The 144,179-nt window shown below is 45.4% G+C and overlaps 1 protein-coding gene across 1 annotated transcript; it reads right to left on the reverse strand.

The window, feature by feature from the left end:
• Positions 1-7,163: 7,163 nt before the first annotated feature.
• Positions 7,164-75,481, reverse strand: LOC122928201 (lateral signaling target protein 2 homolog). Its single transcript, XM_044280799.1, has 13 exons — positions 75,357-75,481; positions 61,522-61,662; positions 58,598-58,735; positions 58,310-58,512; positions 33,642-33,731; positions 27,407-27,496; positions 21,292-21,393; positions 18,570-18,956; positions 17,606-17,685; positions 17,427-17,528; positions 8,654-8,731; positions 8,004-8,107; positions 7,164-7,924 (listed from the first exon to the last, which is right to left on the reverse strand). The coding sequence occupies exons 1-13, from the start codon at positions 75,396-75,398 to the stop codon at positions 7,781-7,783; spliced, it is 1,701 nt and encodes a 566-aa protein (XP_044136734.1). The 5' UTR covers positions 75,399-75,481; the 3' UTR covers positions 7,164-7,780.
• Between the last annotated feature and the right edge of the window lie 68,698 nt (positions 75,482-144,179).

Consider the following 144,179-nt stretch of genomic DNA (forward strand, 5'->3'; position numbering starts at 1 on the left):
ATTTTACCCTGGTATTTGGAACTAGGGATGACTTTTTTAGGTTTATCACCCACCCCAGGGATGTCAGAAGGGAGCAGAAGATGTCTCGGTCTGCTATGGACTGATCCACAGAGTTGGAAATTAGAAGAAAATCGTCTAAATACGGGACGACACTACCCCCTGAGGTCTCAGGGAGGCGACCATCTCCACCACCAGTTTTGTGAAAATCCTTGGGGCTGAGGCCAGCCCAAAGGGGAGAGCCACGAACTGGAAGTGGTGAACAGACCCTCTGTGATCCCTTATTGCGAATCGCAGGAATCTTTGAGACTGGAGGTGAATAGGAACATGATAGTATGTGTCCTTTAAGTCGATTGTACAAAGGGACGCATTTTTTTGAATTAAAGGAATGGTGGAATTTAGGGATTCCATCTTGAATTTTTTGTAGGTAACGAATTTGTTTAGCCTTTTGAGGTTTATGATCATACGGAAGGAACCCCCGGGTTTCTTTACCAAGAAAAGGCTGGAGTAGAAACCCTGCCCCCGCTGAAGCTCGGGAACAGGAATCACCACTCCTAAGTCCCGGAGATTCTGAACCTCCTTCCAGATATGGCTGAGCTGACAAGGAGATGGGTGGTGAGAAACCAGAAACACATTTGGAGGGGGGGGAAAGATAACTCTATCCTGTAACCGATTCTGACAAGATTTTGAGCCCAGGGGCTGGAAGAAGTCTGTTGCCACTGAGCAAAAAACTGGGATAGTCTTCCCCCTATCCTGGCGTCACTGCTTCTCACCTCCCTTGTTTTGGGGATTAAGGAGGAAACCTCTACCCCTCCCCCCTTTTGGGAAACTCCAACGTCCGGTTTTACCCCTGCCACGAAAGGAGCTATTCTGGGAAAATTGACCACGAAAGGAAGTCTTCCTTTTAGCGGTCTTCTCTTCAGGGAACCCCTTTTTTTTTTTATCTGTAGCCTTCTCAAGGATCCTGTCCAGAACAGGACCGAACACGTATTCCCCTGAGAAGGCTATAGAACATAACTTCATCTTGGAAGAGATGTCCCCCGACCAAGATTTCATCCAAAGTGCCCGTCGGGCAGCATTGGACAAAGCGGCATCCTTGGCTGAGAACCTAATCGTCTCTGCGGAGGCATCCGCCAGAAAGCCTGTGGCAGATTTTAGTAGGGGAATAGTATCGAGAATCTGGTCCCTAGATGTCCTGTTAACTAGATGATTTTCTAGTTCATTCAGCCATAGGTACATAGACCTGGCGACTGAAGTAGCAGCTATGTCATGACGCTAAACATTGCTGCCTCCCAAGACTTTTTTTAACAAACTGTCAGCCTTCCTTTCCATAGTGTCCCTTAACTGACAGGAATCCTCAAATGGAAGTGAGTTTTTTTTATTAACCTTGGCTACCTGGACGTCAATTCTAGGAACCTCATCAAAAATCTTAGAATCTGACGGGTCAAACACAAGGCGGTTCCTGAACTCTTTGGAAATTCCCAGTTTCTTTTCAGGATGGGCCCATTCATCCATCACCATTTCCTTAATATTTTCGTTTATGGGGAAGACCCTGGAGCGTTTGACCTTCAATCCACCAAACATCTCCTCCTGAATTGTATGGGGTTGCTGGATATCCTCCACCCCCATGGATTCCCTGACGGCCTTTAAAAGGACACTCATCTCGCTGGAGGTAAAGAAATATTTCTTAGTGTCCTCAACGATCTCGCCCTCAGATAGGGGGTCCTCGTCCTCTTTTCTAGGGGATGAGGCATTGTCCTCTAAATCCTCTGAGTCAGAAATATCCACCATTCTGGGTCGTTTAGAGGGGCGAGACCCCCGGATATCCTCGCGGAGGGAGGTCAGGGAAGACTTAACCTCTTCCTGAATCATGGATCTGAACTCCTGCATAATTGAGGGCTGTTCCTCTCTCACTATTTTAGCGATGCAATCCAAGCAAAGTTTTTTTGTATAGCCCTCAGGAAGCCGGGTAGTTTGGCCTAAAGTGAGAGAGGCAGCCCATTAAATTATGCCTGTCAGGTATAGGAGCATAACTTAGTGCAGTATACCCGCAGACCCCCAGGGAGAAGGGACAGTGCACACACAAGGGTATGCACACACACGGACCCCCCCCGTCTGTGAAGCTGCCAGCTGCCCAGGTGGGCTACTCACGCAGGGGCGCTCTGAAGCGGTCTGCTCGTCCGCTGTGGCTCCTTTTGCTGCGGCTCTTTCTCCCTCTCCTGGTCCGACATGTCTGCGAGCGATCGATGCAGAGAACGCCGCGGGAAAGAGTGCTGGGAGCGCTTTATTGAGAGGCCCCGTCTACTTCCGGGTTTCGCCGGCAACCCGGAAGTGACGTCAGACGCGCGCGACTATGCAGAGCGTCCTTCCGGTCGGCTCCCCCACAAGGAGGTAGGCGACCTGCGGCAGCTCAGGGCAGGCTTCCCACCTGTAGGGAGCGTGACCCCGGCGTCGCCCTGCCAGCTTTGGATTAGTCCGCCGGAGAGCAGGGGACGCTTACCTGGATGATGGACCCGTAAGGGAGGCCACAAGGACCGCCGATGCGGTCATCCAGGTACCTTTGAAAATAAAAAACGAGGTCCACTTCACCTCCCTGAAGCCAGAGAGGACTTTTCTCTGTCCTGGCCGCTATAGGGGCAGGAACACACTGGTGAATGGTGGTGGGAGGGGTCCTTTTAATCTCTGTTCCTGCCCCTACAGAGGTCAGGGGTCAATCTCTCTGGGCCGTCATGGTGGTGAAGTGGAAATGTGAATTTCCGCTTTTTGAAGCAGCTCTGACTTTCTGAGCACCTGTCATGTTTCCTGAGGTTCTACAATGCCCAGACAGTAGAAAAAACCCACAAATGACCCCATTTTGGAAAGAAGACACCCTAAGGTATTCGCTGATGGGCATAGTGAGTTCATAGAACTTTTTATTTTTTGTCACAAGTTAGCGGAAAATGATTTATTTTTATTTTTTTCCTTACAAAGTCTCACATTCCACTAACTTGTGACAATAAAAAGAAAAACTTCCATGAACTCACTATGCCCATCACGAAATACCTTGGGGTGTCTTCTTTCCAAAATGGGGTCACTTGTGGGGTAGTTATACTGCCCTGGCATTTTAGGGGCCCTAAAGGGCAATGTGTTTTGGGGTGTATTTTTACATATACCCATGCTGGGCGAGAGAATTGTTTTATACAAAGTTGTCATTATAGAGAGATATTTCTCTCACCCAGCATGGGTATATGTAAAAAGACACCCCAAAACACATTGCCCTACTGCTCCTGAGTACGGCGATACCACATGGGTGACACTTTTTTGCAGCCTAGATGCGCAAAGGGGCCCAAATTCCTTTTAGGAGGGCATTTTTAGACATTTGGATCCCAGACTTCTTCTCGCGCTTTAGGGCCCCTAAAATGCCAGGGCAGTATAAATACCACACATGTGACCTTATTTTGGAAAATAGATTTTTATTTTTCTCTCACAAAGTCTCCCTTTCCGCTAACTTGGGACAAAAAGTTTAATCTTTCATGGACTCAATATGCCCCTCAGCGAATACCGTGGGGTGTCTTTCCAAAATGGGGTCACATGTGGGGTATTTATACAGCCCTGGCATTTTAGGGGGCCCTAAAGCGTGAGAAGAAGTCTGGAATATAAATGTCCAAAAAAATGTACGCATTTGGACTCCGTGAGGGGTATGGTGCATTCATGTGAGATTTTATTTTTTGACACAAGTTAGTGGAATATGAGACTTTGTAAGGAAAAAATAAAATAAAAAAATCAATTTACGCTAACTTGTGCCCAAAAAATTTCTAAATGGAGTCTTACAGGGGGGTGATCAGGGAGTCTATATGGGGTGATCACCACCCTGTCATTGATCACCCCCCTGTAAGGCTCCATTCAGACGTCCGTATGTGTTTTGCAGATCCACGGATCGGATCCGCAAAACACATACGGACGTCTGAATGGATGGAGCCTTACAGGGGGGTGATCAGGGAGTCTATATGGGGTGATCACCCCCCTGTAAGGCTCCATTCAGATGTCCGTATGTGTTTTGCGGATCCGATCCATGGGGGTGATCAGGGAGTCTATATGGGGTGATCAGGGGTTAATAAGTGACCGGGGGGGGGGGGGGTGTAGTGTTGTGCTTGGTGCTACTTATTACAGAGCTGCCTGTGTCCTCTGGTGGTCGATCCAAGCAAAAAGGGACCACCAGAGGACCAGGTAGCAGTTATATTAGATGCTGTTATCAAAACAGCATCTAATATACCTGTTAGGGGTTTTAAAAAATAAAATAAAATAAATTTAAAATCGCATCTACAGCCTGCCAGCGAACGATCGCCGCTGGCAGGCTGTAGATCCACTCGCTTACCTGCTGATCCTGTGAACGAGCGCGCCTGTGTGCGCACGATGACAGGAAGTCTCACGATATAACACGTAGATGCGTGACTTTGCCTGAGACAGCCGCCTCCGGACCGCGATCCTGTGAGGCACGAACTCCGACCGTGGGGCAGCCGCAGCGGATCGCGGACCCCTTCACTTTAATGGGTCAACGATCTGACCGTTCCGCAAAAAGATAGAAAATGTTCTATCTTTTTGCGGAACGGAAGTACGGGACAAAACCCCACAGAAGCACTCCGTAGTGCTTCCATGAGGTTCTGTTTCGCACCATTCCGCATCTCCGGATTTGTGGACCCAGTGAATGGGTCCACATCCGTGATGCGGAATGCCCACGGAACGCCCTTGTAGATCCGCAAATGCAGTCCGCAATATGGCAACAGGCAGCACACGTTCGTGTGCAGGAGGCCTAAATCATGATAACCTGTTTGATCCATGATAACCTGTTTAATAGCCACGTGACCAAGCATGTGGGGAGACGTCACCGCTAAGACTGAAGCAACCGCATCTCTGTCCGGCCCTTAGGCTACTTTCACACCTGCGTTCAGGTGTCCGCTCGTGAGCTCCGTTTGAAGGGGCTCACAAGCGGCCCTGAACGCAGCCGTCTGGCCCTAATGCATTCTCAGTGGAGGCGGATCCACTGAGAATGCATCCGCCTGCCAGCGCTCAGCCTCCGCTCAGTGAGCGGACACCTGAACGCTGCAAGCAGCGTTCGGGTGTCCGCCTGGCCGTGCGGAGGCGAGCGGATCCGTTCCGACTTACAATGTAAGTCAATGGGGACGGATCCGCTTGAAGATGACACCATATGGCTCAATCTTCAAGCGGATCCGTCCCCCATTGACTTTCAATGTAAAGTCTGAACGGATCCGCTCAGGCTACTTTCACACTTAGAAAATTTTTCTAAGTTATAATGCAGACGGATCCGTTCTGAATGGAGCCACCGTCTGCATTAATATGAGCGGATCCGTTCAGAACGGATCCGATCGAACGCTAGTGTGAAAGTAGCCTTATTCAGTATAATGGGGACCGGCGGAGATCCGTCCGCAACCAAGTAAATAGGCTGAGTATTGGCTGGACAAATACCGCAGCGTGCAGTGGTTTTTGTCCGTCCACTTCTCTGTATGTTTGCAGGGTTGCCGTCGGATCTCCACCGGTCCCCATTATAGTAAATGGGGCAGACATAGTACAGTTAACATCCAGCAGTGCCGGATCCAGACATCTCCAGAAGGATACTCCGCTGCCAGAAAAACCTGCCGGAGATGTTCATGCTAGTGTGGAATTGTACGCGTGAAAACAATGGGATGGCTGTGGACATAATTGGTATACTTCATCTTATTTTACGTAATTTTCGCTTTATAAAGGACGCACCCCAGGTTTAAGAAAAAAATAATTTTCATCAGACCCCCATAAATATCAGGAAATCAGATCAAGCCCCCAAATCAGGACATCACATCAGCCCTCAATGTTAGACCCCATCAGACCTCAGATCAGATTAAAATAAAAACCTCCTCTTATCTATCCTGTGCCGCGGCTCCTCTTCACCTCCGGCAGAAGTTGTGCTCCCCTGTCTTCCTGGCATGCGCTGCTCTGTCACCTGACTGAGTGTGTCAGTTCATAGTGCGCACACTTCGCCCTGTCGCTGTACGCGGTCAGGACAGTGAAGCATATGTGGCGCTTCGCTCCTAACTCCCGACACCCAATTCATACTAGTGAGCGCACACTAGTATTCGGGTTATAAGACGCACAGCCATTTTTTTTTATAAAGCGAAAAGTACGGTATATAATACTACTATATTCCACAGCACTTTACAGACATTAGCATCAAGCTCTCCCCAATGTAGCTCACAATCTAAGTTTCCTATCAGTATGTCTTTGGAGTGCACCAGTGCATACCTGTTCCTTTATTGTATTAGAAGGATGTGTACATATCAAAGTATGCCATAAACAGGCAATATGGCCAGTCAGCCCTGGGGGCCTTCAATGAACCCTGATCTGTCTGCCAATATATGGTAGGCCTCCCTCTGCCTCAGCCCTTGTATGCTGCGATTAGCATTGATTCTAGCATACAAGATTAACAGATTGCATCTTGATCTCTGCAATTATAGAAGAGTGGCATAGGGTGTGCTATAGATGTCGTCCTGTTGTAAATCACACAAACAGAATGAGAGTGTTCATATGATCAATGTCGAATATGTTGAATGTCCTGTTATACATGTTAGCAATGAAATAAACAGAAGACTGTATATTAATATAAAACATTTTATTGCCAACAGTTAAAGGGTGCGCCCTGCACACCCTTTGGTAGCTCACTTTGCTACAGCCCCTGAGTGTGAACAATTTGGAGGAATATAAAAAAAAAAAAAAAGGACAAAACACGTACAAAGTTATTTTGTTAAGAACTATATAAAAATGTAGTTGTAAAGATTCCAAATGTAAAACAATTGCTTGGAAATATTTTCTATAAGCTACCAAGACCCATTGCAGCATGTAGTCTACATAAGTATTATTATTAATGCTTTAAAAGGGTTTCCTGAGATTTTATTACTGATTACCTATCCTCTGCATACATGATCAGTATCTAATCGGTGGGGGTCTGACACTTGGGCCCCCGCTAATCAGCTGTTTTGATAAGGAATCGGCACTCCTGTGAGTGCTGCTCCTTGCTTACAAAAATAGCGCTGTACATTGTATAGCAACTGTACTTGGTATCGCAGCCCAACCCCATTCACTTCAATGGGGCTGTGCTGCCATGTTACCAATGAACGTGTCGTCACTGGCCTAGCAAAAGTTGCGAGAAGGAGCGCCGCTGCCTTCTCAAACAGCTTATCAGTGGGGTCCTGGGTGTTCGACCCCCACCAATCAGATACTGATTGTCTATATCCAGAGGATAGGTCATCAGTATTAAAATATTTAACTCTTGCTTATAATAATGTAAAACTCTTAAATGCAAAAAAATCCAGAGATTCACAGTATCGGCATAAAGTGCAAATTACTTTATCCCAATCCTGCAAAAAGGCTGCCACTATTAATAAGCAGAAACTGTGGATGACTGTTCTCCAGGTCTGATTCATTTTCTTAGTTAAGTGCTCAGGTTTTGGCCATGGATGTAGCATAAATATAAGAGTAATCACCGATACTAGTAGAAGAGTATATACACTGAACACAATATATACAAAATCATGTAAAGAAAAAGAATCACAATTCAAAATATAAATTAGCTACCCCATAGAATTTTTAATGTACCCTGTAATTGGAGGCTCACTGCTCATACTTCGATGTAAACACAAAGGACTGTCCAAAAATATTCATACATAAAAAGCCAGTCAGTATTCATACTGTTACAAAGGGAGGAATGAAATGTGCTTCCAAACCACTTTTCTTCAGTTGCCATAGAAGTATCCCACTAGGTGGTGATCTCAATCTTCTTTTTCTGTCGATTCTGAGAACTGCAGTGCACATGGTAACAATGAGAACATACTCGAACAGGCTGTGTATTAGGAACATGAGGAAGAGATGTTGTATAACCCGAGCAGCGGGAGCAGAAAATCTAAAGGGGAGAAAAAAAACGCACATGCTGTATGTCAAGCAGTTATTCCAATCAAGCATATCTGAAAACTTATCACTACCTTTCCACAACTTCGACAGTGATGCCGCCTCCGTAATAGTGTGAAGGGAGCATAGCAACTCATGCATTGGGTGCTCGCACTGTCTGGAACCCATTCTGGAGGTTCTAGGCAACAGAAAGAACAGCAATATAAGCACCATCTAGTTATTCACACTAAAAGCCCAGTGAAATTATAAAATGGTAATGTACAACACAGCATATAATATTTCACCTTAGTTAGACTGTGTAAGCAGCAACAAGCATCTTATTAAAAGGTGTTCTCGGAGACTGGGAACTCAAAAGGTGAAGAAGCCGGGTATGTTATAAAAGAAAAAAGAAAAAAACTCACCTGTTCAGGTCATCACTGAGCCTCAGATTGGCTGTTAGCAGTGACCTGCATGTAGACAGCATGTCACACTCCTGGTCCAGCAGGCACCAGAAGTTTGGCGCTGGACGGAGAACACTCTGAATATGAAAGTCACTTTTGTTTGCAACATTTATACCATGCCCAACCAAATGACCATTGGTTCCCGGTCTCAGAGAACCCCTTTCATTGAACTAAAATATTATACAGGCAATCACTAGATACAAAGGCAATCTAACTTTAGAGACAATAAAAGTTCATTAGATCAATACTGATTGCCCCAACCCTCTTACCAGACACCAACTTACCAATGGTTGCTTCTCCAACCTCCCGTTCCCTTTGGCAAGCAGAACAATCGGGTAAATGAAAGGCATTTCCAGACGATCCTGTGATAAACATAGAATTCCATGTGGAAAATAACTTAAAATGAATCAACTCAGACTACAAATTATCTCTAGTCTCCTCTGAGTTAAACAAGAGAAGGGGGTCATTTGGGTATGCTATTAGACTGTGGCCCCTTGCGATTCTGCCAAACCATATTTAGGCTTGTTTCGCATTTGTTGTAGCAAATTTTGTCTGACAGATTCTCAGCATGTTTTCCGGGTTGCAGCCGGATGAACGATGTCAAAAAGCATGGATACTCCCAGCATCTAGTTGGATTCTCCAGGGTTGAGAAGCCCTTTTCATTATATATATATATATATATATATATATATATATATATATATATATATATATATATATATATATATATATATATATATATATATATATATATATATATATATATATGTCACCAGCTCTCCGTTTAGGGTTCTAGCAGAAAATTCTGCAACTGAAAATCAGTTCCATTCATTTGAAGGGTGCAGCAAGCACATGGATTTCTAAAAGACCCATTAAGGCCTCATGCACACTGCTGTTGTGGTCCGCATCCGAGCCGCATTTTTTCGGCTCGGGTGCGGACCTATTCACTTCAATGGGGCTGCAAAAGATGTGTACAAAATTAAAGGAGAGTAAAGAGGTAATTATATTGTAGATTACTGCTGTGCCTACTGTAGATATTGATAGTAGATATGATATAGTCCTACAATACTATAACAAAAGAAAGTTTAACCATCTATTCAGCATGACAGATGTGTACAAAACGTTCCCAAAGTCAAGACAACTGTGGACAAATAAAACTGTTTTAAGGGCTCTTTCACACTTGCGTTGTTCTGTTCCGGCATAGAGTTCCGTCGTCGGGGCTCTATGCCGGAAGAATCCTGATCAGGATTATCCCCATGCATTCTGAATAGAGAGAAATCCGTTCAGGATGCATCAGGATGTCTTCAGTTCCAGACCGGAACGTTTTTTGGCCGGAGAAAATACCGCAGCATGCCGCGCTTTTTGCTCCGGCCAAAAATCCTGAACACTTGCCGCAAGGCCGGATCCAGAATTAATGCCCATTGAAAGGCATTAATCCGGATCTGGCCTTAAGCTAAACGTCGTTTCGGCGCATTACCGGATCCAACGTTTAGCTTTTTCTGAATGGTTACCATGGCTGCCAGGACGCTAAAGTCCTGTTTGCCATGGTAAAGTGTAGTGGGGAGCAGTATACTTACCGTCCGTGCGGCTCCCGGGGTGCTTCAGAGTGATGTCAGGGCGCCCCACGCGCATGGATGACGTGATCGCATGGACACGTCATCCATGCACATGGTGCGCTCTGATGTCATTCTGGAGCGCCCCGGGAGCCGCACGGACGGTAAGTATACTGCTCCCCCGCTCCCCACTACTACTACTATGGCAACCAGGACTTTAATAGCGTCCTGGCTGCCATAGTAACACTGAACGCATTTTGAAGACTGATCCGTCTTCAAGTGCTTTCAGTTCACTTGCGTTTTTCCGGATCTGGCGTGTAATTCCGGAAAATGGAATACACAACGGATCCGGACAACGCAAGTGTGAAAGAGCCCTAAAAGGGGTTATCCCATGTGACCAATGTAAAAAATGAAAATCCCACATCATATAGTACATGACAACCTCTTTCTAACAAAGCTAGAACCAGCCCTGTACCTCACATGGATCCAGAGATCTCCCTATTAATTGCTCTGCTAGATTTATATCAGGCTGGCAGCTCAAGGGGAGTGTCTTTTCTGCTGCAGCTCAGGGGGCGTCTCAGGTTTCCCTATCACAGCTTGGGAGGCAGTTAAAGGATGAACTGAGCATGTGCGGCCCTCTCAGAACAAAACAAAGAAATAAGGGAAAAAAGTTTTTTTTCCTCATTTCTATACATTATACATTTTATTCTTATTTCTATACAGATACATTTTATTCAATAATTCAGTGGCTATTCAAAATATTTTTATTATCTGCAATTACAAAAGTATTCAGATGCAGGTGCTGGTTTGAAAACTGTAGAATATTTTTCATGGGACAACCCCTTTAACCCCTTAGGGACCCATGACGTACCGGTACAGCATGGTTCCCGAGTCCTTAAGGACCCATGACGTACCGGTACGTCATGTGTTGTTCCGATCACCGCCGCCCGGGTCATTGAGCAGGCACCTCGGCCACTGTATTACTCATACAGCCAATGCATTCCAATACAGAAGTATTAGACCCCCAAAAGTTCAAGTCCCAAAGTGGGACAAAAAATAAAGTGTGAAAAAAAAAAAAAAAAAAAAAAGTTGACAATTTTTTTTTTCCCTCTAAAAAATTACATTTCAAGTAAACATAAACAAAGACGTCATTTTCCCCAAATAAAGTTAATAAAAAAAGTATACATATTAGGCATCGCCGCATCCGTATCGACAGGCTCTATAAACATATCACATGACCTAACCCCTCAGATGAACACTGTAAAATAAAAACTGTGCTAAATAAACCATTTTTGTGTCACCTCACATCACAAAAAGGTAAATAGTACCAATTTAACAGTCACCTCATCCCGCAAAAAATGAGCCCCTACGTAAGACAATCGCCCAAAAAATAACATAAAAATATGGCTCAGAATATGGAGACACTAAAACATAATTTTTTTTGTTAAAAAAAAGCTGGTATTGTGTAAAACTTACATAAATAAAAAAAAAAGTACACATATTTGGTATCGCCGCGTTCGTATCGACTGGCTCTATAAAAATATCACATGACCTTACCCCTCAGATGAACACCGTGAAAAAATTAAAATAAAAACTGTGCTAAATAAACCATTTTTTGTCACCTCACATCACAAAAAGTGTAATAGCAAGCGATCAAAAAGTCATACGCACCCCAAAATAGTGCCAATAAAAGTCATCTCATCCCGCAAAAAACATACCCTACCCAAGGTAATCACCCAAAAACTGAAAAAATGATGGCTCTCAGACTATGGAAACACTAAAACATTTTTTTTGTTTTGTTTTTTTTGCTTCAAAAATGAAATCAATGTGTAAAACTTACATAAATAAAAAAAAGTATACATATTCGGTATCGCCGCATCCGTGACAACCTGGTCTATAAAAATATCACATGATCTAACCTGTCAGGTGAATGTTGTAAATAAAAAATAAAAACGGTGCCAAAACAGCCATTTCTTGCTATCTTGCCTCACAAAAAGTGTAATATAGAGCAACCAAAAATCATATGTACCCTAAACTAGTACCAACAACACTGCCACCCTATCCCGTAGTTTCTAAAATAGGGCCACATCAGGGGGGCTTCAAATGGGACACTGTGTAAAAAAAAAATAAAAAAAAAATCTGCCTTCCAAAAACCGTATGGCATTCCTTTCCTTCTGCGCCCTGCCGTGTGCCCGTACAGCCGTTTACGACCACATATGGGGTGTTTCTGTGAACTACAGAATCAGGGCCATAAATATTGAGTTTTGTTTGGCTGTTAACCCTTGCTTTGTAAAAGTAAAAAAAATATATCACTTGGAGCAAATCTCTTTTTGCTCTATAACCCAGTTGAATAATAAAGGTATCGTTTTAAATTTAAGCACGTTAAATTCTATATTCTTTAAAACTTAAACTTTGTACGTGTAGTATATCTACCACTTCAACCTTTATAAGTCTGCTTTCCAAAAAAAATATTAAAATGGAAAATCTGCCAAAAAAGTGAAATTTTGAAATTGCATCTCTATTTTCCATTAATTCTTGTAGAACACCTAAAGGGTTAACAAAGTTTGTAAAATCAGTTTTGAATACCTTGAGGGGTGTAGTTTATAGAATGGGGTCATTTTTGGGTGGTTTCTATTATGCAAGCCTTGCAAAGTGACTTAAGACCTAAAAATTGGGTTTTTGCTTCTAAACTTCTAAGCTATGCATCATTCCCAAAATGATCCAAACATGAAGTAGATATATGGGGAATGTAAAGTAATAACTATTTTTGTATGTATTACTATGTATTATAGAAGTAGAGAAATTGAAACTTGGAAATTTGCAATTTTCTACAAATATTTGGTAAAGAGCCTTTCTCAAGCAATGAACACAATACAAAGAGGGGTATATATAGGCCAACCCCTATGACATCACAATATAATCAATTGACAATAAAGTGCAAATAGTGCATCAATGATATATAAAAATACAAAGCAGTATAAAATACAATATCAAATCAATGATATATCAAATACATTATATAGTGAATGCATAATCACAAAGAAATGCATAAAAATAGATTGATAGGTCAATACATATCAGGTGCATAAGGTGTAAATTAAATAGGAGGGACAAAACGATGCTGCCAAAGGGAGGAGGAGCGATAACATACCCAGTGTTGCCATCCATGCCATACATGTCAAACACCGCCATAGCGGCGTTCAGGTAGGTCCAGTGCGCAGGCGCCATGTCGCGTGAGGAGCACGATGTGACTTTCTCAGATGACGTAGCCCGGGCATGCGCATAGAGATGAAAGGCTGCATCGGCCATCTTGGAAATGGTAAAAAGCCTCAAATGAAAAAAGCGCAAGCAATGGACCGAAATGTGGACACGATACTCACATGACAACCTCACATATAGCGGCGAGAACATGCACAAGATAAAGAATAAAGGAACACTTATACCAAGCAAGAAAAAATACATAGTTATTAATCAATGTGTGTGCGCATAGCCTGATAATGAACAGAGTAGCGCAAAACGGAAATAATGCCGCTTGCCTGATGGTGTATCTATAGGGAACAAGAAAGAGTGCATACATGAGATGCAACTCATTTCAATAGGGCACCACCTGAAGCATACTATCAAGCAACAATGTTGCAGGCATGCCACAAAAGGGCCCATGGTTCCCAATGGACACACAATCAATGAAGGACACACACAGTGAATAGCATAATGTATCGAATATGAAAAAATACAAAAAGTGTATCCAAAATAAAGAGCATGAACACTGTATTGGAACATGTAGGCAATTGTGGAACACATCGGGTACGCTTCACCTCACCAACCTGCAGCATCATTCTTGTCTGTGAAAAAAGAAGAATAAAAATAAGAAACTGGCTTAATAGTGTTCATAATACACTAAATACCCCCAAGAAAAACACATATCGCATATATGACAATTATGGGGCAAACTGATTCTCTAAATGTATAACCCCGGATTGTAATCCGCATTAAGCCCATTGGGTCTCAGGCTATTGAGGGTATAAATCCAGAAAAGCTCTCTTTTTCCTAAGGATCAACACCCTGTTGCCCCCACGTCTAGGCATGGGAATGTGGTCAATGGCCCAACATTTAAGGTCCCTTTCGGAGTGTTGAAACTCCGTAAAATGTTTGGCAACAGGGAGGGTCCTTTCTTTTTTTGCGTATGGACAATCGATGATTGTTCAACCGCGTTCTGAGATCCGTCGACGTTTCACCCACATATAGTAATTTACACGGGCAAATCAAGACGTAAATCACAAAGTTTGAACTGCATGTAAGATGAAATCGAATTGGATAAGAGACTCCAGTAGTTGGATGGACAAGGGTAGATCCCCTGCCCATATATTTGCAATCAATGCAACATAAACAGGGGAAGCTACCTTTGCCATGTGAGGTTAAGGAAGTTTGAACAGACTTGGACCTAGGTCCAATGTCCACTCTGACAAGTTGGTCACGCAAATTTCTAGATCGACAAAAAGAAAAGAGGGGAGGGGATCTAAATTCTGGGATCTCACTATGACAGCCACCCAAAATCCCCCAATGTCGCTTAATGATGCGATTGATGGCCTCACTTTGCTCCGTGTATTTGGAGATGAAGGGTATCCGACTGACAGACCCATCAGACACCCTCCTCTCCAAGGTGCTGTTCCTATCTACACTACGGACCTTTTGTATGTGAGAATCAAGGAGCTGGGTGGGATACCCCCTACTTTGGAATTTCCTGGACATGTTGTCCAAAGCCAGGTCACCCTGTTCGGGTTCAGAAACAATGCGTTTCACCCTCAGAAACTGAGAAAAAGGCAAACATTTAAGCATACTTCGAGGATGCCCACTATTAAAGCAAAGAAGGGTATTTTTGTCCGTGGGCTTAGTATATAACAGTGTATGCAGCTTACCCAGATTGTAAATGACCGTGGTGTCTAAGAACTGTAATTCAGTCTCAGAGTGGACCAAGGTGAACTGAAGGTCCCTATTGACACTATTGAGAAACTGATGAAAATCATCAAGTTGGGCAACACTTCCTGTCCATATGAGGAAGATGTCGTCGATGTATCTCCACCAACGCAGCAACCGGCTGCGGTGGTGTGACACATGGACGACATCTTCCTCAAAGCACCTCATAAAGATATTCGCATACGTAGGTGCTATGTTAGAGCCCATAGCCACGCCCCTTTGTTGTTGAAAAAACGTATCTTGGAAAAGAAAATAATTGTGTCTTAAAATGATCTGTAATAGATCAACAATGAACTGTCTAGCAGCCGTGGAATAAGATGAAGAACCCAACATACGTTCAATGGCACCAATACCCAGATCATGGTCAATCGAGGTATATAACGAGGTGACATCGAACAATGCCAGGTGGACCTCATGGACACCAGTAAAATCAACCTTGTCCAACCTACACAGAAAATCTGTCGTGTCCTGTATATATGACTCCGCCCCTGTAGCCATGCAAGACTTTATCTAGGAAAATGGCGATGCAACTAAAGATGGAATCCGAACCGGACACGATAGGTCGTCCGGGCGGATCCTGAAGTGACTTGTGCACTTTGGGAAGAACATACAAAACAGGTGTGACCGGATGGTCAACAGTTAGAAAAGTGCACAAGTCATCATCAATAGTGCCAGCCAACATGGCATCAGCCAAACATTCCCTGATAAGTCTAGCGATTCCAAATTTGGGATCAGTCTGGAGGACTGAGTAAACCTCCTTGTCATCCAGCTGACGTAGAATCTCACTAATATATTTACTGGTGTCCATGACGACGACAGCGCCCCCCTTGTCCGCAGGTTTAATTGTTAACGAAGGGTCCCGTCTAAGTTGGTCAAGTGCCTCAGCCTCCACCTTAGAAATATTAGGATGTTTGAAAACATGATCACTAGATCTCAATTTATAAGCATTAATATCAGATGTAACAGCAGAAATGAATGCATCAACAGAGGCCTCATTGACAATGGGAGTAAAATGGCTCTTAATGGACAGATCGAGGCGTCTCAGGGAGAATTCACTAGCCTGAGGCGCCGCGATCCGTGCCCTAGTGTTAAACCATACTTTTAACTTGATTCTGCGAAAAAATGCAGACAAATCTGTATCCAGATCAAACCAGTTAGGAGAGGACATGGGACAAAAAGAAAGTCCTCTATTGAGATGGGGTGAGCATCTTGCTGGATAAATTGATGACAGTCACTTCTTCTTGTTCACCAAGGATTTGCCGGTCTGAGCTCTGGTTTTGTTGATTCTGGATACTGTTGGTTCTTTGATGCACTATTTGCACTTTATTGTCAATTGATTATATTGTGATGTCATAGGGGTTGGCCTATATATACCCCTCTTTGTATTGTGTTCATTGCTTGAGAAAGGCTCTTGTATGAGCTGAAACGTTGCCTTCACATGGGTGATTAAACATCACTGATTTTTATCCGGAGTGCTGTCCTGTTTCATTTTATATATATATATATATATATATATATATATATATATATATATATATATATATATATATATAATTTTTTTTTTTTAACTTCATTTTACCAGTGTCATGAAGTACAATATGTGACGAAAAAAATAAATAAATAAATAAATAAATAAATATCTCAGAATGGCCTGGATAAGTCAAAGCGTTTTAAAGTTATCACCACTTAAAGTGACACTGGTCAGATTTGCAAAAAAATTGCCAAATATCAGTAATATCAGTTTACATAAATCTGCCCCTGTGTTGTTTTTTGTATTTAGTGGTTAATCCCTATTGCACTATTAGTAAAATGAGTGAGGGCCCACACTATAAGGTTCAAATTGCACCTCATTCATAGTAACACAATGCCTAAAATATTTGACCACACCCACTGCTAAAAAATAAATAAAAGTAACCTATTCGACAAAGATAGTAGTCCTAACTCTAGGGGATAAAATAGACACTGAACAACGCTAGTAAAACCAGTCCATTGTTACCATAGGTAAAAAGAAGGGCACTTTGGGAACCTGGGCTAACTACACAGGGAATGTACAGAGGTCCCAAGTCTGCCAAGTTTAGAAGGAGGATAGGAGGAACATTTTTAGCACACATTTGGGTTAGGTAGGTCTCTTGATAAGCTTACGAGAAATAAAAAATAAATAAAAATATTGCACAAGTGACAGTCCTCAGTTGATCGATCTTATAGGGATCAGGCAGTGGCCGTGGTGAAGGGTATACCTTCACCTTGCTAACTTGTATGCACTAATCCAGCCAGCAAAGGAGACAATATGGACAATCACAATACATTAGCAAGTGGCTTCTATTAACTTTATCTACAAGGTACATCATACTCTATTCTCCTAGCCCCCCCCCCCCCCCCCCAAAAAAAAAATCACCGTAATCAGCCCCCCATCTATATAAGACCAGAAGACTTCTCTAATGTGCATGGGCAGCTTTAGTCGAGAATAAACACGTTATTAAATATATCCTCCTAGGACTGCGGATATGTATACTATAGTCATCTGCCTTACTCTGCGTATCCACTTGCTGCCTGGAGCTCGTCGTCTCAAACACAGTTTTCAGAATAACACGCAAGTCACTTGCAAAGTTAGTCTGCAGTTGGTCAGCAACACCTGCAATACAGAACACTAGAATCAAGGGAGATCCAAGACTGCAAATTGGTATGATTGCGTGTCAGGGGCAGACTCACCAGCAATGCATACAAAGAGACGATGCAGCATATCACCGTCACTGCGGTACCGGGAACGCACGTCACTGAGCTTGGATCCCCTATATCAATATAAATACATTATTTCACTGTCAGTAGATTTAGCTTTTGTGCTTGCCCTCGATTTCATCATAATCTCTGGATTTTCTGCTGTACCATTTTTTGTTTGCATAAAAATAATGATTAATAATTTAATTACAAAAATTGTTGCTTTATAATGGAAAAAAAAAAAAAAAAAAAAAAAGCTACATAAATAATGTATGCACTGACTTAAAGTACCATAGTTTCTATATGCCAAGTGCAAGCAGGGATGCCATGGATGCAGTGGTCAAGTGATACATCAGATGACCGACACGTCCATTATTACTGCCGCAGTTTCCATTTGCCACACCACCCATGTTATAGATCATAAAAGGACAAAAAAGTTTGTTACTGGCTGCCATGTAGACTTAGGGGAGCCCTAACAGAACTAACATGGACAGTTGAGATACATCCCATCAGTCCTTTACACAGGAAAATACTAGTAATGTAAATGCTATTTCCCCAAAGCTCACCATATCCCCTTCTATCATATAAATATTCTGTCCTATCAGAGTACATTTACTTTTATTATATATTAGTTTACATTTTCCACTGTGCTTCAGAATATACAAAATAGCTGATTTTTATTGATTTGATATCATTTTAGCTTTCATGTGATATCACGTAAGCACAATGGACAACTGTTGTATAAAATATTACTGAGAAACACAAGTAGTAACGGATGGCACCCAATTCCCAACCACACTGGCTACTGTAGTCTGCATGCACAAGCAATAGTCATACAGCCACGCAGAAGTCTTAGCAAGTGTTGCCACTGGTCCACGATAACAGTGCCAAAAGATAACATCACATCAGGAAAGCCTTTACCCAAAGCCCAACAATGGTTGTTCATATTTCCAGTTACCTAACAGAACATCGGACATGCACATTGCGGAGAATTTCTGCAGGTCTTCTTGCACCATTCTGTGGTTTCACATCTTGGCTTCTCTTGTATTCAGAGTCTACTGCCACAACACCTTGCTGAGCACATGGATAGTACGTGCCAGATACTGTATTATTACATGCCCCAATGTTACCATGTGAAAAGTTTGGCCAAGATGCATTTTGGAAAGTCGGTTCATTGGCAGATGGGAGCTTGGAATTCACAGATTGGCCACCGTAGTCTAAAGAACCTGCATCAGTTGACGTTGGCACACAAGCTGGCAGGGGTGTGGAAGGATCTTCAGAGGATGAGCTCAATGCTCTTTCAAGGGAAAATAGTTCTTTCTTAGTCAATATGCAGAGTATTTCCCTAATAGAAAACAGTTACTCATGAGTGCTTTGTATGATGTTACCATATACATCTACATAGAGAGAGGTTACAATGTCAGTCTGCTGGGAAACTTTCTGTTAGTGTTCTATAAATTTACATCACAAATCCCTATGTACAGGGTATCAGATGAAAATCTCCAACACAGCAATGGTTAAAGAGGTTGTCCAGCTTCAGTAGTAAGCCAGACAATTCTGGGGATCGACCTGTAATAAAGTATAGATGAGTAACTGACAGATCCTTGCACTGCCACTCTGGTTCTCCTGGTATGGCTTTGTTTTCCTGGCTGCAGCGGTGACGTCATGTAGACAACACATGATCAATGCAGCCAATCACTGGCCCCTTTAGTGAGCTGCTGAAGCCAGCGATTGGCCACCGTGATCATGTGTTCTCTACATGTCACTGCTGCAGCCAGAAAAACAAAGCCATACCAGGAGAACCATAGTGGCAGCGCAGGATCTGTCAGGTAATTATGTCTACTTCATTACATGTTGATCCTCTGAATTGACCCATTTCCTCTTGAAAATAGACAACCCCTTTAAGAATTATTTTTTTATTATTAACTTTTGCTTTCAAACCAGAATCCTTCATTAAATAATGACTGAAAATCAGTTTTATATTTATTAATGGGGCCAAACGTTGTGCTGAATGGGTCAAAGAAGTTTCTGCAATTTACTCTTAGGGGATCATTTATTATCCAGAAATATGCCTATATTAGGCTTATTTCTGGCGCAGATTGCAGCACAATAGTTAGTTGGGCCGCAATCTGTAACTTTTCCCCCGAACACACCAGCTCTAAAATAGTGGGCGTGGCGTAGGTGGGGAAGGGGACAAGCTGGCATAGAAAATGGGCTAAATGTAAGCCAGCAAGGAACGGTCTTACATTTAGACAGGCGCTGGATGCCCCGAAGTTATGTAGAGGCCTGTGCCTCTCCATAACTTAGGTGGATTCCCCGCCAGATATAGGGGGGTTATTAAGACCGGCGTCTAAAATGCCAGTCTTGAAAAATGACCCCCTTAGTTTTTATTATGAGCTTTATGCAGTGGTCTCGTCAGTTAAAAAGTGGTTGTAATGCCTTTTAAATTGAAATTGAGTACATTTACTAATATGCTTCCTGTAGCTAAGGTGCCTACATATCCCGCTATACAGTTCAATATCAACACAGAAAATAGAATCCCCTACCCCTCTCAGCTTTAGCATGTGATGCTAGTGTCAGACTTGAAAGGGACTGTCTGGCTCAGTGCAACAGCAAAGCCAATCCCCTTCTTTGTCTGTGAAGGTTCTCATTTATCCAGGTCATGGTATATATCTGTAAAGAATAAATCAAGGCAACTGGACGTACTGTAGATTTCTTGAAAACGTTTCACTCGTTCTTCCAACGAGCTTTCTCAATTCTGAGTGACTGTACAAAAATTCTGGGAATAAATATGTAACTGAATCCACATCTGGTAATTACACCCAGCATTGGGTCAAAGGTGTTGATTCCATTATCCTAATTGGAGTCAGTAGGTGATAAAGACTTCCCAGAAAAAGGTGTCAAGACAGCATTGTATGTGGCAGACATCTATTGTCTGCCACATACAGTGCTGTCTTGACACCTGTTTCTGGGAAGTCTTTATCACCTACTGACTCCAATTAGGATAATGGAATCAACACCTTTGACCCAATGCTGGGTCTAATTACCAGATGTGGATTCAGTTACATATTTATTCCCAGAATTTTTGTACAGTCACTCAGAATTGAGAAAGCTCGTTGGAAGAACGAGTGAAACGTTTTCAAGAAATCTACAGTACGTCCAGTTGCCTTGATTTATTCTTTACAGATACAATCCCCTTCTTTGTTTCTGCACCAGCTATAAGTGAAGAAGTGATTGGTTTCACTATTGCACTGAGCCACATAGCCAGCTTCCTTCAAATGGGGGGAAGAAGGATGTGGGCTCTCCGTTTTCTGTGTCAGAACCAAACCAGAGGTGCAGCAGGATTGGCACATGTTTTGGGACATCTGGTACACATAGTATATTACTAAGTGCACTCAATTTTAATGGCATTAAAAACACTATCTGGAGGCATGCTGCATAACTGAAATCAATGTATGCTGTAAGTGACCATGTTCCTTGTGATGGCTGCAGGCAGTCACCGTGTCATGTGTAAATTATGTCCAGCTAAAAGCTGACATGCAGTTCTCTTAGCTTAACGGAGCAGGCAGAAGCACGCTCTGCTAATACCTGGCATTGTACATGGGTACAGTGTTCCCATGTGCTATGCCAGGAGTTAGTAATCCTCCAGGGAGCACGGGCAGGAGCAGCAGTCCAGTCACCTTATTTTCTTCAGGAGGCCATAGAATGGACTGAACAGTTCACACATCTCCTCTGGTGGTCTCTCCAAGTTTAATGGTCCATCGGGAAATATTAGAAGACCACTGTAAGAAATCACCACATTAGAGACCTACATATATAGGTTATTTAAAAAAAAAAATAATAATATAATAATAATAATAATAATAATAAATAATAATGTCTCAATTTTGGAAACCAAGTACACTGTTATCCAGAAGTCACACTACATTTTTTTCTGGAAAAGTAAAAATATTTCTATTTTTGAGAAGCATTTTTAGCCGAGGAGGAGTATGAACGTTGCAGCAGTTCACACATATAATATGTAGGCTTACATAATGTTAAGAGGTTGCCATTCATGCAGAGAGGCCATTGCTAGTCTACTCTAACTGTATTCCATGCAGAACTAGCAAAAGTAGACAATTTTACATTTATCGGATATCCTATAATAGGGGTACTTTAACACTTGCGTCAAAGTTTTACCGCATTGAGTTCCGTCCTAGGGGCTCAATACCGGGGAAAAAAACTGATCATTTTTTTTCCAAATGCATTCTGAATGGAAAGCAATCCGTTCAGGATGTCTTCAGTTCAGTCCTTTTACAATATTTGGACAGAGAAAAATAAATAAAAAAGCAGCATGCTGCATTTTTCTCTCTGGTCAAAGATCCTGAACATTTGCTGGAATGCATTGGAATGCATTAAAATTGCCGCATTGATGGCTCCGGTCTGCGCATGCACAGACCTTTAAAAATAAAAATAAAATACCGGATCCATTTTTCCGGATGACACCGGAGAGACAGATGCATTGTGAGACGGATCCGCATCAGTCTACAAATGGTTTCAGTTTGCATACAGATTGCCAAATCTGGCAGGCGGTTCCAAGGCAGTACACAAGTGTGAAAGTACCCTAAACATAAAGACAGTGCTTCCACCATAACAGCCATGCACAGTGCCGCAGAGCCATTTTTATCTGTTGATTTTCACTCACTCATACTTGGGGCGCATTCACACAACCGTATTTTTGGCTCCGCATCCGTTCCGCAATTCTGCAGAATGGATGTGGACCATTCATTTCAGTGGGGCTGAAAAAGATGGGGACAGCACACAATGTGCTGTCTGCATCCGTAGATCCGTTCTGCGGCCCCGCAAAAAAAGATAGAGCATGTTGTATCCTTGTCCGCAAATCGCGGACAATAGGCATTTCTATCATAGGGCCGGCTACATTCACACGGCCAGTATCAGTGTTTTGCTGATCTGCAATTTACAGACCGCAAAACACATACGGTCGTGTGAATGTAGCCTTAAGATAATCCAGTGTCCATTGGTTCTGCTCATCACCTATTATTGAGAGAAAGCAGCGCAGAAATTATAGGCAGCTTGAGGAGTGGGCCAGTCTTTACATACAGTCTGATGCGTGTATGTAATGTGCTATATTTATTAATTAGTCCGTTCTTGTGTCCCTGCTGCTCTATACACAGTGATGGTGCCAGTACCTGCTCCTGCACAGCCCCGGTCAATGTGGTGCTGCCTCCATACGGCTCACATCACTTCCCCCTAGAAGCTTCTCCTGCCTGTGTTGAGCCTGTGCCACCACTTTCTCACTGACATGCTGGCTTGTACCAACCAGAACAAGCCACACAAAAGCCACCCTGCTGGCCGCCCCCATCTTTTACCACATTAAAGCGCTGCTTAACACTACAAGAGAGGGGCTGCCTACTCAGGCACACAACTTTAATGCCACTGTGGAGGGGGACGCTTGTATATGTGAACTAATTAAACAGTTTTGTGGCCAATAATTCATCCGTCATAACAAAGCCCTCTACTCACTGACTTGTGCGAGTATGGAGCATTTTAAATCGGATGCTTTGGGCACCAGCAAGTATTGCTTTGTGGCCCTCGTCGTTCACAGGGAAAGCTTGAGGCGTATTAGTACCCCTTAGACCAGTACAGGCGTCTGACATTTAAAGAGGCATTATGGCGACCTCTGGTGTTATCAAAAGTATCCTTCCCCTTCATAGGTGTTGTCTATGTAAAGCCTTCCATCAGCGATTGTGAGCCAAAACCAGGATTGGTGGCTACACAGACATAAGGCATAAGGGAAAGATCTGCACCTGGTCTGTGTTTAGACCCGCATCTGACGTGTGAATGAGGCTTAACCACTTCAACCCCGCTAGCTGAAACCCCCTTCATGACCAGAGCACTTTTTACACTTCGGCACTACACAACTTTCACCGTTTATCGCTCGGTCATGCAACTTACCACCCAAATGAATTTTACCTCCTTTTCTTCTTGCTAATAGAGCTTTCATTGGGTGGTATTTTATTGCTGCTGACATTTTTACTTTTTTTGTTATTAATCGAAATGTAACGATTTTTTTGCAAAAAAAATGACATTTTTCACTTTCAGCTGTAAAATTTTGCAAAAAAAACGACATCCATATATAAATTTTTCGCTAAATTTATAGTTCTACATGTCTTTGATAAAAAAAAAAAAAAATGTTTGGGCAAAAAAAAAAAATGGTTTGGGTAAAAGTTATAGCGTTTACAAACTATGGTACAAAAATGTGAATTTCCGCTTTTTGAAGCAGCTCTGACTTTCTGAGGTTCTACAATGCCCAGACAGTAGAAAAACCCCACAAATGACCCCATTTCGGAAAGTAGACACCCTAAGGTATTCGCTGATGGGCATAGTGAGTTCATAGAACTTTATTTTTTGTCACAAGTTAGCGGAAAATGATGATTTTTTATTTTTATTTTTTTCTTACAAAGTCTCATATTCCACTAACTTGCGACAAAAAATAAAAAAATTCTAGGAACTCGCTATGCCCCTCACGGAATACCTTGGGGTGTCTTCTTTCCAAAATGGGGTCACTTGTGGCGTAGTTATACTGCCCTGGCAATTTAGGGGCCCAAATGTGTAAGAAGTACCTTGCAATCAAAATCTGTAAAAAATGGCCTGTGAAATCCGAAAGGTGCACTTTGGAATATGTGACCCTTTGCCCACCTTGGCTGCAAAAAAGTGTCACACATCTGGTATCGCCGTACTCAGGAGAAGTTGGGAAATGTATTTTGGCGTGCCATTTTACATATAACCATGCTGGGTGAGAGAAATATCTTGGCAAAAGATAACTTTTCCCATTTTTTTTTTTTATACAAAGTTGGCATTTGACCAAGATATTTATCTCACCCAGCATGGGTATATGTAAAATGACAACCCAAAACACATTGCCCAACTTCTCCCGAGTACGGCGATACCACATGTGTGACACTTTTTTGCAGCCTAGATGCGCAAAGGGGCCCAAATTCCTTTTAGGAGGGCATTTTTAGACATTTGGATCCCAGACTTCTTCTCACACTTTCGGGCCCCTAAAAAGCCAGGGCAGTATAAATACCCCACATGTGACCCCACTTTGGAAAGAAGACACCCCAAGGTATTCAATGAGGGGCCTGGCGAGTTCCTAGAAATTTTATTTTTTTTGCATAAGTTAGCGGATATTGATTTTTTTTGTTTTTTTTCTCACAAAGTCTCACTTTCCGCTAACTTAGGACAAAAATTTCAATCTTTCATGGACTCAATATGCCCCTCAGCGAATACCTTGGGGTGTCTTCTTTCCGAAATGGGGTCACATGTGGGGTATTTATACTGCCCTGGCTTTTTAGGGGCCCTAAAGCGTGAGAAGAAGTCTGGAATATAAATGTCTAAAAATGTTTACGCATTTGGATTCCGTGAGGGGTATGGTGAGTTCATGTGAGATTTTATTTTTTGACACAAGTTAGTGGAATATGAGACTTAGTAAGAAAAAACAAAAACAAACCCCCAAAAATTATTTTTTTTTTGAATGGAGCCTTACCAGGGGGGTGATCAATGACAGGGGGGTGATCACCCCCCTGTCACTGATCACCCCCCACCCCCCTGTAAGGCTCCAATCAGACGTCCGCATGATTTTTACAGATCCATGGATACATGGATCGGATCCACAAAACACATGCGGACGTCTGAATGGAGCCTTACAGGGGGGTGATCAATGACAGGGGGGTGATCAATGACAGGGGGGTGATCAATGACAGGGGGGTGATCAATGACAGGGGGGTGATCAATGACAGGGGGGTGATCAATGACAGGGGGGTGATCAGGGAGTGTATATGGTATATATCACCCCCCTGTCACTGATCACCCCCCCTGTAAGGCTCCATTCAGACATCCGCATGATTTTTACGGATACATGGATCGGATCCGCAAAACACATGCGGACGTCTGAATGGAGCCTTACAGGGGGTGATCAATGACAGGGGGGTGATCAGGGAGTGTATATGGGTGATCACCCGCCTGTCATTGATCACCCCCTGTAAGGCTCCATTCAGACGTCCGCATGTGTTTTGCGGATCCGATCCATGTATCCATGGATCCGTAAAAATCATGCGGACATCTGAATGGAGCCTGACAGGGGGGTGATCAATGACAGGGGGGTGATCAATGACAGGGGGGTGATCAATGACAGGGGGGTGATCAATGACAGGGGGGTGATCAATGACAGGGGGGTGATCAATGACAGGGGGGTGATCAATGACAGGGGGGTGATCAATGACAGGGGGGTGATCAATGACAGGGGGGTGATCAGGGGTTCATAAAGGGTTAATAAGTGACGGGGTGTAGTGTAGTGTTTGGTGCGACTTTACTGACCTACCTGTGTCCTCTGGTGGTCGATCCTAACAAAAGGGACCACCAGAGGACCAGGTAGGAGGTATATTAGACGCTGTTATGAAAACAGCGTCTAATATACCTGTTAGGGGTTAAAAAATTCGGATCTCCAGCCTGCCAGCGAGCGATTGCCGCTGGCAGGCTGGAGATCCACTCGCTTACCTTCCGTTCCTGTGAGCGCGCGCGCGCCTGCGTGCGTTCACAGGAAATCCCGGCCCTCGCGAGATGACGCATATGCGCGTGACTCTGCGCAGGGCCGCCACCTCCGGACCGCACATCTGCGTTAGGCGGTCCGGAGGTGGTTAAAAGGGGTTGTCCGGGTTCAGAGCTGAACCCAGACATACCTCCATTTTTCACCCCGGCAGCCCCCCTGACATGAGCATTGGAGCAATTCATGCTCCGATGCTCTCCTTTGCCCTGTGCTAAATCGTGCAGGGCAAAGGCATTTTTTGGAGATCCGGTGATATACCAGGGCTCTTCATGGGGCTGCCAGGAACCCCGGTGGTGTCACCAGCCCTGATGGGCGGGATTTAGTGCTGCCCTAGCCAGTAAAACGGCTAGGGCAGCGCTAAAGCCCACCCATCAGAGTCAGTGACGTCACCGAACACCCTGCCGGGCGGAAGTTTCCGCCTGGCAGTGTGTTACTGAAAACAAAAGAACCCTTGCCCTGAGCAATCTAGCGCAGGGCAAGTAAGCACATTGGAGCATAAGATACCTCAGGGGGGCTGCCTAGGTGAAAATAAGGGTATTTCTGGGTTCAGCTCTGAACACGGACAACCCCTTTAAGACTAGCACTTCTTTGGTCAGATCCAGCATCCACAGCACAAAGGTTTTGCTTTTGCGTCGACTAAAGTTTCACTCATCCCATTTTCACGCAAGTAAAATCACAAGCAAATCTTATACTTCCCTGACCTTATACTTTGAATATTATTTTTTATGCACCATTAGAAATACAATACATTAGCAATCAATATATTAAAGAGGTTGTCTGAGATAATTAAAAATCTTAGACAAGCCACGGAATGCCATTCACTGTAGCAGTGATGTGCCGATATACAGCAGGTGACCACTGCAACCACTGTCCTCAGTGGCTAAGCAGAAGGTGCTGTGGTGAGTGCTGCAGCCTCTTCATTGTTTTGCAGGCTCAATGCCATACATTTTATAGTTAACTATAGCTTACTACATCCCATTGAAGTGAATGGGACAGAGCTACATGTGGAATCACACACAGGCACTAACATATGGCACAATGCCTTGTAGTGAAGCGTTCATAGTATTCAGTATATTGGGCAGACTAGATGGGCCAAATGGTTCTCATCTGCCGACACATTCTATATTTCTAAGCTGCAGTGCCGATAATCGACCCAACAATTGCCCTGTGTAAGCTTGCCATAACTTCACCTGATAATTGCCAAGCGTGGTATGGAAATCATCAACTCTGGTTCACAATCATCAATCATTTCCTGTGTTAGGTGTCCTCTCTGTAGAGCTCTGTAAAGAAAAACAAAATGCTTTTTCCTGTGTAAATATATAGGCAGCAATGACCCTACAGGGTTACAAAAAAATAATAATGCATGGGTCTCTAATCCAGCAGCGCTTCTAGTCTCCTCAATGTATCGAATGAAGGCTGCTGCTGAAAAGTTCACTAGTGACAGATTTAATGCAGAAAAAGCTGTGATTGTTCTATATATCTGAAACAAGTTAATAAAATTCCCCACACGTGCTGCAGAGCAATCCTACTCAAGATACATGGACCAATTTTGCATTCACAACTTCTGACATCTGCTTGATAGAGAGACCTTGCTCACATCTAATAAAGAGGACCTTTCATGGGAATTTTCAAGTTTTTTATTTATTCGCTTTATTGAACACACAAAGCCAATTATATTGGCATACTTTGTACATATGTCATTTGTTATACATCAGTAAAATCAAATTGGATCGTACAAATATCACGTATATAACACAATAAATAAAACAAACACCTGTGCTGTATCTGTATTCTTATTTCTTTCTTCCATATAGGAGGCACCCATTTTTATCAAAGAAAGCATTGAAGTTATTCACGTATTGTGGCTTATCTATTTCACCATGTCCCACCTTCTCCCTCCCGTCAAACTTTATGACCGTCTAACTTGTTCTGCCCTTAAAGCCTCTGTTAATCTGTGAACTGAATAAAGAGTTCTCGGTGATGAACATCATACCCCCCACACCTTTTGAAACTTGGGCATACAGCCTCTATTATTGAAAACTATGTTCTCATATGGTATAAGTGTTAACCAATTGTTTCCATTGCGCTAAAGTGGGTGCTCTATCTCCCATCCATCTAATGGCTATTGCCTTTCGCGCTAAGAACAGTGTTTCTCTCAGGAATATCCTTATATGATGAGAGTAGAGAGTCTCATCCAATATTCCAAAGAGATAGGCCTTAGGGTGCAGTGTCACTGCACACTTCAATAGGTCTGAAAGTAGCTTTACCGCTTCTCCCCAAAATTTTTGTATGTAAGGACATGGCCAGATAAGATGCCAAAAATCAGCGCCCTCTGACGCACATCTATGACACTCAGAATGGGTAAGCCTACCCATCCTATGTAGCCTTTGCGGGGTTAGGTAGCTTTGATGTATTATACACACTTGTATGAACTTATTTTTTATGGAAGGTGACACTAGTGTGGGGGATTCAAGAATATCCTCTTCATCTTCATTAGACAAATCCGGCATCATAGCTTTCCATTTTGATAATGCTTGCATCAGGCTACCTTTCAGTTTAACATCTAGGAGGTGGGTATACAATGCTGATATAAAGCCACGCGGCCCTTGAGAGCGTATAACTCCGATCATCGGAAAAGTTGACAGTACAACTGGGGTATCACAATAGTGTGTTTGCATGGCATGCTTTAATTGTAGGAATCTATAGAATGCCTGTCTAGGAAGATCATGTCTGCGATTCATGGATTCATAATCGCTAAAAACATTGTCACTATGTAGGTTTCCCAATGTGACAACCCCGTGTTCCCTCCAGAACGCTCAATGTCGCAGTGCCATCAGGTCAGGAAACATGGGGTTATCCCAAATCGGAGTCTCCAACAGGTCCGACTCCACATTATGTAAACGTTTACAAGCTGACCAAACCTGAACAGCTACCCTATTGGATCGGTAGCAGCCTACGTGGAAATAGTTTGGGTTGTTCTAGAACTGGCCATAAGTTGGTAAGTTCCAGGTATTCTGCAAGCCGTTTCCCCTGCCTATAGACAACCTCCCGGTGACAACCATGACTTAATATTCCTCAGTTGCCCAGCTAAATAGTATAAGTGAATATCAGGCAGAGACATGCCACCTTCCTTTAAGACGCAACAGGTTTAACCCCTTAGTGACCAAGCCTTTTGGGCCTTTATGACCAAGCGTTTTTCTTCCTTTTTTCATGGTCTCGTTCCAAGAGCTATAACTTTTATTTTTTCGTCTATACAGCTTTATGAGGGCTTGTTTTTTACGGGACAAGTTGTAGTTTTTAATGGCACCATTTTGGGGTACACATAACTTTCTGATTAACTTTTATTAACTCTTTCTGGGAGGGAGATGGGGGAAAATAGCAATACTGCCACTGCGTTTTTACATTATAAATTTTACGGCGTTCATTTTTCGGTACAAATAACATAATATCTTTATTCTCTGGGTCAGTACGATTACAGTGATACTAAATACTTATAATTTTTTTTTACGTTTTACTACTTTTTTTTCTAATAAAACCCCTTTTATTATCCCAAAAAATGATTTTGCATTGCCACTTCACAAGACCCATAACTTTTTTTTTTCTTTTTCTATGGAGTTGTGTGAGGGCTTTATTTTTAAGGGACAACTTGTATTTTTCATTGGTATCATTTTGGAGTAAATGGCGCTATTTGATCGCTTGTTATTACGTTTTTTTCGGTGGAAACTAAGAATAAGTTAGAAATTGTCGTCTTTATTTTTTTTTATTTTTTACGGCGTTCACCATAGGGGATAATTTATGTAATATTTATGTAGTCCGGCTCGTTACGGACGCGGCAATACCAAACATATGGGGGATATTTTCTTTTTGCAATTTTTTTCATTGAAAAGCGTATTTTTAATGGGAAAAAAAAAGCATATTTTTTTATGGATTTTTATTTAATAAATGTGTATTTTTAATTTTTTTTTTTTTACTACTTAAAAGTCCCACAAGGGGAGTATAATATACAGTATTTTGACTGCTTTTAAAATGTAATGCATTATCTCTATAAGGCATTACATTTCAATAGCAATGCTATTCAAACCTTGACCAGCAGGCTGCGCCAGAGAGGCACAGCCTGCTGGAGATAACTACAGACAGGCTCGGGGCCCTGATCGGAAGCAAGGTAAGCTTCCGAACACATCAGCACCCCGCAATCTTATTTTTGGGGTGCTGATGGGAGACAGAGGGAGTTCGCTCCCTCTGTCACCACTTTACATGCAGCGGGCGCCATTGCGCCCGGCATGTAAAGGGTTAAACAGCCCGGATCGGCACTCCTGCCGGTCCGGGATGTTAGAGAAGGGTCCCGGCTCTCATGTGAGAGCCGGGTCCGTGCTCCCCGCTGCACGGGGGATCCGTGCAGCGCTTAGACCGGGCCGCAGTAAAAACGCAGCGGCCCAGCCTAAGACCCCTTAGTGAGCGCCGTAAAAACACGTATGGGTGGTCACTAAGGGGTTATAATGGAATTTTCTAGTTTAATTAAATACCTTTCCTTGCAGCTGATGCTTACACTCTGGTTGTTTTTTTTTTGTTTTTTTTAAACACCACTCGTACGTCCCGCGGTGTCCCCTGCAGTTTTCCGGCACAGTATGTTAATCCTGAGCATCGCTACAGGAAGGAGGAGACACCAGGGTTTCTCAAAGGGCTTCTAATTCTCCCTGGCTGTGCTGTGATCCAATCACAGCCGAGAATGTCACAGCCAGGGAGAAGGAAAAAAAAAAAAAACAGCTCACCTTCTCCCTGGCTGTGATCCTCTCCGTTGTGATTGGACTGCGGCACAGCCATGGAGAAGGAGACACCCACTGAGAAACCCTGGTGTCTCCTCCTCCCTGTACCGATGCTCAGTATTAACATACTGAGCACGAAAAATACAGGCGGGCACAGTGGTATTTAAAAAATAAAATAAAAAACGAGTGTCAGCATCTACCCATGTACCCCGCAAGGAAAGGTATTTACAGTCCGGTCCAGAAATATTGGGACATCGACACAATTCTAACATTTTTGGCTCTATACACCACCACAATGGATTTGAAATGAAAACGAACAAGATGTGCTGCAACTGCAGACTGTCAGCTCTAATTTGAAGGTATTTACATCCAAATCAGGTGAACGTGTAGGAATTACAACAGCTTGCATATGTGCTGCCGACTTGTTAAGGGGGCCAAAAGTAATGGGACAATTGGCTTCTCAGCTGTTCCATGGCCAGGTGTGTGTTATTCACTCGTTATCCCAATTACAATGAGCAGATAAAAAGGTCCAGAGTTCATTTCAAGTGTGCTATTTGCATTTGGAATCTGTTGCTGTCAACTCTCAAGATGAGATCCAAAGAGCTGTCACTATCAGTGAAGCAAGCCATCATTAGGCTGAAAAAACACAAACCCATCAGAGAGATAGCAAAAACATTAGGCGTGGCCAAAACAACTGTTTGGAACATTCTTAAAAAGAAGGAATGCACCGGCGAGCTCAGCAACACCAAAAGACCTGGAAGACCACGGAAAACAACTGTGGTGGATGACCGAAGAATTCTTTCCCTGGTGAAGAAAACACCCTTCACAACAGTAGGCCAGATCAAGAACACACACCTACCTCCTGGAGCATGTGTGTCAAAGTCAACAATCAAGAAAAGACTTCAGAGTGAATACAGAGGATTCACCACAAGATTTAAACCATTTGTGAGCCTCAAAAACAGGAAGGCCAGATTAGAGTTTGCCAGACATCTAAAAAAGCTTTCAGTTCTGGACTATGGACAGATGAGACTAAAATCAACGTACCATAGTGATGGGAAGAGAAGAGCATGGAGAAGGAAAGGAGCTGCACATGATCCTAAGCATACCACCTTATCAGTGAAGCATGGTGGTGGTAGTGTCAGGTGTGAGCATGTATGGCTGCCAATGGGAACTGGTTCTCTTGTATTTATTGATAATGTGACTGCAGATGGACAATGACCCAAAGCATACTGCAAATACAACCAAAGAGTATTTTTGGGAAAGACGTGGAATGTTATGCAATGGCCAAGTCAATCACCTGACCTGAATCAGATTGAGCATGCATTTAACTTGCTGAAGACAAAACTGAAGGGAAAATGCCCTATGAACAAGCAGGAACTGAAGACTGTTGCAGTAGAGCCCTGGCAGAGCATCACCAGGGATGAAACCCAGCATCTGGTGAGGTCTATGCGTTCCAGACTTCAGGCTGTAATTGACGGCAAATGATTTGCAACCAAGTATTAAAAAGTTACAGTTTGATTTATGATTATTATGTCCCATTACATTTGGTCCCTGAACAAGTGGGAGGCACATATGCAAACTGTTGTAATTCCTACACTGTTCACCTGATTTGGATGTAAATACCCTGAAATTAAAGCTGACAGTCTGCAGTTGAAGCACATCTTGTTCGTTTTCATTTCAAATCCATTGTGGTGGTGTATAAAGCCAAACATTTTTGAATTGTGTTGATGTCCCAATATTTATGGACCTGACTAAACTCCTATAGAGTATGGGGAGCAGTGATTGCCAATTCCATCGCTCTTCTCCATACAGTCTCGTTGTTTCCCGGCAGATCACGTTTACACAACAGGATCGGCCATTGGGAAACTATTATATTTTTTTTTTTTTTTTGCAGCAGAAAATTATATAGATAGATATAGATAGAAACTGACAGCACATCCAGTAGAAAATAAATTTATTGGGCCACAGTAGCACAGTGAGGCGACGTTTCAGCTCAAAACACAGAGCCTTTCTCAAGCATCAAACACAAGTAAAATACATGGTATAAATAGGTGTATATGAATTAAGGGGTGGAGTGATCAATAATTACAGACAGACAATTAAGTAAAAATAAATATACAAATCAATATACAATGATTAGAGTGAAAATAATCCAGAATTTGGATTATTTTCACTGTAATCATTGTATATTGATTTGTATATTTATTTTTACTTAATTGTCTGTAATTATTGATCACTCCACCCCTTAATTCATTTATACCATGTATTTCACTTGTGTTTGATGCTTGAGAAAGGCTTTGTGTTTTGAGCCGAAACGTCGCCTCACTGTGGCCCAATAAATAATTTTTTTCTACTGGATGTGCTGTCAGTTTCCATCTACATTTGTGGGTAAGCAGTGACTCCCCTGGACATAGCACCCGCTGTTTATATCGAGAATTGGCAATTAATCGGGTAATCGGCAGTGCCAGATCATCGCTAATGAGCGTTACTAGTAAGGCTGGCTAGCAATAGCAATGATCTGTTCAATTGTCAGCCCGTGTAAAGTGACATTTACATAGCAAACTATTGTGGCAAAGTAGTACTCATCAAGTTAATAGAATTACATTACAAAGTTGCTGCTAGGATGTGATATATAAATTGTTTTGCAACTTCAACTGGTTACCTGGAAACAGTCTCACAGAAAAGTACTGCTACTTCCTGCTGCTCGTAGATTTCTTCAGGAGACTTTACACTGACCACTAACGACATATACCTGCAAGATATTAGAGACATTTTAAACAGGCAGATAGACAAGTAACCACAGTTAAACAAAAATATAAAGTTGCAAGACTTTATTAAATGATCTCTGTACTTCCACACAACTTTGAATATAATACACGTGAATATAAAATCTTTGCAATATACTGGATTTTTTCTACAAGATGCACTTCCCGCCCAAAACGGGGGAAAAAAAATGGCAGGGCGTCATAGTCCAAATGCTAATGAATGTTTCCTATATGGAAGCGGCATCAGCATGCAGTAGGCACGGGGAGGCATCGTCTGGAACAAGTGAGGCAAGTATAAAAAATAAAAATAAAAATTGTACTAGATTTTGACAGGCACTCATTTACAAAAATCTAGTACATATTTTTTTTTTTGACAGGGTGGGTCTATTTGTCTAGTGCACCCCATCCTTTACGATCAATAGGAAAGCCACCTTCTATACAATTTTTTCAAGTTTATTTTTTTTTAACGTCTGATCTGAGGTCTGATGGGGGTCCGATCTGAGGCTGGGGAATCCAATATGAAGCTTATTGGGACTGGTGATCCGATCTGAGGCTGATGGGGTCTTGCGAGATCAAAGCAGGTTGTCTTACCACTGAAGGATCATATTATATCATGCCTCATTTCCTTCACATGTATAGATAGATACATTAAGATGTTCAGGAGCACTTCTTACTTATACTCCCTTTCAATTTGAAATAACTGAACCATCTCTCTGTTCTAATTATATTAACCATTTTCTGTACAGAATTTTAGGACAGCGAGCCATTTTCATCAGATTTTGACAGTCGTTTTCTGAAGTTTTATTCTCTTTAGGGTACATTCACTTAAACTGTATCCATTTTGCTGTCCAAAAACTGCAGCTCTGCAAAGTATGGATACCGGCCGTGTGCATTCTGCACTTTTCACAGGCCCTGATAGAGAAAAGCCTATTCTTGACCGCCAAGTGGATAATAGTAGGACAAATTTTATAATTTTCAGAATAGCTGCACAGATGCGGAAAGCACACGGATGACATTTTTTCCAGCCCCCATAGAAATTATTGGGTCTGCATGCAATCGGATACGTACAAAAGATGCGGTCGTGTGAATATAGACATAGTTGAAAAATAAGAAAAGTAATTCAAGATGTCCCTTTTGTATTATAACTAACTATGCAATAAAAATTCAGCTTACAGCCTCATGTATCAAATTGCCTTCTAAAAGCCTAAACAGGCACAAAGAAGCTTGTTGTACATAAGTCTCATGCAACTATGCAAGACAGTTTAAATTGCTCTTACCGGTAATTGGATTTTCCAATAACCTTCACAACAGCACTGACAGGAGGGTGTCCCGCCCCCAGGACAGGAAACAACGTAGGAGCAACAATTCAAAAGACCTCCTTCCCCTTACCTCACCAGTCAGTAAGAGAGTACTCGGAGAAAATGCTAAATAAATTTTTATTAAATATCAAATTACATCATTAGGGTCCATTCATACGTCCGCAAATGGGTCCGCATCCGTTCTGCAATTTTGCGGAAAGGGGGCGGACCCATCCGCATTTGCGGAGCGCGGCTCCGATGTTCAGGTCCGCAAAAGATAGAACATGTCTTATACTTGTCCGCAGCTTCGGACAAGAATGCGCATTTCTATGGGAGTGCCGGGCGGGTGTGTTGCGGATCCGCAACACACCGCGGACGTGTGAATGGAGCCTTAGAAGCATAATACTTGCAGAAATCAATAGCCATACATTTCAATCTGGGAGGGAAAAACCCAGTGCCGTTGTGGAGGTAACTGGAAAATCCAATTACTGGTAAGAGTAATTTATACTTTTCCCCGGCACCTCCACAACAGCACTGACAGGAGGATTAGCAGAGTAATCTACTAGGAAGGGACAACAGCGGCAAGAACTCTACGCTCAAAGGATAAGTCCATATTCTTTTGGATATCTAGTTTATAGTAGTTGTAGAAAGTCATGGGACTTGCCCAGGTGGCCGCTTTACAAATCTGGTCTAAAGAGACCGAGGCCGATTCTGCCCAGGAGGAGGAAACTGCCCTAGTGGAGTAGGCTTTTATTCCTACAGGAGGTAACAGGTCTTCCATGATGTAAGAAGTGGAAATGACATCCCAAATCCACCTGGCTATGGTGGACTTGCTGGCGGCTCTTCCTTTATTGACCCCCTGGTGTTGAAGGAAAAGCTGGTCCGATCATCTAAACGTCTCCGTGGCTTTAAGATCAGCCAACACAGATCTTCTTACATCTAGGTTCTGAAATGTCTTATTTTCAGAGGAAGGATGTGGACAAAAACCGGAATTAGACTTACCGGTAATTCAGTTTCCATGAAATCACCATGACGGCCACACAGGAGATGGTTTCCTGCCCCCACATAGGTCATGGGTCAGAGAAGAGGTTAAATTGCCCCCTCCCACCACCACACCTCAGTGTTTCAAAGATATCCAGTGCCAAAACAAAAATTATTAGTATTTCCCAGTATTATTTCATACCAGGAGAAATAAAAAGGTGAAACTCCCCCCCCCCCAAAAAAAAACAAAAAAAAACAAAAAACAAAGGGGGGAGGGAATATACGGGCCGTTATGGTGAATTAATGGAAATTCCGGTTTTCCCATATCATCACCATGACGGCCACACAGGAGAGTTCTAAAATTACTCCTTATGGGGGAGGGGGGGGGGGGGGACTGCCTGAAGGACCTTCCGACCAAAGGAGAGGCCAGAAGTCCCAGATAAATCCAAGTGGTAATGTTTCACAAATGTGTGAATGCTAGACCAGGAGGCAGCCCTGCATATATCGTCCAGGGAAGCCCCTGCTCTTTCAGCAAATGTAGTGGAGACAGCTCTGGTAGAATGTGCCCGAATATTGGATGGGGAATCCAGATTTTGATTCCTATAACATAGGGTATTGGTATCTTTTATCCATCTTGCAATGGAGGATTTTTCCCAGCAGGCTGTCGATATTCCTGAAATCTTTAGTGGCATCTAAGTATTCAAGGACTGTATGTCTAACATCAAGTGTATGCAATTTATTTTCCTCCTGATCCTTAGGTTTGTTGAAGGATGGAAGAAAGATCTCTTGGCCTCTGTTGCGGTCTGAGGCTACATTTGGCAGGAAACCTGGGTCTAATTTTAGCACAATTTTATCCTCAGTGATGGAAAGGTATGGTTGACGAATAGAGAGAGCTTGAATTTCTCCTAGTCTTTTAGCAGAGGTAATTGCTATAAGGAAAGCGGTTTTAAATGAAAGTAGCTTAATTGAACAGTTCTCCAACGGTTCAAACGGGGAACTCATAAGGTTATTGAGTACCAGGTTCAAGTCCCAGGTCGGGGTGCGAGATCTTAAGGTGGGTCTAAGTCTACAGGCTTTTTTTTACATTTGACCCACTAACACGTGTTGAGACATATTAATCTGATTTATTTACAATTGGTCAATAGGACCAGTGATTGTCTCTAGGTTGACACGTGTTATAAAAGTGCTAAAATTTAACATTTATTACTTGTCCTTAAAATTAATAACTTGGAACTAACATGATTTAAAATCATCAGCCATGTATGCCTTGTCATTCATTGTAATGAGTATTATTGTGAAACCACTAGGGGGCAATCGTCATTTGTGGCTGCCTGACTGCCTCCACTATCTACACTCCGCTCCTCCTGTGTTTAGTTTAGTACACACTGTTTGTTGCACAGTGAGCTGCCTACTGATAGCGAATGCCCTCCTGGTGTTCACTTACTACTTATTGGTATGTCGAAACTAGCATGACCTGGCTGGCTAAAATAACATCACTCTCTGCGCCCCCCCCCCCTTCCCCGACATGTTTCGCCAGATACTTGGCATCTTCAGGGGTATGGGCAGTGAAGCGTGTTGGGGGCGGGACCAGGCTTTTGAAACCTCCCTGCGTGCGTGACTCGTTGCCCTGACCAATGTATGTCTCTTTTGCTGTTGGGCAGTCCATTCGGCCAATCTGCCTTTGCTTCTCAGGGAATGTATGATCAATGATTGCTCCCACTTCTCTATTATCCAATGGGCATTTGGCTGCGCCGTTTATACTTGAGCTCAGACTTCGTGCCGATCGAGACTATCCTCAGTTTACTGCACATGTCTGGGCACTTAGTTACTGTTTTTTCTTTCCTCATGCATATGCGCATGCGCCCGCTCGTTTATTCGATTGGTCACTGTTACCCACAGTGTATGTATGCCTCTGATGATGTAGATGTTTATGCACTGACCGGATGCGTCTCATCTGTGCGCATGTCCGGAGACTTAGTGTTTGACTCGTACCGGCCCTGGGGTGCACTGCGCCTGCTCAAGGTAATAGAGCAGGCTAGTGTGACCTTCTGTTATGCTTGCGTTGACTTCATTACGGAGTAATATACTGTGGTTTATACTGCGCATGTCAGGGCACTTGGACTTCTCAGATGGTGATGTCAAAACTCTGCCTACTTGCTTATAATGGACTTGATGGAATCGTCCCCTACAGCGCATGTTTGGGACTTCAGATGCTTCTCAGATTTTACTACTCGTGAGTTAGCGTCGGACCTACTTCACAGTTCGGTTACCCACCCACATGGGCCCATGCGTTCACTACTGGAGTGGGGTACCACTTTTATTTTCAAAATCCCTCTTCTAGATATTTTTCCTCGGCATATAAAGGGGGATGCCTCAATGTTTTGCTTTGTTGGCATGTGCCCACATACTACATGTAGCTATGATTACCGCTTACTTATTTGTCTATTGCCTGTAGTGCCGAGACCATGATGAAGGATAGAATTAATCAGGATTTACCTTCTCCCCTTATTACTACTCTTTTTGTTCCATACTTAATATGGATAGAGACTTATATCTACTGCTCAACATTTATACATGCACCCCTATATGTTTTACAGGTACCCTAGAGATCCCCATTTTCACTGCATCACTTCAGTGGTCCACCAGGTATGTATATATATTTTTTCCTCCTGATGTTTATTGTGTATAGTGGGTTATTTTGATTTTTAAAGGGTACCATCATATTTCATGTAGTTTCTCTTACAATATAGGGGTGCATGCTTTCTTGGTCATAATGCGGGTTTTGCAGGACTGGTTTACCGCCCTGTAGTCAGTTATCATGTGGTTCTATAATTAATTTCTTATATACTATTTCATTTTGAACGTTTATTGAAATCTCTCTTAGCGGAATGAGGCATATGTAAAGCCCTCATTCAGATCATGCGGAGCTAGGCTGCCCAGGCGATATATCCACCGGGTTTCATCCTGTTGCAGCCTCTTGTCCATATTACCCATTCTTGGGCCTAACTTCAGTCTTTGAATGCCCCATACGTTTAGGCTCTGGATGTTCCCCATCATGTTTGTTCTGCATGTGTCTTGAAAGAGGTGTATCACTAATAGTATTTATGGTGCTGAGATATTTAGAGATGCGCCTCCTAAGTTCTTGTGTGGTCTTACCCACGTATATTTTCAGCATATTTTACAGCCACATTGTATGGCATATACTACTCCTGTGGATTTACAGTTTATGTATTCCTTGATCTGATATTTTTTTAATCAACTGGATTTAAAAATTCCTTTTTTGGTATAATTTTTCCGCAGAAGCTGCAATCGCCACACGGGTATGATCCTACCGTTCGAAGCCAGGTAGGCTTATCTTGTTTTTTACCCCGAGTACAGTGACTATGCACTAAATTTTCCTTTATATTCTGCTCCCTCCTATATGTAATAGCTGGTCTAGGGGGTAATGATTTCTTTCAATTCTTCATCGGAGAGTAGTATATGCCAATGTCGTCCTAGAATATTACGTATCTTTTCATGTTGCCCATCATAGTTGCCAATGCACCGTACTACTTTCTCATTTAGATTTTCCAATTGTTTATTATCGAGAAGTAGAGTGGTTCTATTGCTTTTTTTGGCCCGGTTGTATGCATAATGCAATCTCTTTTTTGGATATCCTCTTGACAAGAACCTATCATATAGAAGCCTACACTCTCCCTCAAAACCTTCAATCGTGGAGCAATTTCGTTTTGCCCGAAGGTATTGCCCGATTTAAGGGTGGTAGGGTGATGATTTTGCCAATGTAATAGGATGTTTGTAGAGGTAGGCTTCCTATATATAGTGGTTTTAACGCTGCCATCATCCTCCAGGGAAATCGTAAGGTCTAGGAAATTAATAGTTCTCTTGTCTATTTCAGCGGTAAACTTGAGGCCTAGTAAGCTGTTATTAAGTTCCTTGACAAACTCAACAAAAATGTGTGCTAGTGCTGTCCCATAAAATTAAAATGAAACGACCCCAGTATAATATGTGATTAGTGAAGTGATAAATTCTCCTCAGTGAAAACTGTGCGCTCCTCCCACCACCCTAAAAATAAATTTGCAAAGCTAGGTGCACAAATCGTCCCCATAGCTGTCCCGGTGATCTGCAGATAAAACTTACCATTAAATATAAAATAATTGTGTGTTAACAAAAATTGTAAATCGTGATAAAACAAAATTATTGTGCTCTTGATACTGCGTACCTCTAGTGTTTAAATAACTAATTGCTTCTAGGCCCAAGTCATGTTTAATACTGGTGTAGAGTGCCTCTGCATCCAGACTCGCTACCATGGTGGTTTTATTGACCTGGATTCCCAAGCTGGTCAGCGTATCCTTGGTGTCTTTCAGGTAAGAGGATAGACTAGATACAAATGGGGATATCATCTGGTCCACATAGCTGCTGATCCCCTCACACAGGCTTTGATCGCCCAACACTATGGGTCTCCCTGGTATAGGGTCATGTTTTTTTTTTATGTACCTTTGAGATAGCATAGAACGTAGCTATGGTTGGGTGGGGATTGTAAAGGACTTTTTTTTTTTCTTCTTTGGTACCGAGATCTCTCTTTGGCTTGGTCTAAAATAGCTTTCAGATCTTGTTTATATTTATCTGTGGGATTTTCTCTCAATAATCGATATGTGTTGGTGTCCTCTGTATATATCACCATCTGTATATAGTACTCCTTAGTGAGGAGTACTATGTTACCACCCTTGTCTGAGGGTTTAATTTCTAGATTATTTTCTTTCATCAGACTATCCAAAGCTACTTTCTCTTGTGTAGTTAAATTTGATCCCAGGAGTGCCTTTCTGGTTTTTATCTTTTTGAGATCCCTAGTGACTAGGTCTACAAATGACAATTTTGCTATATTTCGTGAATGGTGGGGTAAATCTGGATTGTGGGGTTAGAGTGCTATGTGGTGCCCTTAATGGCACTATTTCTCCTCTGTGTTCTTTCTGTAGATCTTCCAGGATTTGTATTGCTTGTTCTTTTGCACTCTTTAGTTGGATCCCTCTCCAAGTTTTTGTGTTCTTTATGTAGGGCCAAATTTCCTCGCAAACAAGTTGATGTCCTTGACGCAACTGAAACAATCGAAATAGGGTAATGGTGTAAAGGATAAGCCTTTACACAACACAGTTTTGTGTTCTGGTGTTAAGGTCAAATTTGTAAGATTAATAATTTAATCCAAGGGAGTAGTATATGCCATACAATACGGCTGTCCGAAAATATACGCGTGTAAGACCACACAAGAACTTAGGAGGCGCATCTCTAAACATCTCAGCACCATAAATTATCTCAGCACCATTACCATAAACTATTAGTGATACACCTCTTTCAAGACACCTGCAGAACAAACATGATGGGAACATCCAGAGCCTAAAAGTATGGGGCATTCAAAGACTGAAGTTAGGCCCAAGAATGGGTAATATGGACAAGAGGCTGCAACAGGATGAAACCCGGTGGATATATCGCCTGGGCAGCCTAGCTCCGCATGATCTGAATGAGGGCTTTACATATGCCTCATTCCGCTAAGAGAGATTTCAATAAACGTTCAAAATGAAATAGTATATAAGAAATTAATTATAGAACCACATGATAACTGACTACAGGGCGGTAAACCAGTCCTGCAAAACCCGCATTATGACCAAGAAAGCATGCACCCCTATATTGTAAGAGAAACTACATGAAATATGATGGTACCCTTTAAAAATCAAAATAACCCACTGTACACAAACATCAGGAGGAAAAAATATATACATACCTGGTGGACCACTGAAGTGATGCAGTGAAAATGGGGATCTCTAGGGTACCTGTAAAACATATAGGGGTGCATGTATAAATGTTGAGAAGTAGATATAAGTCTCTATCCATATTAAGTGTGGAACAAAAAGAGTAGTAATAAGGGGAGAAGGTAAATCCTGATTCATTCTATCCTTCTCATGGTCTCGGCACTACAGGCAATAGACAAATAAGTAAGCAGTAATCATAGCTACATGTAGTATGTGGGCACATGCCAACAAAGCAAAACATTGAGGCATCCGCTTTATATGCCGAGGAAAATATCTAGAAGAGGGATTTTGAAAATAAAAGTGGTACCCCACTCCAGTAGTGAACGCATGGGCCCATGTGGGTGGGTAACCGAACTGTTACTCATGAGTCCTCATGAGTAGTAAAATCTGAGAAGCATCTGAAGTCCCAAACATGCGCTGTAGGGGACAATTCCATCAAGTCCATTATAAGCAAGTAGGCAGAGTTTTGACATCACCATCTGAGAAGTCCAAGTGCCCTGACATGCGCAGTAGAAACCACAGTATATTACTCCGTAATGAAGTCAACGCAAGCATAACAGAAGGTCACACTAGCCTGCTCTATTACCTTGAGCAGGCGCAGTGCACCCCAGGGCCGGTACGAGTCAAACACTAAGTCTCCTGGACATGCGCACAGATTAGACGCATCCGGACGGAGCATAAACATCTACAATCAGAGGCATGCATACACTGTGGGTAACAGTGACCAATCGAATAAATGAGCGGACGCATGCACATATGCATGAGGAAAGAAAAACCAGTAACTAAGTGCCCAGACATGCGCAGTAAACGGAGTATAGTCTCGTTCAGCACAAAGTCTGAGCGCAAGTATAGACGGCGCAGCCAAATGCCCATTGGATAATAGAGAAGTGGGAGCAAGCATTGATCAAGCATTCCCTGAGAAGCAAAGGCGGATTGGCCGAATGGACTGCCCAACAGCAAAAAAAGAGACATACATTAGGGCCCTTTCACACTTGCGTTGTCCGGATCCGGCGTGTACTCCACTTGCCGGAGGTACACGCCGGATCCGGAAAAACGCAAGTGTACGGAAAGCATTTGAAGAAGGATCCGTCTTCAAAATGCTTTCAGTGTTACTATGGCAGCTAGGACGCTATTAAAGTCCTGGTTGCCATAGTAGGAGCGGGGGAGCGGCATACTTACAGTCCGTGCATCTCCCGGGGCGCTCCAGAGTGACGTCAGAGCGCCCCAGGCGCATGGATGACGTGTACACGCGATCACGTCATCCATACGCCTGAGGCGCCCTGATGTCATTCTGGAGCGCCCCGGGAGCCGCACGGACGGTAAGTATGCTGCTCCCCGCTACACTTTACCATGGCTGCCAGGACTTTAGCATCCTGGCAGCCATGGTAACCATTCAGAAAAAGCTAAACGTCGTATCCGGCAATGCGCCGAAACGACGTTTAGCTTAAGGCCAGATCCGGATCAATGCCTTTCAATGGGCATTAATTCCGGATCCGGCTTTGCGGCAAGTGTTCAGGATTTTTGGCCGCAGCAAAAAGTACTGCATGCTGCGGTATTTTCTCCGGCCAAAAAACGTTCCGTTCCGGAACGGAAGACATCCTGATGCATCCTGAACGGATTTCTCTCCATTCAGAATCCTGATCAGGATTGTTCCGGCATAGAGCCCCGACGACGGAACTCTATGCCGGATCCGGCCAACGCAAGTGTGAAAGGGCCCTTAGTCAGGAGGGCAACCAGTCACGCACGCAGGGAGGTTTCAATGTTAGGCCCTTCAAGGTTTGGATTCTTTTCACCTGACCATGAGCAGAACCTTTTCCAGATTTTCTAATATATTGCAGATGTCACCTTTTTCCTGGAGCATCTCAAAGTGGCTATGACTTTGTCCGATAGGCCCCGAGACCTTAAGATAGAGACCTCAGGATCCAGGCCATGAATTTCAGAAATTCCGGATGTGGATGTAGTAAAGGACCCTGGTATAAGATGTCCCCTGTGAGAGGGAGTCTCACTGGGTCGTCTATTGCCAGTCTCAGGAGCGGAGCAAACCAACTCCTCTTGGGCCAGAACGGGGCGATCAATATCACTGTGGTTCTTCCTTCCAGTATCTTCTGAATGGCCCTCGGGATGAGAGGCATTGGAAGGAATGCGTATGCCAGATCCCAACACCATTTCAGAGAGAAGGCATCTATTCTCCATAGATGGTCTCCCGCATTCAGGGAGCAGAATGTTTGTAATTTCGTATTCTTTTTTGTTGCAAAAAGGTCTATTGTAGGACGTCCCCCATCTCTGGGTTAGCATGTTGAATATCTCTTGATTCAGAGCCCATTCTGTGTGGTCTATCTTCTGCCTGCTTAAAAAGTCTGCTTCTAGATTTAGGGACCCCCTTCAGGTGCATTGCTGAGATGGATCTTAGCTCTTTTTCTGCAAAAGGAGAAAATTTCCTCTGTGATATTCTGGAGTCTCTTTGATCGAGTACCTCCCTGGTGTTTCAGGTAGGAGACCACGGTCGTGTTGTCTGATAGGACCTTCACATGCTGCCTTCTTGTCAGCTGTCTGGCTAAAAATAGAGCCTCCCTTACCGCATACAGTTCCCTGAAATTTGAGGATTGGATAGATATGTGATGTTTCCCAAGTTCCCTGGAAGTAAGCTTTGTCGACTTTCGCTCCCCATCCGGATTTGCTGGCATCCGCGAAGATTGTTATTGACTGTGATTTGATCCATGGAACCCCCTGGGAAAGATTCTTCTCCTTTGTCCACCAAGAGAGCCCTGCTTCTTGATCCACTGGGACAGTAGACAATTCTGTATTACCCAACAGTAAGCCTGCGCCCACTCCACTGAAGGTATACAGGAGGTTAGAAGGCTCATCGCTTCCCTCACTGAGCATTTTTTCCGGTGTCGAAAGTGTCTCACCTTGCCTACCAGAGACTGGATCTTGATCCGTGGCAGGAAAGTAAAGTATATATAGTATAACACCTAGGAATTTCACCCTCATGGATGGTACCAACATCGACTTGGGTTTGTTCAAAATCCATCCTAGCTCGGACAGACGGGATAAAAATATTTCTAAGTCTGACAGCAAGAGTTCCCTTGAGTCTGCTATAATTAAGAAATTGTCCAGGCACGGCACTATATTTAACCCTTCTTGTCTAAGTGGAGCTATCATTTCTATCACCAGTTTGGTAAATAGCCTTGGTGCAGCTGAAATCCCGAAGGGTAATGCTATGAACTGGAAATGGAGAATCTGATTAAAAGGGTCTGAGATCGCAAACCTTAGGTAATCCTGGTGATCTGGGTGAATGGGAACATGCAAGTAAGCGTCTTTCAGGTCGACCGAGAACATAAATGCTCCAAGCTTTATCAGAGGTACAATTGATTTCAGAGACTCCATTTTGAATTTTCTGTAAAGGATAAAACTTGTTCAGTTGTTTCAGGTTTATAATAGTTCGAAAGACTCCTTCCTCCTTTTTTACCAAGAATAGAGTTTAATAGTACCCCTGACCTCTTTGAGACGTGGGAACTGGGATTACTGCTCCCTTTCTCACCAGGTCCTGGACTCCCTGGAAAACATTCAGGTTGGAGGATCTGGAAGGCATCCTTGTTACTACAAATCTAGGAGGGGGAAGGGAGGTGAACTCGATCTTTTACCCTGACCGAATGATATCCAAGGCCCAAGGATTTTTTTTATGCAAGTGTCCATGGACCTAGGAAATCCTTCAGTATCCCCCCTACAATGGTGTCATTTTGATTGGGGCTTAAGAAGGAAACCTCTTCCTTTACCGCCCTTGGGAGAAGCCCAACGGCCTGACTTGCCTTTCCCTCTACTAGCCTTATTTTGTCCCCCATATGACTGAAAGGACCAGTTCCTTCTACAAGATCTTTCTTCGGGGAATCCTTTTTTCCCCATCAGCTGCGTTCTCTAGTAATTTGTCTAGAACCGGCCCGAATACATATTCTCCTGAAAAAGGAATAGATACTAGCTTCAGTTTAGATATTCTATCACCCGGCCAGGACTTCATCCATAAAGCTGCATTGGAAAGTCCCACCTCCTTAGCACCAAATCTAATAGATTCGGCTGAGGCATCCGCAAGGAATCCTGTAGCTGACGTAAGTAGAGGGATAGACTGTAGGATTTCTTCCCTAGAAGTCTTGTTTCTCAGGTGATTTTCTAGCTCTCCTAGCCATAAATACATAGACCTAGCTACTGACGTGGCTGCAATGTTGGTCTTGATATTATACATTGAGGCTTCCCAAGACTTTCTCAGAAGGGCATCTGCTTTACGTTCCATTGCATCCCTTAATTGAGCGGCATCCTCAAATGGTAGGACAGATTTTTTAATTTACTTTCGCCACCTGCACATCGATCTTAGGGGGTCTCATCGAATAGTTTGGACTGAGAAGGGTTGAACAACAACAAATTTTTGAATTCCTTGGATATTCCAAGTCTTTTCTCTGGTTCTGACCACTCTTCCAGAATAATCTCCTTTATATTTTCGTTTATGGGGAAGACCTTGGATTTCTTCACTGTAAGGCCACCAAACATTTTGTCCTGAATAGATAGAGACTTAGGGGCTTCTTCAATCCCCATTGTCGCTCTGACCGCTTTTAATAAGTCACCCATTTCCTCCGAGGAAAAATATAATTTTTTATTGCTTTCATAGATCTCTCCTTCAGATAGAGAGAAATCATCTTCCCATTAAATGGAAGTAGAAGCCTTATCAGCGTCAGATTCTGAGAAGGAAATTATCTTAGAACGTGGACGTTTGTGAGAGGGTTGGCCTTGGGAATCAGATGGAGCGGCTCTAGCGACCCCAAGTTCCTCCTGAACCACGGATCTAATACTATGCATAGGGGAGAGATGCTCCTGCCGGATCACATCAGAAATACACTTTACAAAGCTTCTTTCCATATCCATCAGGCAGTCTTTTAGCGCAAGAAATGTAGCGAGGATGTTTTTTTTTTTTTCTGAGCCTCTTTAGCCTGAAAATAAATAGATATGGAATAGAGGCATCAGTAGACCCACCAAGCAGACACTCCAGTTAAAATGGCAAGCAGACCCCCAGAGGGATACTTACAGGAGGCAGAGAGGGAGCATCAAGCTCCAAAGAAGTTTGCAGATCGGTACCTGACATGCTCTGGCAGTAGGGGACAGTATACACAGTACCGTTACTTACAGACCTCAGATTAGCGTTCCATGGCCGTCCTGCCTTTTATTCAAACGTCTCTGCTTTCTGCGCTTGTGCTTCCGGGTTGCGTCACATGACCGGACCCGGAAGTGACGTCCCAGACGTCAGCGTGCGCCTACGCCGGCCGCTGCACAGCCCATCCCACAGGGGAAAGGAGGGGGGGGGGGGGGGGGGGGGGGAGAGAGGAGGAAGTTGCAGCCCGGGAGCAGGCTCCAGACCGGCCAGAGTGAGGCCTCCCAATACCCCTCAGTCCGGCATAAGCACGCGGCCGCCGGCTGACTGAGGGAGCTCTGTTGAGCTTCAGGTAAACCAGGAGACAGTCCTCGGACCCTCCTGGAGAAGTATAAAAAAAAAAAAACGGTAGTCCCAGTCTTCATCTCCCTGCCTGCCCGCAGAGACACTCTTCTCTGACCCTGGCCACAGTGGGGACAGGAACACTGGAGGTGTGGTGGTGAGAGGGGGCAATTTAACCTCTTCTGTTTCCTGCCCCCACAGAGGTCATGGGTCAATCTCCTGTGTGGCCGTCATGGTGATGATATGGTAAAGGATGGTAGCGAAATTTATTGACCACAATGGAAGGAGGAGATCACTTTAGGAAGAAGTTCGGCCTATCAACTTGCAAGATGACAGGCAGAACTGGATGGACAAATGTCTTTTTTCGGCCTTATGTACTATGTTACTAGTGCCTTAGCAATTATATGATCGTCTAGAATAGACAAATAGGGCAGAAGGCCTGTATCTCCCCAACTCTTCTGGCGGTGGTTATTGCCACTAAGAATACTGTCTTGTAAGTTTTAGAGAGATTTCATCCACCAGTTCAAATAGAGGCTCCATTAAAACCCAGAGGACCAGACTCCGATCCAAAAGGTGGAACCATGGAACGAACAGTCAGAACTTTTCTGGTAGCCCCCTTGATAAAGCTTTTAACAAGAGGGGAATAAACCAGTCTTAAATCCAGAAAGGTGCTTAGGGCAGATATCTGAACCTTTAGAGTGGAAGGACGAAGACCTTTGTCTAGACCTGCTTGCAGGAACTCCAGAATTTGAGGGATGTCAGGAGAGAGAGAATTTTTTTTAAAAGGTCTGGAAGGCATTCCAGGTCCTTAGGTATATTTTCGAGGCGATTGGTTTGAGGCTCAGCATGAGTAGTAATCACGTCATCTGACAGACCTTTCTTTTTTAGTGCTGACCATTAAAACAACTGAACCTGACGGCCTGGAGATTTAAGTTTGGATGCCACATGGGACCCTGATGAAGAAGGTCCGTGTTTTGTGGTAATGTCCAATAAATTCCATCGGACAGTTTCAGTAGTAGAGGAAACCAAGCTCTCCTTGGCCAGTAAGGTGCGATGAGTGCTCAGCCAAGGTTGGGGTAGGACATCTAACCAAAGCGGATGGCCCTGCTTGGAGAGGGAGCAGAACTTTTTGGTTTGTCCGTTTCCCTTGTGACATAAGTATTTCCAGGCAGCCCCATTTTTCGCAAATCTTTTTGAATACTCTGGGATCTAAGGACCATTCTCCTTGACTGATGTCCGGCTCAAAAAAAAAAAGGCCACAAGATTTTGATCTCCTTTTACATGAGCCGCCGAAATTATTTTTGCGAGCTACCGCTGCTAAAGATAGACTGTCACCCCTTGCCTGTTGAGGTAGGCGACTGCTGTAGTATTGTCAGACAATACTTATAAGTGCTTTGAGCAAGAGGGCATGTGAAGAGATGTAACGACCTTGAAGATGGCCATGAGCCCTTTCACATTTGATGAGGCATCTATTATATATGGGCCCCATTCGCCCTGTATGTACCTCCTGTTCGCATGGCCTCCCCAACCTGGTGCCTGTGGTAATCAGCATCACGTCCTTCTGTCTCCAATAGACCTCCGTGTCTAGTACTTACCACCACCTTAGAGATGTTTTTACCACACTCTGAATGTAAACCTTCTTCAGGGCAGAGAGTGTACTATTCCATGAGGAAACGAGAAAGGACTGGATTGCCCGAGAATGGCTCTGAGCCCATCTGACGGATAGGTTCGTGGAGGTGAGAAGGCCCAGGAAATTCATCATTATGTTCCTGAGGGTGGCCGTCCTCTGGGAGCAGAATCTGGAGACTTCCAGCATTATTTTCTCCTTGTCTGCCGGAAAAAAAAAAAAAACACGGACATCAGAAGATGAGAGTCCAGAAGAACTCTGAGAAAGATTTTCCTTCTTTCTGGGGACAGATCCGACTTCTTGAAGTTTATTATCCACCCTAGCGTGGTCTGCCCCCTACCGGATAGCTGTCGTCATTCGGAGGAGCGAGAAGTACTCTTGGGATTAAGCAGGAAACCTCTACCCCTACTTTTTGAAGGTTGTCATTTCCTGGAACCTTCTTTCTTCTTAGGGTCTGATCTGGTCTTTCTTTGACTCTGAAAGGACCGCCTCTGATGGTGGTATTTATTATCTAGAGAGAATCCTTTCTTTTTAAATCGGATGCCTTCTCAAGGATGTCGTCTAATCCCAACCCAAACAGTCTGTCTCCCTCACAGGGGATGGAACACAGTCGACTCTTAGACCCTGGGTCCCCTGACCATGAGCAAAGCCAAACTGTCCTCCTAGCCGCATTCGAGAGTGCGGCAGACCTGGCCGAGAGTCTAACTAGGTCCGCTGAGGCATCCGCTAAAAAGTTTGATGCTTTCTTAAGCATGGGAAGGGACGCTAGAATTTCCTCTCTTAGGGGTACCAGCTGCAATGTGTTCCTCTAACTGATCTAGCCAGACCGAAAGGGATCTGGCTGTACAGGTAGAGGCAAAGCTAGGGCACAACACTGCCATATTTGTTTCCCAGGATTTTTTTTTAACATACTCTCTGATCTCTTATCCATGGGATCCCTCAAAAGCCCCATGTCCTCAAACGGGAGTGAAGATTTTTCGAAATACGGGCAACTGGAGCGTCCACCTTAGGTGTTTTGTCCCATAAATTTGTTTCTATTTCCTCAAAGGGATATTTCCTTTTGAAGGCATTGGGGACAGTGGTTCTTTTTTTCAGGGTCATCCACTCGCTCGATATTAAAGCCTTATTATTATGGATCGGAAAAACCCTTCTACGTTTTTCTCCTAGCCCCTGAAACATGCGATCCTGTATGGAGTGGACCTCCTTCACATCCTCAATATGCATGGTCGCACGGATAGATTTTAATAGACCATTCGTCTTTTCTGGAAGGAATAGTGGTCAGCCAGAGCAGTCATCCGAAGAGGCGGATTCAGAATCAGAAACTAGTTCTCCCTCATCAATATCAAGTAGAACGTCTGAGGTGTGGGATCTCTGAGGTAGATGGTCGTGGTGACCGAGAAGCCATTTTTTAAAACCGACAGCGGAATTAACTTCCTCCTTTATAATTGCCCTCAGACTTCCAAAGGTTATTCCATTATGAAATTATGATTAGTTTTTAAATTATGTAGAATAAAGGCGGAATGCACACGGCCGTGTTCCGCGGCCAAGAGTGGTCCGTGGTATGCCGGGCTGGATTCCTGTTCAGAGCAGGAGCGCACAGCGTCATTGGTTGCTATGACACCGTGCGCTTCATGTAGCCGCTGCACTACAATAATACACTCGTATAGTGTATTACTGTAGTGCAGCGTGCGCTCCTGCTCTGAACAGGAATCCAGCCAGGCATACCATGGACCGCTCTCGGCCGCGGAACACGGCCGTGTGCATTCGGCCTAAGGCTGTATATGTTAACAAAAAATTGGTAAATAAATTCCATTAATCCATTCAAAATGGGAGGGAAGAAATGCAAATGAGCCATTAATAAGCTTTGCCTCTAATGCCACCAGATGTAAGGCAGCTATCCTATAAGTCAATGTTCAGCTCTTAAAATAAGCCCACAGGTGTAGGGTTGAAGGAAGAGGTGAAAGCGGCAAGGACCGGGAGTCCGCAGAAGGTGTCGGTCCCTCAGGTGAGGAGGACCGCACCATCTTGGCGAGTGTGGCCAGAAGGCCCCAGTGTGAGCGCAGACCAGCCAGGATGCCACCTGACGCAGACGCGATGTGATGGCGTCATACAGGAAGTACATGCGTTACACATCCGCGCGCTTCCGGTCAGGTGACCGGAAGTCCGGCATCTTTAAAAGAGTTTTCAGGTATGGCAGCGATCCGGACGTTCACATCCTCTGCGGCTGCATTCAGGGTGTCGGAAGGAGGCGATAGACAGCAGAAGTACTGTCCCAAGTGGTGTCCGTGGCGTGGTGGGTCTGCAGGATACAGTGTATCTCTCAGGTGAGAGGGGCACTCGGTGGCACATGGTAACTATTTGCAATGTTGGTTACATGCAGGATTACCTACTATTATGGAAGAGGAAAGGAGGTCTGAAGGCGCAGATATTGAGATCCTGCCACCGGTATTGTGAGTTCTAATGTTTGGTGCTTAAAGGGTTAAGGCTGTTTCCTTAGATATGGGTATGTTTCCTTTTCTTAGACTGTGCCTAAAATAATAAGGAATGCCCTATCTGCAAATGCCCGCTGACATCTTCATATACTAAGGAGCTCTGTCAGCAGTGCATTGAGAAAACTGTGGCGGAAGAGACTCAGAGTATTCTGAAAGATTTGAAATCTCTTATGTCCGAAGTTAAAGTGTCCCTGAAAGCTGGTAGGAAGAGGAGAAGAGCGGTGAGGCAGGAGTCGGATGTGGAGTCAGAAGATGGTCTCATTCTGTGGATGGGGACTCTGATGATTCCTCCTCTTCAGAGGATGAAGCAAGAGAAAGGAAGTTCCTATTTCCAGCGGAAGATACGGACAAATTACTAAAAGTTATTAGTTTCCAGAGCACTCTCCCCTTTACGTTAGTTTAAATCTTATACATATATATACACACTTTTTTGTTGTGGTTTATTTTTGTTTTTTGTGACACCCATGAACACACAGCCCCACACCAAGAGGGAGGGAATAAAGAGGTGCTGTCGTGGGGTCAGGAAAATCCTATTACCGGTAAGTGTAATCATCATTTCTCCCCTCCCCACAACAGCACCTTAGAGAGATTTCAGAGATCATCCTCAGGGTGGATGACAGTACTCAAGACCTTTGTGCCAAAGAGTAGGTCAGAAATAGAATCAAGCTGAAGCCTATAGTGCTTATAGAAAGTGGACGGAGAAGACCAGGTGTCTGCCCGACAAATCTGTCCAATTGATACGCTGGCCCTCTCCGCCCAGGAAGTGGACACCGCCCTCGTGGAGTGAGCAGTCACAGAAACAGGAGGAGAAACACCAGATACTGAATACGCCAGGGATATAGCTTCTCTGATCCAGCGGGCAATAGACGCCTTAGAGGCCGTATTACCTTTCCTAACCCCACCGAATAGTAAAAACAAGCCAGAAGATTTTCTCCAATCTTTAGTTACTTCAAGATACTGCAAAATACACCTCTTAACATCAAGGGAATGCAGCTCCTTCTCTGTCATCTTTCGGTTCTGAAAAGAAAGCTGGAAGAACTACCTCCTGAGCCCTATTTGACCTAGAAGGGACTTTCAGCATAAAACCTGGATCTGGTCTCAGCACTACCCTATCCTCTTGGACAGACATAAAAGGGAGGTTAATGGAGAGGGCTTGAATCTCACCAACCCTCCTGGCTGACGTTAAGGCTACCAACAAAACCAGATTAAGGGTAAGCAATTTAACTGAGCAAGAATCTAGCGGCTCAAAAGGATGTTTGGTTAAGGCATTCAATACTACGTTAAAAGATCCCAGGGAGGAAATCTGGAGCAACGGTCAACTGCCTTAAAAAAAAAAAAAAAAAAACACACACACACACACACACACACACACACACAATCCATGGGTCCATGGCTAAACTCCTTCTCCCCAAGACAGACAATGCTGACACCTGCACCTTCCGTGTACTCTTTGCTAACCCAAGGGACAACCATCTCTGGAGTAATTCTAACGGCCAAGAAACTTTCTACGCCTATAAAAGGACAGGAACTTTCTCCAGACTCGCGCATAGATAACGTTCGTCACCTCTTTCCTACTTTTCATTAGAGAGTGGAAATGACTTCCTTTGAAAATCCCTGACTGGCTAAAAATGACCTTTCAAAATTCCACGCCGAAAGGTGTAGAGACTCTACTTCCGGGTGGAACACTGGACCCTGCGACAACAGGTTTGGGATCCCTGGCAGAATCCATGGGTCCGAAACTGACATGGCTCTCAAAAGGGAAAACCATGCCCTCTTCGGCCAGAAGGGCGCCATTAGAATCACTCTTGCTTCCTCGTACCTGATCTTCCTTATTAGCTGAATCAACTGTAGAGGGGGAAAGGCATAACCTAGAGGGAAGTCCCATCCCTGGAGGAAGGCATCCACTCCAGATGGGTACTCCCTTGGACTGAGGGAAAATAACTTTTCTACCTTCCTGTTTCCCTTGTGGCGAACAGGTCTACTGAAGGAAGACCCCATAAATCCACTATCTGGGAGAAAACCTCCGGATTCAGAGACCATTCCCCCTGACATAACCTGTGGAGACTCAAGAAATCTGCTTGAGAATTCTCGACCCCTCTTATGTGAATGGCTGAGAGATGTAGCACTCTCCCTTCTATCTCCTCGAAAATCCATTCCGTCTCCCTCCGTAAGGAATCTGACCTGGTTCCTCCTTGATGATTGAGGTATGAGACGACCAGCCGATTGTCGGACATTACTCTCACATGCCTGTTCTGGATCATTGGTAGAGCTGCTCTGAAAGCTAGTAAGACTGCTCATAGCTCTTTCCGATTTGAAGAAAAATGTCTCTGACCCTGGGACCATTCTCCCTGAAAAATCTGATCCTCCACATGAGCCCCCCATCCCCAGGGGCTGGCGTCTGTAGTTACTACTACTGGTCCTGGAAAGGACCAGGGAACTCCCCGAGTCAGATTCTCTGATTCTTCCCACCAGTTCAGGGATGAAAGTGTTAGATCTGATAATTTTATGATAGACTCCAGGGACGTCCCTGCCCGTTTCGTGGCAGCCAGGATCTCTCCTTGTAGTTGCCGAGAGTGTCTTTGAGCCCACTGGACTGCTGGCATACAGGATGTCCGAACTCCTAAAGGGGACATAGCTTTCCTTATGGACAGGGCCTCTCCTGACTGAACCCTCTGAACTACCTCCTGAACCCCGGCAACCTTCTCCACTGTGAGCAAAGTTCTCTCCTGTCTGGAATCCAATACCAGGCCCAAGAAAACCTGACTTGTTGATGGCTGCATCCTGGACTTCTCCAAGTTCAATAACCATCCTAGGGACTGAAGTACATTCATCACCCGATTCAGCACCCTGACAACGTCTCCCGAGACTGGGCCCCCACCAGAAAATCATCCAGGTAAGGCATGAACATGATGTTCTCCTTTCTGATGACGGAAGGCATCTCCGCCACTACCTTGGTAAAGATCCGAGGCGCCATAAAGAAGCCAAAGGGAAGTGCCTGGGACTGAAGGTGAAGAACACCGGAATCTGTTTTTACAGCCACCCTGACCAATCTCTGGTGGTCCGGATGTAAAGGAATCCTTTAAATCCAGAACCGCCATATGGCATCCTGGAGATAAAAGATAGATTGCTGACCTGATAGTTTCCATTTCGAATTTTCTGCCCCTCAGAAATTTGTTCAGGCGTTTTAGATTTATAATCATCTGGTATGACCCATCTGGTTTCTTCACTAGGAACAGAGTAGAATAGAAACCTCTCCCTAGCTCTAACTCTGGGACAGGAATCAACACCTTTTTGTTAGTTTATTTTTTTATTTCTTGCAGAATTGCGAGAGAACATCTTGAGATCACAAATCTTTTTGCGGGATAGCTCAAGAAATCCAATTTTAGACCTTCCTGCAGAAGTCCAACCAGGAACTTTCCTGCAATCTGTTCCCAAGCAGGAAGGAAGAATTTTAATCTTCCTCTTACTGGGATCATGGAGTCATTGCTTTCCCCGTTTCTCTGTACGGGCTGAGGCTGATCTGAACAAAAAAAAATAAATAAATAAAAACGTATTCCCAGATCCAAGCCTTGCTCCCTATCTCCCATCTGCTTTTTACTCTGGAATCTGGACGGGTTCTGAAAGGGCCATTTATACTGCTTAAACTGGGTGAAGGACTCCTGAGGAAATTTTTTCTTTCTATCTGCAGCCTTTTCAAGAAAAGTCTAGTTCAGACCCGAAAAGAAATTGGCCGTCACAGGGAATGCCACATAGCCTCAGTTTTGAAGGCATATCTCCCTCTTTCTAATTTTTAAGCCACAAAGCTCAGCGTGCAGAATTGGAAAGGGATGCGGCTCTGGCTTCCAGTATCACCGCATCCACCAAGGCATCCGCAATAAATTTTGCAGCCTTTTGGAAAGTGGGTATGGACGCTAACAACTGCTCTCAAGGACACCTGTCCCTGATCTGCCCCTCCAGTCTATCTAGCCATAGAGACATTGACCTCGCGGCTACTGTGACGGCTATACTAGGCCTGAATGCAGCTGCAGAAGACTCCCAAGATTTTTTAAGAGAAGAATCTATTCTCTTATCTAAAGGGTCCCTTAAAAACCCCATATCCTCAAAAGGCAAGGAGGATCTCTTAGAAATTTTTGAAATGGCTACATCAAGTCTTGGGGCCTTATCCCAGGATGTAGATGCCTCTTCCTCAAAGGGGTACTTATCTGGCTTTTTCCATTGCTTCTCTATTACTGCTAAAATAGATTTATGAACTGGGAAACATCTACACTTTCTCTCCCTAAGACTCTCAAATACGGTATCTTCCACTGATCTATCCTCCCTGGTGTCCTCTAACTCCAGGGTAGATCGAATAACTTAGTAATTTGTCCATATCTTCCGCTGGAAATAGGAACTTCCTTTCTCTTGCTTCATCCTCTGAAGAGGAGGAATCATCAGAGTCCCCATCCACAGAATGAGACCATCTTCTGACTCCACATCCGACTCCTGCCTCACCGCTCTTCTCCTCTTCCTACCGGCTTTCAGGGACACTTTAACTTCGGACATAAGAGATTTCAAATCTTTCAGAATACTCTGAGTCTCTTCCGCCACAGTTTTCTCAATGCACTGCTGACAGAGCTCCTTAGTATATGAAGATGTCAGCGGGCATTTGCAGATAGGGCATTCCTTATTATTTTAGGCACAGTCTAAGAAAAGGAAACATACCCATATCTAAGGAAACAGCCTTAACCCTTTAAGCACCAAACATTAGAACTCACAATACCGGTGGCAGGATCTCAATATCTGCGCCTTCAGACCTCCTTTCCTCTTCCATAATAGTAGGTAATCCTGCATGTAACCAACATTGCAAATAGTTACCATGTGCCACCGAGTGCCCCTCTCACCTGAGAGATACACTGTATCCTGCAGACCCACCACGCCACGGACAGCACTTGGGACAGTACTTCTGCTGTCTATCGCCTCCTTCCGACACCCTGAATGCAGCCGCAGAGGATGTGAACGTCCGGATCGCTGCCATACCTGAAAACTCTTTTAAAGATGCCGGACTTCCGGTCACCTGACCGGAAGCGTGCGGACGTGGAACGCATGTACTTCCTGTGTCACACCATCACATCGCGTCTGGTGGCATCCTGGCTGGTTTGCTCTCACACTGGGGCCTTCTGGCCACACTCGCCAAGATGGTGCGGTCCTCCTCACCTGAGGGACCGACACCTTCTGCGGACTCCCGGTCCTTGCCGCTTTCACCTCTTCCTTCAACCCTACACCTGTGGGCGAGGAATCTCTAAGGCAGGTAAACAGGAATTATTGTCACTGACCCTCCAGTATCTATAAGGGCTTCCAGGTCAGGAAAAAAAAAAAATGAACTGCAGGCTCCCGCACCAGGACAGGAAACCTCACTGAGGTGGGAGAGTGGCTCCACCTTTTTATGCTGCAGGTTTCCTGTCCTGGGGGAGGAGCCATCTCTCTAAAGGTGCCGTCATGGGGAAGGGAAAAACTATGATTTAAATCAAGCTTAACTGACTAGTGATTTAAATCAGTTTGATTTAAATCAATCCCACCCTGGCTGGCTGGGGAGGTAATAAGACCATGAGACACCATAATGTAACCAGGTCCACTACCTCACCAGATGTGAACATAAGCAGGGCCGGGCCGACACAGAGGCTGGGGAGGCTCCAGCCTACTGACCACGTCGCTGCTGCTACCGCCGCACCTGCCGGGCGGAGGGAGTAGTGAGCACTTGGCACTGACTTACATGCTCCCTCCCCGCTCCGCCTCCTGGCTTGGCCACTCCGCTGCTCTGGTCTCTGCTCAGTCGCTTGCCTGACTGGCTGCGTACAGCGCGCACTTTAACCTGACGCGCTTGACTTGAGTCAACTAGTGATCATCAGAGCATTAGAGCTGCAGGAATAAATAACATCTAAATGTCTAGTGGGGTAGATGGGGGGTGTCGAGGGCTTATGGGAGGAGTTAGATGATCTAGCCCAGCCCCCCTTCCCCCACCAGCCCTTGTCCTACCACCCCATCTACCCGTACTCCTGCAAAACTTGTGCACAAATAAAACGTTTTCTTCTCCCTTAGGGGAGGAGGAGGCTTACCGGGCTAAGGGCAGAATAACCAGGCTTCCTGGCGGTATCATCTCCAGGGGCAGGCATTGCTGAATCGTTAGGCGAGAGAGAGCTGGATGGCCGGCTACATTCACAAACTCCAACATCTCAGCTTCTCACCTTTAACCCGGAAGTGCCACCCAAAATCTCGTGAGATTCTCTTGCCCAAGGAGAATCTCGCCTGGTGATCTGAAATCCTGCCCGATTTCACATGCGCATGGGATTTGTGGAGCCCGAGGATGCCTGCCAGCAGGCCTTTCTCCAGAGACTGGGAAGGGCGGCACACACGATCCCGGAGGACCCAACTCCTGCACCAGCCCTCCCAACACGGGGGGAAACGATCCAGGCTGGGGCGAATTAGAACTTCCTGGCATTGCAGGCACGCTCCTACGACCCGAGGACAGGAAACAACGACTGGTGAGGTAAGGGGGAGGAGGCCTTTTGAATTGTTGCTCCTACGTTGTTTCCTGTCCTGGGGGCGGGGACACCCTCCTGTCATTGCCGTTGTGGAGGTGCCGGGGAAAAACTAAAATAGCAGCGAGCAGCATCCGAGAAGATATTCAAACAACATTCTTCATACAGTAGTCCATGGAGAATCTACAGTCTGATGCTTCTTGTGTTGCCATACAGGTTTCTTGCACAAAGCCTTTACATGGTGGAGAAACTCAATACTGGACACATTCCTGCAGGCTGTTCATTTTAGATTACACAAAGTACAGATCTATTGCCATTATTGTCAAATATAGAAAGGAACTTTTGAATTTAAAAACCCCGTTAGCAGATACGCACCTCAGCTCAAACTCTGCACACAGATTATCATACTGTAGCATAGCTTTGTGGCTTGATTCTGGATATATTCCAGGATCTTGAAGGCTTTGTTCCCTTAGAACCCGTCTTAGACATTCCAGACTCTGTAACAGCTCTTGGGCCAGGGGTCGAAGTAAAACTCCATCTGCCTCTTCCACTTCAACATATGTGCCTCCTACCAAAAGCTTCAAAAGTGTATACAAGTATATAGTGATACATCTAGACTCTGAAGATTATGAGAATTTCTACTGAGTTTATTCACAACCATACCTCAGCAGCAAAAAGTAGATGAGCCGTCATATTATTATTTACAATGTCATCAGGAAACTTGAGGTGATAGTCTCTCTGCCTCCTCTTTGTTGGTACACACTGGTCTAGGATCTGCTCCAGAATAGCAAGCATGCGCTCCTGCAGGCAGAAAGCAAAGACCAGAAGCCAAGTCAGCCATGCTGATGGTTTGAAATAATAAATTACTATAGAAATAAGCTATACTCTCCTTTTAAGTGTCCTGCTGCTCAAGCGCCACTGCCACCCTCCCCCTTTAATCTTCATGAGAGTTTGGCAGCCAGTGAGAAAAGCTTGCATAGTGCCCTCTCTCCACGCTACAGGAGACCGAAGCGAGACAAGCTCATAGACTTACTATTGAGCCTGTCTCATGTAGGGAGGAGCGAGCTTGACATATCCAAAGTTTTCTGAAACCCAGCGACCATTTAAAATGTGAGCACGAGTTATAGCTATAACTTTCCCAGCACACAGACCAATTTTAAAGTATGCCTGACAACCCCTTTAAGCCTGATCTCAGCAGTCGAGTGACATATATAATACTTTCTAAAAAGGCACAAATACATTACTTGAAACAAAAAAACAAAAACAAAAAAGTTTAATAATCATAGGCAAGTCACACGGGATAAAGAGCAATCCAGTTTTACCCAATTCATAGTTTGAGTAATAAATATCCTTTTGCATTTATATGCAAATATAAATATACCAGATGATGTTGGTCCACACTTTATAGGACAAGTGAATAACCCTAAATATATGGCCTGGTGATCTAGTTTTTACCCAGCAGATAACAGTTAGTGGATATGGTTTTTACTCTAGGACCCAAGTTGTATAAGGCTATGATATCCTTGGTGCCATTACTGCATCAAAGTTCCTAGAGTTGATAACTATAGAGTCACATTCTGAAGGCCCAAGAGCCACACATGGATCCCAAGTCACTGGTTGTGGAATACTGCTCTGGTTAACTGTAGGATTATAGGTTGGGACTAATTTTTTTTCCATTCATTTTTGTTTAGTGAAAAAGGAGCTTAGATGGTAAATAGCTTGTTAAATTTCAAATGTATAGGGGGTGGTTAGTGTGCAGAGCATGGGGGTGTTACAAAAGCAGTGGTCCAAGGATTCAATACCGCCTCCTTGTGCTCCAACTTGCTAATTTTTATATGACTAAAAACGCAGAACTCTCTGCAAGCTGTTTAACATACAGACAAAAGAAGGGTATTGTTTTAACCAGTATGATCAACCCTACCAGGCATTAGGCTTAGGCCTCTTTCACACTACAGTATGTTGAATTCCGTGTTTTGCATTCCGTTTTTCACGGATCCGTTTTTTGCTTCCGTTGTGGTTCCGTTTCCGTTCCGTATGGCATATACAGTAATTACATAGAAAAAAATTGGGCTGGGCATAACATTTTCAATAGATGGTTCCGCAAAAAACGGAACGAATACGGAAGACATACGGATGCATTTCCGTATGTGTTCCGTTTTTTTTGCGGACCCATTGACTTGAATAGAGCCACGGACCGTGATTTGCGGCCAAATATAGGACATGTTCTATCTTTTCAACGGAACGGAAAAACGGAAATACGGAAACGGAATGCATACGGAACACATTCCTTTTTTTGCGGACCCATTGACTTGAATAGAGCCACGGACCGTGATTTGCGGCCAAATATAGGACATGTTCTATCTTTTCAACGGAACGGAAAAACGGAAATACGGAAACGGAATACATACGGAACACATTCCTTTTTTTGCGGAACCATTGAAATGAATGGTTCCGTATACGGAACGCAAAAAACGGACCACAAAACGGAAAAAAAAACTGTAGTGTGAAAGAGGCCTTAGTTTAATAGAGTTTATCATGCTGACAGAAGTATCTCATACATTATATTGTTTGTATTTGATGGCACCTTAATTCAAACTAAATGTGATTACAGATATCAAAGGGGTATTCAAATTGGTACAAGTTACCCTCTATCCACAGGATAGCGGATAACTATAAAGAGGACCTGTCACCACTCCTGACATGCCTGTATTAATGGCTTCATGAACTCCCCACATAACAATAATTCTGGAACATCTGTTCTTATCGCTCTATGTTGTGCCATTCCTTTATTATTTCTAGTAGACGTCATTAATGAATTGCTAGCAGTCTGCAGTAAGGGTACAGAGGGGTGGTAACAAGTTGGGGGAGGGGGGTGTACCTGTACAGACTCTCTATCCAATCAGTGCTGTCATGTTCAGACTGTGCAAGGACCCCCCCCCCCCCCCCCCCAGTTACCTCCCCTCTGTACCCTTACTACAGACTGTAAGCAATTCTTAACTTCTAGTACAAATAACAAATGAAAGGCACAACATAAAGTCACAGGACTAGATACTCCAGAATGGTTATTACATGGGGAATGCATGAAGCCATTAAAACAGGAGCAGTGAAAGGCCCTCTTCAAGATTGACAGGGGTCCTACCACTAGGACCCCCACCGATCACAAGAATGGGGAGCCTGTACTCCCTGCCGCTCACATGAAATATGCATGACCACTCCATTAATTTCTTTGAGAGTTCCGGAGAAAGTGGAGCGCTGTACTCTAGGGATGACGGAACTTGTGTTTCAAGTTTGGTATACAAGGTTCGGGTTATCCAAGAATTCAGTTATCGATTTCGCTACCATGGACTATAACGGAGTTCTTAGATAACCCTAACCTTGTACGCCAAACTTGAAACACAAGCTCCCTTATCTCTTCTGTACTCCGCTATCTCGTGACGTCCTGTAGAAATGAATGCATGTGCGACCGGCATTTCAGCATTATTTGTTTATATTCATATTTTCCACGATTGTATTATTGCTAAAATTAACTCTAACGAATCACAAGGCCAGTCACCCAGCTTCTAAATTATCTACAATGCCTGACTTACCTGGCTGTTGTGTAATTGGCCAAGCAAAACCAAGTAATTCTGAGGGTCCTTGCGCACATCGAGGCACTGTAATTCATGTACAATCGTGCTCACTTCCTCATCCACATAAAATAATTTTGCCAGCAGACGAGGATCTGACTTCTGTGGGAAAATATCAGCAATTGACTCAAGGTTCATGTTGCAAAGTAACACTTCACAAGAAAATACTGCAGCCCACAGCTTCCTTATTGTTAAAGGGGTTTTCCGGGTTCAGAGCTGAACCTGGACATAACCTCCTTCGCCCCTCCACCCACTCTGAATTGGAGTAGAAGAGCTTTTTCTTCATATCCAGTGACTGTAAAACAGCCTAGGTCAGCGCCATAGACCACCCATTAGTGCCAGTGACTCACTGGGAACACTGCTAGGCAGAAGCCTCCACCTAGCAATGTAAAAATGTAAACAAACAGGCCTTGCCCTGCGCAATGCTGTTCAGGGCAAGGGAGAGCATTGGAGAGGGGCTGGTGGGGTGAAGAATGGGTTATGTCCGAGTTCAGCTCTGAACCTGTACAACCCCTTTAAGGATGTATTACACTGCCTGATTTTTCAGCAGATAAATGCCCGTTAGCAATCACCAGGCATTGTAATAACGCAGCCGATTGCCTGATGAACAAATCCTTCTTTCAACACGTGAAAAAATTAGTTTGCAGGCGGCAGACTGTGGCGTCTAATAACGGCCACTATACAGCATGGGGACATGGCATAGCGATCTCTCATCTCCCCATGCTAAGGGGGAGATTGCTACATGTAGTAGCTTCCCTCCCGACAATCAGGAGGCCTTTAGACAACAATTTGCCAACCTGCATATCATGTACCTGTCACTGAATCTGTAACAAAGATGACTTGGTATTGTTGTGCCAAGATCAAACCATTGTGATATTAAAGTCAATTTATCAACAGGTGAATAAGCAACAGACATCTTAAAACTGTCAAACTACTTACTATGCCAACTTCACTCGTTGGAAACACAGCACACTGTACAAACACCAATGTACATCATGCAAGTGCTGCCACAGATGTCTAGTAGCCGCCTGCTACACACAAAAAAAAAAAAAAAAAAAAGCATCTCACCATGTTTTTGGCAGAATTGCAACATTGCAACACACAATACACAGCGCATCTATATTTTATAATGGATATTGTGAGCACAGTACAATAGAGCCGCAATCAGATAGGAACTCACTGTGTCATAAATCACTATGATTCAGTCAGTATCGGTCATGTGAATCAGCCCTTAACCAAAACTTCTAGGGGTACCCAAAGGTATTCTTGCACAGCTTATACATTTTAATATACCTTGCCCTCATGAAGGAATTTTTGCCTCTACACGGATGATGTTTTCGGGTTGTACACCTCAGCATACCTGGTGCTAAAGTGATTAATGGCTGACCTAATTATAAAGAAAAATGGTCAAATCATGGGTCTTTTGGGGCAGGCACTGTGCAGCATTAACCAATACATGGGGGTTGTAACCTCTCCCCCCCCCCAGTGTATTTGGCAAATAAAGCCCGCCGCCATCTTAACCTGGTCACCGTGTGATTAGAGAAGGTGACAGTTTTAGTTCCGCTATAAGAAATAAATAAAAATATTTTAAAATGATTAGATACGGACCAAAAATAAGGTTGAATTTAGATCTTAGCAATGGACTGTTTTTGGGCTTATTTTAATGTTCCACTGAGTACAGAAGGTACATTTTGACAAATTGATAATCAATTTTTTCAAAATGTAAAGAGGTTATCGGTGCTTCTGTTGCACTGTAAGGCTAGATTCACACGACCATATGCGTTTTGCGGTCCGCAAATAGCAGATACAAAAAAAAAAAAAAAAAAAAAAAAAAAAAAAAAAGGAAGAAAGCACACACATCCGTATGTCATCTGTTTTTTTTGCATGAATGGGACATGTTCTATTTTTGGGCAGGGCTACAGAACAGACATACGGATAGCACAGTGTGCTGTGCGCATTTTTTGTGGACCCCTTGAAATGAATGGGTCCTCATCCAATCCCCAAAAGAAAGTAATGGATGCAGAAACAAAATACGTTTGTGCGAATGTAGCCTAAATCCGAGTACGTTCTTGGCATGTGCCACACCTGACAGTGACTTCCAGGTACTTTCTGCTGGCAGGGGCCGGGCAGATGATCTAAATACAAGAGTCATCTAGAATGATTGAGAAACAATGGACCTCTGTACTATCAGTGATTAGCTGATGGAATTATCTGCAGCTTGGGTCAGCAGAGCCAAGCAGATAAGGAAAGTGGAGCAAGAGATATCACCTATCAAGACTTGCCTGATAAAGATATCATTAGTCAACACAAACTAAACATAGACTACACAGATCGAAAACTAATGAAGTTCACCACACAAAAAAAAAAAAAAAAAAAAAGAATTGACGTTTTATTTTCACGTCTGGGGTTTTCATATAATTTCAACAAGAGAAAGTAGAATTCAAAAAGCAAGACAAGGCAAAGATATGAAGATGAGCAGCCAAATGAGGTGTCAGTCGCCTGGCCGGTTCAGCAAGAAGCTATGATAAAGCAGGACACCGGAAGAATCCCAGAGTGGGTCATGTTCCTGAAGAACGCTTTAGGGCTGGGTGTTCATACTTTCATACGTGCGTCACACAATCCTGTGAGCAGCAGCATGTCTCTACAGGTCACCAATGAAAGGGGGAACATAGTCAAGGTTATAGGGCAAAAAAGTGAGCCCTCTCTCAAAAACGAAACTAAGCAGTGTTTAGGGCGCGCCTGTGTGTATTCTGTAGGGCTGCAGCTAACGATTATTTGAATAATCGATTAATCGGGAAAAACGACAAAATTACAAAACAGAGAGGTTTATATGATCTTACTTGAAAAATTATGTTCAAAGGCCATATTAAAACGATCTGTGGACGACACTTATGGGGGGGGGGGGATCTGTGGACGACACTTATGGGGGGGGGGGGGGGGGGGGGGGGGGATCTGTGGGCGACACTTATGGGGGGGGGGATCTGTGGGACATTATGGGGGGGTGGGGATCTGTGGGCGACACTTATGGGGGGGGGGGGATCTGTGGACGGACACTTATGGGGGGGGGGGGGGATCTGTGGACAGACACTTATGGGGGGGGGGGGGATCTGTGGACGACACTTATGGGGGGGGGGGGGATCTGTGGACGACACTTATGGGGGGGGGGGGGGATCTGTGGACGACACTATGGGGGGGGGATCGGTGTGGACGACACTTATGGGGGGGGGATCTGTGGACGACACTTATGGGGGGGGATCTGTGGACGACACTTATGGGGGGGGGATCTGTGGACGACACTTATGGGGGGGGGATCTGTGGACGACACTTATGGGGGGGGATCTGTGGACGACACTTATGGGGGGGGATCTGTGGACGACACTTATGGGGGGGGGATCTGTGGACGACACTTATGGGGGGGGGATCTGTGGACGACACTTATGGGGGGGGGATCTGTGGACGACACTTATGGGGGGGGGATCTGTGGACGACACTTATGGGGGGGGGATCTGTGGACGACACTATGGGGGGGGATCTGTGGACGTACACTTATGGGGGGGGGATCCTGTGGACGACACTTTATGTGGGGGGGGGATCTGTGGACGACACTTATTGGGGGGGGATCCTGTGGACGCCACTTATGGGGGGGGGAGATCCTGGTGGACGACACTTATGGGGGGGGATCTGTGTGGACGGGACACTTATGGGGGGGGGATCTGTGGACGGACACTTCTATGGGGGGGGGATTCTGTGGACGACACTTATGGGGGGGGGATCTCGTGACGGACACTTATGGGGGGGGGATCTGTGACGACCACTTTAGGGGGGGGGATCTTATGGGGGATCTGTGGACGACACTTATGGGGGGATCTGTGGCGACACTTATGGGGGGATCTGTGGACGACACTTATGGGGGATCTGTGGACGACACTTATGGGGGGGGATCTGTGGACGACATTATGGGGGATCTGTGGGACGACACTTAGGGGGATCTGTGGCGACACTTATGGGGGGATGTGGACGACACTTATGGGGGATCTGTGGACGACACTTATGGGGGATCTGTGGACGACACTTATGGGGGATCTGTGGACGACACTTATGGGGGATCTGTGGACGACACTTATGGGGGATCTGTGGACGACACTTAGGGGGATCTGTGGACGACACTTATGGGGGGATCTGTGGACGACACTTATGGGGGATCTGTGGACGACACTTATGGGGGATCTGTGGCGACACTTATGGGGGATCTGTGGACGACACTTATGGGGGATCTGGGACGACACTTATGGGGGATCTGTGGACGACACTTATGGGGGATCTGTGGACGACACTTATGGGGGATCTGTGGACGACACTTATGGGGGATCTGTGGACGACACTTATGGGGGATCTGTGGACGACTTATGGGGGATCTGTGGACGACACTTATGGGGGATCTGTGGACGACACTTATGGGGGATCTGTGGACGACACTTATGGGGGATCTGTGGACGACACTTATGGGGGATCTGGGACGACACTTATGGGGGATCTGTGGACGACACTTATGGGGGATCTGTGGACGACACTTATGGGGGATCTGTGGCGACACTTATGGGGGATCTGTGGACGACACTTATGGGGGATCTGTGGACGACACTTATGGGGGATCTGTGGACGACACTTATGGGGGATCTGTGGACGACACTTATGGGGGATCTGTGGACGACACTTATGGGGGATCTGTGGACGACACTTATGGGGGATCTGTGGACGACACTTATGGGGGATCTGTGGACGACACTTATGGGGGATCTGTGGACGACACTTATGGGGGATCTGTGGACGACACTTATGGGGGATCTGTGGACGACACCTATGGGGGATCTATGTGGACGACACTTATGGGGGATCTGTGGACGACCACTTATGGGGGATCTGTGACGGATCACTTATGGCCGGGATCTGTGGACGACACTTATGGGGGATCTGTGGACGACACTTTATGGGGGGGATTCTGTGGACGGACACTTTATGGGGTGGGACGACACTTATGGGGATCTGTGACGACACTTATGGGGATCTGTGGACGACACTTATGGGGGATCTGTGGACGACACTTATGGGGGATCTGTGGGACGGACACTTATGGGGGATCTGTGGACGACACTTATGGGGGATCTGTGGACGGACACTTATGGGGATCTGTGGACGACACTTATGGGGATCTGTGGACGACCACTTATGGGGGATCTGTGGACGACACTTATGGGGGCTCTGTGGACGACACTTATGGGGGACTTGTGGACGACACCTTATGCGGGGTATCTGTGGACGACACTTATGGGGGCTCTGTGGACGACACTTATGGGGGATCTGTGGACGACCACTTTATGGGGGATCTGTGGACGACACTTATGGGGGATCTGTGGACGACACTTATGGGGGATCTGTGGACGCACTTATGGGGGATCTGTGGACGACACTTATGATTGTGGACGACACTTATGGGGGATTCTGTGGACGACACTTATGGGGGATCTGTGGACGACACTTATGGGGGATCTGTGGACGACACTTATGGGGATCTGTGGACGACACTTATGGGGGATCTGTGGACGACACTTATGGGGGATCTGTGGACGACACTTATGGGGATCTGTGGACGACACTTATGGGGGATCTGTGGACGACACTTATGGGGGATCTGTGGACGACACTTATGGGGGATCTGTGGACGACACTTATGGGGATCTGTGGGACGACACTTATGGGGGATCTGTGGACGACACTTATGGGGGATCTGTGGACGACACTTATGGGGGGATCTGTGGACGACACTTATGGGGGATCTGTGGGACCGACACTTATGGGGATCTGTGGACGCACTTATGGGGGATCTGTGGACGACACTTATGGGGGATCTGTGGACGACACTTATGGGGGATCTGTGGACGACACTTATGGGGGATCTGTGGACGACACTATGGGGGATCTGTGGACGGACACTTATGGGGGATCTGTGGACGACACTTATGGGGGATCTGTGGACGACACTTATGGGGGATCTGTGGACGACACTTATGGGGGATCTGTGGACGACACTTATGGGGGATCTGTGGACGACACTTATGGGGGATCTGTGGACGACACTTATGGGGGATCTGTGGAGGACATTAGGGGATCTGTGGACGACACTTATGGGGGATCTGTGGACGACACTATGGGGGATCTGTGGACGACACTTATGGGGATATGTGGGACGACACTTATGGGGGATCTGTGGACGACACTTATGGGGGATCTGTGGACGACACTTATGGGGGATCTGTGGACGACACTTATGGGGATCTGTGGACGACACTTATGGGGGATCTGTGGACGACACTTATGGGGGATCTGTGGACGACACTATGGGGGATCTGTTGGACGACACTTATGGGGGATCTGTGGACGACACTTATGGGGATCTGTGGACGACACTTAGGGGGATCTGTGGACGACACTTATGGGGGATCTGTGGACGACACTTATGGGGGATCTGTGGACGACACTTATGGGGGATCTGTGGACGACACTTATGGGGGATCTGTGGACGACACTTATGGGGGATCTGTGGACGACACTTATGGGGGATCTGTGGACGACACTTATGGGGGATCTGTGGACGACACTTATGGGGGATCTGTGGACGACACTTATGGGGATCTGTGGACGACACTTATGGGGGATCTGTGGACGACACTTATGGGGGATCTGTGGACGACACTTATGGGGGATCTGTGGACGACACTTATGGGGGATCTGTGGACGACACTTATGGGGGATCTGTGGACGACACTTATGGGGGATCTGTGGACGACACTTATGGGGATCTGTGGACGACACTTATGGGGGATCTGTGGACGACACTTATGGGGGATCTGTGGACGACACTTATGGGGATCTGTGGACGACACTTATGGGGGATCTGTGGACGACACTTATGGGGGATCTGTGGACGACACTATGGGGGATCTGGGACGACACTTATGGGGGATCTGTGGACGACACTTATGGGGGATCTGTGGACGACACTTATGGGGGATCTGTGGACGACACTTATGGGGGATCTGTGGACGACACTTATGGGGGATCTGTGGACGACACTTATGGGGGATCTGTGGACGACACTTATGGGGGATCTGTGGACGACACTTATGGGGGATCTGTGGACGACACTTATGGGGGATCTGTGGACGACACTTATGGGGGATCTGTGGACGACACTTATGGGGGATCTGTGGACGACACTTATGGGGGATCTGTGGACGACACTTATGGGGGATTGTGGACGACACTTATGGGGGATCTGTGGACGACACTTATGGGGGATCTGTGGACGACACTTATGGGGGATCTGTGGACGACACTTATGGGGGATCTGTGGACGACACTTATGGGGAATCTGTGGACGACACTTATGGGGGATCTGTGGACGACACTTATGGGGGATCTGTGGACGACACTTATGGGGGATCTGTGGACGACACTTATGGGGGATCTGTGGACGACACTTATGGGGGATCTGTGGACGACACTTATGGGGGATCTGTGGACGACACTTATGGGGGATCTGTGGACGACACTTATGGGGGATCTGTGGACGACACTTATGGGGGATCTGTGGACGACACTTATGGGGATCTGTGGACGACACTTATGGGGGATCTGTGGACGACACTTATGGGGGATCTGTGGACGACACTTATGGGGGATCTGTGGACGGACACTTATGGGGGATCTGTGGACGACACTTATGGGGGATTGTGGACGACACTTATGGGGGATCTGTGGACGACACTTATGGGGGATCTGTGGACGACACCTTATGGTGGATCTGTGGCCTTTTATGGGGGATCTGTGGACGACACTTATGGGGGATCTGTGGACGACACTTATGGGGGGATCTGTGGACGACACTTATGGGGGATCTGTGGACGACACTTATGGGGGATCTGTGGACGACACTTATGGGGGATCTGTGGACGACACTTATGGGGGATCTGTGGACGACACTTATGGGGGATCTGTGGACGAACTTATGGGGGATCTGTGGACGACACTTATGGGGGATCTGTGGACGACACTTATGGGGGATTCTGTGGACGGACACTTATGGGGGATCTGTGGACGACACTTATGGGGGATCTGTGGACGACACTTATGGGGGATCTGTGGACGACACTTATGGGGGCGCTTCAGGTTAGAATATACTAAAAAACTGTGTACATGACTGCCCCCTGCTGCCTGGCAGGTGCTGCAAGGCAGGAGGGGGCAGACCCCCCACTGTTTTTAACTCATTGGTGGCCAGTGCGGCCGGCCCCCCCCTCCCTCCCCTGTAGTTAACTCATTGGTAGCCAGTGGGCCCCCCTCTCCCTCCCCCTCCTAATTAGAATCTCCCCCCCTATCATTGGTGGCAGTGGAGAGTACCGATCGGAGTCCCAGTTTAATCGCTGGGGCTCCAATTGGTAACCATGGCAACCGGGACGCTACTGCAGTCCCAGTTGCCATGGTTGCTTAGCAATTTGTAGAAGCATCATACTTACCTGCGATGTCTGTGACCGGCCGGGAGCTCCTCCTACTGGTAAGTGATGATTATGGAAATGCGCCGCACAGGCCTGTCACTTACCATTAGGAGGAGCTCCCGGCCGGACACAGACATCGCAGCTCGCAGGTAAGTATAATGCTTCTACAAATTGCTAATTAACCATGGCAACCGGGACTGCAGTGCAGGGGGGAGATTTTAATTAGGAGGGGAAAGGGCCCACTGGCCACCAACGAGTTAACTACAGGGGAGGGGGGGGGGGGGGGGATCTGTGGATGATATATAACAGTGCCACCCACAGATATCCCCCCCCCATAACAGTGCCACCCACAGATATCCCCCCCCCATAACAGTGCCACCCACAGATATCCCCCCCCATAACAGTGCCACCCACAGATATCCCCCCCCATAACAGTGCCACCCACAGATATCCCCCCCCATAACAGTGCCACCCACAGATATCCCCCCCCATAACAGTGCCACCCACAGATATCCCCCCCCATAACAGTGCCACCCACAGATATCCCCCCCCATAACAGTGCCACCCACAGATATCCCCCCCCCATAACAGTGCCACCCACAGATATCCCCCCCCCCCCATAACAGTGCCACCCACAGATATCCCCCCCCCCCCCATAACAGTGCCACCCACAGATATCCCCCCCCCCCCCCATAACAGTGCCACCCACAGATATCCCCCCCCCCCATAACAGTGCCACCCACAGATATCCCCCCCCCATAACAGTGCCACCCACAGATATCCCCCCCCCCATAACAGTGCCACCCACAGATATCCCCCCCCCCATAACAGTGCCACCCACAGATATCCCCCCCCCCCCATAACAGTGCCACCCACAGATATCCCCCCCCCCATAACAGTGCCACCCACAGATATCCCCCCCCCCCCATAACAGTGCCACCCACAGATATCCCCCCCCCCCATAACAGTGCCACCCACAGACCACCATTAGTTCCAAACCCACCAAAAGCACACCTTTTGGTTAAAAATATTTTTTTTCCTCCCCAAAAACCTAGGTGTGTCTTATGGGCCGATGCGTCTTATAGGGCGAAAAATACGGCTAAGTGCCTAGTATTAACTTGCTCTTTAAGGGGTTGTGTAAGAATGAGAGGTTTTGGCAAACCCTCCCCACTTGGCCAGAACTGTAGAGGAAAGATTACTTACCTGGTTCCCGGCACTGGCTCCTCTCACCTTCTCCTCCAGGCCTGCGATGCTCCGCTGGGCTCCCTCAATGTCAATATCCGGTTTGCCATCACTGCAGCGGTGACTGGCTTCCTTTACGTCATGACAAATGGTTCCGGCAATGTCAAACAGTTGACATCGAGGGAGCTCAGCGAAGCTCCACAGGCCTTTGCTTTAAAAGGCCCGGCTAAGTGGGGGACTTTGCCACCCCACCCCCTTCCTCCATTCTTGCACAACCCCTTTAAAGGAATAAATCAGTTCCTCATCACAGAAGACCCCTGAACACTGCACTCATTTTGAGCACTGTGTATTTAAAGAGGAAAAAAATAAATCTAAAATACTGTATTTTTCGCCGTATAAGACGCAGCGGCCCATAAGGTGAGTTTTGAACTAATTGTGATCTGTGGGCGACGCACTGTTATGGGGCATCTGTGGGCGACGCACTGTTATGGGGCATCTGTGGGCGACGCACTGTTATGGGGCATCTGTGGGCGACGCACTGTTATGGGGCATCTGTGGGCGACGCACGGTTATGGGGCATCTGTGGGCGAAGCACTTTTATGGGGCATCTGTGGGCGACGCACTGTTATGGGGCATCTGTGGGCGACGCACTGTTATGGGGCATCTGTGGGCGACGCACTGTTATGGGGCATCCTCTCTGGATGGCACTGTTATGAGGATGAGATCTGTGTATGACAGTTATGGGGGGGGGGGGGGGGGGGATCTGTGGATGACACATATATAGCATCTTATGCTATGAGTCATCCACAGATCCCCTCCGTAAGTGTCCCTGTACAGGGGGTGGGGGGTCGCATCTGCTTTAATGACAGCGGGGCCCGTGCAGTGACTATTCTACTACACGGGCCCCGCTCACTGTATAATCATATCCCTAATAGTTAATTGTTGTATGCATGTAATCGCATAATGAGCGATAATGAGCGCTGTGTATTACCGTACTTACAATTAGAAGCGCTCGCCGTTCGGAGCAGAGAGGAGGGAGGAGGCAGGCCGGGAGGACGGGCGCTGGCAACGCGAGTCATACGTCATGCGCCCACGCCGCCTGCTTCATTCATAAAGTGGGCGGCGCAGGCGCGTGACGTATGACTCACACTGCCAGCGCCCGTCCTCCCGGCCTGCCTCCTCCCTCCTCTCTGCTCCGAACAGCGCTCATTATGCGATTACATGCATACAACAATTAACTATTAGGGATATGATTATACAGTGAGCAGGGCCCGTGTAGTAGAATACAGTCACTGCACGGGCCCCGCTGTCATTATAAATGCAGATGCCAGCCCCAGCCCCTCCTCCCTCACAGCTGATACACCCGCCGCACGGCATTGCGGCGGGTGCATCATTGAAAACTGGGCAAAATCAGCTACATTCGCCATATAAGACGCACTGCACTTTTTGGGGGGGGAAAAAATTAAATGTGAAATAAAGACAAAAAGCATCCCCTTCAAGAAGGGCTTGCACTGGTGAATCCACACTCATAATCTTAGACATTTCACATGACACAAATGGGTTGTGCATGGGCATCAGGTAGAACATGGGTTACGTCCAAACTATTCCTCCGGCCACTAACCCTTCCCCCATCTACTTTAGTACTTTTACAAAAAAAAAAAAAAAATAATATATATAAAAAAAATGCTGGTTGCTATTTCAGTGAAAGAGACCGCTGCATTTACATGTAGCGATAACCTTCACAGTTCCCAATAATCTACCCAAATATCGAGTCATGTAAATGGTCAAGAAGGCAAAAGTACTCCGGTGTGTCATGAAAGGGTTAATCCAGTATCAGGGTGCAGGCTTCAAAAACAGAACATCAGTGTGTTTTTTCGCACAGATTCCTGTGCGTTTCCAGTTTGGAGATTTTCCGCGGATCTCACCCTTGCGTTGAAAAGGGTAAAAACACACACAATCGACATGCAGGTCAATTTCCACAGAAAACGAAAAAACATAGCAGTTTTTGCAGTCCGCAAGTATTGGATCCGCAAAACATGGATACCGGCTATGTTCCCTTTGCGAAATGGAACAACTGGCCCCTAATAGAACAGTCCTATCTTTGTCTGCAAAACAGACAATTTTTTTACGGCGCCACCGATCGGACATACTTTTTTTTTTTTAAAGCAAGGGTAGTTTCACACCTGCAGAATTCACTGCATCCTACCCGCCAGCCTCATCAAGTATAATGGAGTCCAGAAGAGATCTGGATAAACCACTGCATGGTGCCGGAATTTACACCGAAGGTGGTATCAATTTAGACTGTAGTCTATCATCCAGCATGAACCACTGGGATAAATCTGGCACATGTCTAGACTGTCTAGTCTAAGTTTACACCATTACAGGCCTTTTACCTGGATATATAATCATATGCTAATGAGGCGACTCGGTTATACTAGGCGTGGACTTGTATTTCTCCTTGGCGCGGTCATCTTCTCCCTGGCTGTAAGCGCATCCAATCAGAGCGCCTCGCTCTTAGCCAGGGAGAAGGAGCTCAAGGTCTCGCGAGAGAACATTCTAGGTATTTCATAATGTCTGGACCCATGAAAGGTCCTCTTTAAGGGCTCTTTCACACCTGCGTTCTTTTCTTCCGGCATAGAGTTCCATCGTCGGGGCTCTATGCCGGAAGAATCCTGATCAGTTTTATCCTAATGCATTCTGAATGGAGTGAAATCCGTTCAGGATGTCTTCAGTTCAGGACCGGAACGTTTTTTGGCCGGAGAAAATACCGCAGCATGCTGCGCTTTTTGCTCCGGCCAAAAATCCTTAACACTTGCCGCAAGGCCGGATCCGGAATTAATGCCCATTGAAAGGCATCGATCCGGATCAGTCTTCAAATGCTTTCAGTTCACTTGCGTTTTTCCGGATCCGGCGTGTAATTCCGGCAAGTGGAGTACACGCCGGATCCGGACAACGCAAGTGTGAAAGAGGCCTAAGGGACTGTGCAGTGCTACAATACTGATGACTTATCCTCAGGGTAAGTGATCACTAATAAGTTGGTAGGGGTCCGACGTCCAGCTCCCCCACTGATCAGCTGTTTGAAGAGGTTGTGGCATTGGTCCTCTTGACTGTGCTCTGCCTCCAGTGTAGCAGTACAACACTGGTGGCCAGAATCGCAGTGCAGTGGAGTACCCATAGAAATGAATGGGATCACAGCACAAGTCACACAAACACTGCCACATTATTTGTGACTCGGACTACAATCCTGGCAGTGACCTAGCCTCAGGTAGGACACATGGACATCAGAGGGGGTCTCGTACTCAGATCCGTCCTCTTTTAGTCGGAGCGGATTCTGTGCAAACAGCTATGGATGCAACACAGCCGAGTATTACAGTCACCCCACTCCCTTCATTAGTAGTCTTCAGCACCCAGGTCACCTTTAAAAGGAAGTCCCTCAAGAAACCAGGTTGTGTAAAGAGCTGAGATTTATATGATTTTTTTTAAACCTAAACCTATTTTTCTTGATCTCCCTGGACCTGATGTCCTCACTTTCAGTTTGCGTACACATTTTGTATGGCGCTGTGCTTGGGTCCCACATTGTACTTGTATGGTTTATGTCCCACACAGGGGAACAGCAGTAGGTCCTGGCAGCATATGAAGTAATACCGCCACCTCATTCAACATGCCATCTTCCAGACACAGTGCCACACTGGCCCACAGGTTGTCTGCGGTACTGCAGCTCTGTTCCCAACCCACAACCAACCTGTGGACAAGTGTGGCACGGTTTTCGGAAGATACAAGCCATAGAGGAATAGCAGGATAGCAAAAAGCTCTGCTTTGTAGCCGAGTTCCCCTTTAAAGCCATCCATTCACAGCAAACCTGGCAGCACAATGAGTCACCCCTCGGCAGTCTACAGGGATGGGTCCATTTTCCACACCAGACTGACTTCCCATCCCTGGAACAGGTTTATCAAGTGAGGACGCGTTAACCCTCTCCATCCCGCCGCTCGCCAGCTGGTCAGTCACACAGCCAGGCTGGACTATATGCGAACAAAGAATGAGAAGGGGAGGCGAGCGCCTTCTTACCTTCGGTCTGTTCAGCCACCTCCGCACCATAGAGGGTAACATGGTCCCGTCCTGAGTCCCAGCTCTGACTACTAATGCCCTGCTCTCTCTGTCAGCACATGACTACGCTCCAAACCGCACTCCGCCCTCACCTGTTCAAACAATGACTGGCGTGCTGACGTCACCGTGCCCTGAGAACTGCAAGAGCGGCCATGTGGTGTTCTCCCCTGTGGGCGGGGCTTGCCTCTCATGTCCTGATAGTAGAATCCTTCCTTTCCCGGCTATGTGGCAGGTAGGGTTCAATCACATGTATTGAAAGGATAACGAGGACAATGACAAGCGTTTGTAATGCGCTTTTCTCACAGGGGATAGTTCTATGGCTGGGGGGACTCCACTACACACACTAGGGTCAGTCTCATAGAAAACCAACTTGCCTATGTTTTTGGGAGTGTGGCAGGAAACCCACTGAAGCACATGTTGTCCCTAGTCAGGACTGAACCCAGGATGCCAGCTAACCACTAAACCAGCAAGCCTCCATTCTTGGAAGTCCCCTAGTAATGGAGTGATGTCTTGTATTTGTGGTCTGCTCTTCATTCATGGTGGGGACCTGTTTTTGACGTTGGACCAGCATTTATTGGTCATTTATGGCATATCCTACCGATAGGCCATACATTTCCCAGATGGAAATATCTCTAAGTATAAGGCCTTGTTGGTATCTACATTACAAGTCCCAGTTTCAGCACAGCTGGCTGCCAGATCCTCTACTTCACGGCCTGATCCCCATCAAAGGGTCTCTGTCACCAGGTTTAACCCTATTTAGCTAGCTGACATTAGCGATGTGCTAATGTCAGCTAGACCTAACTAGCCTATTCCTACTTTTATCTATGCCCCCGTTACGCCAGAAATCTAACTTCAATAATATGCTAATTAGCCTCTAGGAGCGGGGGGGGGGCGCGTTGTCCCTGCTCCTAGAGGCTCCGTTCTCCCACCTTTGTTGCCTCCCTCCAAGTCCTGATTAACAGGGCCAGGCAGCGCTCACATCTGTCTGCCAGCCCTGTGCTCTGGTGAAATCTCGCACAGGCTCGGTGAGGAAGCTGGCAGCCGGCGATCGTCTTTCCCTGACAGCGCCGAATGCTGAATGGCACTAGATTTCACCAGAGCACAGGGCTGGCAGACAGATGCAAGCGCTGCCTGGCCCTGTCAATCAGGAGGGAGAACAGAGCCTCTAGGAGCAGAAACAACGCGCCCCACCCCTGCGGGAGAACGGAGCCTCTAGGAGCAGGAACAACGCGCCCCTGCTCCTAGAGTCTAATTAGCATAGTATAGAAGTTAGATTTCTGGCGTAACGGGGGCATAGATAAAAATAGGAATAGGCTAGTTAGGTTTAGCTAGCTTAATAGGGTTAAATCTGGTGACAGAAACCCTTTAACTGCAATGCTGTCTGGTGATGATCCGGCATAAATGCCAGGTTTCAGCTGGACAAAAACCATTGCATGTAACTTTTTTTGTCCAGCTGACAGCTGGCATTTGTGCCCGATCTAAACGAAGATATTAACGAGGCCTAACTTTGTAGACCTTTTTCTGAGAGAAGAGATGGAAGTGGGACATATAGACTGTGGTTGGGATCTATAGCAGCTGATCAGAGCATACTTTATTGTACACGTCATGGATAGGTGCCAGTCACAAACAGCCACAGCAGGTACGAGACAGGTTGCCCCACTCCTACCCACATCTCCACACCTGTGCACAGAAGATAATGATCATGAGGAGCTACCTGGTGTGTCATGCATTGCATCACTCCCAAATCATTTGTCCTATCATAAATAGGTGTATAACTGTAAGGTATAATCATAGGGTGACCAAATAATATAGTGACAAGAAGTCACCCTGACTAATGTAACACTGAATAAAGCTCCTTGCAGACAAGCGTGTCCGGATAAGGTCCGGATGCGTTCATTGAAAACTGCGCGATTTTGCAAGCAAGTCCATTCAGTTTTGTTTGCGATCGCGTTCAGTCCAGTTTTTATCACGCAGGTGCAATGCGATTTAATGCGTTTTCCATGCGTATGATAAAAAACTGAATGTTTACAAACAACATCTCTTAGCAACCATCCGTTAAAAACGAATCACATCTGCACTTGCTTGCGGATGCAATGCGATTTTCACGCAGTTCCATTCAATTCTATGGCCTCGTTCACACTTCAGTGTTTGGTCAGTGATTTCCATCAGTGATTTGTGAGCCAAAACCAGAAGTGGAGCCTCCACAGACATGAGGTAGAAGGAAAAGATCTGCTCCTGTTCTGTGTTTAGAGTTGCACCTGGTTTTGGCTCACAAATCACTGATGGAAATCACTGACTAAACACTGAAGTGTGAACGAGGCCTATGGGGCCAGCGTTGCGTGAAAATCACAGAATAGAGAACATACAGCGATTTTCACACAACGCAGAAGTGATGCGTGAAAACCAACGCACATGTACACAGACCCATTGAAATAAATGGGTCCGGATTCCGTCTGGGCGCAATGCGTTCACATCACGCATTGCACCTGCGTGGAATACTCGCTCGTGTAAAAGGGGCCTAAGGGCTGTGTCACACGAGCCGATGCCGCACATTTCATCCGCAGCGTGAATGAAAGCCAAGCTCCCCTAAGAGTCTATTGACAGAGAGAGAGAGAGAGAGAGAGAGAGACCATACCACTCAAAACACATCATGAAATCACAAAGAAACCCGCCATATAGTAAAAAAAAAACTAAAAAAAACAAATGTGCCAAGTGGTGCATTAATATCACAGAGGAAACCCGCCATATAGTTAAAAAAAAAAAAAAAAAGTGGTGCATTAATATCAGAGAAACCCGCCGAGGGAAAAAATAAAAAAAAAATTTGCCAAGTGGTGCATTAATATCACAGAGAAAACCCGGAAAAGAAAAAAATAAATAAAAAATACCCCTTTTTCATTTGGTACATTAATATCTCAGAGAAAACCCGCCTTGTAGTAAAAAAAAAAAAAAAAAAATGGGGTCCGCGTTCACACCTTCCGCCACGGCACGGGGCCTCATTTCACATACCATCTACAATACCGGGTAGGGATCGACCGATTATCGGATTTACCGATATTATCGGCCGATATTCAGGATTTTGAACGTTATCGGTATCGGCATTTATTTTGCCGATATTCCGATAACGTCCTGGGAACACAGATCGCGCTGCTGACAGCGCTCTCCGTGTTCCCTCAGCAGCAGCACAGGGAAGAAGGAGCAGTGTCTCCTCCCCCTGTGCTGCTGCTGCCGCTCCAGCCAATGGGAGGACAGGGGACAAGAGGAGGGGAGGAGCTATGGCCACTGCGCCACCAATGAAGCTTAATCTCACATTAATTCATATACAGGAGGCGGGAGCTACAGAATCACATAGCCGGCTCCCGGCCTCTGAGCTGTAGCTGCGATCTGCGGTAGTTAACTCCTCAGGTGCCGCGGATCGCAGCTACAGCTCATAGAGGTCGGGAGCCGGCTATGTGATCCTGCAGCCAGCTCCCGCCTCCTGTATATGAATAAATGTGGGATTAAGCTTCATTGGTGGCGCAGTGCACCCCCCCAAGCCCCCCAGTATCAGACATTGGTGGCGCAGTGCGCCCCCCCTCCCCCCCCCCCCAATATTAGGCATTGGTGGCGCAGTGCGCCCCCCCTCCCCCCCAGTATTAAGCAGTGGTGCGCCCCCCCCCCTCCTACCCCAGTCGCAGTGCGCCCCCCACAGGATTCCCTCTCCCCTGCTCCTCCGATCGGAGCCCCAGCAGTGTAATGCTGGGGCTCCGATCGGTTACCATGGCAGCCAGGACGCTATTGAAGCCCTGGCTGTCATGGTAAGCTCCATGCTGCTGTGTGCACAAAGCACACAGCAGCAGGGACAGTGTGAGCTCCTATTCACCCTGATAGATCTCTATCAGGGTGAATAGGACAAGGGTTCTAGTCCCTAAGGGGGCTAAAAGTTAGTTTAAAAAAAAAAAAAAGTAATAAAAATAAAAACACCAAAATATTAAATATAAATGAAAAAGAAAGATTTACAAAAAATAAAAATACCCATTAACAATAAACATTAATTTTCAGCAGATTTGTGGGAATTTTTTATTTTTTTTTTCAAAAATGAAAATTCCCAGAATATCGGTATAAATTATCGGCTATCGGCCTGAATGTTCACAAATTATCGGTATCGGTATCGGCCCTAAAAAATCAATATCGGTCGATCCCTAATACCGGGTCACCGTTGCGACTCACGGCGCAATCCTCTCAGGTCATGCTAACGTTCAGACCACAGTCAACTCTCGTCATAACACTTTTTGTCTACCCCTCTTTTAGGCGGTCAAGCTTAGACTTATTTACGCTGCACGTATCCAGTGACTTTTTTCTTGCTACCAGGTACGTACACCTGCTCAAATCGTTTCTTTTTCCTACATTTCAGTCCATCCCGTTAGGGTCAGCGTGCTGGCGTTAGGGGCTCCGGAATCCCACTAGATTAACCCCCTCTTGGCTTCGCCATCAGTCAGTGGTCCGCGAGGCCAACACCCCGCCTCACACGCTCGGAGGCAGCCGCCCATCGCGCCACTCGTTAGTAAGCCGCCTCGCTGTTGCATAGAGAGGGCCTCACCTGTCACTCCCTTCCCCTAGTCCTGTCTTACAAGTCACCGAGAGGCCTCACACTCCTGCCACCACGTCAGTGGCCTCATCAACCCCTCGCGCCAACTCATAGATAGAGCCTCTCAAGCCGCTCGGCAATTAGCAGGGCCTCATCTGTCACCATCCTAGGCTTAATTATTTCGCCATCCGGCATAGCTAGCTTGCCAGCACGATCCTGTGTTTCCCCACACTAACAAACTATTCTGTTTTAGCATGTCTCTGGAAGGAATTGAGAACTTTTCCCTTCCTGGCACTCCGGCTAGATCCATCACCTTAGCCCAGGGAGACGATCTTGCCAGCCCAGTGTCCATCAGATCCTGGACAATTCCGCGTATCACGACGGAGTTGAGGAGACGGCAGATTCCCTTCCCCGCCACGGCAAGGAAAGCAGAGCTTTTCCGACTACTGCGCACGTCAACCAGTAACGCGGAGGCAGGGGAAGGACCTAGCCAGTCCAGCACGGGGGATATACACGCCATGCTGGCCTCTTTGATGACGTCCATGTCCAGGGTCAACGACAGGTTGGAGAGGCTGGAGTCGGTCACCACGTCCCTCTCCTTGGCAGGGCCACCACCGGCAGCGTCACCGGCACCATCCGGTTCCATCCATCAACCCAGATGACCAAGAAGTCAGCCCGGCGCACATGATACCGGAGCACTTGAAAAGGGACATTCTGGAAGGTAAGGATGTGAACCTGGCCTCCCTCCTGATTGCCTCTCAAGATATTGTCGAGAACAAAACTTATGCCTACGACGATGTCTCAGTTGTGGTCAAATCCAGGGATGCCCGCCTCAATAGAAAACTGTCTATTCCAGAATTTGTTTTGGCTTTCGGCATCTACAGGGATGTCATCTGCTCGGTCTACCCTAACAGAAGGGAGGAGTTCGACCTCTACATACACAAACTGGTAGACCTGGGCAACAAATATGGGGGGTCGGCATTCTATGACTACCATAGATCTTTTTCGGCAAAGGTGGCAGGGGCTTTCTCCCAGTACGGAGTCCGCTCCAACTGGGCAAGAATCGACACTGTCATTTTTTGCTGGCACTTCGCAGGCCTGAGGACGCCAGCCTGTGCGCACTGCTCCTCCACGGCCCACACCACCAATTTCTGCCCGAACGCGGCGGACAGACAGGCCCCCTCTCAAGCGGCCGGCCCCTCCGGGGTCACGGAGAAATCAGGCCGGGACAAGCTGGGGCGGCCAATCAAGTTTCTGGGCAAGTCCCAGATTTGCAACAATTTTAATGTGGGATCCTGCAATTATAGCGGGTGTAGGTTGTTGCACATTTGTACCAATTGTTTCCGGGCACATGCCAAATCAATGTGTCCAAATAAAATGTTTTCTAAACCGTATCTATCGACCATAAATATGCCGTTTTTTACAGCATTTATGTCTCAGCACCCATCCAGACATCTCACGATTTCCTCGTGGCAGGGCTGACAGAAGGCTTCCACACGGGCATCCTGCACATGCCGACGGGCACCCTGGAGTGTCCAAATCTCCTATCCGCCCAAGGCGACCCCACTGCAATTGACGTCCTCATAGCCCAGGAAGTCGCAGAGGGCTTCGTGCTAGGACCATTCAAGACCCCCCCATTCACCACATGGCGCACTAATCCAATTGGCATCGTCACCGGGAAATCTTCCCAGAAACAGAGGCTAATCATCGATTTATCGGCACCACACGGTTCAGCCGACCCCAGTCTCAACTCCCTCATTCCATCAGAGGAATTCTCACTCCAATACACCACCACCATAGATCACGCCATCACCGCCATCAGGCAAGCAGGGGTCAGAGCATGGCTCAGCAAAACCGACATCGCCAATGCGTTCAAATTGCTACCAATTCACCCGTCGCTATGGCACCTTCATGGCATCAAGTGGTCCGGAAACTATTATTTTTTCTCCCGGTTGACCTTCGGATCCAAGAGTAGCCCGGCCATTTTTGACACATTCGCGGAGGCACTATGCTGGTTGCTTTTAAACGTAGCAAGATGCCCGATGGTCTTGCATTACCTTGATGACTTTCTACTCGTGGAGGAAAACATCTCCCCTCCCGCCAGCCTCAGGGCCACCATCAAGCTGTTCGGGGAACTTGGGGTACCCATCTCCACTAAGAAAACAGAGGGGCCGGACACAGTCATCACCTTCTTGGGCATTCAGTTGGATTCTGCCTCTATGCAAGCCAGTTTGCCACCCGGGAAGATCCAGGTTATTCTCGACCACATAGACAACTACCTTCAACTCGGCAACTGCAATCGCAAGGAATTACAGTCCCTATTGGGTTCCCTGAACTTTGCCATGCGCATCATCCCCCAGGGTCGCTCGTTCATTTCACGGCTTCTGCGCCTTTTCCCCTTTTTCCTTCACGACTCTCACAGGCTGCCCCTGGATGCCCATGCCACTGCAGATCTGGGTATGTGGAGAAGATTTCTGTCCACCTGGAACGGCAGGAGCATGTTCCTCCCTCAGCTATCGGACTCTTCCCCATCTATCTGGTCAGACGTGGCATCTACCAGAGGCTTCGCGGCCATTTTTGGGAACGATTGGCTGTGGGGTAGCTGGCCTCCTGCGGTCCAGGGTTTGGAAGGATTTTCCACTACCTCGGCTCTGTTCGAGATCTACCCCATCGTGGCGGCCGCCGTGGCGTGGGGTCATTCATGGGCAAACAGGTCGGTCCGATGCTACTCAGACAACCAGGCAACCTGCCAGATCATTAACAAGGGTCGGTCCAAATCCCTCACAATCATGAGGTTCCTGCGAAGGCTTACTTGGTTGGTAGCTTGCAACAATTTCTTCATACACTGCTTCCATGTCCCGGGAAGGTGCAATACGGCAGCTGACAATCTGTCTCGTTTCCAATTTCAGGCGTTTCATCAGGCTCTCCCGTCAGCGTCACCCATGGCCTCCATCACCCCGTCATTTCACCAGCTCATTCTGGATTAGATGTCATCATGCGCCATAGCCAGTCATTATCCCATTCTGCACTATCAGACAACACACGCAGGTCATACAACAGAGCGTTCGCACTTTTCAACAAGTTCCTGTCTGAACACAACATCACGCACCCATTTGTCATGACTTCCCTGCTGGGGTTTGCTTCCTTTTGCCACCTCAAGCTCAAAATGTCATACAACACCATCAAACTCTATCTCACCGGCATTCAACATCATATGCTAATCATACACCCTAACAACATCAGTTTCATGGCCTCGCACCAGATCAAAATCATACTCAAAGGCATTCAGAAGACAGAACCCGCACGGCCAACACAGAGACTACCCATTAACAGTCACATTTTCAAGGCATTATCCGACTTACTAGACACCAGGCCTTTTGAAGCTGGTACCAACTCCATCATCAAAACAGCGATGTACCTGGCCTTCTACGGATTCCTGAGGCCCGGGGAATTCACCACGACCTCTGCGACCCAAACCACACATTGTCTTCTAGCCTCCCACTTGACGAAACACGTGGATCGTTATATCCTAACCTTACCTCACTCCAAAAGCAGTCAGCTCTCACCCGTGAACATTCCATATTACCCTACGCAGAACAGATGGTGCCCAGTCAGGGTTCTGGACGCTTACAAACAGCATCACAAGTTCCTACCCTTTCAGCCACTACTTCAACTGCATGGGTCTGTACTCACCACCACCACCTTTATGACCTATGTCAGGTCATCCCTCACTCAACTAGGCCTCAACGCATCCAACTACTCAGGGCACTCCTTTCGGATCGGGGCCACGGCCTCCATTGCCAACATCCCGGCTCATGTCATTAAGAAATTGGGGCGCTGGAAGTCATCCGCTTTCGCACGTTACATCCCCAATCCAACACGGGAGTTAAGAGACGCTTTCAAAAACATGTCGGGTTGAGCTTTCATGTATATCGAATACAATAAACTGTTTATTTCATTTTTGCCCTCTTCTTTCTCAGGCCTACCTCATCCTCGGTTTCGGCACACCACAACCGACTACGCTTATTCCCTGATTTCCTAGGTTCTTCACTGTACTAGCGTAAGTGCCTCACACAAGTGTGAAGGCTTTGGCCTGGATTTGTGGGAGGGGCTGAGGTCCGCCTCCAGCCTATTTAGGGCACCCCTCTACCTGGCTCCTGCACCGTCCGAGGTCTGAACTTGACCCTCCCACCACTCCACTTATTCATAACTCATTTCTTCCACATCTCTTTCCTTGGGTGGGCCCTCTTCTTTCTCAGGCCTACCTCATCCTTGGTTTCGGCACACCACAACCGACTACGCTTATTCCCTGATTTCCTAGGTTCTTCACTGTACTACCGTAAGTGCCTCACACAAATATATATATATATATATATATACATATATTTATTTATATACATATATTGGCCCATTCTAAGAGCAGTAACATCCTTTTTTCCATTGAAGTAGCCAAATGTGGCTTGTTTTGTGTGGGCCAAGATGTAGTTTTCACAATTTGGGGGTACATTTGACTTATTGATTAACATTTATTTTTGTGGCTGGGGAATGATTAGGAGAAAAAAAAATAATGTAGATTTGTTTATGTTCACATGGTGGTTTAAATAACATGCTAACTGCAGCAAACACAGCAGTATCATATATGCCATTTTTTTTCCCAATTGTACAGTTTAACCCCTTTGTGACACAGCCTTATTTCACCTTAAGGACCAGGCCATTTTTTGCTAATCTGACCAGTGTCACTTTAAGTGGTGATAACTTTAAACTGCTTTGACTTATCCAAGCCATTCTAAAATCACATATTGTACTTCATGACACTGGTAAAATGAAGTAAAAAATCATTTTTATTTATAAAAAAAAATACAAAATTTCGCAAAAATTTGTAAAAAATGCAAAAAATTGCAAATTTCCAAGTTTCAATTTCTCTACTTCTATAATACATAGTAATACCTACAAAAATAGTTATTACTTTACATTCCCCATATGTCAACTTCATGTTTGGATCATTTTGAGAATGATATTTTATTTTTTGGGGATGTTACAAGGCGTAGAAGTTTAGAAGCAAATCTTGAAATTTTTCCGAAATTTTCCAAAACCCAATTTTTAGGAACCAGTTCAGGTCTGAAGTCACTTTGCGAGGCTTACATAATAGAAACCACCCCAAAATGACCCCATTCTAGAAACTACACCCCTCAAGGTATTCAAAACTGATTTTACAAACGTTGTTAACCCTTTAGGTGTTCCACAAGAGTTAATGGCAAATGGAGATAAAATTTCAAAATTTAGATTTTTGGGCAAATTTTCCATTTTAACACATTTTTTTCCACTAACAAAGCAAGGGTTAACAGCCAAACAAGACTGTATCTTTATTGCCCTGACTCTGCCGTTTACAGAAACACCCCATATGTGGTCGTACACTACTGTACGGTCACACAGTAGGGCGTAGAGGGAAAGGTGCGCCATATGGTTTTTGGAAGGCAGATTTTGCTGGACTGGATTATTTACACCATGTCCCATTTGAAGCCCCCCTGATGCACCCCTAGAGTAGAAACTCCATAAAAGCGACCCCATCTAAGAAACTACACCCCTTAAAGTATTCAAAACTGATTTTACAATCTTTATTAACCCTTTTGGTGTTCCTCAACAGTTAATGGCAAATGGAGATGAAATTTCTGAATTTCAATTTTTGGTAACCTTGCCTCACAAAAATATAATATAGAGCAACCAAAAATCATATGTACCCTAAAAATAGTCCCAGCAAAACCGCCACCTTATCCCGTAGTTTCCAAAATGGGGTCACTTTTAGGGAGTCTCTACTCCAGGGGTTCATCAGGGGGGTTGAAACAGTACATGGTGTAAATAAACCAGTCCATAAAAATCAGCCCTCCAAAAGCCACACGGCGCTCCTTTCCCTCTACGGCCAGCCTTTTAGTGATACAGCAGTTTACGACCACAAATGTGGCGTTTCTGTAAACTGCAGTATCAGGGTAATAAATATTAAGTTTTGTTTGGTTGTTAACCCTTGCTTTGTTACCGGAAAAAAAGTGCCAAAAATAGTTGTTTTGGCACCATTTAAAAAAAGAATTTTTGACCGTGTTAATCTGGGGGATATTTTTATAGAGGAGATTCTTACGGACGCGACGATACCTAATAAGTCTACTTTTTTACAATTATTTAGGTTTTAGACTATATTATCCTATTCGATACAAAACATTTTTTGGGTATTTCTAAAGTCTAAGAGTTATTTTTTTTTGTTTTTTTGCCGATTGTATTAGGTAGGGGCTAATTTTTTGTGGGATGAGGGTATGGTTTTATTGGCACTATTTTGGGGGCTATATGACTTTCTGATTGCTTGCTATTAAACTTTTTGTTATATAAGGTGACAAAAAAAATCTTTTTTTGCACCGTTTTATTTTTTTGGACTGTGTTAATCTGGGGGTTTAGGTCATGGGGTATTTTTATAGAGGAGATTATTACCGACGCGGAGATACCTAATTTGTATACTTTTTTTTTTTATTATTTTAGTTTTTGCAATTTTTTGGGCTGTCTCAAATCTGAGAACCATAGTTTTTTTTTATCCGATTGTCAGTGGCTACATTGGGATATAAATTTAGTACTCCATGGAAGTGTGGTACTCCCTGAAGCAACCAATAATGCAGAGGCCCGGATGATCAGGGCACGTGTCACATTGAGTAGTGGTGTCCTTCCTTATCCCCCTCCTGTGACACACTCTGCACCTTTTTTGGGTTAGTCCCTTTCCAGTAAGGGGGCCCACACCTGGAAAGTGTTGGCCAGGGACGATCCGGGCGCCTCCAGTTCCCGAGGTACTCCGGCCTGCTCTTTCCTGATCCGAAAAGATCAGGTCCTTGAGGACTGCCTCATGGAACTGAAGGAATGTCCCTGTGTTGCCAGTGCTCCGAGACAGCACAAAAGAGTTGTACATGGCAACCTGCACCAAGTAGACCGCCAATTTTTTGTACCATGCCCGGGTTTTGCGCATGGCATTATATGGCTTGAGGACTTGATCAGAGGGATCAACTCCTCCCATATACCGATTGTAGTCAACGATACAATCGGGCTTGAGGACCACTGCTGTGGTACCTCGCACAGCGACAGTGGTGATGCCGTTACCATGAATTGTGGACAGTACAAGGACATCCCTCTTGTCCTTATATCTGACCAGCAACAGGTTTCCAGTGGTAAGGGCACGGGTCTCACCCCTGGGGATAGGTACCTGGAGGGGGTGGGCAGGGAGGCCGCGTTGATTTTTCCGCACGGTCCCACAAGCGGATGTGGATCTGGCGGCGAGGGACTGGAACAAGGTGATACTAGTATAAAAGTTATCCACGTAAAGGTGGTAACCCTTATCTAGCAGTGGGTGCATAAGGTCCCACACAAGTTTCTGTCATGGAACCATGAACCAGACGTACAACAAGAGATGAGTGGAAATAAGAAGGCTTTATTGAAAATAAAGCTGTAAGGCAAAAGTCCAAACGGATGGCTAAACCGAAGCAGGGTCTTGCGAAACCAGGGATCAGGAACCAGAAGGGTAGTCAGACGAAGCCAGGATCAGGAACCAGCAGGGTAGTCAGACGAAGCCAGGATCAGGAATCAGCAGGGTAGTCAGACGAAGCCAGGATCAGGAACCAGAAGCAGCAGCAGTCTTAGAAGCATGTGAGCACAGGAGGACCAAGCCAGGAACTGAAGCCACAGACCTCCTATATATATGAGCTAGGCATCCAGCTCCTCCCAGTGGGAAGGAGGAGCCGCAGGGTGGGAGGCTACAAGAAACCCAGAAACCAAGATGGCCGCCAGCACATGTCAAACGAAGGAGAACAGCAAGGAGGTAAGACCATGACAGTACCTCCCCCTCAAGGGCCCCTCCTCCGCGGAGTAAGGAACGGTTTCTGAGGGAAGCGTGCGTGGAAGGCTCGGAGCAAGGCAGGAGCATGGACATCTGCGGAGGGAACCCAGGAACGCTCCTCTGGACCATAACCACGCCAATGGACCAAAAACTGCACCCGGCCGCGGACCAGGCGTGAGTCCAGGATATTGCTCACCTCATACTCCTCACGATTGCCCACTTGGACCGGACGAGGCCGAGGAATCGAGGAAGTGAAACGATTACACACCAGTGGCTTCAACAGGGAGACATGAAACACGTTGGAGATCCGCATGCCAGGAGGAAGCGCAAGGGCATAGGCTACCGGGTTTACCCTGCGAAGCACTCGGAAGGGACCAACAAAGCGAGGCGCCAGCTTGGGAGTGGGCACTCGAAGGTTGAGGTTGCGGGTGGCACATTTTGGAAAACCGATCCACTATCATGAGAATGACCGTATGGCCTCGGGATGCAGGGAGGTCCACAATGAAATCCATCCCCAGGTGTGACCATGGACGCTCCCCGGTGGCTATGGGTTGCAAAAGGCCCAACGGAAGGTGCCGAGGGGACTTACTCTGGGCACAAACGGAGCATGCCGCTACATATGCGGCGATGTCGGAACGTAGAGAAGGCCACCAGAACAGACGTGAAACAGCCCAGGACAGCTGATTCTTTCCAGGATGCCCCGCGGCCTTGGAGTTATGGTAGGTTCGCAACAACCGAGTGCGCAACTCCTGAGGCACAAAACACCTGCCGTTGGGTCTCCCAGAGGGAGCATCAGATTGAGCCGCCAAAATCTGCTCACCCAGGGGAGAGGTCAGGCTGGTGCGAATGGCGGCCAGGATCTGATTCGGAGGTATGACCGAAGTCGGAATCGACTCCTCCCCGGACAGCTCATAGTACTGCCGTGATAAGGCATCCGCTCTGATGTTCTTGGAACCGGGTAGGTAGGAGACCACGTAATTAAAACGTGACAAGAACAGAGCCCATCTGGCCTGACGTGGTGTTAATCTCTTGGCCTCAGAGAGGTAGGTCAGATTCTTGTGGTCCGTCAGGATGAGAACCGGAACCACCGAGCCCTCGAGCAAGTGCCTCCATTCTTTAAGGGCCTGCACGATGGCCAATAACTCCCTGTCACCAATCTGGTAGTTGCACTCCGCGGAAGACAGTTTCCGGGAGTAAAACCCACAAGGAAGCAGAGGACCCTCTGGTGTTCTACGCTGAGACAGGAGGGCGCCTACTCCCGTCTCAGACGCGTCCACCTCGAGGACAAAAGGCAACCCAGGGTTGGGATGCGACAGAATCGGAGCCGACACAAAGGCGGACTTTAGAGCCTCAAAAGCTCGGATGGCCTCGAGCGGCCAGACCTGGGGATTACTGCCCTTCCTGGTCAGATCCGTGAGAGGCTTGGCTAGCATGGAATGTGGGCCTCCATCGATTCAGAATATACCAAGATGTCATCCAAATAGACCACCACACACTGCTGCAACAGGTCACGGAAAACATCGTTGATGAATTCCTGGAAGACTGCGGGCGCATTGCACAACCCAAAGGGCATAACCAAGGATTCATAATGACCGGTCCTGGTGTTAAACGCGGTCTTCCACTCATCGCCCGCCTTGATCCTTACCAGGTTATATGCCGCCCTCAGGTCGAGTTTGGTAAAGACCGTGGCCCCTTTGAGGCGATCGAACAGCTCGGAAATCAAGGGTATCGGGTAAGCGTTCTTGATCGTGATGCGATTGAGACCCCTGTAATCGATGCAAGGCCTCAACTCACCGCCCTTCTTTTTCACAAAGAAAAATCCAGCCCCTGCCGGAGACAAGGATTTGCGAATGTGTCCGCGTGAAAGCGCCTCCCTCACGTACTCCTCCATGGCCTCATTCTCCGCTACCGACAGTGGATAGACTTTGCCACGAGGAGGAACGGCACCAGATTGTAACTCTATGGCACAATCGTATGGGCGGTGCGGAGGTAGGGCAACCGCACGCACCTTATCGAATACATCCCGGTACTCCTCGTATTCAGGAGGCAACAGAGAGTCCGAGGAAGTACACAGCAACTTGACAGGCCCATGGATGCAACTAGCCCCACACTGCGGTGACCACGAGAGGATCTCGGCCGATTTCCAATCGAAAGTCGGATTATGCTTCTGGAGCCAGGGGTACCCCAAGACCACCGAGTAGTGTGGAGACGAAATAACCTGGAGACAGACCGACTCTCTGTGAACGGCACCAATGGCCATCCCCACTGGAAGGGTCTCATGAGTCACGTGTGGCGGCAGAAGGGGTCTGCCGTCTATCGCCTCAAGAGCCAGTGGGGAACCTCGAGGCTGCAGAGGAATGGAATTGGCGGCAGCGAACACACTATCAATGAACAAACCACCAGCACCAGAGTCCACCAACGCCTGGGTCGTCACCGAGCCCCCGACCCAGGAGAGGACAACAGTAATCAGTGGTTTGTCAACACGGGAAACCGGGGACGAGGAGACTCCACCCAAGATCTGCCCCCGACAGGATCTCAGGTGCGAGCGTTTCCCGGACGGTTCGGGCATGCCAACCGAAAATGCCCACCGAGACCACAGTACATGCATCGACCCTCGCGTCTCCGGAGTACCCTCTCCCCCTCGGACAGGCGAGCAAACCCCAGCTGCATGGGTTCACCCCCAGACAAGTCATCCCCAGGAGGCGTGGGAGGAGAGGGAGGCACGGGTGGGACAGCAAACGTAGGCGCCAATCTGTTAGAAGGCCTCCGCAGGCTCTCCTTAAAGGAAGGTCTCTCCCTGAGTCTGGTGTCAATCAAAATCAGGAAAGAAATAAGAGACTCGAGCTCCACTGGTAGGTCCTTAGCTGCAACCTCATCCTTCAAGGCATCCGAGAGACCATGAGAGAAAGCAGCGACCAGAGCCTCATTATTCCAGCCCACCTCTGCTGCCAGGGTACGAAACTCAATGGCGTATTCAGCTACGGATCGTGAACCCTGTCTGATGGACATAAGGAGCTTCGCAGCAGAGGCAGCACGAGCCGGCACATCGAATACCTTCCGAAGAGAAGCAACAAAACCGGAAAACTCGGCAACCACCGGATTGTTGTTCTCCCATAAAGGGTTGGCCCAGGCCTTGTCCGAGAGCAGCGAGATCAAGAAGCCCACCTTTGATCTCTCAGTAGGAAAGGCATGTGGCAGCAACTCGAAGTAAATGCCCACCTGGTTAAGGAAACCTCGGCACTGAGTTGGCTCTCCCCCAAAGCGCTGTGGAAGGGGGGCAGAACCGATCATACCCCGAAACACTGCAGGCGCAGCAACAGGTGTCGGGGTAGACTCTGGCGCAACAACCGGAGCGGCAGTAGGAGCGGGCCCAGGAGCGACAACCGACCCATCGGCAACGGAAGCTAAATGAGCCGTGCGTTCAAGCAGGGTTTGCAACGCCACAGCGAACCGACCCAACAGGTGATCCTGCTGATCAAGTCTGGCAACCAGCGTAGGTAGCGAGGATGGCCCTGTACCGTCAGAATTCATGGCTTGGTCCTAATGTCATGGAACCATGAACCAGACGTACAACAAGAGATGAGTGGAAATAAGAAGGCTTTATTGAAAATAAAGCTGTAAGGCAAAAGTCCAAACGGATGGCTAAACCGAAACAGGGTCTTGCGAAACCAGGGATCAGGAACCAGAAGGGTAGTCAGACGAAGCCAGGATCAGGAACCAGCAGGGTAGTCAGACGAAGCCAGGATCAGGAATCAGCAGGGTAGTCAGACGAAGCCAGGATCAGGAACCAGAAGCAGCAGCAGTCTTAGAAGCATGTGAGCACAGGAGGACCAAGCAAGGAACTGAAGCCACAGACCTCCTATATATATGAGCTAGGCATCCAGCTCCTCCCAGTGGGAAGGAGGAGCCGCAGGGTGGGAGGCTACAAGAAACCCAGAAACCAAGATGGCCGCCAGCACATGTCAAACGAAGGAGAACAGCAAGGAGGTAAGACCATGACAGTTTCCCGCTAACACCCAGATTGGGGGGACATTCTGGGGGTTGAATATGGGAATCTCGCCCCTCGTACACACGAAACTTGTAAGTGTACCCTGAGGTACTCTCACAAAGTTTGTACAGCTTCACTCCATACCTCGCTCGCTTTGAGGGAACATACTGGCGGAAAACGAGTCTCCTCTTGAACGCAATAAGAGACTCATCAACCGCGACCACCCTTCCAGGTACATAGGCCTGTACAAATTTGGCCCCAAAGTGATCGATGACCTGCCTGATTTTGTAGGCAGGATCACCTCGGGAGGGGGGACATGCTGCATTATCTGAATAATGCAGGCATTTCCGGATGGCCTCAAACCGGGAGCGTGTCATGGCCGTACTGTAAAGTGGAGTCTGGTAGAGGACGTCTCCACTCCAGTAATGCCTGACACTAGGTTTCTTGACTAGGCCCATATGCAGCACGAGGCTCCAAAATGTCCTCATCTCCGCTGCACTGACCGGCGTCCAGTCACCAGGCCTAGCCAAAAAGGAGCCACGAACTTTTGGGCGTACAGTTTCGTCTGCTCCACCATTAGATTTCCCAGTTGGTCACTGAAAAAATGACAAAAAAAAGTCATATTCAGTGAAGCCCACTGTGGAAATCTGGATTCCTGGTTGGACTGAAAAATCAGGAATCACAGGCTCAAATCGCTCTGGGGTATACCAGACAAGTTCACCCGCAGGGGGCTCCGGTGGATTTAACTGGTGGGCTGGAAAACTAGTATGAGCCCCAAGAGCTGCTCGTACTAGGGTGGGCCACAGGGTCCCTAACATGGCGGATCCCTTGCTACGCCTGGTGGCGTCTCTGCCACCTTGGGGGCTCATCATCATCGCTAGATGATGAGGAGGACGCGGATGACAACAGGAAAGTGGGGTCATCCTCGTCCTCACTGGGACTCTCGGACTCGGAGGCAAGCTGGGCGTATGCCTCCTCGGCCGAGAACATCCGGCGGGCCAAAGGGGAGTGTCTGTCTGCGTGTGTATGTGCATGCGTGTAAATCTTTATTTGGTGTGCGTGTGTGTGGGGGCACGGGTGTTCGCGGACTTATCCCTAAAACTAACAGGAAAAAAAATGACAAAAAAAAAAAGCCACAAAATGTGAAAAAAAAGTAAAAAAATAATTCAAAACTGCTGATCAACCGTTCGAACTTGATCAGCGATGGGGTGTGCAATGCGCTAACAGTAGCCGGACGCTAAGAGTGCCGGCCACAGTCAGCATACGCAAAAAAAAATGCCTGCGCCCCAAAAAAGTTGGGGGGGCAGGAGGGCAAGCAGCAGCACCCCTGGGGGGTCTAGGGTCACACAGCTGTGCTGTGGACCCCAGACACCCTACTTAGAGTGATGCAATAAAACTTTTTTTCACACTAACTTTCCCTTTATTATCCCTGCCTAGCCCAACCTTTCCCTAGACTTTCCCTAATTACCTGCTGATCAGATGGAGGGGGGTGCTGGGGCACAAATCGGGTCCTGGGGGGCTGGAGCACAGATGGAGTGATGCTGGCTCAGATCCCACTGACGTGCAGGCAGCACTCCTCTCTCCTCCGCTCTTGGACACAAAAGGAGGAGGAGAGGAGCGCTGGCAACATTTGAATCTCCCGCCGCCCGCCCATCTACCAATCAGAGGCGATCCTGATAGGTGATGTCACATCACCTCTCAGGATCGCAGAATGGTGATTGGTGGGGTAAAATCACACCACCGATCATCATCCTGTTCCGGGTTATCGGGTTCTCAGAGACCCGAATAACCTGGAAACGCAGCAAACCATGGTTGTGTCACAACCAGACAGCTGAGAAGCTCTGACAGAGGCCTTTCAGAACCTCCTCCTTGAGTTTTCTTTGTTGTGGTATTCAGTTCCTCATCTCGTTAGCCTCTCTCAGCTGTCATGTAGTTGGACTGATTGCTTCCCTTTAAATTCCTCCCCATAATGCTTTACTGGGCGGCTTATACTATACTTCTTCCTGGAGTGTGTGTGCATGCTGATCCGATTTCCCAGTCTGCTACTAAGTTAAGTGCTGTACATTTATCTGTTATTTTCTGTTTGCTGGATCCCAGGTGACCCTGATTCCCTTCGTGTCTGGTGTAGGGAGCCGGTGGTCGTGTCCCCTCACTATTGTAGGGTGTTCAGGTGTTATATAGTCGAGGTACGTGGATATGCAACCATCCACCTTTGGGATCTTTGCATAGGCTGAGCAGCCAGGGAAAGTGCCAGGTCATATGCAGGGGTCTCCCTTTTGGTTCCTTAGCTTTGGATCCAGTGAGTCATATATGCATGTTGCATTGTCTTGTTTCCTGTACACCGTCCGTGACATTATAAGCCGCCAAAACCGTCTCAAGCATGGATCCGGTTTCACTTTTGGCTGAACGCTTCCAGGGTCTTTCATTGGAGGTAGCTGATCTCCGTAAGACTTTTTCTCAGCTTCAAGTGACTGGTTCAGCTTGCGTTCATGGAGTTTGTTCTGAGCCTAAGATCTCGCTCCCGGATACGTTCTCCGGGGGTAGTGAGAATTTTGTGCGTTTTAGAGAAGCTTGCAAACTCCATTTTCGCCTTCTTCCGTATTCCTCTGGTGATGAGGAACGGAGGGTGGGGATCATTATATCGCTGCTCAGGGGTAACTCTCAGTCTTGGGCCTTTTCGCTGCCGGAGGGGGCACGGCCTCTCCGTTCAGTGGATGAATTCTTTTTAGCCCTAGGTCAGATATATGATGATCCGGATTGTATTGCTCAGAATTTCGGAGATGGGCAGCTGATACTGGTTGGAATGATGCTGCACTCCGAAGTCAATTTTGCCATGGTCTTTCAGAGGGATTGAAAGATGCATTTGCCTTTCATGAGAGGCCTATTTCCTTGGACTCTGCTATGTCTCAGGCCGTTCGTATTGACAGGCGTCTTAGAGAGAGAGGAGAGATATCTCCTTCCTGTCATACTCAGTCCCAGGACAGTGCAGCTGTCTCATTCTGTGCGCAGGGGTCTCGGTCGCTGTCAGCCCCTTCTGAGCAGGAGCCCATGCAGCTGGGGTTGATTGCTTCTGACAATAGAAGATTCAGCTCGCATTGGAGGGTTTGTTTTTGTTGTGGAGGTATAAATCATTTGGTAAATGTTTGTCCCTCTAGGAGATTCAGGCAGTTTTCTGGGAGTAATAAAGAAACAAACAGGAAAAAATCTTTTAAAAATGTTCCGCCTGTTACTATTGGCAGGGTTGAGGCGGAAATTGAAGGTTTTCCGTTTGCTTGTAGTTCCCATTTTGTCCTGCCTGCTAGGGTGGCGCTAGAGAGCAAGAGCATTTTTTGTGAGATTTTTGTGGATAGTGGAGCAGCTGTCAATCTCATTGATAATCAATTTGCAATAACTCATGGTTTCCAGGTGCGCACTTTGGGAAAGGATATTCCTGTTTTTGCTATTGATTCCGCTCCACTTTCTCAGAAATCATTAAAGGGCATAGTTCACAATATCCGTTTAATTGTGAGTGATGCTCATGTTGAGGATGTGTCATGTTTCGTCCTTAGCGGTTTGCCTTCTCCTCTAGTGTTGGGGCTACCCTGGCTCACTAAACATAACCCCACAATTGATTGGCAAGCGAGGCAAATAAATGGTTGGAGTGACTTTTGCAGAGAGAATTGCCTCACGACATCTGCTTCTGAGGTTGCTACTAAGACTATACCATCTTTTCTCTCTGAATTTTCGGATGTCTTCTCTGAGAGTGGAGTTCAGGATTTGCCCCCGCACAGGGAGTACGATTGCCCTATTAATCTCATCCCAGGCGCCAAGCTGCCTAAATCTCGTTTATACAATCTTTCCCAACCTGAGAGGATCGCTATGCGTGCTTATATCTCTGAGAGTCTGAGAAAAGGACACATATGACCCTCGAAGTCACCTGTTGCCGCTGTTTTTTTCTTTGTTAAGAAAAAAGATGGTTCTTTAAGACCTTGTCTGGATTTCAGGGAGCTGAACAGTATCACTATTCGTGACCCTTATCCGCTTCCTCTGATCCCGGACCTGTTTAACCAGGTTGTTGGGGCTAAAGTCTTTTCCAAATTAGATCTAAGAGGGGCATACAACCTGGTCAGGGTCAGAGAAGGAGACGAATGGAAGACGGCCTTCAATACCCCTGAGGGCCATTTTGAGAATTTGGTTATGCCTTTTGGTTTGATGAATGCCCCAGCCGTTTTTCAGCATTTCGTGAACAGCATTTTTTATCATTTGATGGGAAAATTTGTATTAGTGTATTTGGATGACATTTTGATTTTTTTTTTCTCCTGATTTCAAAACTCATAAGGAACATTTACGTCAGGTCTTGCTCATTCTGCGGGAGAATAAATTATATGCGAAACTGGAAAAATGTGTGTTTGCGGTTCCAGAAATTAAATTTCTGGGGTTTCTTCTCTCCGCTTCTGGTTTTCGCATGGACCCCGAGAAGGTCCACGCTGTGCTTGAGTGGGAGCTTCCTGAGAATCAGAAGGCGCTGATGCGTTTTTTGGGCTTTGTCAATTATTACAGGAAGTTTATTTTGAATTATTCCTCTCTTGTTAAACCACTCACTGATATGACCAGAAAGGGGGTAGATTTTTCTTCTTGGTCGGTAGAGGCGCATAAGGCTTTTTCTAATATCAAGCAGAGTTTTGCTTCCGCTCCCATCTTGGTGCAACCTGATATTTCTTTACCCTTCATAGTTGAGGTTGATGCTTCTGAGGTGGGTGTGGGTGCGGTCTTGTCTCAGGGTTCCTCTCCTGCCAAATGGCGACCGTGTGCCTTTTTCTCGAAAAACTCTCCTCCGCAGAGAGAAATTACGATGTGGGAGATAGGGAATTGTTGGCCATCAAGTTGGCTTTTGAGGAATGGCGCCATTGGCTAGAGGGAGCCAGACACCCTATTACCGTATTTACTGACCCTAAAAATCTGGCCTACTTGGAGTCAGCCAAGCGTCTGAACCCGAGACAGGCCAGATGGTCTTTGTTCTTTTCTAGGTTTAATTTTGTTGTCACGTTCCGCCCTGGAGTTAAGAATGTGAAGGCAGATGCCCTGTCACGTTGTTTTCAGGGAGGCGGGAATTTTGAAGACCCGGGTCCCATTTTGGCTGAAGGTGTGGTGGTCTCTGCTCTTTTTTCTGAATTGGAGGCAGAGGTGCAGGCAGCCCAGTCAGAGGCTCCTGATCTTTGTCCTCCTGGGAGGTTGTTTGTGCCTCTCGCTTTAAGACACAAGATTTTTAAGGAACACCACAATACGGTCCTTGCTGGGCACCCGGGGGCAAGAGCCACACTGGATCTCATCGCTCGGAGATTCTGGTGGCCTGCGCTTCGTAAGTCGGTTGAGGGTTTTGTGGCAGCCTGCGAGACTTGCGCTCGTGCCAAAGTCCCTCATTCACGGCCATCATGTCCTCTCCTTCCCTTACCCATTCCTTCCCGTCCTTGGACACATCTGTCCATGGACTTCATAACGGACCTGCCTTGTTCCTCGGGGAAGACTGTGATTCTGGTGGTGGTGGACCGTTTTAGCAAAATGGTGCATTTCATCCCTTTTCCTGGTTTGCCCAATGCTAAGACGCTGGCGCAGGCATTTATTGATCACATTGTCAAATTGCACAGTATTCCTTCAGACATAGTCTCTGATAGGGGCACGCAGTTTGTTTCCAGATTCTGGAAGGCTTTATGTTCTCGCTTGGGGGTTCGGTTGTCATTCTCTTCTGCTTTCCACCCGCAGTCGAATGGCCAGACAGAGCGCGTCAATCAGAATCTGGAGACATATCTGCGCTGTTTTGTGGCGGAGAATCAAGAGGATTGGTGTTCTTTTTTGTCCCTTGCTGAGTTTGCTTTAAATAACCGTCGTCAGGAGTCCTCTGATAAGTCACCATTTTTTGGTGCATATGGGTTTCATCCGCAGTTTGGGACTTTCTCGGGAGAGGGGTCTTCTGGTTTACCTGATGAGGACAGATTCTCCTCGTCTTTGTCATCTATTTGGCAAAAGATTCAGGATAATCTAAAGAGCATGAGTGAGAGATATAAGCGTGTGGCAGATAAGAGACGTGTGCTTGGTCCGGACCTGAATGTTGTCGATCTGGTGTGGTTGTCTACCAAGAATATCAAATTGAAGGTTCCCTCCTGGAAGTTGGGTCCTAGGTTTATTGGGCCTTACAAAATCCTGTCTGTCATAAATCCTGTTGCCTACCGTCTTGATCTTCCTCAGACTTGGAAGATCCATAATGTTTTTCATAAGTCCTTATTGAAACCTTATGTTCAACCCATTGTACCCTCGCCTTTGCCTCCTCCTCCGATTATGGTTGATGGGAATCTTGAATTTCAGGTCTCTAGGATTGTGGATTCTCGTCTTGTCCGCGGTTCTCTTCAGTACCTTGTTCATTGGGAGGGTTATGGTCCTGTGGAGAGGATGTGGGTCCCAGTGACGGACATTAAGGCCTCTCGTCTCATCAGGGCTTTCCATAGGTCCCATCCTGAGAAGGTGGGTTCTGAGTGTCTGGAGTCCACTCGTAGAGGGAGGGGTACTGTCACAACCAGACAGCTGAGAAGCTCTGACAGAGGCCTTTCAGAACCTCCTCCTTGAGTTTTCTTTGTTGTGGTATTCAGTTCCTCATCTCGTTAGCCTCTCTTAGCTGTCATGTAGTTGGACTGCTTGCTTCCCTTTAAATTCCTCCCCATAATGCTTTACTGGGCGGCTTATACTATACTTCTTCCTGGAGTGTGTGTGCATGCTGATCCGATTTCCCAGTCTGCTACTAAGTTAAGTGCTGTACATTTATCTGTTATTTTCTGTTTGATGGATCCCAGGTGACCCTGACTCCCTCCGTGTCTGGTGTAGGGAGCCGGTGGTCGTGTCACCTCACTATTGTAGGGTGTTCAGGTGTTATATAGTCGAGGTACGTGGATATGCAACCATCCACCTTTGGGATCTTTGCATAGGCTGAGCAGCCAGGGAAAGTGCCAGGTCATATGCAAGGGTCTCCCTTTTGGTTCCTTAGCTTTGGATCCAGTGAGTCATATATGCATGTTGCATTGTCTTGTTTCCTGTACACCGTCCGTGGCAGGTTGATAGCATTTTCTATATAAGTGTTTATACATAGATAGCTGTCAGTCACTGGTAGCTGTACACAGGGAGGTGTAATCAGTGGTTGATAGCATTCTCTGTGTCAGTGTGTATACATAGATAGCTGTCAGTCACTGGTAGCTGTACACAGGGAGGTGTAATCAGTGGTTGATAGCATTCTCTGTGTCAGTGTGTATACATAGATAGCTGTCAGTCACTGGTAGCTGTACACAGGGAGGTGTAATCAGTGGTTGATAGCATTCTCTGTGTCAGTGTGTATACATAGATAGCTGTCAGTCACTGGTAGCTGTACACAGGGAGGTGTAATCAGTGGTTGATAGCATTCTCTATATAAGTGTTTATACATAGATAGCGGTCAGTCACTGATAGTTGTACACAGCGAGGTGTTACCAGTGATTGATAGCATTCTCTGTGAAAGGCTTATTGCACACGAACGTGTGCGCTCCGTGGCAGTATTGCAGACTGCATTTGAGGATCTGCAATACACGGGCACCATTCCGTGTGCATTTCGCATCACAGATGCGGACCCATTCACTTCAATGGGTCCGCAAATCCGGAGATGTGGAATGGTGCGTAACAGAGTGCTCCCGTGGGGTTTCGTCCCGTACTTCCATTCAGCAAAAAGATAGAACATGTCCTGCGGCTGCCCCCTGGTGGATGTTCGTGCATTGCGGTTTGCAATTTGCGCACCGCAGCACAGCCACGGGGCGCACACGTTCGTATGAAAGAGGCCAAAGTGTGTATACATCGATAGATGTCAGTCACCGATAGTTGTACACAGGTAAGGTGTTATCAGCGATTTATAGCATTCTTTGTATAAATGTGTATACATACAGTGGGATGCGAAAGTTTGGGCAACCTTGTTAATCGCCATGATTTTCCTGTATAAATCGTTGGCTGTTACGAAAAAATGTCAGTTAAATATATCATATAGGAGACACACACAGTGATATTTGAGAAGTGAAATGACGTTTACTGGATTTAGAGAAAGTGTGCTATAATTGTTTAAACAAAATTAAGCAGGTGCATACATTTGGGCACTGTTGTCATTTAATTGATTCCAAAACCGTTAGAACTAATTATTGGAACTCAAATTGGCTTGGTAAGCTCAGTGACCCGTGACCTACATACACAGGTGAATCCAAATATGAGAGAGTATTTAAGGGGGTCAATTGTAAGTTTCCCTCCTCTTTTAATTTTCTCTGAAGAGTAGCAACATGGGGGTCTCAAAACTACTCTCAAATGACCTGAAGACAAAGATTATTCACCATCATGGTTTAGGGGAAGGATACAGAAAGCTGTCTCAGAGATTTCAGCTGTCTGTTTCCACAGTTAGGAACATATTGGTTAGGAACATATTGAGGAAATGGAAGACCACAGGCTCAGTTCAAGTTAAGGTTCGAAGTGGCAGACCAAGAAAAATCTTGGATAGACAGAAGCGACGAATGGTGAGAACAGTCAGAGTCAACCCAGAGACCAGCACCAAAGACCTACAACATCATCTTGCTGCAGATGGAGTCACTGTGCATCGTTTCATCATGCTGTGGGGCTGTGTGGCCACTGGGAATCTTGTCAAAGTTGAGGGACGCATGGATTCCAAAACAAGAAGTAACAAATAAAGATCCAACTGACTTGATCCCAAACTAAGGAACAAAAGGTTGAGCCCTATTAAAACCCTATAGCTCTCCCTGACTGCTCAGCCCATGCAAAGATCTCTGTGATAGAAAGTTGCATGTCCATGTACCTAGACTGAGTGACACCTAAAAACCCTATAATAGTAAGGGGACACGATCACCGGCTCCCTGCACTTAATACGGAGGGAGTCAGGGTCACCTAGAATCAAGCCAACAAGAAAACACAAATAAAGGGATAGACTTATCTGAGAAACCAGCAGTAGTAAACTTCTAGCGGTGAGCACAATCCAGGAAGTAGTATAAACTGCAAAGTGAGGCAGTATGTGAGGGGATATAAAGGGAGGCAATCACTGCTAATAGATGACAGCTGGGAGAGGGAGAAGAGATGTCAAAGCGAAACCAAAACAAAAGAAAATCATGCAGGAGGTACTGAAGAATGTCTGTCAGAACTTCTCAGAGATCTGGCGATGACAGTATCAGCAGATTCTGGAGATCAATGTCCAGGAATCAGTGACAAAGCTGAATCGTGCCAGGGCTGGATCTTTCAACAAGACAACAAACCCCTGTGGGTTATTCACTTTAGAAAAAAGACGACTTAGGGGAGATCTACTTACTATGTATAAATATATCAGGGGTCAGTACAGAGATCTCTCCCATCATCTATTTATCCCCAGGACTGTGACTGTGACAAGAGGACATCCTCTGCGTCTAGAGGAAAGAAGGTTTGTACACAAACATAGAAGAGGATTCTTTACGGTAAGAGCAGTGAGACTATGGAACTCTCTGCCTGAGGAGGTGGTGATGGTGAGTACAATAAAGGAATTCAAGAGGGGCCTGGATGTATTTCTGGAGCGTAATAATATTACAGGCTATAGCTACTAGAGAGGGGTTGTTGATCCAGGGAGGTATTCTGATTGCCTGATTGGAGTCGGGAAGGAATTTTTTATTCCCCTAAAGTGAGGAAAATTGGCTTCTACCTCACATTTTTAATTTTTTTGCCTTCCTCTGGATCAACTTGCAGAATGACAGGCAGAACTGGATAGACAAGTGTCTTTTTTTGGCCTTATGTACTATGTTACTATGACCCTAAACACTGCTCAAAATCCACTAAGGCATTTATGCAGAGGAACAAGTACAACGTTCTGGAATGGCCATCTCAGTCCCCCGACCTGAATATAATTGAAAATCTGTGGTGTGACTTAACCACCTCAGCCCCCCTAGCTTAAACACCCTTAATGACCAGACCACTGTACTACAATTCTGTACTACATTACTTTCACGGTTTATTGCTCGGTCATGCAACTTACCACCCAAATGAATTTGACCTCCTTTTCTTCTCACTAATAGAGCTTTCATTTGGTGGTATTTCATTGCTGCTGACATTTTAACTTTTTTGTTATTAATCGAAATTTACCAACATTTTTGCAAAAAAGTTTCAGTTGTAAAATTTTTAAAAAAGAACGACATCTATATATAAATTTTTCTCTAAATTTATTGTTCTACATGTCTTTGATAAAAAAAAATAATGTTTGGGTAAAAAAAAATGGTTTGGGTAAAAGTTATAGCGTTTACAAACTATGGTACAAAAATGTGCATTTCCGCTTTTTGAAGCAGCTCTGACTTTCTGAGCATCTGTCATGTTTCCTGAGGTTCTACAATGCCCAGACAGTAGAAAAACCCCACAAATGACCCCATTTCGGAAAGTAGATACCCTAAGGTATTCGCTGATGGGCATAGTGAGTTCATAGAACTTTTTACTTTTGTCACAAGTTAGCGGAAAATGATGATTTTTTTTTTTCCTTACAAAGTCTCATATTCCACTAACTTGTGACAAAAAAAAACTTCCATGAACTCACTATGCCCATCATGAAATACCTTGGGGTGTCTTCTTTCCAAAATGGGGTCACTTGTGGGGTAGTTATACCGCCCTGGCATTTTAGGGGCCCTAATGCGTGAGAAGTAGTTGAAATCAAAATGTGTAAAAAAAAATCCTGTGAAATCCTAAAGGTGCTCTTTAGAATGTGGGCCCCTTTGCCCATCTAGGCTGCAAAAAAGTGTCACACATGTGGTATCGCCATACTCAGGAGAAGTTTGTCAATGTGTTTTGGGGTGTCATTTTATATATACCCATGCTGGGTGAGATAAATATTTCGGTCAAATGCCAACTTTGTATAAAAAAATTGGAAAAGTTGTCTTTTGCCGAGATATTTCTCTCACCCAGCATGGGTATATGTAAAATGACACTGCAAAACACATTGCCCTACTTCTCCTGAGTACGGCGATACCACATGTGTGACACTTTTATGCAGCCTAGGTGGGCAAAGGGGCCCACATTCCAAAGAGCACCTTTAGCATTTCACAGGGCATTTTTTACACATTTTGATTTCAAACTACTTCTCACGCATTAGGGCCCCTAAAATGCCAGGGCAGTATAACTACCCCACAAGTGACCCCATTTTGGAAAGAAGACACCCCAAGGTATTTTGTGATGGGCATAGTGAGTTCATGGAAGTTTTTATTTTTTGTCACAAGTTAGTGGAATATGAGACTTTGTAAGAAAAAAAATCATAATTTTCCGCTAACTTGTGACAAAAAATAAAAAATTCTAGGAACTCGCCTTGCCCCTCACGGAATACCGTGGGGTGTCATCTTTCCAAAATGGGGTCACTTGTGGGGTAGTTATACTGCCCTGGCATTTTAGGGGCCCTAATGTGTGAGAAATAGTTTGAAATCAAAATGTGTAAAAAATGCCCTGTGAAATCCTAAAGGTGCTCTTTGGAATGTGGGCCCCTTTGCCCACCTAGGCTGAAAAAGAAGTGCCACACATGTGGTATCGCCGTACTCAGAAGAAGTAGGGCAATGTGTTTTGGGGTGTATTTTTACATATACCCATGCTGGGTGAGAGAAATATCTCGGCAAAAGACAGCTTTTCCCATTTTTTTTTTATACAAAGTTGGCATTTGACCAAGATATTTATCTCACCCAGCATGTAAAATGACACCCCAAAACACATTGCCCAACTTCTCCTGAGTATGGCGATACCACATGTGTGACACTTTTTTGCAGCCTAGATGCGCAAAGGGGCCCAAATTCCTTTTAGGAGGGTATTTTTAGACATTTGGATCCCAGACTTCTTCTCATGCTTTAGGGCCCCTAAAATGCCATGGCAGTATAAATACCCTACATGTGACCCCATTTTGGAAAGAAGACACCCCAAGGTATTCCGTGAGGGGCATGGCGAGTTAATAGAAGTTTTTTTTTGGCACAAGTTAGCGGAAATTGATTTTTTGGGGTTTTTTCTCACAGTCTCCCTTTCCGCTAACTTGGGACAAAAATTTCAATCTTTCATGGACTCAATATGCCCCTCAGCGAATACCTTAGGGTGTTTTCTTTCCAAAATGGGGTCATTTGTGGGGTGTTTGTACTGCCCTGGCATTTGAGGGTCTTCGCAATCATTACATGTATGGCCAGCATTAGGAGTTTCTGCTATTCTCCTTATATTGACCATATGGGTAATTAGATTTTTTTTTTCCGTTCAGCCTCTGGGCTGAAAGAAAAAATGAACGGCACAGATTTCTTCATTCGCATCGATCAATGTGGATGAAAAAATCTCTGCCAAAAAAAAAAGGAGGGGAAAGGTGTCTGCCAGGACATAGAAGCTCCGCCCAACATCCAAACCCACTTAGTTTGTATGCCCTGGTAAACCCGATTTCTCCATTCACATCAATCGATGTGAATGAATAAATCATTGCCGGGATTTTTTTTTTTATATACAAAGTGTTTGCCAAAGCATATAAACACCGCCCTCAGCTCATAAGCCTTGGCAAATGTATCTTTTTTACTGCAGAGGAGAAATCTCGTCTTGCAGCGCCGCATACACCGACTTTTGTGTAATCTGACAGCAGCGCAATGCTTCTGTCAGAATGCACATCAGTGCTGCAGCTAGTCTATCGGTTGGTCCACCTGGAAGGTAAAAAAAAAGAAAAAAAAAATGAAAAAAACAGGCCGCAACGCAATAAATTTATTAACTTTATAATAACATTTGAACGGAACATATAAACTTTATTTAACTTTTTGAACAGAACGTTAACTTTTTTGCTTACCTGTGTTTTTTTTTTTTTGTTTGGTATTTTTACCTTTATAGGACAAACCTCTCCTTCCCCATGGGACAATGTGCAAAGCGCAAATCGCCTAGAGATGTGGCGAAGTACATTATGCACTTTGTCCCAGGTGAAAGGAGAGGTTTGCAGCAGCTGTGAGTGAAAGGGTCCTAATAGCCCTGTGTGCCTGTCCTGTGTAACGCAATCCCTATGCTAAGTGTACCTGTGTGTGGTACTTCCGGAAGCACTCCCCTAAGCATTGGTCAGGGCAGTCAGGACAGAAATAGCGGGTGTCACGCCTTATTCCACTCCTGCTACAGACACGACATCTTTTTCGGGGTGACGGTTGGGTTGAGGTACCAGCAACGACATTGGGGAAATGTCGCTCGTGTAGACGGCTCACTACACTGGTGGTTGGGGCCACGGAACCTCCTGGATACAGGAGGTTCTCGATGATCTCTTCCTGAAATTTGAGGAAGGATCCTGTTCTCCCAGCCTTACTGTAGAGAACAAAACTATTGTACATAGCCAATTGAATCAAATATACAGACACCTTCTTATACCAGCGTCTGGTGCGTCGGGAAACTAAATAAGGAGCCAACATCTGGTCATTGAAGTCCACCCCTTCCATGAGCGAATTATAGTTGTGGACACAGGGGGGCTTTTCAATGACACTGGTTGCTCGTTCTATTTGTATTGTCGTGTCTGCGTGAATGGAGGAGAGCATGTAATCGTGACATTTGACTGAGAGCAGTTCTTCGTTACACAAGGCAGCCCTCTCCCCCCTTGCAAGACGGTTGGTAACAAGCCTTTGGGGGAAGCCCCGGCGACTAGGTCGCGCGGTGCCACAGTGTCACGGCTGGCGGTGGGGGAAACCCCCAGCCGTGCGGTGCCAGGAGATGATAGGGTTACCCCTTGGCCGGGATCACAGAGTTAGGGAGCAGGTCACCTCCTATTGCGTCCCTAACGCTGACCCTGTCTCCTGTCAGTATGAGCCGACCTTGGTGGTAGGAGGGCTCATACGCCGGAACCTAAAAGTCCCTACGAGCCCTCAAGTCGGCCCTGAACTAGGGGACAGAGTCAGACGCCCTACTCCTCCTAGGCACGGAGGAGCAGGAGTCTCAACGGCCAAGCAACACAGGGGGAACATCAACAGACATATGGAAATGACAGGTAAGTGAGACTAGTCCTGCACTTACCTGCCACAGACACACAAACCTGGAACCCATGAACAAGTGCTGATGTCCACAGCAACATAAAGGACACAGCACACACCAGACATAACACAGGAACCCAGGAAACCATATGCTGCACCAACAAAGAGACCACACAAACATCTTCTGAACACCAAACATGAATTTAACTAACGAAGATTTATGAACAGAAGGATGGTCCCCACCAAGCAGATGGAGGAGACAGGAGGCTGCTCCAGCCAGCATGGCTGAGAGCAACCTACTGAACCAAGCCAGGGACTGAGGCTTTATAGGCCAGGTGGCCACACCCACAGTCAGACACACCCAGTGACTCACAGACACCCTGGGAAGGGAGTTAACCCTTCCTACACCACAGAAGGGAAAACACACATAAAGGGGAAAGCACACAAACTCACTCACCTGTCTCCGACGGCAACGGCATGCGTGGCAACCGTGTCCTCAAGAACAGCCAACGGGCCGAGACACTTCCACAGCATGCAAACATAACCAGACGTTGCCACGGACAACCGCAGGTGAAGGGAGGAGTCCAAGTGCATACAAACACCACCTCGTGCACAACAAACAGACAAAGGGAGTGCACACAAAAACACGTTGTCAAGGGCAACCACACGCATGCCTATTGTCCGCGGCAACCGCACCTGAGGCAACAACGAAGTGCTCCCAGCTGCGGTTGACAACGGAAAACCGCGGGCACACTTGTGTAGAAATTGTCCACATAAAGATGGTACCCCTTGCCAAATAAGGGTGACACCAAGTCCCAGACTGTCTTCCCACTGCTCCCCAGGTAGTCAGGGCAACCGACCGGCTCCAGGGTCTGACCTTTACCCTCATAGATCCGAAATTTGTGGGTATAGCCTGTGGCCCTTTCACAGAGCTTATACAATTTGACCCCATACCGGGCGCGCTTGCTTGGGATGTTTTGTTTGAAGCCAAGGCACCCGGTAAAATGTATAAGGGACTCGTCTACACAGATGTTTTGCTCAGGGGTATACAAATCTGCAAATTTGTAGTTGAAGTGGTCTATGAGGGGCCGAATTTTGTGGAGCCGGTCAAAAGCTGGGTGGCCTCTGGGACGAGAGGTGCTGTTGTCGTTAAAGTGCAGGAAACGCAGGATGGCCTCAAATCGTGCTCTGAACATGGCAGCAGAGAACATGGGTATGTGATGAATTCGGTTCGTGGACCAATATGACCGCAATTCATGCTTCATGCAGAATCCAACTCTGCTATTTTTATGTTTATTGATGCCCCCTTACTGCACAATTCTTACTTTTATAATATGCAAATTAGCCTCTAGGAGCAGGGGGCGTGTTGCTCCTGCTCCTAGAGGCTCTGTTCTCCCACCTCATTCCACCCCCTGCTGTCCGTGATTGATAGGCCAGCGTTTGTCTTCTCCTGCCGGCCCTGTGTGCTGGGTAAGTCTCGCGCCTGCGCAATGCCGTTTAACCGTTAACAAGTTAGGATGATTCGTCTCAGTTTATGGAGAAAACCACACCCTTGTTATCTGAAATGAATAAAATACATTTGTTTATTAAATTATTGGGCCAAATTGATAAAGCTACCAATACCGGAAAAAGTTCCAAGAAAATTATGTTTTGTTTTTTTATAAATGATTCAACTAGCATTTTTTTTGGGGGCCATTTTTCTGCAGACCATTGGTTCATAAGAATTGCTCCATAACCCACTGAAGCAGCAGCATCAGTGAACAACTGAAGTGAATCAGAATCTATAAATTCTTGCTGCCTCATGATTCTACCATTATAATCCTCCAGGAAACACAGCCAGATTTGAATATCGTCTTTTATTTGCTTTGTAAGACAAATGTGATCAAATGGGCGGTTTTTCCCCACTGTGGTAGAATACATTTGTCTAGAAAAAATTCTCCCCATTGGTATCATTTAACGATCATAGAGCTGATTGTAAAAGTTTCAATGTAGTTTTCTTAGATGTTAACAAATTGAAAATCCACAAGAAATAAAAAAAATTCCTCTGGGATTTTTAATTCCATTTTTTACGTATTTATGGAGATACCAAAAATATGATATCATTTGTCTTTTCTTCCGCTAATGGTAATGGAAGTACTCTGCAATATTTCTGAAGGTATTTAGCAAATTAATGCAATCATTGGATTTTGACTTACCAATAAACAGAAAATCGGCCAAGTAATGGATCGCGTAACCTCCACTTGAATGACTTTCTAGCATCCATTGTAAAAATGTTGAAAATAACTCATGAACGGAGCCTCAGATGAACAAATCAAATACAGCGTTTTAGTCAGGTGAATCACAGCTATTTAAAGAGTTTGATTGTGAGGTCACTGGTGACAGATCGTCTTTAAAGGGATTGTGTCCCTTCAGCAAATAGCATTTATTATGTAGATGAAGTTAATGCAAGGCACTTACTAATGTATTGTTATTATCCATATTGCTTCCCGATGGCTTGATTTATTTTTCCATCACATTATACAATGCTCATTTCCTAGGTCACGACCACCCTGTATTCCAGCAGTGTTGGCTTTGCTTGTACACTATAGAAAAAGCACCAGCCTATGTGAGCTCCCACCGTCTCGGCCATCAGGGAGGCCAACACTTTTTCCTATAGTGTGCAAGCACAGCCACCACTGCCATGGAAATGAGCAGTGTATAATGAGATGGAAAAGTGAATCTTGACAGCAAAAGAAGCAATATGGAGAATAATGCAATTATCATTACAATACATTAGTAAGTGCCTTGTATAAAATTTCTCTACATAATAAATTACATTTGCTAAAGTGACACAACCACTTTAAGTATGAAATACATCTTAGAGCTGAACCTGGACATACCCAGAATTCCACTCCTTTACCCTGCGCTGAATCGCACAGGGCAAAGGCATTTTGTGGAGTTCCGGTGACGTACTGGGCTCTCTTTCAGGCTGCCAGGCAGAGGCTTCCGCCCAGTAGTGAGCCCGGTGACTTCACCAGTACCGATGGGCAGGCTTTAGCGCTGCTCTAGCCTGTAAAATGGCTAGGGCAGCGCTAAAGCCCGTCCATCAGAGCCGGTGACGTCACCAAAAACACTGCTGGGCGAAAGCTTCCTCCCGGCAGTGAGTTATAGTAAATAAAAAAGCCCTTGCCCTACGCGACATTACTATATGTGTATCTCACGTCCATGGTATAGAACTTATGTCAAAGACATGAGTAAATAGACAATACAACAGCAAACATTTGTAACATGCTTTTCACACAAGGCAGTCAAAGTGAAGTCCAGGAGAAGACAATCAGATTATATAATGTCCTGTAAAGAAGTTATTGAGGCAAATACGATTATTGTCCCTCAACTGTTTAACCCTTTAATGACCAGAAACATTTTTGTGATTTAGCACATTCTGCAAATTCTAACTTTTTTTTATTTGTTGGGCTACCAAAATAATTTTTCTGTCACTGTCACCAATTTACTTTTCCGGGTTTCAACGCCACGGTCTGGGGCTTGGGCAGACGCTTTGTCTAACCATGCCTCCTGGTGACGTGATCACATCCATGACAATAGAGTGCTCGCTCATCTCTCCGCAGTGCGCATATGATGGAGGAGATCCATGTGGTGATTTAAGTATTAATAAGAATAAAGTGTATGTTCTGGATGCAGGCTGAGTGACAGGTCAGCCTGACTATCTGTAGGATACTGGTGTTCTGGTCCAATGGACACCAATTCCCTGGACCTATTAGGTTCTGCTCCAGGGACTCTGCGTTCTATTTAAATCCCCTGCTGGCAATACACCCTTGCTAATTATAGGTTTACTCCCTTGTTGTTCTCCTGATTATGTCTGTGCAAATTGGATTGCTTGTTTCTCAATGGCCGCAGAGGATGTCGGTAAGAATCCGGAAAGCACAAGCTTCTGGATTTTTCACCCTTTATATGCCATGATCTCACTTGATCACAGCATCTAAAGGCTTTAATAGCCGCGATCGGCATTATTGCCAGTGGCGGTCATTAGCCGCAGGTCTCTGCTATGTGAAACAGCAAAGACCCGTCAGCTATGATGCCCGCTGCATGCGCGAGCTGGCGCCATGTTCGCCCATGTACTGCCTCTGGTTGGAACGACAGATCTTCCTTGAGCCATAACTTTTTTATTGTTTCGTTCACATAGCAAAGTGGGAGAAAAAAAGTGAAAAAAATAAAGTTTCTCCCCCCCGCCAAAATTAAAAGTTTCAAGTAAAAAAACAAAACGTCATTTTGACATATTAGGTATCGCCGCATCCGTATCGAACGACTCTATAAACATGACCTAACCCCTCAGATGAACACCGTAAAAAATAAAAACTGTGCTAAATAAACCATTTATTTGTCACCTTACATCACTAAAGGTACAACAGCAAGCGATCAAACAGGCGTATGCCCACCAAAATAGTACCAATCTAACCGTCACCTCATCCTTCAAAAAATGAGCCCCTACCTAAGACAATCGCCCAAAAAATAAAAAAAAACTATGGCTCAGAATATGGAGACACTAAAACATCATTTTTTTTTTGTTTTAAAAAAGCTGTTATTGTGTAAAACGTAAGTAAATAAAAAAAAGTATTAGGTATCGCCGCGTCCGTAATAACCTGCTCTATAAAAAATATCACATGACCTAAGCCCTTAGATGAACACCGTATAAAAATATTTAAATTAAGCGGGGTAAAAAAAGCCATTTTTTGTCACCTTACATCACAAAAAGTGGAATACCAAGCGATTACAAAGTCATACGCACTCCAAAATAGTACCAATCAAACCGTTATCTCATCCCGCAAAAATCATACCCTATCAAGATAATCGCCCAAAAACTGAAAAAACTATTGCTCTCAGACTATGGAGACACTAAAACATGATTTTTTTTGTTTCAAAAATGAAATCATTGTGTAAAACTTACATAAATTTAAAAAAAGTATACATATTAAGTATCTCCGCGTCCATAATAACCTGCTCTATAAAAATATCACATGACCTAACCCCTCTGGTGAATACAGTAAAAAAAAAACGGTGTAAAAAAAAAAGCTATTTTTTGTCACCTTGCATCACAAAAAGTGTGATAGCAAGCGATCAAAAAGTCATACGCACCCCAAAATAGTGCCAATCAAACCATCATCTCATCCCGAAAAAAATTTGCCCCTACACAAGACAGTCGCCCAAAACATAAATAAAACGATGGCTTTCAGAATGTTGAGACACTAAAGAATCAGTAAAAAAAAAAAAGATTTGTTATGTAAACTACTCTAGGGGTGCATCAGGGGGACTTCAAATGGGACATGGTGTAAAAAAACCAGTCCAGCAAAATCTGCCTTCCAAAAACCGTATGGCATTCCTTTCCTTCTGCGCCCTGCCTTGTGCCCGTACAGCAGTTTACGACCACATATAGGGTGTTTCTGTAAACTAAAGAATCAAGGCCATAAATATTGAGTTTTGCTTGGCTGTTAACCCTTGCTTTGTAACTGGAAAAAAAATATTAAAATGGAAAATCTGCCCAAAAAGTTAAATTTTGAAATTTTTGCTCTATTTTTAATGAATTCTTGTGGAACACCTAAAGGGTTAACAACATTTGTAAAATCAGTTTTGAATACCTTGAGGGGTGTAGTTTCTAGAATGGGGTCATTTTTGGGTTGAGTTCCTGGTCCTTAAAAAGTGGGTTTTTGAAAATTTCTGAAAAAGTTCAAGATTTGCTTCTAAACTTATAAGCCTTGTAACATCCCCAAAAAATAAAATGTAATTCGCAAAATGATCCAAACATGAAGTAGACATATGGGGAATGTAAAGTAATAACTATTTTTGCTCCTGACGAAGCTGAGGCGAAACGCGCGTCGGGGTTCCTTCCAGCCCTGTGTTCGGTGCCTCCACCCTTCATCATGTCTGTGGGTATGTTCACGTCCCCAGTGGATATTTTTTGTGTGGGAGTTTGATCTTACAGCCTGGTATCCTTGATTTATTGTATATGGGCAGATTGCATCTGGATGTATTTGATGGATGTCATGTGACTTTGTGCTCCATTGTATCATTATTTTTGGGCTGCACTTTTTTTCATACAATAATCTTTCCCTGGGTTGTGCAGTGAGTTGAATATCACAGACACTTGTAGTGGATGTTCACTGACATTTTCTACTGGTGAATCACCTCACTGCATATTACACTGACATGTTTTTCATCTGCTTGGCGGGTGTTTGAGGCACCGACGGGGGGGACTATTGCATCCAGTCTGTTTGGCTGATTATTCTCCATAGCAAATCTGTGTAAAAAATATTTTATGAATTTTTGTGATCCATTGATGATCTAATAAAGTATTTATATTTCTACTGGGCATTCTATGGTTGTTTTTATAGCAGCATTTATAGGTTTATATGATTGGTTCTCTGTTTGCCCCTATTTACGGTATTAAAGTGAGGCCTTCTTTCTTTTTTCGGTTCTACTATAATAACTATTTTTGTAGGTTTTACTATGTATTATAGAAGTAGAGAAATCAAAACTTCGAAATTTGCTAATTTTTCAAAATTCTGGGTAAATTTGGTAATTTTTTATAAATAAAAATGATTTTTTTTAACTCCATTTTACCAGTGTCATGAAGTACAATACGTGATGAGAAAACAATCTCAGAGTGGCCTGGATAAGTCAAAGCGTTTTAAAGTTATCGCCACATAAAGTGCTTTGCGAAAAATGGCCTGGTCCTTAAAGGATAACTGTCACACTTAGACCCTAATTTCAATTTTCATATATGTAGTTACTAATAACATGATATTCCAGAATCAGTTACTATTAGACTGACTTACCCCATATTTAATAAGATTCAGCCCTTAGCAACCAGTCTGCATAAAACTGCAATTTCACTATTCAGTTAAGATGGCCGCCACTGCCCTCACGCTGAGGTTAATCCCACCTGCCCTCACTAGCCAGTAACAATAGCCCCCCAAAAGTGTCAGTAACCAGAGCCCTCCCCCTAAAGGTTTAATCTCCTGCAGCACAAAGGGGTCCTCTTACTGCTTGTTGCTTTCACTTATACACTGAGAGTGAGGGAGCGTCTGCCAAGCGCAGGGACAGGGAGAAGTGCACACAGCCCAGGCACTGTTATCAGCTGCTGGGGAGGACCTGGCTTTAATCATTTACTTACAGTCCCAGGCTGTCAGCAATGTGACCTTGCACGCAGCCTGCTTCTGCGTCCTCCGTCCTTCAACACATAGACGGACCATGCATAGCAACCTGATTTTAAGCATAGGTAAAAGTAGGCAGTACAGTGAATAAAAATGTGGAATTAAGAGGTAATTGAATACACAGTGAAAAGTTGAAATAGGGCCACCAAGGAGATATTAATCACTACAATCCAATACTCCAAAAAATAATAATATGACAGTTATACTATGATATTTTTTTCTCTGCTTTGGGTCTTGTGGTCTGCAAATTACTTAAACCCATTCTGATATCTGGGGTGGATACCACTCTATTAGCCAGAGGGTTTCCTGAATTGTAAACTATTTATTTAGTTATGACATTGGGGGGCGATCCACTCTGAGAAATGGTCGCTTTTTGTTATGTACAATTTATCTGCTGACGTCATTTTGGGGTTACCTTTGTTGAAACTCCATTCCCTAAATTTTTATTAAAGTACTGGGGAACCTAAAAAGTGGGGTCCTCAGTGCTCTGATCATTGCCTATCTGTTCAGCTCGCTAGCATAGGTCTGGAGGAGGGTTCCATCCCTAGATATTTCAGTACATATTTTCGAAGGAGGCTTCTGAAGCCTTCGTGCCCCATCGAGAGTACGACTGTGCTATTGAGTTTGACTAGTCTGACTGCGCTTGATGGCGGCTGCTTGAGAGAAGCGCTCCCGCTGCCAAGCTGCTTTTCAGCGCTTAAAGCACTCTAATTCCCGAGAGATGGTTAAAATTCAGCCGAAGCCTGGATCGGGAGACACTGCAAGCGCCCTAGCGGCTCCCACGTCCAGCAAAAAGATGGATAAGTACCTTAACAAGCAATCGCCCCAGCTCCCCACATGCATGGACAAGATGGCGCCGACTGAGAAGGGACCTCACCGCCGGCAGGATGGTGTATCAGATGACGATCCCCTCAGCACTGACTCCGATCCCCGAATCAGCCAGGGGGTAAGCAATAATTGTCCCCTATCAAAGGACTACTTTGACTCTGCGCTTCATAGGGCACTGGCCCCGATCGCAGCAGACCTGTCTTCTATAAAGATCGACATCTGCCAGATAGGCAACAGGGTGGAAGTCCTTGAGCAATCACAGGACATTTTACACTCCTATGCGGCTTCCACAGCTAGCAGCCTGGACTCACACAGGGCTGCACTCAACACCGCTCTCCTAATGATCGAGGATCAGGAGAATCGCAGCCGTAGAAAAAACATACGGATTTGAGGCCTTCCTGAAGCACAAGACAAGGAAAACCTCTTTGCTACCATTCAAGACCTGTTTGATTACCTGTGGGGATCTGATAGAGCTAAATCCATAGTGGTGGAACGGGTACATAGGGCTCTGCACCCAAAACCTCCTCCCACAGAAGGTCTGAGGGATATCATCTGTGGGCTTTTGAGGTTCCGTGACACGGAGGCTATACTCGAAAAAGCCAGGAGCTTACCGGTGGTGAAGATAGCGGACACTGTTGTCCAACTGTTCAAAGACGTGGCACCCTCCAGAAGCGACGGATCCTAAAGCCCCTCACAGAAGCACTTCGTTCCGCCAGGATCCCTTATCGGTGGTTATACCCGTTTGGCATTTTAATCACATCAGGAAACAGAAGACTCACCGTTCGCACCCCAGAGGACTTGCAGGAACTGTGGGGCGTCCTTCGGATTCCTCCTATAGACATCCTGAGGAAGCTTACGCTAAACGTACATTGGGGTTTATTGGATCATTAATCTGGTATTTATGGCATTATTTATTAAATTTATTGCAATCTATTGTCCATGTACATTGTATTCTATGCACTTTGCACTTTAATGGATATGCACTAAATACCTCTAAATGGCTATCTAAGATATTACATAAAATATCAGTTTTTACTTCTGGTATGCTGATTATAGGAGGGGACTTTAATTTAACCTTGAACCCCCTTTTGGATGCCTCCACTCGCAGGTCCGCGGTCTCCTCTGGGGTTCTGAAGGGGTTACTTAGCAAGCTTAGAAACATGGGTTTATGTGACGTCTGGAGATCCATTCATGCTGATAGAAAGGATTATTCATTTTTATTCGCACCCCCATAAGTCATACCAACGCCTCGATTACTTATTTATCTCGGATTGGTTACTGCCCCAGGTTGGTAAAGCTGAAATACACAATATCACAATTTCAGACCATGCCCCGGTTTCCCTCTCCTTCACTGCCCCTGGGACCTCTAGTAAGGAGTGGATTTGGTCTCTTAACCCTACGCTTCTCAACTTCCATACTGACACAGACTCATTTGGGAACAGGTTGTCTGAATATTTCATACTCAACGATTTAGCTGAGACCTCTCCCGCTTCCATCTGGGAAGCTCATAAAGCCGTTGTGCGTGGGGAATTCATAGCTTTGGGATCTCACTTGAAAAAGAAACATGAAATACACCTGTATTCCCTGCTTTCCAAAATTTCTTTGCTAGAACAAACCCATAAAAGATCCATGACAGCTGCAGACTTAGAGGCTTCTTCAGTTCTACGAGGGGAACTAAAGGATATTTTAAATGTCAAAGCAGCTAGGGCCTACCTCAAAATCAGGCATAAACAATATGCACATGGGAACAGGAGAAACAGGTTGATGTCGGCCCTTATTAAAAAGAGAAACGAGCAATCCAACAATAATTAATGATAAAGGTTTAGCAGTGTCGGACAACCCAGGCATAGCCAAGATATTTAACTCATACTGTTCTATATAATACATACCGCTCTATATAACATACGTAAAAGTGAACCCTCCATTACCAATCGAGACAGGGATACCCTCACAAAAAATGTCTTAACATCGCTCAATTGTCACGGATGGTGTTGCAGAAAACTAGAAGACACAAATGAAGATCCGACTGACTTGAACCAAAACTAAGGAACATAAGGGTGAGCCCTAAAACAGCCCTAGCACTCTCCCTGACTGCTCAGCCCATGCAAAAATCTCTATGATAGATAATTGCATGCCCTTGTGCCTTGACTGTATGACACCTGACCACCCTATAATAGTGAGGGGACACGACCACCGGCTCCCTACACTTAATACGGAGGGAGTCAGGGTCACCTAGGAACAAGCCAACAGGAATACACAAACAAAGTAACAGACTTATCTGTGGACGCAGCAGCAGCTTCTAGCATGAGCACCATCCAGGAAGTTGTATAAACCGCAAAGTGAGGAAGTATGGGAGGAGATATATAAGGAGGCAATCACTGCTAATAGACAGCACTGCTAACAGCTGGGAGAGGGAGGAGAGATGTCAAATCGAAAGCAAAGCAAAAGAAGATCATGCAGGAGGTACTGAAGAACGTCTATCAGAACTTCTCAAAGATCTGGTGGTGACATCAATTTACCTACATTGTCGCAAGTAGATAGAGAGTCCCTAACCACCCCTACCACCCTTTTAGAAATTCAAAAAATTCTCAACTCCATCCCGTCAGGTAATAGTCCTGGCCCTGATGGCCTACCGATTGCTTACTATAAGAAATTATTCCACATACTGGGTCCCCACCTTGTGACTTACTTTAACTCCTTGCTTGAGGGCGCCTCTCCTGCTAAACAGGCACTAGAAGCTCATATTGTGGTCCTCCCAAAACCAAATAAAGATCCAGAAGTTTCATCTAGCTATAGGCCCATATCCCTCTTAAATACCGACATTAAACTTTGGGCCAAACTTCTGGCAAATAGAATTGCACCATTCTTAAAAAGCCTTATCTCTCCCGACCAGACAGGCTTCTGTAGAGTACAGATGTTAATACAACATGCTTTGAGACATAAGAGCAGCCTGACCCTTTTGAGTACGGATGCCGAAAAGGCGTTTGATAGAGTAGACAGGAGGTTTATGGAAGCCACTCTGCACAGGTTTGGTTTTCACTAAAAATTTGTGAAGGCGGTGATGTCCCTGTACTCAGCCCCTCACGCCAGAGTGAGGGTCAATGGTGCACTATCCCCTTATTTTGATATCTCTAATGGTACTCGACAAGGGTGTCCATTGTCCCCTTCCCTTTTCATACTTTGCCTGGAGACTTTTATACAAGCAATTAGACGTCAAGGGGGTTGGCAACACGTTGGCAGATGCCAAGGGGGTTGGCACCACGCAACACACATTGGCGGCTTTTGCCGATGACATGCTGTTGATTATGACTGACCCTGTCACAGCTTTCCCAGAGATATTGAAATTGTTGGAGGAATTTGGTCACTTGTCAAATTTTAAAAATAAACCTCCCAAAATGTTCGGCCATGGGTATTAACTTACCTAATAGCACTGTCGATGCTTTCGTATGGAGGAAGTCTAGACCTCGGTTATCTTATAACCTTCTGTCCCAACCGATCTCTAGAGGAGTTATCTATGCAGGAAAACGCTTTTAAAATAGTATCTAAATGGTATTGCACTCCAGATTTGCTAAATAAGATGTTTCCAGAGGTGTCCGCCGATTGTTGGAGATGCTCTGCAGAAAAAGGCACAGCTCTGCATGTTTGGTGGTCTTGTCCTGTCATCCGCCCATTCTGGGATGGAGTGGCAAATGAGATTAAGAGAATATGCTCTGCCAGTACGACTCTAACACCCACAGCTGTTCTCCTGAATCTACCAGAACTTAACTGTCCCCTTAGCAAATACTCCTTGCTCTCTCACCTAATAGCTGCGGCCAAGCTTCTTATCCCATTAAAATGTCTCTCTACACAGGCCTCAATTGTACAAATGTGGAAAGAGAAAGTGCAGGAAATCTGCAGATTCAAGGAGCTTTCTAGCTGGGAGACTTTGTCTCACGATAGGTTTATAGTCACCTGGGCCAAATGACTTGACAAATCTTAAGGGAGTCCCCCCCCCCCACTCTGGAATCTAGCACTCCAGCACTTAAACCCTATTTTTTCTCCTCCCCTATTTGATCCACCCCCCCCCCCCCCCCTTAGGTTGATAGCATCAGTGCATTAGGTATTTTGCTGTATCCTAACATGCCCTCCCTACACGTTTATCTAACCGTGTTTCTCATTTATAGGAGGTTTGGTCATCTCTCTTACTTTTCACTAACTCATGTGGCGTACATCTGTGTTTTATATGGTACCTCTGAATTTGGCTGTGTTTAACCGCTCTTTATCACTTGTATATCGCTTTATGATCCCGGGGTATGTTGCCCCTTTTATGTTTTTCTATGTTTATTCACTGATCTATATGCTCAATAAACAGAAATTTGAAAGAGTTTGTCCCTGGAGCTAAACTCCCTAATGGACAGATTTTTTATCTCTCTGGGCCTGAGAGACCGACTATGAGAGAGTACATCTAAGATAGTCTTAAAAAAGGGCAGATCTGTCCATCCATTTCTCCTATAGGGGCTGGCTTCTTTTTTTGTCAGGAAGAACAATGGAGGGGGGGGGGGTTACACCCCTGTATATACTATAGGATGTTTACCAAGATTATCATCCAGAATTAATACTCACTTCCTCTTATTCCTGATCTGTTTACAAGTAGAAAGTGGCATTCAACACCCCAGAGGGGCATTTTGAATACCCGGTGATGCCCTTTGGGCTGTGTAATGCCCCAGACGTTTTCCAAAACCTGGTCAACTAGATTATCCGGGAGTTTCTTGGGCATTTTGTGTTGATGTATTTGGACGACATACTGGTGATTTCCCCTGATTGGTCATCTCATGTCCTGCATGTGAGAATGGTCCTTCAAAAACTGAGGGACTATAATCTATTTGTGAAATTGAGTAAATGCAAATTTGGAGTAAGAGGTCTCCTTCCTAGGCTACATCATCTCACCACAAAATTTTGTATAGATCCTGCTAAGATGTGTGCCATTGTCAAGTGGGCCAGGTCTACATCCCTCAAGGCCCTTCAAAGGTTTCTTTTTTATTTATTTATTTTAAACAATTTTATTTCGGAAAGATAGGCAGTGTACAAGCAATAAAACACAGATATTACTCGTGCACGCAGGCACGGACACATTCACCATAGGTATGCATTTCGACTCGCAGAAGAACATACTTAAAATCAGCTGCCTAGTGGTCGATTCCTAGTACTGTGAGCTAGTGCCCTTTCCGAATTTTCTATTCCCCCCCCCCTTCTTCCCAACGTAAATAAAACCCTCCCCTCCCTCCCAACTTTTTCCCAACTCACAATGCCATGACATTATACCACATAAATACTTTCGGGCAGTATACCTCTCATTCATGTGTAATGGAGTTGTCTGATCAATATCACTCATTAGTGTTTCCCCCCTTTAGACTACCTCTAATCCTTCTAACGTACCCTTCAATTTCCCTTCTAGATACCAACTAGTATGTACAAAAGGCATGACCACTTCTGATATTTCAGCTGACGTCAATGAATGTACAATAAATCTTTTCCAAGTATTAAAAAACTGTTTTGCAAACTTCTCCTTGCTACATTCTACATCAAGCCTATCCAGATACATGATATATTTCATCGCCCCCATTGCTTCTTGAAATGTAGGAACTGTGGGATATATCCAGTGTCTGAGTATGGTCTTTACAACCGCCAGAAGGAATAAGTGAACCCCTTTAATATGAGTAGAATGGGATATTTCTCCTTTGTCATCCAGTGGTATATAGTGAAAAATGCAGTGCATAGGTGACAATTGTGGTTTTATTCCCCAAACTTGCTGAATCTCTATAAGATAGATAGATCAAAGGCATACGTAGCCCTGTGTAGGATCCTGAAGTGCATCTCCCTCCACGTTTCACTAGTTATCGCCTGTCTCACTTTCTCCATCCCTTCCCTCAGCTTGGGAGTGACTGTTTCTTCCCCTAGTTCCTCTTCCCACCTCCTATACACTTTATCGCCTAGTGGGGTAGAAAGAATGTTCTGCATTCGCCTATATAAATCAGATAATGAGAAATCCTGGGATTCCACCAGGGCCCCAAACCAGGTCAATCTCTCAGGGTCCCCCAGTTTCACTGACTGGGCCTCACAGTATGAGTGTATTTGCTTATATGACAGAAAATGGGAAGCGGGTATCTGATATTTAGACTGAACCGCAGGCCATGTTAAGAGCTCAGTACCTCCCTCATTCACTAGCTGTTGTAATATAAGTATCCCTTTACTCTTCCACAACCAGAATAGGCCAGAATGTCTACCTTCCGGGAATGCTGGGAGATTCCACAATGGCATGTATGGAGTAATATACATGGGCAGTTTATATAATTTACGTATGTTTCGCCATGCAGCTAGAGTGTCTCTCAAAACTACATAATTTTTGAATGGTTTAGGGAGATCTCTTACTCTAGTGTGTAGAAGAGCTACTAATTCCCAAGGTGCTACCAATTCACTTTCCAGGGCAATATTTGAAAAGTGCGAAGTGCCTTTCAGCCAATCCCTAGCATGCCTAAATAGCGAGGCCAAATTGTACCGGCATCTGAAGTCCTTCCTCCCACTTAGTGAGGCATAGTTTGTCATATGCTATTCTAGGGCGTTTTCCCTGCCAGAGGAACCGTACAAACGCTCTTTGGATCCTATTCACATCAACGTGTGTCAGCAGGAGGGGGTATAGTCTGGATAGGATAAAGTAGTCTTGCGAAACTTACCATTTTTAAGAGGTGAGCCCTCCCAAAAAGTGAAAGTGGTAGTTTAGTCCACTTGTCCAGCTCCATTTCTATTTTCCTAATTAAGGGATCATAATTCAACTTATACAGTGAGGATGGGTGTCATCCTATTTTGATGCCTAAATAAGTTAAATATTGTGGTACCACTTCAACGTGACATAAATCGTGTTCTAGCTGGACTGAAGATCCTCCCTTATCCAAGAATAATAATTGGCTCTTAGTGACATTTATTTTGTAACCAGTAGTGCCTCCAAAATGTTCAAAAGCATCTAATATCTTTTTAAGGTGAAGGTGTGGGGAGTCTATAAATAGCAAAATATCATCCGCAAAGCAGACAAGTTTAAGCTCTTTCTTTCCTATCCGAATCCCTTTAAAAATATCAGATTGGATCAGATGTTGAACGAGTGGTTCCAGAGCCAAATTGAACAGGAGGGGAGATAAAGGGCAGCCCTGCCTTGTACCTCTGCCGAGCTGGAAGGGAACTGATAAAAAGCCGGGCACACTAACCTGAGCTTGCGGGCACTGATAGATGTTCTCAATTAATGATTTGAAAGATCCCTCTACTCCAAAAGCAGTCATGGATCTCCATAACCAGTTCCAGTTTACAGTGTCAAATGCTTTCTCCGCATCGACAGATAACAAGGCAGGGCTCCCTCCCACACCATCAGGACCATGGTGAATATAATCCTGCGCAACCAAAACCGATCTGATGTTAGTCACCGCCGCTCTGCCTTTTATAAATCCTACCTGGTGGGACCCTATAAGATACGGCATATATTGTGCCAATCTATTAGTCAACAATTTGGTCAGTATTTTAAGGTCTTGGTTAATTAAAGAAATTGGACGGTATGAGGCGGGTTGTTCCACATCCTTGCCTGGCTTAGGAATGAGTTTGATATGCGCCATGTTCCCAGATTGCATGATACTCCGCCCCTCCAGGCAACTATTAAACAACAGCATTAAAAAGGGGGTAATTTCTTCTTTGAGACCTTTATAGAAGTCTGCTCCGAATCCATCAGGGCCCAGAGCTTTCCCATTTACAAGTGATTTAATGGTAGTTTTGACCTCATCCTCCGTAATCTGTGCGTTAAGATGGGTGCGCATTTCCTCTGTAAGCCTCGGTAGCGAGACCTTAGATATGAGTTCCTCTGCTAAATTGGCGTCATATTCTGTTTGACCGTATAAAGCGGCATAGAATTGCCCAAAGCAGTCTACTATTTCCTTTGGGTCTGTAATCCTGGTTCCCGATGCATTCACTATGCTTCTAATATTAGTGCTGGAAACACAAGGTTTAGCCAAATTAGACAACATCTTCCCTGCCTTATTTCCATATTTAAATAAGTGTGACGTCTTATAATCTCTGGTCAGTTTTGTATTCTGCTCAACATAAAAATCATAACTGTGTTTAGCTGTGACCCAATGGCTTTTATTAATATCTGTTGGATTAGTTAGGAAAGCCGTATACGTACGTCGTACCTCATCTGTCGCTGCGTTCAGTCTTTGGGCCAGCTTCTTCTTCTTAGCTGCGGCATATGAAATTATTCGCCCCCCAATAACTGCCTTTGCCGTATCCCAGAATAGGGTGTAGTTATCCCGATGCTCCCCATTAGTATCTGCAAATTCCCACCACCACCCTTTCAGTTGCAGGAGAAATTCTTCATCTGTAGCCAAATAACTAGGCATGCGCCATATGTAATCTGTACCTCTAGGTGTGGTTTCCAATAGGGATAGGGATATTGGGGCATGATCAGATATTAGAATATCCAATATCTCAGTTCCCTTCACCTTCCCCATCAGTCCTGGTGAGATAAGTGCGTTTGCCAAAATGTACATCAGTAAGCCAAAATCCTTCTGGGAAAACAACAGGTGAGACCAAGATAGAGCTTTTTGGTAAAGCACATCATTCTACTGTTTACCGAAAACAGAATGAGGCCTACAAAGAAAAGAACACAGTACCTAGAGTCAAAAATGGTGGAGGTTCAAAGATGTTTTGGGGTTGTTTTGCTGCCTCTGGCACTGGGTGCCTTGACACTGTGCAAGGCATCATGAAATCTGAAGATTACCAAAGGATTTGGGGTCGCAATGTAGGGCCTAGTGTCAGAAAGCTAAGTTTGCGTCCTAGGTCATGGGTCTTTCAGCACGTCAATGACCCCAAACATATATCAAGAAGCACCCAGAAATGGAAACAAAGCGCTGGAGAGTATTGAAGTGGCCAGCAATAAGTCCGGATCTAAATCCCATTGAACACCTGTGAAGAGATGTTGCTGTTGGGAGAAGGCACCCTTCAAATATGAGAGACCTGGAGCAGTTTGCAAAAGAAGAGTGATCCAAAATTCCAGTTGAGAGGTGTAAGAAGCTTGTTGATAGTTATAGGAAGTGATTTGATTTCACTTATTTCTTTCAAAGGGTGTGCAACCAAATATTAAGTTGAGGATGCCAGTTGTCCGGCCCATTTTTGGAGTGTTAAATGAAATTATATAATTTTTTACTTTTTTCCTCTTTTTTTTTTGTGTTGGTCCAATACACACAAAGGAAATAAACATGTGTATAGCAAAATGTGTAATTGCAATAATTTTCTGGGAGAAATACTTCATTTTCTGGAAAAATGTTAAGGTGCCAACACTTGCGGCCATTAATTTGTAAATGATCTATTGTTTAAATCATGTTTTAATATTAAAGGGAACCTGTCACTGGGATTTGGGTTATAGAGCTGAGGACATGGGTTGCTAGATGGCTGCTAGCACATCCGCAATATCCAGTCCCCATAGCTCTGTGTGCTTTTATTGTGGTAAAAAAACGACTTGCTGCATATGCAAATTAACCTGAGATGAGTCCTGTACGAGTCAGGGATAGGACTCATCTCAGGTTAATTTGCATATGTATCAAATCGGTTTTTTGACACAATAAAGGCACACAGAGATATGGGACTGGATATTGCGGATGTGCTAGCAGCCATCTAGCAACCCATGTCCTCAGCTCTATACCCAAAATCCTGGTGACAGGTTCGCTTTAAGCATTTTTAAAAAAATAGATACAGTGTACAGGAGGGAATCACATTGTCATGCATGGTACAGTTTTCTAGGCATACTCTGACAGGTCAGGAGTGCGCTGTTAAGCTGTGACATCACCTATTGTAGTTCTTGTATTCTGTGTTATCTACACTCACCTAAAGAATTATTAGGAACACCTATTCTATTTCTCATTAATGCGATTATCTAGTCAACCAATCACATGGCAGTTGCTTCAATGCATGTAAGGTTGTGGTCCTGGTCAAGACAATCTCCTGAACTCCAAACTGAATGTCAGAATGGGAAAGAAAGGTGGGCTACAACAGCAGAAGACCCCACCGGGTATCACTCATCTCCACTACAAATAGGAAAAAGAGGCTACAATTTGCACGAGCTCACCAAAATTGGACTGTTGAAGACTGGAAAAATGTTGCCTGGTCTGATGAGTCTCGATTTCTGTTGAGACATTCAAATGGTAGAGTCCGAATTTGGCGTAAACAGAATGAGAACATGTATCCATCATGCCTTGTTACCACTGTGCAGGCTGGTGGTGGTGGTGTAATGGTGTGGGGGATATTTTCTGGGCACACTTTAGGCCCCTTAGTGCCAATTGGCCATCGTTTAAATGCCACGGGCTACCCTAAGCATTGTTTCTGACCATGTCCATCCCTTCATGACCACCATGTACCCATCCTCTGATGGCTACTTCCAGCAGGATAATGCACCATGTCACAAAGCTCGAATCATTTCAAATTGGTTTCTTGAACATGACAATGAGTTCACTGTACTAAAATGGCCCCCACGGTCACCAGATCTCAACCCAATAGAGCATCTTTGGGATGTGGTGGAACGGGAGCTTTGTGCCCTGGATGTGCATCCCTCAAATCTCCATCAACTGCAAGATGCTATCCTATCAATATGGGCCAACATTTCTAAAGAACGCTATCAGCACCTTGTTGAATCAATGCCACGTACAATTAAGGCAGTTCTGAAGGCAAAAGGGGGTCCAACACCGTATTAGTATGGTGTTCCTAATAATTCTTTAGGTGAGTGTATATAGTGGTGTTAAGGTGGAGAGGCAGATAATTGGGCAGATTGTTCCTGTCAATCTGCCCGCCTTAATGGGCAGCCTATCACCTGATGAACGAGCAAAACGATCATTCATCAGATGAAATAATGATTATTGCAGGCACATCAATTATCGTGCAATCTAAACTGCAATCTGATGCCCAGAAACAATACAGCTGTATGAGGAGGAGAGATCACAATAGCTATCCATCGTTCTCACACTGTGGAGGTGATCACTGCATGTAAATGCAGCGCTTCACCTCCACTTAACGATCAGCTGACTGTTGGGAAAGGACACTTCCTTCCTGACAATCTGATGCTTGTCTGCCCGTGTATATCTTCCTTGTCATTGTAATTCTGCCTGTGGTGATAATTATTAGGCCTAGTGATCAGTGTGAAAATTGCAGGATTATACACATTTTTTTAAATATAGATATTGACATTCAAAAATTAAGGAAATAAAAAAAAAATTTCACATAAAAATGTGATAAACAATAGTTCATTTTCTGATAACATGTAAGTAAGAAAAGGAAGCCAGTCCAGTTCACCGAGTCTGTAGCTTCAATGTATCTGACCACATGTACAGGGAAATGCACAGGAGGTCTCTTCGGCTACAGATACAGCCTACCAAACAGAGGAAATCCAGCAGCACGTCTAGAGAATCTTCTCTTTTATTATATCACATTAAAAGCATGGCATCCAAGTAGTAGATCATAGCCTATGTGTTTTGGACAGATGCATGCTATCCTTAGTCATGGCATATTTTTGGATTACATATTTCCTTTAAAACCAACCTTAGACTTTAGTTTTTGCCTTTTGCTATTGAAGTATTTGTTTAGGTGGGGTGTAGCACCAGGATGGAAGAATGAACTTTGCTTTTCAAACACTAAATTAACAAGTCTTTTTATATGTTTAAATATTAACCCAATAAGGATGAAGCCTATTTTGGCCTTAAAGGGGTATTGATATTGATGACCTAGCCTCAGGAATGTCTTTAACCCCTTCATGCATTCTCACATACATGTATGTTGGGGAATGTGGTATTTTGCTGCATCCCCATGTGCATGTACGTGTTCTGATCAGGCGGTTGCAGGAGCTGCGCCTGTTTGATCAGCGCCACAGGTCGGCTGTCGGGCCCTGGCGGATTAACCCTTCAGATGCTGTGGTCAGTGCTGACCATGGCAGGCGCTGGGTTTGCAGAGGGAGGTGGATCCCTCTCTGACTACAGCGGCCCTTCGCGCTGGGGTGACAGGGGGCCGAATGCATTACACAGGCATCAGAGCCTGACTGCTACGGAAGCCTCAGACTGGGTCTCCTAGGCAATAGTCAATGAAGCACAATACAGAATGTATTGTACTGCTGTAAGCTGTGTACAGGGGTGGGATCCCCAGGATACAGTGAAGTCACAAACGAGGAAAGAAACCCCATCACCAGCTTTTGCCAAAACAGAATTGTATAATTTTGCTTTTAGAATATGCTAATTAGCCTCTAGGGGGGGGGGGCGTTGTTCCTGCTCCTAGAGGCTCCGTTCTCCCACCTTTGGGCGCAGTGAGGGAAAGACGCTCACAGGCTGCCATCTTCCTCACCGAATACTGAATGGCGTGAGATTTCACCAGAGCACAGGGCTGGCAGACAGATGTGAGCGCTGCTGCCTGGCCCTGTCGACAAAGGTGAGAGCACAGGTGACAAAGGTGAGAGAACGGAGCCTCTAGGAGCAGGAACAACCCCTCACCCTGCTCCTAGAGGCTAATTAGCATATTGTAAAAGTTAGATTTCTGGCATAAAGGGAGCATAGATAAAAGTAGCAATAGGCTAGTTAGGTTTAGCTGACATAAGCACATTGCTAATGTCAGCTAGCTTAATAGGGTAAAATCTGGTGACAGAATCCCTTTAACCACCTCAGCCCCCCTAGCTTAAACCCCCTTAATGACCAGACCACTTTTTACAATTCTGCACTACACTACTTTCACGGTTTATTGCTCGGTCATACAACTTACCACCCAAATGTATTTTACCTCCTTTTCTCCTCACTAATAAAGCTTTCATTTGGTGGTATTTAATTGCTGCTGACATTTTTACTTTTTTTGATATTAATAAAAAATGACATGACATGAATTTTTGCAAAAAAATTACTTTTCACTTTCTGTTGTAAAATGTTTCAAATAAAACTACATTTCTATATACATTTTTCTCTAAATGTATTGTTCTACATGTCTTTGGTAAAAAAAAATGCAATAAGTGTATATTTATTGGTTTGGGTAAAAGTTATAGCGTTTACAAACTATGGTGCAAAAAAAATTAATTTACGCACTTTGACTTTCTGAGCACCTGTCATGTTTCCTGAGGTTCTACAATGCCCAGACAGTAGAAACATCCCACAAATGACCCCATTTCGGAAAGTAGACACCCTAAGGTATTCGCTGATGGGTAGCATGGGTATATGTAAAAATACACCCCAAAACACATTGCCCTACTTCTGCTGAGTACGGGGATACCACATGAGTGACACTTTTTTGCAGCCAAGATGCGCAAAGGGGCCAAATTTCCAATGAGTACCTTTAGGATTTCACAGGGCATTTTTACGCATTTGGATTCCAAACTACTTCTCACGCTTTAGGGCCCCTAAAATGCCAGGGCAGTATAAATACCCCACAAGTGACCCTATTTTAATAAGAAGACACCCCAAGGTATTCCGTGAGGGGTATGGTGAGTTCATGTAAAATTTTATTTTTTGTCACAAGTTAGTGGAATATGAGACTTTGTAAAAAAAAAAAAAAAAAAAGAAATAAATCAATTTCCGCTAACTTGTGCCAAAAAAAAAAAAATCTTCTATGAACTCGCCATGCCCCTCACGGAATACCTTGGAGTGTCTTCTTTCTAAAATGGGGTCACTTGTGGGGTATTTATACTGCCCTTGCATTTTAGGGGCCCTAAAGCGTGAGAAGTAGTTTGGAATCCAAATGCGCTAAAATGCCCTGTGAAATCCTAAAGGTACTCATTGGAATTTGGGCCCCTTTGCGCATCTTGGCTGCAAAAAAAGTGTCACTCATGTGGTATCGCCGTACTCAGAAGAAGTAGGGCAATGGGTTTTGGGGTGTATTTTTACATATATCCATACTGTGTGTGAAAAATATCTCTGTAAATGACAACTTTAAAAAAAAAATTTATACAAAGTTGTCAATTTACAGAGATATTTCTCTCACCCAGCATGGGTATATGTAAAAATACACCCCAAAACACATTGCCCTACTTCTGCTGAGTAACTAACAGTGGAGTGGATTGCTGATTTAAAAGCTAAATCTGCCCCCCAACATGTTTCACCAGATAACTGGCTTCTTCAGGGGATTTGGGCTGCCCAAATCCCCTGAAGAAGCCAGTTATCTGGTGAAACATGTTGGGGGGCAGATTTAGCTTTTAAATCAGCAATCCACTCCACTGTTAGTTAGTTAGCAGTAGTCCGGCCGGCCTACTTATCAAAGCTAGAGAAGTTTAGCAGTGTGATACAGTATTCAAACCGTGAATGTTATGTACGCAGTGTGCACCACCAAAGGGATAGACAGAGGTCAGCTAACATATGGTATCATCCATGTGCTGTATTAGAAGTGGGAAGAGTGAGTTCAGCTCCCACAACTTAGCCTAGATGAAGGTGTCACTGCAAGCGACATGAAGGCAGCTAACTGCCTATAAGTGACAGGGGTGAGAGATGCACGTGCTCTCCCTTCTGACTCACTGAGCATCATTTGACCACGCAGTGGAGTGTTTACTGTATTTTTAATCTTTTTCTATTATTTGGTTCATTAAGTAAAATTAAATAAAGGTATAAAGCATGTATTTTAACCCAAATAATAATAAAAGTGAAGTATTAAATTTTCACCTGGGACAAGATAGGTTCAACGCCTGCATAGGCATCTGTAAATAAACTATTTGATGAACCTTACCCAGGGTATGTCTCAAATATGAATAGGCAGTATAAATACCCCACATGTGACCCCATTTTGGAAAGAAGACACCCTAAGGTATTCCGTGAGGGGCATGGCGAGCTAATAGAAGTTTTTTTTTTTTTTGGCACAAGTTAATGGAAATTGTTTTGTTTTTTTGTTTTTTTTCTCACAAAGTCTCCCTTTCCGCTAACTTGTGACAAAAAGTTGAATCTTTCATGGACTCAATATGCCGCTCAGCGAATACCTTGGGGTGTCTTCTTTCCAAAATGGGGTCATTTGTGGGGTGTTTATACTGCCCTGGCATTTGAGGGTGTCCACAATCATTACATGTATGGCCAGCATAGGAGTTTCTGCTATTCTCCTTATATTGAGCATACGAGTAATGAGATTTTTTTTTTCCGTTCAGCCTCTGGGCTGAAAGAAAAAATGAACGGCACAGATTTCTTCATTCGCATCGATCAATGTGGATGAAAAAATCTCTGCCAAAAAATGTGCAAAAAAAAAAGGTGGGGAAAGGTGTCTGCCAGGACATAGGAGCTCCGCTCAACATCCAAACCCTCTCAGCCCGTATGCCTTGGCAAACCCGATTTCTCTATTCACATCAATCGATGTGGATGAATAAATCATTGCCGGAATTTTTATTTTTTATATACAAAGTGTTTGCCAAAGCATATGAACACCGCCCCTCAGCTCATAAGCCTCGGCAAACATATCTTTTTTACTCCAGAGGAGAAATCTTGTCTTGCAGCGCCGCATACACCGACTTTTGTGTAATCTGACAGCAGCGCAATGCTTCTGTCAGAATGCACATCGTTACTGCAGCTGGTTGATCGCTTGGTCCACCTAGAAGGTAAAAAAACAAAACAAAAAAACAGGCAGCAACGCAATAAATTTATTAACATTAACTTTATATAAAATTTGAAACAGAACATTAACTTTTCTAAACTTTATTGAACTTTTGGAACATTAACTTTTTTGCTTACCTGTGATTTTTTTTTTTTTTTTTACCTTTCGAGGACAAACCTCTTCTTCCCCATGGGACAATGTGCAAAGCGCAAATCGCCCAGAGATGTGGCGAAGTACATTATGTACTTTGTCCCAGGTGAAAGGAGAGGTTTGCAGCAGCTCTGTGTGAAAGGGCCCTAAGACCCCTGTGTGGCCTGTCCTGTGTCACGCAATCCCTATACTAAGTGTACCTGTGTGTGGTACTTCCGGAAACACTCCCCTAAGCATAGGGCAGGGTGGTCAGGACAGAAATAGCGGGTGTCACGCCTTATTTCACTCCTGCTACAGACACAACATCTTTTTCGTGGTGACTCTTGGTTTGAGGTACCAGCAACGACATTGGGGAAATGTCGCTCGTGTGAACGGCTCACTACACTGGTGGTTGGGACCACGGAACCTCCTGGATACAGGAGGTTCTCGATGATCTCTTCCTGAAATTTGAGGAAGGATCCTGTTCTCCCAGACTTACTGTAGAGAACAAAACTATTGTACATAGCCAATTAAATTAGGTATACAGACACCTTCTTATACCAGTGTCTGGTCCTGCAGGAGAGTAAATAAGGAGCCAACATCTGGTCATTGAAGTCTACCCCTCCCATGAGCAAATTATAGTCGTGGACCGAGAGGGGCTTTTCAATGACACTGGTTGCCCAATCAATTTGGATTGTCGTGTCTGCGTGAATGGAGGAGAGCATGTAAACGTCACGCTTGTCTCTCCATTTCACCGCGAGCAGTTCTTCGTTACACAAGATAGCTCTCTCCCCCCTTGCAAGACTGGTGGTAACGAGCCGTTGGGGGAAGCCCCAGCGACTAGGTCGTGCGGTGCCACAGCAGCCAATCTGTTCTAGAAACAAATGCTGTAGAGGGGCACACTTGTGTAGAAATTGTCCACATAAAGGTGGTACCCCTTGCCAAATAAGGGTGACACCAAGTCCCAGACTGTCTTCCCACTGCTCCCCAGGTAGTCAGGGCAACCGACCGGCTCCAGGGTCTGATCTTTACCCTCATAGACACAAAATTTGTGCGTATAGCCAGTGGCCCTTTCACAGAGCTTATACAATTTGACCCCATACCGGGCACGCTTGCTTGGGATGTATTGTTTGAAGCCAAGGCACCTGGTAAAATGTATCAGGGATTCATCTATGCCGATGTTTTGCTCAGGGGTATACTAATCTGCAAATTTGGTGTTAAAGTGGTCTATGAGGGGCCGAATTTTATGGAGCCGGTCAAAAGCTGGGTGGCCTCTGGGACGAGAGGTGCTTTTATCACTAAAGTGCAGGAAACACAGGATGGTCTCAAATCGTGTCCTGGACATGGCAGCAGAGAACATGGGCATGTGATGAATTTGTCATGGAACCATGAACCAGACGTACAACAAGAGATAAGTGGAAATAAGAAGGCTTTATTGAAAATCAAGCTGTAAGGCAAAAGTCCAAACGGATGGCTAAACCGAAGCAGGGTCTTGCGAAGCCAGAGGTCAGGAACCAGAAGGGTAGTCAGACGAAGCCTGGATCAGGAACCAGCAGGGTAGTCAGACGAAGCCTGGATCAGGAACCAGCAGGGTAGTCAGACGAAGCCAGGATCAGGAACCAGAAGCAGCAGCAGTCTTAGAAGCATGTGAACACAGGAGGACCAAGCAAGGAACTGAAGCCACAGACCTCCTATATATATGAGCTAGGCATCCAGCTCCTCCCAGTGGGAAGGAGAAGCCGCAGGGTGGGAGGCTACAAGAAACCCAGAAACCAAGATGGCCGCCAGCACATGTCAAACGAAGGAGAACAGCAAGAAGGTAAGACCATGACAGTACCTCCCCCTCAAGGGCCCCTCCTCCGCGGAGTAAAGAACGGTTTCTGGGGAAGCGTGCGTGGAAGGCTCGGAGCAAGGCAGGAGCATGGACATCTGCGGAGGGAACCCAGGAACGCTCCTCTGGACCATAACCACGCCAATGGACCAAAAACTGCACCAGACCGCGGACCAGGTGTGAGTCCAGGATATTGCTCACCTCATACTCCTCACGATTGCCCACTTGGACCGGACGAGGAACCGAGGAAGTGAAACGATTTCACACCAGTGGCTTCAACAGGGAGACATGAAACACGTTGGAGATCCGCATGCCAGGAGGAAGCGCAAGGGCATAGGCTACCGGGTTTACCCTGCGAAGCACTCGGAAGGGACCAACAAAGCGAGGCGCCAGCTTGGGAGTGGGCACTCGAAGGTTGAGGTTGCGGGTGGACAACCATACGCGGTCTCCGACCTGGTAGGAAGGAGCGGGCGCTCGTCTGCGATCAGCCTGGAGTCTCTGGCGCTGCGCAGAGACCTCAAGGGACCTCTGGATCTGTACCCAAGAAGCACGTAGGACGGAAAGGTGATCCTCCACAGCCGGAATATCCTGGGGAGAGAATACCTCCGGTAACACGGCAGGTTGGAACCCATAATTGGCCATGAAGGGAGACGTCCCAGAGGAAGAGTTCACCGCCGTGTTCCTGGCAAACTCAGCCCAAGGCAGGAGGTCAACCCAATTGTCTTGGTGATCGGAGACATAGCAACAAAGGAATTGCTCCAAGGCCTGATTGGATCGTTCTGCGGCCCCATTGGACTGAGGGTGGTAGGCCGAGGAGAAAGAGAGATGAATCCCCAACTGGGAGCAAAAGGAGCGCCAGAACCTGGACACAAACTGACTCCCCCGATCCGACACAATCTCCTTGGGCAAACCGTGCAACCGGAAGACCTCCCTGGCAAAAATCGTGGCCAACTCTTGTGCAGAGGGTAACTTCTTGAGAGGAACACAGTGGCACATTTTGGAAAACCGATCCACAATCATGAGAATGACCGTATGGCCTCGGGATGCAGGGAGGTCCACAATGAAATCCATCCCCAGGTGTGACCATGGACGCTCCCCGGTGGCTATGGGTTGCAAAAGGCCCAACGGACGATGCCGAGGGGACTTACTCTGGGCACAAACGGAGCATGCCACTACATATGCGGCGATGTCGGAACGTAGAGAAGGCCACCAGAACAGACGTGAAACAGCCCAGGACAGCTGATTCTTTCCAGGATGCCCCGCGGCCTTGGAGTTATGGTAGGTTCGCAACAACCGAGTGCGCAACTCCTCAGGCACAAAACATCTGCCGTTGGGTCTCCCAGAGGGAGCACCAGATTGAGCCGCCAAAATCTGCTCACCCAGGGGAGAGGTCAGACTGGTGCGAATGGCGGCCAGGATCTGATTCGGAGGTATGACCGAAGTCGGAATCGACTCCTCCCCGGACAGCTCGGAGTACTGCCGTGATAAGGCATCCGCTCTGATGTTCTTGGAACCGGGTAGGTAGGAGACCACGTAATTAAAACGTGACAAGAACAGAGCCCATCTGGCCTGACGTGGTGTCAATCTCTTGGCCTCAGAGAGGTAGGTCAGATTCTTGTGGTCCGTCAGGATGAGAACCGGAACCACCGAGCCCTCGAGCAAGTGCCTCCATTCTTTAAGGGCCTGCACGATGGCCAATAACTCCCTGTCACCAATCTGATAGTTGCACTCCGCGGAAGACAGTTTCCGGGAGTAAAACCCACAAGGAAGCAGAGGACCCTCTGGTGTTCTACGCTAAGACAGAAGGGCGCCTACTCCCGTCTCAGACGCGTCCACCTCGAGGACAAAAGGCAACCCAGGGTTGGGATGCGACAGAATCGGAGCCGACACAAAGGCGGACTTTAGAGCCTCAAAAGCTCGGATGGCCTCGAGCGGCCAGACCTGGGGATTACTGCCCTTCCTGGTCAGATCCGTGAGAGGCTTGGCTAGCATGGAAAAGTCCCTGATGAACTTCCGATAATAATTGGCGAAGCCCAAAAAGCGCTGCAGGGCACGAAGACCACTAGGCTGAGGCCACTGTAAGACAGCCGAAACCTTCTCAGGATCCATGGAGAACCCCTCAGCGGAAATGATGTAACCTAAGAAGGTTACCTGGGATCGGTGAAATTCGCATTTCTCAAGCTTACCGAACAGCTTGTTCTCTCGTAACCGTTGCAACACTCGTCTGACATCCAGAATGTGGGCCTCCATGGATTCAGAATATACCAAGATGTCATCCAAATAGACCACCACACACTGCTGCAACAGGTCACGGAAAACATCGTTGATGAATTCCTGGAAGACTGCGGGCGCATTGCACAACCCAAAGGGCATAACCAAGGATTCATAATGACCGGTCCTGGTGTTAAACGCGGTCTTCCACTCATCGCCCGCCTTGATCCTTACCAGGTTATATGCCGCCCTCAGGTCGAGTTTGGTAAAGACCGTGGCCCCTTTGAGGCGATCGAACAGCTCGGAAATCAAGGGTATCGGGTAAGCGTTCTTGATCGTGATGCGATTGAGACCCCTGTAATCGATGCAAGGCCTCAACTCACCGCCCTTCTTTTTCACAAAGAAATATCCAGCCCCTGCCGGGGACGAGGATTTGCGAATGTGTCCCCGTGAAAGCGCCTCCCTCACGTACTCCTCCATGGCCTCATTCTCCGCTACCGACAGTGGATAGACTTTGCCACGAGGAGGAACGGCACCAGATTGTAACTCTATGGCACAATCGTATGGGCGGTGCGGAGGTAGGGCAACCGCACGCACCTTATCGAATACATCCCGGTACTCCTCGTATTCAGGAGGCAACAGAGAGTCCGAGGAAGTACACAGCAACTTGACAGACCCATGGATGCAACTAGCCCCACACTGCGGTGACCACGAGAGGATCTCGGCCGATCTCCAATCGAAAGTCGGATTATGCTTCTGGAGCCAGGGGTACCCCAAGACCACCGAGTAGTGTGGAGACGAAATAACCTGGAGACAGACCGACTCTCTGTGAACGGCACCAATGGCCATCCCCACTGGAAGGGTCTCATGAGTCACGTGTGGCGGCAGAAGGGGTCTGCCGTCTATCGCCTCAAGAGCCAGTGAGGAACCTCGAGGCTGCAGAGGAATGGAATTGGCGGCAGCGAACACACTATCAATGAACAAACCACCAGCACCAGAGTCCACCAACGCCTGGGTCGTCACCGAGCCCCCGACCCAGGAGAGGACAACAGTAATCAGTGGTTTGTCAACACGGGAAACCGGGGACGAGGAGACTCCACCCAAGATCTGCCCCCGACAGGATCTCAGGTGCGAGCGTTTCCCGGACGGTTCGGGCATGCCAACCGAAAATGCCCACCGAGACCACAGTACATGCACCAGCCCTCGCGTCTCCGGAGTGCCCTCTCCCCCTCGGACAGGCGAGCAAACCCCAGCTGCATGGGTTCTCCCCCAGACAAGTCATCCCCAGGAGGCGTGGGAGGAGAGGGAGGCACGGGTGGGACAGCAAACGTAGGCGCCAATCTGTTAGAAGGCCTCCGCAGGCTCTCCTTAAAGGAAGGTCTCTCCCTGAGTCTGGTGTCAATCAAAATCAGGAAAGAAATAAGAGACTCGAGCTCCACTGGTAGGTCCTTAGCTGCAACCTCATCCTTCAAGGCATCCGAGAGACCATGAGAGAAAGCAGCGACCAGAGCCTCATTATTCCAGCCCACCTCTGCTGCCAGGGTACGAAACTCAATGGCGTATTCAGCTACGGATCGTGAACCCTGTCTGATGGACATAAGGAGCTTCGCAGCAGAGGCAGCACGAGCCGGCACATCGAATACCTTCCGAAGAGAAGCAACAAAACCGGAAAACTCGGCAACCACCGGATTGTTGTTCTCCCATAAAGGGCTGGCCCAGGCCAAGGCCTTGTCCGAGAGCAGCGAGATCAAGAAGCCCACCTTTGATCTCTCAGTAGGAAAGGCATGTGGCAGCAACTCGAAATAAATGCCCACCTGGTTAAGGAAACCTCGGCACTGAGTTGGCTCTCCCCCAAAGCGCTGTGGAAGGGGGGCAGAACCGGTCATACCCCGAAACACCGCAGGCGCAGCAACAGGTGTCGGGGTAGACTCTGGCGCAACAACCGGAGCGGCAGTAGGAGCGGGCCCAGGAGCGACAACCGACCCATCGGCAACGGAAGCTAAATGAGCCGTGCATTCAAGCAGGGTTTGCAACGCCACAGCGAACCGACCCAACAGGTGATCCTGTTGATCAAGTCTGGCAACCAGCGTAGGTAGCGAGGATGGCCCTGTACCGTCAGAATTCATGGCTTGGTCCTAATGTCATGGAACCATGAACCAGACGTACAACAAGAGATAAGTGGAAATAAGAAGGCTTTATTGAAAATCAAGCTGTAAGGCAAAAGTCCAAACGGATGGCTAAACCGAAGCAGGGTCTTGCGAAGCCAGAGGTCAGGAACCAGAAGGGTAGTCAGACGAAGCCTGGATCAGGAACTAGCAGGGTAGTCAGACGAAGCCTGGATCAGGAACCAGCAGGGTAGTCAGACGAAGCCAGGATCAGGAACCAGAAGCAGCAGCAGTCTTAGAAGCATGTGAACACAGGAGGACCAAGCAAGGAACTGAAGCCACAGACCTCCTATATATATGAGCTAGGCATCCAGCTCCTCCCAGTGGGAAGGAGAAGCCGCAGGGTGGGAGGCTACAAGAAACCCAGAAACCAAGATGGCTGCCAGCACATGTCAAACGAAGGAGAACAGCAAGAAGGTAAGACCATGACAGAATTGGGTTCATGGACCAATATGACCGCAATTCATACTTTTTTGTCAGGCCCATGTTGAGGAGACGGCCCAGAAAAGTCTTAATTTTGGAAACTTGGACGGGTTTCCACTGGAAAGACTGGGCATAAAAGCTTCCCGGGTTGGCGGCTATAAGTTGAGTGGCATACCAGTTTGTTTCTGCCACGATTAAGTCAAAGAGCTCTGCAGTAAAGAACAGCTGAAAAAACCCCATACAGATCCGATCTGAGCTGTCTCAACCCGAACTCCAGACTGGGCGGTGAAAGGGGGAACTACTGGTGCGGCTGAAGATGGGGGTTGCCAATCAGGGTTTGCCAGCACCTCAGGGACTCTAGGGGTTCTACGGGCCTGTCTGTGCGGTGGCTGCGATGGGGGAACTACTGCACGTGCCACCGTACAAGCTTCAACTGCCCTTCTGGTGCTCGCCACTTCACCATGTTCTACGGCAGTGCTGGTACTAGGTCCAGGATGGGCTGCGCTGCTGGTGTATGCCTCACCACGTAATCCGACAGCGCCAGCCCCACTCTGCTGCCCTTGATGCGGATCCTGCGCAACCTATGGTCTAGCAACACGGGGCCTGGTACACTTGGTGGTATCAGGGACCTCAACCTCATCGTCCGAACTTTGGGTCAGACTGCCACTGCTTTCTACAGGTTCGTATTCTGACCCACTGGATTCGTCAGATGAGGGTTCCCATTCCTCATCCGACTAGGTCAGAAGCCTGTAGGCCTCTTCAGAAGAATACTCCTTCCTTGCCATTTGGTCAACTAAATTTAGGGGGTATTCCCTGAGACTACCCAAGAAAAAAAGCAAGCCTGTGTTACAAATGGGAGGCTAGCGAAGTACAGGAAGCCGCTGTGATTGATAAAAAATATCAAAACTGATTATTTTTTTTTTTTTATTGCCGCAGCGCTTGTGTAGTGATTGTGCAGTGTTAAAAAAAATAATAATATTTTGTCACTGCGGCGGGGCATGCGTGGGTGAACGCACGTGTGGGCGACTGATCAGGCCTGATCGGACAAACACTGCGTTTTGGGTGGAGGGGCGAGCTAAGGTGACACTAATACTATTATAGATCTGACTGTGATCAGTTCTGATCACTTACAGATATTATAAAGTACCAATGCTGATTGGCGATACGCTAATTAGCGAATCAGTGACTGCGGTGTGGTGTGCTGGGCGCTAACTGAAGCTAACTACCTACCAAAGGGGCCTAAACTAACCTAAAACCTAACAGTCAATACTGGTGAAAAAAATAAGTGACAGTTTACACTGATCACTTTTTTCCCTTTCACTAGTGATTGACAGGGGTGATCAAGGGGTTAATTGGGGTGATGGGGGGGGTGATCTGGGGCTAAATATGTAGTGCTTGGTGCTGTGATCTGTGCTCTCTGCTGGGACCAACCAACGAAAAGGACCCAGCAGAGAGCACAGAAGCCATTTAACACATTATATTTATAAATATAATGTGTTATATGGCTGGTGGTTCGTTATTTTAAAAGTCACCAACCTGCCAGCGCTGATCATTGTCTGGCAGGCTGGTGACCAACTTCTTGTGCGCCTTTTGCAGACCCGCACTGCGCATGTGCGGGCCTCATATGCACGTCATCTTGCGTCTCGGGAGATGACGCGTATATGCGTCCAGGAGGTATAACCCGTCCGCCCGCAGGAAGCATCCCTGCGTTAGGCGGTCGGGAGGTGGTTAAATGTGGCAATAAACACAACCACAAATGCTGAGAACATGCAATCAATTTACATACACCCAGCCCGAAGGCTGAGACCCTTGTGCTGCACAGCATGGCGCCCTCCAATGGATGCAGGAGGAAATGGCAGTAATTTACCTTTTGGTGGGCACAACTAATCCGACACACCTTACCTGTTATCACCCTAAAAGAACAAGAATCACTTTATAGGTGTGTGGTACGGGCTAGCCTATGGTGCACCACAACAGCTTACAATCTTACACAGATCTACAGTATTCCCCCTCCCATAACTGGTCCTGTAGCACGTACCTGAGTATTCCTTCTGAGCAAAACGTCAGCCTGGCTTGAGTTTGTGGGGATTTATCAGCTCTCCAAGGTAAAATGTCCCTTTAAGTTATGGAGTCCTTGCAATGAACAGTATAAACACTTATGGCCTGACGCAAACAGAAAACCTAACTAACTACAGGCCTGGTCTTAGTCTCTAGGCGCCAACACTGTGATGAGGTGCGTGCATGATCTTACCGACTCGGGTCTACTTTGCATCTGCTGGTGACTCTGAACAGATAAAACGTCTCTCCAACAAGCATGTGGTACCGCAGTGTATGTTGGTTTGTTCCTCTGCTATCATTCCTGGCCACACTCTTCCTTCCTCTGGACAGGATCAGGGTCTTGGACATGATCAGCTTCATTAAGCTGTAGCTATGGTATCTGAGGGTTGGTATCTGAATGCCATCAGACTCTCTGCTGACACAGCTCCTTAGCTTAACCTCCCTCTAAGATGGCTCCTCTGTCTTTTCTCTTCCTCTCCAGACCTTGTGTAAACACCACCTCTCTCATGAATATGGAGGTATATGTGCAGTCTGTAGCTTTGTTAGGAAACAGCGTCATCTTGTGGCCAAACAGCAGAATGTCAGTCCAGAACATTTAATTTAATCACACAAACAGTGTTCAGACAAGGAGAGCTGTTTCCCCATCTCACACTGCATTATAATAGGGATCAAACTCTGAAAAGTTGAAGTCCCACAGTGGGACAAATATAAGAAGTAAAAAAAAAAAGGGGAAAAAAGTGTTTAAAAATAAAAAGTCATGTACATAAAAAACAGACATATTATTAGGTGTTGCCGCGTCCGTAACAACCGGCTCTATAAGAATCTCACATGATCTACCCTGTCAGGTGAACGCCATTTACTACCTTACATTGCAAAAAGCGTAATAGCAAGCAATCAAAAAGCACTATGGTACCCAAAATATGGCTTTTTGAAAAAGTCAACACAAAAAAAAAAGATTTTATCTTTTCAAAACTAATTTTCATGTCTAAAATAAATTAAAAAAAAATAATTAAGTATCGCGCATCCGTAAAGACCTGCTCTATAAATATATAATTTTATGAACCCCATCAGGTGAATGCTGTAAAAAAAACAAAAAAAACAACAACTAAAAACTGTGCCAAAATAGCCATTTTTGGTTACCTTGCCTCACAAAAAGTGTAATAGCGAGCTAAATGGTACTAATGAAAACATCACAACATCCGGCAAACAAAAGACACTCATTTTTACAAATATGGCTTTCATAAAATGGCAACACAAAAACAAGATATTTTCTTTTAAAAAATGCTTTTACTATGTAGAATTTTACAAAAAAATATAAAATAAATTGACATATTAAGTATAACTGAATCCATAATGACCTGCTCTATAAGAATATCACATGAGCTACCCTGTCAGGTGAATGCTGTATAAAAAAAATAAAAGTGCCAGAATAGCCATTTTTGGGTCACCTCACCTCATAAAATGAGTAATATTGAGTGATCAAAAAGTAGTATGTACCCCAAAATGGTACCAATCAAACAGTCATCTCATCCCACAATAACAAGCACTCAAAGAAGACCATTGCCAGAAAAATAAAAAAATGTTGGCTTTCAGAAAATGGCGATGCAAAACATTTTTCTTTACAAAAATGTTTTGTGTAGGTAAAACTTAAAAAAAATATATAAAATTGGTATCTCTGTAATTGTACTGACCAGCAGTATATGGTAATTTTCACAGCCAAATGTTTCTAAATTCCATGAAATGCATGTGGGGTCAAAGCACTCACTACACCCTTTAATAAATTTCTTGAGTGGTGTACTTTGCAAAATGGGGTCACCTTTTTTTCCACTCTATGGATACCACAGCATCTACGCAAATGTACCACGGTGCCCGAAAAACATTCCGACAAAATATGCCCTCCAAAAAACATATGGCGCTCTTTCCCTTCTGATCCCTGCCGTATACCCAAACAGCAGTTTATGACCACACATGGGGTGTTTCTGTGTTTAGGAGAAAATTCTCCACTTACTTTTTGGAAAATTGGCATAGTGGGGTGCAAAAACCCAGAAACTTCTGTACAAGTGGACCATATGCCAAACTTTGTAACTTTTTTATGCCAGTTGTCTGGCATGCAGGTTGATAAATGTCCCCTATTTGTGTTTTCTGTTTCTTTACCACTACCACTGGGACGATGTGTAAACGGGATCTAAAAGGTCTCAGTGATCTAAAGCTTCCATTGAGTGTACAGCCACCGAAATTTTACATATATAGCCACACAGCCTTTAATGCAATTTGTTTGATGAAAATACAAAATATCAGCCCTTCATTTATACCTTCTCTTCTCCTGCATTTACTTGTGTGTTTGGCTTAAAGGTAATGTGTCATCAGAAAATGACCTATTTTTAAATCACATATTTATGTTAAACATAGACAGAATTACGACAGCTATTACCTTTGTATACATAATACAGAATCCACCATTCACAGACTTCTCCCATAGAAGTCAATAAGATCAGCTCCAGTCAAAACAAACACTAACATTAAAAAAAACAATATATGTTTATAAAAACGTGATTTTTTTTTTATTTGGAGATTTTTTTTCTGTAATCAGTGATACTGACCATTTTTGTAATATGCTTTAACCCGCAGGATACCAGCACCGTACATGTACGGCGCTGGAAAGTGGGTCAGAAATCCCAGCACCGTACATGTTCGGCGGGCTGATCGGCCGGGTGCAGGTGCTGCGCCCGCCCGATCAGGCTGCAGGGTTCTGGCAGTCACTGATAGCCGGAGTCCTGCTGTATCCACCGGCATCGGTGAAAACACAGATGCCAGCGCATTGACTCTCGCAATGCAGCGGTCAGCGATGACCGTGGCACGTGCGGTATCCTGCCGGGTGCGGGGTGGCCATCGGGTCCCCGTGCTGCTGCGACGGGGACCTGATGGCAGCCCGATGCCTACCTTAGGCATCATGGCTGCCATCCTTGTCAGCCTATGAGATCTAGCCCCCTGGATCTCACAGGCAGGAAGCTGTATGTGAAATACAGTGTGTAATATACTTACAGCCAATTCATTACAATACAGAAGTATTGTAATGCATTGTAAAGAGGATCAGACCCCCAAAAGTTGAAGTCCCAGAGTGGGACAAAAGAAAGTTTCAAGCAAAAAAAAATAAAAAAAGCATCCTTTTCCTAAAATAAAGTAAAAAAAAAAAGATTTATTAGGTATCAACGCGTCTGTATCGACTAGCTCTATAAAAATATCGCCTGACCTAACCCTTCGGGTGAACACTGTAAAAAAAAAAAAATATTTAAACTGTGCTAAAAAAAACATTTTTTGTCACCTTACATCACTAAAAGTGCAACACCAAGCGATTAAAATGGCATATGCCCCCCAAAATAGTACCAATCTAATTTTCACCTCATCCCTAAGACAATCGCCCACAAAATTAAAAAAATAAGGCTCTCAGACCATGGAGACACTAAAACATGATTTTTTTTTTTTTTGCTTGAAAACTGTTATTGTGTAAAACTTAATTTAAAAAAAAGTATACACATTAGGGATCGCCGCCTCCGTAGGAACCTGCTGTATAAAAATATCACATGAACAAACCCCTCAGGTGAACACCGTAAAAAAAAATTCAATAAAAATTGTTGTAAAAATGCAATTTTTTGTCACCTTACATCACAAAAAGTGTAATACCAAGCGATCAAAAAGTCACATGAACCCTAAAATATCAATCATACCCAAAAAAATGAGCCCCTACACACTCGCCCAAAAAATAAAAAATAAACAATGAATTTCAGAATATGGAGACACTAAAAGATCCTTTTTTTCAAAAATGCTTTATTATGTAAAACTGAAAGTAGTATATTTGGTATTGTAGCGTCTGTAACAACCTGCTGTATAAAAATACCACATGATCTAACCTGTCAGATGAACATTGTATATATCAAAAAATAAAAACGGTGCCAAAACAGCTATTTTTTACCTTGCCTCACAAAAAAATGTAATATAGAGCAACCAAAAATCATATGTACCCTAAAATAGTACCAACAGAACTGCCACCTTATCCCGTAGTTTCTAAAATGGGGTCACTTTTTTGGAGTTTTTTTGGGTGCATCAGGGGGGCTTCAAACGTGACATGGCAGCTTAAAATTATCCCAGTGAAATCTGCCTTCCTTTCCCTCTGCACCCTGCCGTGTGCCATTACAGCAGTTTATCACCACATATGCGGTGTTTCTGTAAACTACAGAATCAGGGTAATAAATATTGAATTTTGTTTGTCTGTTAACCCTTGCTTTGTTACTGGAAAAAAAATGGATTAAAATGGAAAATCTGCCAAAAAAGTGAAATTCAGAAATGTCATCTACATTTTCGTTTAATTCTTGTGGAACACCTAAAGGGTTAACAAAGTTTGTAAAATCAGTTTTATATACCTTAAAGGGTGTAGTTTGTAAAATGGGTCATTTTTTGGAGTTTTCACTCTAGGGATGCATCAGGGGGTCTTCAAATGTAACATATATAAAGAATCCCAGCAGTCGTGTCTTAGTGCAAATCAGATGTCTTTTATTCCATAAATGAAAAGACCAGGACCAGGTTTTGGCAATGTGCCTTCATCAACAGGTAATCCAAATACAATCTTAACAAACTATATATGCTCTACAGTCACCGCCCACAGGAGCTAAAGTCCATCCCAAAAGGGAATGGCTACAGAGTTACAGGTGTAGTCAATTGAATAATGAACAAGCCAGAAAGAGAAAAAAAAGGAAAAGAGAAAAAAAGGCATCTAGATAGATATTTCATCTTACATTTGTAGATAAAATTCTTGTATAACGTTCAAATTTTCAATACCTGAGAAATAAACAATAAATATATTGTAAATATATAACCAAATTATACTATTACAGATACATGACCTCATATTCCCTATTGAGGCCTCTAGGGTGTAATGTGTCCAATGTATGGATCCAGAAGGCTTCCCTCCGTAGCAACATCTTATTGATGTCACCCCCCCCCCCCTCTCCACGATCTAATTACCTGCTCTATAACCTGAAAATTTTTAGTTCTAATAGTCGATTTGTGTTTGTTAATTCTGTCCCTCACTGCCTGCATTGTCTGACCAATGTATAACAGACCACAAGGGCATTTAATCAGATAAATAACATTTGAAGATTCACATGTAAAAAAAACTTTTACTTCAAACGGAATCCCAGTATGTGGATGATAGAATGTGGAGCCCTTTATGATGTGTGAACATTGGAGACAATGCAGGCAGGGGAATGTACCTTTACGTGGTGTTGATAATACACTTTGACGCAATCGATGTTTAGTGCCCCCTATGTCCGCTTTAACTAGCATATCCCTATAACTAGGGTTCTTCCTATTACAGATCAAGAGTAAACTTTTAAATTCTGAGACCTCTGGATAGGCCTTACCCAATAAATGCCAGTGTTTTCTTATAATGTTGTCAATGTATGCATTAAAGGGATGGAATTTATGAACAAATGCTATCCTAGCATCATCCTTTTTCTTATGTTCAACCCTCACTATTGATTGACAAGCACCACTGTTAGATAATACATCTAGGGGGTATCCTCTTTCTCTGAATCTAGTAGTCATTTCCCCCAGCCTCTGATCCTGTAAAAGCGGATCATCCGTAACAATCCGCCTAACCCGCTGGTATTGAGATTTAGGTATAGACCTTTTTAAAGAAGGGGGGTGTGCACTCGAATAATGTAAAATGCTGTTTCGATCCGTTTCCTTCCTATAGAGGTCAGTGGATAATTGACCTTCCTGGTTTTTTATGACCAATGTATCTAAAAAACTCACTTTATCTCTATCACATGTCATTGTAAACTGTAGACCCTCGCATGCTGAATTCAGATGATCCATGAACGCCACCAGGGTCTCACGTGGCCCCGCCCATATGCAAAAAATATCATCAATAAACCTTTTCCAAA

The sequence above is a fragment of the Bufo gargarizans genome, chromosome 2, assembly GCF_014858855.1.
Source record: "Bufo gargarizans isolate SCDJY-AF-19 chromosome 2, ASM1485885v1, whole genome shotgun sequence".
NCBI classification, from domain to species: domain Eukaryota; kingdom Metazoa; phylum Chordata; class Amphibia; order Anura; family Bufonidae; genus Bufo; species Bufo gargarizans.

Coding starts and splice junctions, on each gene's coding strand:
- LOC122928201 (XM_044280799.1), bottom strand. CDS start 75,398: ATGTTACCCTCTATGGTGCGGAGGTGGCTGAACAGACCGAAG. Junction 27,497..33,641: donor TTCTGTGAGACTGTTTCCAG/GTAACCAGTTGA, acceptor TTTTCTTTACAG/AGCTCTACAGAGAGGACACC. Junction 8,732..17,426: donor GCAGCAAGTGGATACGCAGA/GTAAGGCAGATG, acceptor TGTTTATCACAG/GATCGTCTGGAAATGCCTTT.